The 121,412-nt window shown below is 43.1% G+C and overlaps 7 protein-coding genes across 8 annotated transcripts in view; 2 read left to right on the top strand and 5 right to left on the bottom strand.

Moving 5' to 3' along the window:
- Positions 1–11,279: 11,279 nt before the first annotated feature.
- On the bottom strand, positions 11,280–30,263 carry LOC118367613 (collagen alpha-1(XI) chain). The gene is made up of 26 exons (XM_052494411.1): positions 29,163–30,263; positions 26,092–26,176; positions 25,697–25,762; positions 21,768–21,901; positions 21,370–21,510; positions 21,050–21,103; positions 20,852–20,905; positions 20,553–20,606; positions 20,185–20,238; positions 18,187–18,240; positions 17,846–17,899; positions 17,503–17,556; positions 17,304–17,357; positions 16,789–16,833; positions 16,398–16,451; positions 16,244–16,297; positions 15,866–15,919; positions 14,875–14,946; positions 14,744–14,779; positions 14,410–14,454; positions 14,260–14,292; positions 13,688–13,834; positions 13,356–13,532; positions 13,172–13,262; positions 12,945–13,022; positions 11,280–12,732 (listed from the first exon to the last, which is right to left on the bottom strand). Exons 1-26 carry the CDS (start codon positions 29,181–29,183, stop codon positions 12,521–12,523), a joined length of 1,977 nt encoding a protein of 658 aa, XP_052350371.1. The 5' UTR covers positions 29,184–30,263; the 3' UTR covers positions 11,280–12,520.
- Positions 30,264–30,402: 139 nt separating this feature from the next.
- Positions 30,403–33,812, bottom strand: snrnp48 (small nuclear ribonucleoprotein 48 (U11/U12)). The gene is made up of 9 exons (XM_035751100.2): positions 33,520–33,812; positions 33,083–33,196; positions 32,737–32,797; positions 32,538–32,618; positions 31,709–31,894; positions 31,471–31,592; positions 31,264–31,367; positions 30,975–31,142; positions 30,403–30,794 (listed from the first exon to the last, which is right to left on the bottom strand). Exons 1-9 carry the CDS (start codon positions 33,667–33,669, stop codon positions 30,716–30,718), a joined length of 1,065 nt encoding a protein of 354 aa, XP_035606993.1. The 5' UTR covers positions 33,670–33,812; the 3' UTR covers positions 30,403–30,715.
- Positions 33,813–34,396: 584 nt separating this feature from the next.
- On the bottom strand, positions 34,397–37,891 carry LOC118366544 (uncharacterized). Of its 2 annotated transcripts, none has more exons than XM_035749159.2 (4): positions 37,546–37,891; positions 34,968–35,300; positions 34,785–34,866; positions 34,397–34,676 (listed from the first exon to the last, which is right to left on the bottom strand). In XM_035749159.2, the coding sequence occupies exons 1-4, from the start codon at positions 37,721–37,723 to the stop codon at positions 34,604–34,606; spliced, it is 666 nt and encodes a 221-aa protein (XP_035605052.1). In that variant the 5' UTR covers positions 37,724–37,891; the 3' UTR covers positions 34,397–34,603. The 2 variants fall into 2 exon arrangements, with proteins under 2 accessions (XP_035605052.1, XP_035605053.1); XM_035749160.2 differs by having other exon boundaries at positions 34,974–35,300; positions 37,546–37,890.
- Positions 37,892–40,316: 2,425 nt separating this feature from the next.
- LOC118367530 (homocysteine-responsive endoplasmic reticulum-resident ubiquitin-like domain member 2 protein) lies at positions 40,317–47,677 on the bottom strand. The gene is made up of 9 exons (XM_035751099.2): positions 47,537–47,677; positions 46,397–46,782; positions 43,399–43,476; positions 42,863–42,979; positions 42,183–42,343; positions 41,865–41,990; positions 41,379–41,711; positions 41,151–41,262; positions 40,317–40,976 (listed from the first exon to the last, which is right to left on the bottom strand). Exons 2-9 carry the CDS (start codon positions 46,541–46,543, stop codon positions 40,797–40,799), a joined length of 1,254 nt encoding a protein of 417 aa, XP_035606992.1. The 5' UTR covers positions 46,544–46,782; positions 47,537–47,677; the 3' UTR covers positions 40,317–40,796.
- A 4,070-nt stretch (positions 47,678–51,747) lies between these two features.
- On the top strand, positions 51,748–82,945 carry bms1 (BMS1 ribosome biogenesis factor). The gene is made up of 22 exons (XM_035751098.2): positions 51,748–51,916; positions 57,566–57,757; positions 58,092–58,282; positions 58,549–58,628; positions 58,987–59,175; positions 60,331–60,473; positions 60,842–60,963; positions 61,252–61,445; positions 62,095–62,246; positions 62,666–63,303; positions 63,799–63,900; positions 64,132–64,286; positions 64,610–64,691; positions 65,019–65,287; positions 67,173–67,361; positions 69,796–69,976; positions 70,356–70,414; positions 72,971–73,093; positions 77,382–77,529; positions 79,730–79,905; positions 81,271–81,432; positions 82,153–82,945. Exons 2-22 carry the CDS (start codon positions 57,576–57,578, stop codon positions 82,378–82,380), a joined length of 3,765 nt encoding a protein of 1,254 aa, XP_035606991.1. The 5' UTR covers positions 51,748–51,916; positions 57,566–57,575; the 3' UTR covers positions 82,381–82,945.
- An 11,166-nt stretch (positions 82,946–94,111) lies between these two features.
- Positions 94,112–111,932, top strand: LOC118367527 (calpain-7-like). Its single transcript, XM_035751094.2, has 19 exons — positions 94,112–94,500; positions 94,834–94,942; positions 97,494–97,651; positions 98,026–98,093; positions 99,840–100,067; positions 100,340–100,426; positions 100,627–100,753; positions 101,073–101,252; positions 101,429–101,575; positions 101,883–101,989; positions 102,349–102,469; positions 103,113–103,357; positions 104,685–104,820; positions 104,929–105,004; positions 105,080–105,225; positions 106,234–106,296; positions 106,402–106,532; positions 108,380–108,472; positions 110,667–111,932. Exons 1-19 carry the CDS (start codon positions 94,399–94,401, stop codon positions 110,809–110,811), a joined length of 2,469 nt encoding a protein of 822 aa, XP_035606987.1. The 5' UTR covers positions 94,112–94,398; the 3' UTR covers positions 110,812–111,932.
- Positions 111,933–112,767: 835 nt separating this feature from the next.
- The window catches only part of LOC118367528 (SH3 domain-binding protein 5-like), a 40,583-nt gene continuing 31,938 nt past the window's right edge, over positions 112,768–121,412 (bottom strand). Inside the window, exons 4-9 of the mRNA XM_052494409.1 lie at positions 119,062–119,226; positions 118,721–118,851; positions 117,547–117,589; positions 117,028–117,247; positions 115,378–115,704; positions 112,768–114,864 (exon numbers count right to left, since the gene is read on the bottom strand). Coding sequence (XP_052350369.1) covers positions 114,647–114,864; positions 115,378–115,704; positions 117,028–117,247; positions 117,547–117,589; positions 118,721–118,851; positions 119,062–119,226 — 1,104 coding nt within the window. The 3' untranslated portion in view covers positions 112,768–114,646. The remainder of the gene's footprint in view (positions 114,865–115,377; positions 115,705–117,027; positions 117,248–117,546; positions 117,590–118,720; positions 118,852–119,061; positions 119,227–121,412) is intronic.

Below are 121,412 nucleotides of genomic sequence, written 5' to 3'. Positions count from 1 at the left end.
TTTTCTCCCATGGTTAACACTGTAGACCACTTGCAGACAGAGCTCTCTAATTGTGTTAAAATGTTGGATGACGTGTCTGTGGACATGGCCTCCATTAGGCACAACTCCTTACACAGAGTTTCCCTGGTGTCCACTTCAGTTCAGACCACTGAGGGCCAAGCTGGCACCTCTGAACAGCCAAGACCAGACCATGCTGCAGCCACCCCTTGCAGGATGCAATCCACCATGCATCCTGGTGTTCATTTTCATTGTCCGATAACGCACTCCCCTCTACTTCCTCAATCCCTCCTAGCTCGTTTGTTCGTGGTGATTTGAGTAGACTTCATCTGGGGGCGATGCCCATTAAATTGCAATTTCCCACCTTTGGGAAAAAAGATGACAGTCCTGATCCGCTAATGTATCTAGAAAGATGTCGTGACTTTCTTGCCCTCAATCCCCTGGCTGACGAAGAACTCCTTGCCACATTGAGGAATGTGTTGCATGGAACAGCTCGAGACTGGTGGGATGTGGCACGTCTCACCACTACCTCCTGGGCTGACTTTGAGGCCAAGTTTTCCTCTGCATTTCTGTCTGAGGACTACACAGATGAATTGGCAGACAGAGTCAGAAATCGAGTACAAAGAGAGAAAGAGAGTATCCGTGACTTTGCATACGGTTACCACTCCCTGTGCAGAAGGTGGAAACCTGGCATTGAGGAGGAAGAGGTCATTAAATTGATCTTGAAGAACATCAACCCACTACTAGCCAGTCAACTCCGAGAACGAGTCACCACTGTCGATGGACTGGTTCGCTTGGGACAGCAGTTTGAGAAGGACAGAGAATGCCAACAGCAATATGACCAGAGAAAGAAACAGACACCCAAGACAGACTATCAACAACAGCCCGAGTCTCCAACCAAGACCCCTCTCATGTTTTGTTGGAGATGTAGCCAAAAGGGACATTCTTCAGCTACATGTCCAAGACCGTATCAAGTAAACCCTTCCAGAAACCACAAATCACAACAGGCCAACACACCTAACTCTCTTTGCAGCAATGACCATCCTTCTCTGGGTGCTTTAACCAGAGCTGAAACCCCAAGAGTCACTGCCTACGCCCCCCCATCGACATCCCCTTCCTTTCAGTTAATACCGCACCAACTGGTGTTACCCCTGTCCATAGGCCCATGGACAGGAAGAGCCATCTTGGATACCGGGTCATCCTACACACTGCTCAATGAGAAACTGTGGAAGGAGGTTAACGGTCCACAATACCACTTGAAGCCGTGGACAGAAGGTCCACTCTATCTGGCTGATGGTGAGGCTAGACGACCACTTGGATGGAGTGAGGTAGAGTTCCGCCTGTGTAACCGCTCCTATATGATTCCTTCTGTTATCCTACAAACCAGGAACCTTGCTTTTCCTGTCGTGTTGGGAATTGATTTCATGTACTTCAGTGGTGTCCAGATTGATATCGCACACAATTGCTACTGGTTTCCATACAATCCGAGCGAGAAGCATTTCTTCCAATCAGAAGCTATGAAGTTACATGATTGGGGTTCAAATGTGGCAGTCTTCTCTGCCATTGCTCCGGTACCACTAACCCTCTATAATCCTTCTGACGATCTCCTTTTACAGGCTGTGAGAAGAGCTCAGCTGGAACAGCCAGAGGAGTTAAGGCTGTTGGAACAGCTGCAGAATAATGCTGATGTATGTACTTCAAAGCTGGGACGCACCAGGCTCCTGAAGCACAAAATATTCCTTACACAGGAAATGCCGATCAAGCAAAAGCCATATCGTTTGTCCCCAGCGAAGCTAATCATCCAAAAGGGACTCATTAATGATATGTTAACACAAGATATAATAGAACGTTCCTCCTCTCCCTGGGCTGCTCCTGTTGTCCTCATCCCAAAAAAGACTGGTGGTCTTAGATTTTGTGTGGACTATAGGAAGACCAACAATGTTTCCCAGACTGATGCCTATCCTCTTCCCACCATCCATGAGATCCTGGAGTCATTATCTGGCGCTGTTGTGTTCACTACCCTTGACCTCAATAGTGGTTATTGGCAGGTTGAGATGGACCAGGAAAGCAAGGACAAGACTGCGTTTGTCTGTGCCGAGGGCTTGTTTTCCTTTAAGGTGATGCCCTTTGGATTAAAGAATGCCCCTGCCACTTTCCAAAGACTCATGGAGATTGCGTTAGGTGAGCTCAAAGGGAAGATCTGTTTCGTCTACCTGGACGATATAATTATCTACTCTCAGAACAGAGAAAGACACTTTCAAGATCTTCAAGCAGTGTTGGACAAGCTAAGAGAAGCTGGTCTGACCTTAAATATGAAGAAGAGCAACTTCTGCCAAACCTCCCTGAAGTTCCTTGGCCATATTGTGTCTTTCGACGGCATTCATGTGGATCCTGAAAAGACAAAGGCTGTACAAGACTTCCCTGTGCCAACCACACTCAAGGCCCTTCAACGGTTCCTTGGTATGGCTGGATGGTACCATCGGTTTGTGTCGAACTTCTCCCAGGTGGCAGAACCCCTCAACGCGATGAAGCGAAAAGGAGCGAAATTCCAATGGACGGCAGAGTGCCAGACTTCCTTTGAAACCCTGAAACGACATCTCGTCACACCTCCCATTTTAGGTCATCCCAACTTTGATTGCCCTTTTGTTGTTTACACTGATGCAAGTGATGTTGGACTTGGTGCTGTCCTAGTCCAACAGACTGGACTTGGCACTGAAGAAGTGCTAGCGTTCGCCAGTCGGACATTGAATGGAGCAGAACGGAACTACTCCACAACAGAGCAAGAGTGCCTTGCAGTGGTCTGGGCTTTGGAAAAGTGGAGGTACTACTTGGAGGAAGACACTTCACTGTGGTCACTGACCATTCCTCCCTTGTGTGGGTGTTCAAGACCAACAAACCAAGCACCAGACTCATAAGATGGGCTCTACGGTTGCAAGAGTTCACATTTGCAGTGGAATACAGGAAAGGAAAATACAACACTGTTCCAGATGCCTTGTCCAGAGCTCCTACTTGTGATAACGGTGGCCCTGATCTTACATGTGCTACTGTCCTGTCAAGCAGTCGAGACTCGCCCAAAACGGACTTTCCCATCTCTGATGAGGCCATATGGAAAGCTCAACAGGATGATCCAGAAGTACAGGCTTTGTACCAGACTATCCTGGAAGATGGAGAAAAGATGGTCAATCCTACCACAAAGCTGACCATCATTGAAGATAAAGTCTACCGAGTCGTACAACTACCTCACAGAACACTCTACCAAATGTACATACCGGACACTCTACGCCTACAACTGCTTCAACATTTCCATGAAGACCCATTAGCTGGTCATTTGGGCAGGTTCAAAACCTACAAGCGGTTGCAAGCGTTACTGTACTGGCCACATCTGAGCATGGATGTGAAGTCACACATCCGAAATTGTCAGGTTTGTCAAATGTACAAACCAGAAGGTAGAAAGCCTGCTGGCAAGTTGCAGCAAACGGTGGTTACCCGACCTTGGGAAATGTTAGGAGTGGATTTGATGGGTCCATTTCCTAGAAGCTCCAATCAGGATGTGTACATACTTGTTTTTGTTGATTACTATTCAAAGTGGGTGGAACTCTTTTCCCTGCGTCAGGCCACAGCAAGGACCGTCTCTAACATCCTTACGAAAGAGATCCTGACTCGCTGGGAGTGCCTGATTACATCCTGTCTGATCGAGGTTCCCAATTTGTCTCTGATCTCTTTGAGGAGACCTGCCAAAGATGGAACCTGAGGCAGAAGTTGACCACGGCCTATCACCCACAGACCAATCTCACTGAGAGAGTAAATCGAACCTTGAAGACAATGATTGCTTCCTATGTAGGGACCCAGCACAAACACTGGGACAAGCACCTTCACGAGTTTCGATTTGCCCTGAATTCTGCTGTGCAAGAGTCCACTGGAGTCACACCTGCAGAGCTGAACCTAAGTCGTCCTCTCCGAGGACCCTTGGATATGGTGCTACAGCCCCAGCAGCTTACTCCAGACGCTGCTTGCTATGACCAGGTAGTACATCTCCATGACTTGAGAGCTCTTGTCTCAAAGAACATGATCCAGGCTCGACTCAAGCAGAAGAGAAATTATGATAAGAACAGACGAGACATGCAGTTCCAGCTTCGTGATCGGGTGTGGCTTCGCTCTCATCCTTACTCGAAAGCTGAACAATTCTTCTCGGCCAAGCTCGCTCCTAAATGGCAAGGACCATATAGGATTGTGGAGCAGATGGGCCCTTTGAACTACCGAGTGGTGAAAGAGGACACAGGTGAAGATATGCGCATCGTCCATGTCTCACGCCTTAAGGCCTGTTACCCTCGGCTGAGGAATGGGCGATTGAGCGCCGCAAGGTCCTGGATATCTTTGAAGAGGATAGTGAGGATACTTTTCTCGGATTCCCAGACCCAGAAGTCTCGCACCTTAAGGCCTGTGACTCCTCAGCTGAGGAGCGTGAGCTCCAAAAAGTAATGAATATTTTTGTAGAGGAAAGTGATGAGGAGACCTTTCTCGGTTTCCCCGACCAAGATGTGCCTTCCAGGGCAATGGTCGGCTTTTTCCAGGGGAGGGGGTGTGTGACGGCCCTGAATTTTCTGAACCGTCTCAGTGCAGCTCCTTCCAATAGGGCGCTTTCCCTTTAATTCCCAATTAAATAGCCAGCATCAGCTGCACGAAAGTGGGGTTGTGATGGAGACGTGCATGAGGATGTGTTCAACCCTCAGTTCCGAAGCTTCTCTATTCCGTTTGTTTTGTTGCCGTTAAACGTGTGTTTTGTAGCCTAAGAGAGTTTACCCAGGATCGGATCCACTCTTCGGTCCCTGGACTACACCTCTCCGTTCTTCGTGGCCTTTCTCCGCTGGAGATCTATTGGCGGATTGGATTGTCTGACTGACCGACTGACTACCACCTTTTTGTATACGGTATTTCATTTGTTTGGATGTGATGTATACTGTGATTTGTGTAGTTAGTGGTAGTTGAGGACTTAAGTAAGAGTTGATCCGCTTTAAAGTTCTGTGGTAAAGTAATTGTTATATTGATTGTATGTTTAATACTGGGTTTACGCTACACTGAATGAACGGACAAACATCGCGTGACAAAAGTCACTTGAGTTCACTGAACTCCTTTACCGGGCAGGACTCTTTTAGGCCCGAGGTACAGGACATTTCTGGAGGAACCAGAACTCATTGTGATATTATTATATATGTGTGTAATCATTGTTGTTGCTAATACAACCCACGCAACAGAATATAATTGTTTTTGAAGTTCTTTTCAATGTTTTAAGGGTTTATGAAAAGTTTATTTCCATCCTGACTTTTACATACGTCCTTTGTATTGGTGTAGACTTGACGGACCAGATGGGACTCATTCCCACCCAAACTAAAAGGAGAAACTAATGTTTTCTCTGGTAGGCACAACCTACCTGGCACCCCTATAAATAATAACCTCAAGTCAAAACCGTTACAAAACATATGGAAACCACACGTTTGACTCCGTTCCATTCATTCCATTCCAATGAGCCTGTCCTATAGCTCCTTCCACCAGCCTCCACTGGTGGATTCCCAATCCCATTCAAATCCTTTTCTTTATTCGCTTTTCAGTCTTATTGTCCGCAGCCCTTGTCGTGGAGAACATTCTCTACACATGTCAAGAGGGTACAATCACACTTGAAGCACCATTTGGAGCAATGGATCCCCATTGTGAACAGAGCTGAACCACTGGCAAAAAGGTACTCTATTATCTATTTTATTAGCACTATTATTTAGACTTCACCATTGATGGTATCATCAACAGTATGCAGAGGGTCAGGAGCCATGTCAATTGACATAGATAGTTTGTGTGTATGCATTGATATGTAGGCTACGTGTGCCTTTTAAAAAATGTATGTAGTTCTGTCCTTGAGCTGTTCTTGTCTAATGATGTTCTGTATTATGTCATTCTGTATTATGTTTTATGTTTTGTGTGGACCCCAGGAAGAGTAGCTGCTGCTTTTGCTTTTGGATCCTAATAAAATACCAAAAACAACAACAATTGAGACATGAAGTGAAATATTATTTTCTTACTGCAGCCCATTGCCTACTACAAAAATGGCAAAGGTGAATGCAGTTTTCCATGCAAGCACGTGTTCTCTGGCAAAGTCATCCTCCGTGAATGTCCCGATGTCATATTAACTACTGGTTGCACCACCAAAGTAGGTCAACTTATACAATTCACATTTCTCTCCTCTGTTACAGCCTGCCAAGTGTCAACCTGTTTCTTTCTCTTTCACAGGATGGGGTATATGAAGAGACCAGGCTACACTTCTCAGGTATGGTTGCTCCTGATGTTATTGGTGTATAACACAACAAACCATTGATATTCATATAGAGCATTGTTGTCATCATATTGCTCTTTTTGCTCCATTAGTGATAACCAGACCAACTGTCTCTATGACAACCACTAACACTGCAAACAAGCAATTCTATGGTAAAGTATGTTTTTAAAAACAATGGATTACATTTTGATTACACAAATAAGTGGCACTGTTATCAAAATATACATTACTAGCGGTAAATCATTGCAAATTAATATTTTGATTTAATGCAATCCCCCCCCTCCCACAAAGCAAATAGCCTATGTATAATGCCTTCGGAAAGTATTCAGACCCCTTGACTTTTTCCACATTCTGTTACGTTACTTACTGCCTTGTTAAAAAAATAATTCCCCTCGTCAATCTACACACAATACCCCATAATGAAGAAGCAAAAACAGGTTTAGAAATTTGTGATAATATATATATATATATATATAAAAAAAATGGAAATATAACATTTACATAAGTATTCAAACCCTTTACTCAGTACTTTGTTGAAGCACCTTTGGCAGCGATTACAGCATCGAGTCTTCAAGCACAAGGACAGGTGAAACAGATCAGGGCCTGACACTCCCAGTCCCTGTGCTGAAAGCATACTCACAGCATGATGCTGCCACCACCATGCTTCACCGTAGGGATGGTGCCAGGTTTCCACAAGACTTGACGCTTGGCATTCAGGCCAAAGAGTTCAATCTTGGTTTCATCGGACCAGAGAATCTTGTTTCTCAAGGTCTGCAAGTCTTTATGTGCCTCCAAGCAGGCTGTCATGTGCATTTTACTGAGGAGTGGCTTCTGTCTGGCCACTCTACCACAAAGGCCTGATTGGTGGAGTGCTGCAGAGACGGTTGTCCTTCTGGAAGGTTCTCCCATCTCCACAGAGGAACTCTAGAGCTCAGTCAGAGTGACCATCAGGTTCTTGGTCACCTCCCTGACCAAGAGCCTTCTCCCCCAATTGCTCAGTTTGGCTGGGCGGACAGCTCTAGGAAGAGTCTTGCCGGTTCCAAACTTCTTCCGTTTAAGAATGATGGAGGCCACTATGTTCTTGGGGACCTTCAATGCTGCAAACATTTTTTGGTACCCTTCTCCAGATATGTGCCTCGACACAGTCCTGTCTCAGAGCTCTACGAAAAATTCCTTCAACCTCATCGCTTGTTTTTTTCTCTGACATGCACTGTCGACTGTGGGACCTTAAATAGACAGCTGTGTGCATTTCCAAATCATGTAAAATCAATTGAATTTACAACAGGACTCCTAACAAGTTGTAGAAACATCTTAAGGATGATCAATGGAAACAGGATGCACCTGAGCTTAATTTCGAGTCTCATAGCAAAGGGTCTGAATACTTATGTAAATAAGATATTTCTGTTTTTTATTTGTAATAAATTTGCTAAATAAAAAAAATAAAAACTGTTTTCGCTTTGTCATTATGGGGTATTGTGTGAAGATTGTTGAAAAAATATATATATTTAAATGATTTTCGAGTAAGGCTTGTAACATAGCAAAATATGGAAAAACTCAAGGGGTGTGAATATTTTCTGAAGGCACTGTATGAGGCTATCAAACCTTCTCAACTCCGGTGCATTTAAAAAACCTGTTGGGGGCTACTGTGTTTGTTTATAGGCACTTGCTCTCTGGACCGCTACAAAAGTCAGCTCGGCTACTTGTGTTGCTGGCACGTTTCGTGTTGCTGGCCTAAACCATGTTATCCATTAAAACAGTAGCCTACAATAGAAAATTAATTTTGTGAAGCATAATTTTGTACCTTGCTTTGTTTGACCTCATTATTTCAAAGGATTTTAGGCTTGGTTTAAGAATTGGGGAAAACAGGACAACTGGTCATGAGACTATGCTGTTGAAGATTTTACGCACGGGCCTTCCATAGACTGACTATAAGCGCAGCAGGTCACTTGCAGTTGATAGGAAGTACTGTACCTTGGATATCGCAGATTGCTGGCTGCATGTTGCGTTAATATTGTGATGCATGATTGCCATGGGAATTTGGAATGTCCAGTCCGTAGCCATGAGACTCTCTGTTTGGACACGGCCAAGGTGGCAGCCTGGCGCACTGTACTCACCTTATGACTCACCTCCTCATCACTGTCATCTTCTCTTGGGCGTACTCTTAGTGGCCTCTTATTGTTATACCCACTGAGTAGCTGGACCCTCGCGGTTATAGGCCCAGGCTTTGCCTTGGCAGCAAAATTACGTCATAATGGCATCGACATGATGCAATAGTAACCGTGCCATTCCAAACCAGTGTTGTGTTTGATACCACCTAAAGCGAGACCAATTCAAAACCAAGACCGGAGCAACTTGAGTCCGAGTCAAGACCAAGACCAGAGGTGGGGCTAGATCAAGTCAAGATCGAGACCAGGAGGGGGTTAAGGGTCCGACACCAAGTCAAGACCTGAAAAATGCGAGACCAGTTCAAGACCATTAATTGTGCCAAATCTCCACCATAATAAGAGTTCAGATTGTCCAGTATTGCTGTGTTGTTATGTCAGATATGTATTCTTTAGACATTCAGAATGGTGAGAATAAAAAAAAAATCATGCTGACAGCAAATAGAGAGCCACTCTGCAAATGATCACGAATTTCCCCCAGTTTCCCCTTACTAATAATAGTAATAGTACTCTTCCCTACCAGCGAATCAATTCTGACGAGCGCGACAATATTTGAGGATCATTTTCTGAGTAAGTTAAGGACAGTAATGTAATGGGTAAAGTAGGAAGCCCTGGTTTCAATAGGCAAAAAGATATTAATGTGTCATGAAAAGAGTGTGGATATTTGGCCTGGCGAAACGGAGCTGATAATTGAGTTTTTCACTCCGCTGGTCCAATTCAAGAAGTCCTCACTGTCCGGAGACAGAATCAAGACCAATTAAAAACACTGAGTCAAGACCGAGACACTCAATACAGATGTAGGATCTTAATTTGATCACTCCTTTGTTGCTGAGAATTTACCTGCACAGCAGGAAATGAAAACTTGTGTATTCAAGGTTTAAAACGTTTTCTAAATGTTGTCATTTCCAGACTTGATTTGCCCTAACGAAGAATTTATCATCCCTTACACAAAATATCCATTAATTATAATCCACATAATAATTCACATTTCCTGTTGCTGCAGGATTATTTTACTGCTGAAGCAAACTGGCCTCGAGAACGGACTCAAGTAGTTCCAAACACAAAAAACAGGATAATAAACAAAAATACAAAACACAGCAGAATATAAAGGGGACAATATCATGTGAGACAACAACGCACATCTTTTGAGCTTAAAATGAAGAAAATTGGCCCACAATTGTATGAGGAGACCCCCCTGCAGCTTAGAATCCTTAGCGTATTACAGTATAGATAACTGCATATTATCAGAGCTCTCTATTAGTATCAAAATAAGTTTTGATGCTATAATGAGAGATTTTGACAACACAAAATAACTTATTATTTAACAACGTCTTCTTCTGTTTATATTTTAGGACTCGGGGCATTCCTGATTCTTTCGGTCTCTATGATCATTCAATTTGTACTGTAGATGTGGTCTGAGGGGCCTCTCCCATTGTTGGTCCTAGATTGTTGGTCCCCAAAGAACCCAGATTGCATCCTTTATCCTGCCATTGAAGAACTGTTGTGCATTTGTAGTGGTTGGGACACACTACACAAACTAACATCAAAGTTGAGCCAATAGTATTATAGACATCTATCTACTCAGGACCTTGATTGCTTTTTAAAGGAAGAATATGGCTTCCGCCACCAATCTCCAGACTCTAATTGCATGTTTTAGTCTCATTGCTGTCTTCTATGCACTTTTTTTACCTTCTGTCTCAATACTCTGCTAACTAAGTTTACATGTAGGATGGGTGAGGTTTACATCATGTAGTTTCACCTAAGAGAGGAAGAAAGAAAGCCATAGTGTTTTTTGACTGAACACAAAATGAAACAGGAAATGTGTTGCTGCTGACCACTGCCTCAACATGTTGTGCCATGTAGACAGTGTTATTTATTACATATATTTATGAAGCTATTTATTACCTATTCATTCTAAAAAGCACAAATTACCAAAGTATGAATGTACAATTAGCTAGAAAAACAAGATGTGAAATGGTCCATTACAAGCCAATCATCTCTCCTATGGAACAATGTTTTGGCACAAAATGGCAGTACTTCAATATGCCTTGGGACCTATGTCAAATTGTATGTGTTTTTATGTCCCATCAAATTAAGGAATTTATTTTGCAAGATTTTAAGAATATACATTTTAATAGTGTGCGTTTTAAAAATAATATCCACTTTGCATTGGACCATTTTGTATTGGTACAAATATAGCTACACCTACTGACCACTAGATCAGACAATAAGCTTAGAGACAAGTGACTCAATGAAGTGGGCAGCGTCAAACAAATGACTCAATAGTTAATTTTCTTGTCCGTTGATGTCATGTATGTGTACTTTCGTAGCATAGATGTAATGTTTTGCATGCTTTTGATGAGACTATCACCCATGTTCATGTTCTGCTCATTTTCTAATCTGTCCTGTGATGTGGTGGTGATGCATTAAAAAAAAATGTTTCCAAACATTGTGATGCTTTTCTATCAGGGCTCTGATTGCCAACATATGTACACAAAAGTACAAATGTTAAGAACACCTGTAATATAATTGAGTTTACAGGGCTACGTTTCCGCCTTGTAACGTGTTGGGATGATTTTCAAATGAAGATTGACAATGACAAAAATATCAGTTAAGAGGAGTTGAACATCCTGTTCACGTGAATGTACATGAAAATCTATTTAATAAATCAAAACCTCCATCCAATGAATATAGCTAATTAATTTAATCAACAGACATTTTGTGCTACAAATCATTGGCAGATTATATAACTATATAAATTCCATATACAGTACACACTGTAAAACAAAGGTCCATGTATTATTTTTAATATGAAATAATATAAAATAGTACGTTTTTATTTTATATTGATCAATGTTATCTTGTCTGTGAACATCTGTAAATGTGTCACGACATCCGCCAAAGTTGGCTCCCCTGCCTGTTCAGGCGGTGCTCGGCGGTCGTCGTCACCGGCCTACTAGCCGCCACTGATCTCTTTTCCCTTTTCTGTTGGTTTAGTCTTATTAGTTGCACCTGTGTCCTATTATGTTTTCCTGATGGGCGTCCTTATTTAAGGCTAGCAAACCCGCCCTTGTTTTCGGCGGGATTATTCTGGTGTTACGTGTTGTGTTGTTGGGTGTGTTCGTGCTCCAGACTGGCTACCCTGTGTTTTGGGTTGGTCCGTATTTTCGAGCCCTGTGTTTGGGCATTGTATTTTGGTGCCACATTAAAGTGCACTTCTCCCTTGGAACTCTCTGCGCCTGATTCCTACCTCACACACCTAGTCCCGCGTGACAAAATGGTAAAAAAAAGTTATTTCGATTAACCCGAATAACATGAGATGACTGAAAGAGATCCATTCTCAGAAAGACACTCAAACTGTGGCGACAAAAAAAGTGAGGACTCATCTTAAGAAAAGTAAGACAGAATTTATCTAAAACAGTGATATTTCAGAACACACAGTACATGTACTTGCGATACTTTACAAAATTATTTACATAACTTTTTATTTTCAATGTAAGCGCAGCATTGTTGATCATATCAAAAACAAAACCTGACTGGTAGCCAGAGACACCTGCAAGTTTCATTTTCTGCCTATTTCTTTTAGCCAGTTTCTCCAAGCCCCTTTACTTATGGTTTGCTTGGAGGAAGACAATTGAATTTTTTGTTTTAGCATAAAAAAATTCATAAGGATTGTTTTCGCCTAGAAAAAAGTGATCAATTATGCCTAAACATTAGAGTTCATTGGGAGCCTTCATCTCCCTGTGCAGAGTCCAGCGTGTCCCACCAAACCCTTCCAACACTGGTGAGCCACATTGAACAATGCTCAGATTAATTCCATTTCAATATCAGTCATTACAGGAATTGAATTAGCTATGAAATTCAAAAAGATCAACGCTGTACACATGGGTCATTTCCCAGTTCAAAACTCAATGTCAACTTCAATTCCTGGTATGGCTGAGATGTGAATGGAATTAAACCCAACGTTGCCATGGAGCGACCGTCCAACATGACCCTCATCGTTGACCATTCCTTCACCTTTTCCTGAAGCTCCTTGTTGGGGTTAGATCTTGGGGCTTAGATCGCGGGGTCCCTTCACTAGGCCCTGCTCCTTGCGCATCACAGGCGCGTGAATGCTGCAGTCCCGTGCCTCACAGAAGCCGGGCACTCCTGCGTTGCCCGCCATGCCAGGCTGACCTAAAGCGCCTGTGAAACCACGGGGCCCTCTGGGACCTGCCATACCGTTATTTGGCTCTGCTGGGTGGCCTGGCATCCCTGTAGGGGGAAAAAATTAAATAGTTGGAGGTGGCTTCTTAACAGTTCTCTTGAAAAAGAAGACTTCCTGCTAAAATAAATGTTGAATAAGAACCACACAATCCCTTTTTAAGTGAATCTGGAAGTGAGTTACAGATACTTTCCAACAATTCTAAGACAAGCTATTTTGAGGTAGACCTGAGAGTTTCACACCAGTGGAAACAGTGTCCTACCTCTGAGGCCTTGATGCCCATCGTGTCCTGGCAGACCTTTACCAGGCTCACCCCCCTTTCCTTTCGGACCTTTTGTTCCTGTGGAGTAGAACAGAGAGCCTGTGAGTGAACTCTGAAGCTATGACTACAAAGGTGCTCCATTAATTTTCACTTGAAATTAGCCTTTGTCATCAGTTTTGTTTACCAGTTATCAAGTCTGGTTTAACTAAGACAATTGGAGTACATACCTCTTTCCCCCTCCGCCCCCTTCTGACCATCCACTCCTGTGTCCCCTTGGATGCCCCTGGCTCCTTTGACTCCAGCTTTGCCCGCTTTACCCTGAGAGAGAGAGAGGTCAACAGAACTTATCATCGTTTGGAATAAAGTCTTTCCTTAGTAGATAGGGATTGGTTTGGGGGCTGTGTGACTCACGGGTTTGCCTGATTCTCCAGCTGGTCCCCTGGTTCCGGGCGGCCCAATGAGTGTGCGGTTGTTGATGGGGCAGCCTTGGGAACACTTGGCCCGGATGGAAGCTGCATACTGGGAGATCTGGGCTGTCACCACTCCTTTACACAGCTGCAATACCTGCTCATCTGTCAGCCCAGGGCCCTGAGGTCAAAAAGCAGGCAATCAATCAATCAACCTAGCAAGTAAACAATCGATCAATCAATCAGTCAGTAAAAGTTATTGCTAGATATGGGTCAATGTAAAATAAGGGGGAGACCCTTCCTCCAGGCAGACTGGAGTTGGCTCCTGATACGCACAGGGGCACCTGGCACTCCTTTAGGTCCAGAGCCACCTTTGACGCCCAGGTCACCGCCTGGACCTGGCTCTCCTCTGGAGCCTGGGATGCCGGGGGGTCCATTTCGTCCAACAATGCCATCAGGGCCGATGGTACCTCTCTCCCCTTGCTGCCATTCAGAGATGAGGGGAAGGAGGGAGACAGAGAGAGGGGGGACACTGTTCAGTCACTGAGTGCAGAAAGCCATGATTTAAACTCAATTATCTCAATACTTCTACCTAATCAAATCATTTAATTCTCAATACTTCTACCTAATCAAATCATTTAATTCTCAATACTTCTACCTAATCAAATCATTTAATTCTCAATAATTCTACCTAATCAAATAATTTACTTCTCAATACTTCTACCTAATTAAAACAGTTATATTAGGATTTTATAATGTAACGGGAACTCAATACTGTACAGTATGTGCTGTTGTGTCTGCTGTCATCTAGGAACAACCTATGGTGTCAGTATTGTGGTTTTTATGTGACATAGAATGAGTTAGGGTGAAAAAAAACTCATACATTCACAGAATGAAGTATTACAAACCTGTCCTTTGTCACCATGTGCTCCAAAACTTCCCTGGTTGGAAAGAGGAACAGAAACATTTTTAGTAAGAAGAAAATCGGTCCCACTACATCAATGGAAACAGGAAGTAGATACGCAAGTGACATCGCCTCGGCATTGTCACAGGATTACCTTGTCTCCTTTCCCTCCCTTCACTCCAGTTATTCCAACCCCACCCTGAGGAAGGAACAATCAGCACATGAGATGAGTCAGTAAGATGCCATGGAAATGATAGGACTGCTTATTAAAGCTTATCAGTCACAAAGGAAAGACCCAGACATAAACAGTAGATGACCAATACACATCCACTTTCACTTACTGTTTGTGTGTGTGTGTGTGTGTGTGTGTGTGTGTGTGTGTGTGTGTGTGTGTGTGTGTGTGTGTGTGTGTGTGTGTGTGTGTGTGTGTGTTTGATTAACTGACTGGTAATTTAGCAGTCTGATGGGGAACGTAAATAAAAGGTTACCTTATCACCATCGGGACCTGTCTCCCCTTTGGCTCCCTAGAAACAAAGCGTTAAATCAACAATTACATAATCATCAAAGTGATGATAATTCTAGTGGTTACGACAATGTTTGAGTTATGACATATACACACAGGCTGGGCCTGCAGGCCTTTAGGTCCTGGTTTCCCTGGAACTCCTGCATCTCCCCTCTCTCCTTGAGGCCCCTATAATATGAAATACATATAGGTAAATTGCTGCAAATACTGTACACACACACTTTAGAATGAGAACCTTTGTTCAAAAATAGGAATTTTGTTGAATTTCCAATGACAGATCATTATTAATTGTCTAAACTTATAACAAGATATACGGTACTATTGTAATAACATCTCTGACAGTTAAGCTGGGGTTTTAAACTAAAATCAGCATGACCATCTTTGTTTTTACCTGAAACTGAAACCTTTTCAGGGACTTTACCCACAGATCTCTTTACTAACATATCTGTTACCTTCCTGAAGCAACTTGGAATTTAATCTAATTAACAACAACATGGAGGGGAATTTACTGAGGAATGTGGAAGTGACAGTTTATGTACTGTGATCTGTAGTCTACTGTGCACATGTCATTGAGATTAGATCACCTCATGTTTTTTATTTATTTTTTATTTTACCTTTATTTAACCAGGCAAGTCAGAACATATTCTTATTCTCAATGACGGCCTAGGAACAGTGGGTTAACTGCCTGTTCAGGGGCAGAAAGACAGATTTGTACCTTGTCAGCTCGGGGGTTTGAACTCGTAACCTTCAGGTTACTAGTCCAACACTCTAACCACTAGGCTACCCTGCCGCCCCATGTAGTGGTTATAATTAAACAGTAAGGCACGAGGTGTGGTATATGGCCAATATACCACGCCAAGGACTGTTCATATGCACGACGCAACGCGGCCCTTAGCCGTAGAATATTGGCAATATACCACAAACCCCCGAGGTGCCTTATTGCTATTATAAACTGGTTTCCAATGTAATTAGAGAAGTACAAATAAATGTTTTGTCATACCCATGGTATACGGTCTCATATACCACAGCTGTCAAACAATCAGCATTCAATCAGCTCGAACCACCCAGTTTATAAAGCCAGTCTTACCCCAGCTCCTACTCTCCCAAGAGGTCCCCTCACACCACGATCCCCTCTCGCGCCCTAAGAGGGAAGACTGGCCATTATTCACAAAGTATTCATTTAAGTATTAAAAGTACATGTCCACTTTTAGTTTATTTAGTAAATATTTTCTTAACTCTTATTTTCTTAAAACTGCATTGTTCGTTAAGGGCTTGTAAGTAAGCATGTTGTATTCGGCGCATGTGCCAAATAACATTTGATTTGAATAAATGTACTGTACAATATAACAAATTACATCCATGTCATAACAGCAGAACAGGTCAACTAGACATGTTTGGATTATACATCTCAGCCATTGTGATGATGTCATCCTGATACCCAGCATGCAATTCTCCTTCACTTTACCTTTTGTCCAAACTCTCCAGGAAAGCCGATCACCCCAGGAACTCCAAGAGGACCCTGGAAAATAAACAGTAAATGTAGTTTGTTAGGAGAAATTCCATCGACAGATTCCTTAGATATTTATTACTAATTTAGTGGTTATCATACTGATACTCACATCCTCTCCAGGCTCCCCATCACTGCCTGGCATGCCCCCTGGGCCTTGGTCACCCTGAGAGAGAGGAAAGAGAGAGATACAGAGAAAACAGAAAGTGGAAGAGAAGAGAGCAAGGGAGACATCGCTACTACAGTATCAATCTAATCTCCCACGTGGAGAAGGTGCTATAGTCATGGCCAAAAGTGTTTAACAGCCACATGACTCACAAAATCAACAATAGCAAAACCTTCAGTGAAAATAACAGTATGCAGTTTAGGGAAAACACCCATGAACACACAGAAATGTTAGGGGAACCAGAGTAGTTTCTGTGAAGAGTAATGGCCAATGACTTTTGAAAGCAACCACAGTACTTTCTGTGAAAACAACACTACTCCTGTCCCCCTAAACATACCTTGTGACCGGTCTCTCCTCTGCCTCCTGGCTCTCCAGGATACCCCTATAAAACGCAGAAAGAAAAAGCATGTTAGTAGGATTTAATGGTCTCCCTCCATGTAGGGAATAGCATAGTCTTTGTAGAGAAGGACAAATAAGAGGTCCACACTACTAGACAATAATCAGGATTAGACAAAACTAGAGCCTGCAGAACTTGCTTTCTGGAGTGTGGTGTCAAAAAAGCAGAGCATCTCTTTATTACGGCTAGACCTCTACCCATCTTTGCAACCATTGAATCTATATGTTTTGACCATGACAGTTTATAATCTAAGGTAACGCCAAGTAATTTAGTATCCTCAACTTGTTCAACAGCCACACCATTCATTACCAGATTCAGCTGATGTCTAGCACTTAAGGAATGATTTATATCAAATACAATGCTCTTAGTTTTAGAGATGTTCAGGACCAGTTTATTACTGGCCACCCATTCCAGAGAGATGAATGGTGTGACGGATAGACAGATATCCATCTTACATTATAGCCCATCTCCCCATGGTCTCCTGAGAATCCAGGTGCTCCAATCTGACCCTGTGGAAGAGAAAGGATGAGATGGAAGACATTTTAGACAGGAGAAATGGAAGTTGAAGTCATTCGATAAAAAAAGAAAAAAGAATGAGTTATTCAACCATGGTTTAATTAACCATGGTCACAAAGTGAGGTTGAATGGCGCTACCTTTTCCCCGTCTGTTCCCTCAGGACCCTGTTTCCCTTCTGCTCCAGTTGATCCCTGAGAAGAAAGGTTGGAGGAAAAAATGTCTCAACATAGCCAGAACAAATAACAATAATTTGTATGTCGTTTATATGTTAAATGGAAATGATCACATCACATAGCTTGTTTGAGGCTTTCACATCATAAACTCTTGTATTGATTCTAGTGAGAGCTGTGTAAGGAGCTGAGTGAAGAATTGATTTGAGCATGTTGAGAAGACAGTGTGTGCTGAGTTGTGGTAGCAACTCTGAGTGGTGGCAACAATTGTGATTGAATAGTGTTGAGTTGTGGTGGCCACCATGTTTACCTTGATACCTCCAGTTCCATCAGGCCCACCTGGCCCTGCCTCACCAACTGGACCCTAGAAAAAGACAAAAAACTAAACACATGAGTAGGGCCAGACAGAAACATGCTGGGGATTTTGTACCAAATTTCCTTACACTCATTTGAGGAAGCACTTTATTTTACGCTACAGAAATGACCAGGTAGTGGATTTCCTTAGAAAATCCATGGTACAATGGTAATTACACAATAATAACCTATGGATTGTTTATTTGTTTATTTGAGATGAATTGAAAAAAATCTCTTGATATCAAACCAAATATGGTTACCTACAAAACATAAAAGCTGTATTTTGTCAATACTCACAGTCTCACCCGTTACCCCGACTCCTCCGCGTGGCCCCTCCATACCGATGTCACCCTGTTGAGGATAAGGAACACACTCAGGCATAGAGACAGTTTGAAATTGTCAAAAAAAAAGAAAACATTTGTAATTAGCTGATATTTGTGATGGTATAGTGGTATTCTATGATGTCATGCTGGTACTCTGTGATATCTCTGTGGTACAGTGGGGGTCTATAATGTCATACCTTTTTGCAGGTTTTACCTGATGGATGCGGTAAAGAAGTCAATGAAATGCAAACCATTCCAAATGACCATATTGTCACACATTCATCAACTCTGTTCCAACAAAGTGGATATTCGTAACAGGGTCAATGTGGTTACTTAGATGCGATTTGGATATATTTGTCTGTTTTCTCTGTATAACATTTACGAGTTGTCCCTCTTCAGGTTTAGAAGTGACTGCTAAATGCTAACTTCTGTTCGTATAAGCTGGTTAGCATAGCTAGCATACTGAAATCTGTGGTGGTAGTCAAAGTAGTTTTTAACTGTAATACAGTTGATTGGTGACAATGACATGAACATGTGTCGGGGTTGACATCCATGAAACCATTATACTCTGATTTTTACCTCACCATAGTGTGAAATACACATACAGTGAGGGAAAAGGTATTTGATCCGCTGCTGATTTTGTACGTTTGCCCACTGACAAAGAAATGATCAGTCTATAATTTTAATGGTAGGTTTTTTTGAACACTGAGAATAATAAAAAAATCCAGAAAAACACATGTTTTGCAGAGGGGTCAAATACTTATCTTTTCCCTCACTGTATAAACAATAGGTTAAATGTAGGATATTTTTGCTACGGGCAATGGGAAGTTTCAGGATCTTTCCCCCACTGTCACGAGTCCAACCGAGGGTGGTTTCCCTTCCCGGTGGGGTGGCGCTCGGCGGTCGTCGTCGCCGGCCTATCAGCTGCCACTGATTTGTCTTTCCTCCCCCTCCTTGTATGTTTATTGTTAGCACATGTTAGTTAGTCATTAGTTGTGCTTTATTAGACAGCCGGCCCGCCTGTTTCTTTGTGCAGGATTAATTATTGTGACATTCAGGTTATGTAGTAGAGGAACGTGTTTGTTCCTGGTCGTGTATTCTGCTGTACTGTTTTCGTCCCCCGTGTTTGGGGCATTTGGTTTTGAGCACCCAGTGTTGCGTGAGTGCATTAAAGAGCACAGTATTGCACTCTCTGTTTCCTGCGTCTGACTCCACACCCATGACACCCGGAGCGTTACACCCACGGCCCTTTCCCCCACTCGTTTCCATGGCAAATCCAATGTTTTGGTCAGGTTCGATTGACCTCAATATGGCATCTATGGGGATTCAAACTGAATTGTGTGGTGTCAGACTGGTTCTCTGTTATGTCATACTAGTGATCTGTGGTGTTTTATGGTGCTTTCAAGACAACTAAGAATCTCGGAAACTCTTGAGTTAAAATGTACCTATGTTTTTTGCGTAGCGCTTCCTGTTGGTCAATTCTGATATTTTCCAAGTGGAAAACTCGGACCTCATCTTTCTACAACAAGTTAAGAGTTTCTGAGTTCCAAGTTGTCTTGACCGTGGCAATACTGGTTCTCTGTTATGTCACACTGGTACTCAGTGATGTCATTTTGGAATTCCTTGATGTCATACTTGTTCCCTGTTATGTCAACTGCCAGGTCGCAGTTGTAAATGAGAACTTGTTCTCAACTAGCCTACCTGTTTAAATAAAAAAAATTAAAAAATATATTGGTTCTCGGTGGTATAACAGGGGTGTTATGTGATGTCATGCTGTTTCTTGTAGGTTTAAACTTTAGTCAAACATTATGGTGGCTTGGGCTGTTATTAGTGAACATTCAAATAAGATGTTGTGAAGGGCCACACTGTTTTTGATATGGGGTTATAATGTATTTTTGGGTAGAGGGTGATTTTGTTTGATGTGATACACATTTTGTAGGATGCCGGTCTGGTTTTGAGGAAGGGTCTTTACCTTCAGACCTAGCACCCCAGTCTCACCTGGATCGCCAGGAAGACCAGGCAAGCCCTGTAGGAGAGAGAAAGAATGAGAGACAAGGTGCAAAATAATGGAATAAAGTATAGACCAAGAGAGAGAATGAGAAAGAGAATGGGTAATCATAGTTGTTGAAGCTCAGCCTCACCTCAACTACACAACAGTGTCACTCTCCAGTTCTGAATAATAAAGAGATCCCCATCTACTGGCCATAATCAATATAGAAAAAGTTGCATTGCTTGTGCCATGTTGCAGAATTTAGACCAGAGCATAGAAACAGATCAGAGCAAAACAATGAAAGAGAGATACATTACATCTGTGATATCCTCTATAGGCCTCTTACTTACCTGGGCTCCAGAGAAACCAGAGGCACCATCCTCCCCATCAGGCCCGGAGTCACCCTGTAGAGATGGCAAAGGTCAATACAGCTGTTGAGTCAAGTTCAAGGGCAATGTTGATGCCATACTTTGTAGTTACAAACATTCCTCCCAGGGAGATACTGCTTCTCTTCTGAGGTTGTGGCAAGCGTGTTTGCCGTGGTGTTGGGAAACCTGGGTTCAAGCCTCGCTTAGGGAGATGGATAGTGTCTAAGGCTGCTTTGGGTATTTATGTGAGGTCTTTTATTTTACTTTTTTGACTTCCTCACCTCAGGCCCTGTGTCTCCTCCTCTTCCTAGAACTCCTTTGAATCCTTTGTACCCCTGAACACAACACACAGGAACTATATCAACAGCATTCCTCCAATAGGGATATGAGCAGTGATTCATTGATTAAGCACAATAGAGGGTGTAATTTGGCATGCACTATGAATTTGATATAGTGATTATACAGCATTTAACACTCACCTCGCGTCCTTGAGCCCCAGGGAAGCCATCTTTACCTTGCAGTCCTCTGGCTCCCTAGATAGACAGACAGATAGACAGATAGACAGACAGACAGACAGACAGATATTTTGCTTAGTCCAGAAAACAGAAGGATACCACAGGATGGTGGTGGATGGGGTGAGCTACCCCCATACAATGCAAATCACTTAAGGACGCAGTGAATGCTATATAAATGCCATTTAATCAGTATTCATCAGCAAAGTACATAGATGTTTGCTGTTTATATGGTTCTAAATTCCAGTTGCATGGTGTTGAGCGTTAGGTTAGAGCCTTCGTCCTACCTTGGGCCCTGCAAACCCAGCGAACCCTGGCTCTCCTGGCTCACAGTTACAGTCTGTTGGCCCCTCCTCCCCCAGAGAAGCCTCCCCACCACCAGGGGCCTGGAGCGACTCTTCGTAGTAGGGCTCCTGCTCGTATGGCACCTGCAGTTATAACATGATATTACATTACATGACAAAACACAATATATATGCCATTTAGCAGACACTTTTATCCAAAGCGACTTACAGTTATGTGTGCATACATTCTATGTATGGGTGGTCCCGGGGATCGAACCCACTACCCTGGCGTTACAAGCGCCATGCTCTACCAACTGAGCTACAGAAGGACCACAATGTTACATGACATGCCATTACTAAACATCACACATAACATACTTTCCCCCTTGACTTCCCCTCACCTGTGTGGTGGTGGTGTAGGGGTAGGAGTCCTCTGTGATCATGCTCACACTGGTGGGGGCTGGTACATAGGGGTCATATCCAGATGAGGGTTGCTGCTCCTCATAGCTGTGAGTGTGCTCCGGTGGGTATTCCTCTGCCAGTGAGGAATGTCAAGCAGTGGAGGGGTTAAAGTGAGAGGGAAATGTTTGCATTCTACAGCTTAGTTCATGTCAAAGGAAGCATCATACCATAGAGTTTGTACTGTAGTAGTAGTTAGTGTCTGACTGTACACCTAGTGTACTTACACGGAGTGTACAAAACATTAAGCTTAACATCCTTATCATTTATCGCCCTCCAGGTCCCCTCGGAGAGTTCATCAATGAGCTTGATGCCTTGATAAGCTCCTTTCCTGAGGACGGCTCACCTCTCACAGTTCTGGGCGACTTTAACCTCCCCACGTCTACCTTTGACTCATTCCTCTCTGCCTCCTTCTTTCCACTCCTCTCCTCTTTTGACCTCACCCTCTCACCTTCCCCCCCTACTCACAAGGCAGGCAATACGCTCGACCTCATCTTTACTAGATGCTGTTCTTCCACTAACCTCATTGCAACTCCCTCCAAGTCTCCGACCACTACCTTGTATCCTTTTCCCTCTCGCTCTCATCCAACACTTCCCACACTGCCCCTACTCGGATGGTATCGCGCCGTCCCAACCTTCGCTCTCTCTCCCCCCGCTACTCTCTGCTCTTCCATCCTATCATCTCTTCCCTCTGCTCAAACCTTCTCCAACCTATCTCCTGATTCTGCCTCCTCAACCCTCCTCTCCTCCCTTTCTGCATCCTTTGACTCTCTATGTCCCCTATCTTCCAGGCCGGCTCGGTCCTCCCCTCCCGCTCCGTGGCTCGACGACTCATTGCGAGCTCACAGAACAGGGCTCCGGGCAGCCGAGCGGAAATGGAGGAAAACTCGCCTCCCTGCGGACCTGGCATCCTTTCACTCCCTCCTCTCTACATTTTCCTCCTCTGTCTCTGCTGCTAAAGCCACTTTCTACCACTCTAAATTCCAAGCATCTGCCTCTAACCCTAGGAAGCTCTTTGCCACCTTCTCCTCCCTCCTGAATCCTCCTCCCCCTCCCCCTCCTCCCTCTCTGCAGATGACTTCGTCAACCATTTTGAAAAGAAGGTCGACGACATCCGATCCTCGTTTGCTAAGTCAAACGACACCGCTGGTTCTGCTCACACTGCCCTACCCTGTGCTCTGACCTCTTTCTCCCCTCTCTCTCCAGATGAAATCTCGCGTCTTGTGACGGCCGGCCGCCCAACAACCTGCCCGCTCGACCCTATCCCCTCCTCTCTTCTCCAGACCATTTCCGGAGACCTTCTCCCTTACCTCACCTCGCTCATCAACTCATCCCTGACCGCTGGCTACGTCCCTTCCGTCTTCAAGAGAGCGAGAGTTGCACCCCTTCTGAAAAAACCTACACTCGATCCCTCCGATGTCAACAACTACAGACCAGTATCCCTTCTTTCTTTTCTCTCCAAAACTCTTGAACGTGCCGTCCTTGGCCAGCTCTCCCGCTATCTCTCTCAGAATGACCTTCTTGATCCAAATCAGTCAGGTTTCAAGACTAGTCATTCAACTGAGACTGCTCTTCTCTGTATCACGGAGGCGCTCCGCACTGCTAAAGCTAACTCTCTCTCCTCTGCTCTCATCCTTCTAGACCTATCGGCTGCCTTCGATACTGTGAACCATCAGATCCTCCTCTCCACCCTCTCCGAGTTGGGCATCTCCGGCGCGGCCCACGCTTGGATTGCGTCCTACCTGACAGGTCGCTCCTACCAGGTGGCGTGGCGAGAATCTGTCTCCTCACCACGCGCTCTCACCACTGGTGTCCCCCAGGGCTCTGTTCTAGGCCCTCTCCTATTCTCGCTATACACCAAGTCACTTGGCTCTGTCATAACCTCACATGGTCTCTCCTATCATTGCTATGCAGACGACACACAATTCATCTTCTCCTTTCCCCCTTCTGATGACCAGGTGGCGAATCGCATCTCTGCATGTCTGGCAGACATATCAGTGTGGATGACGGATCACCACCTCAAGCTGAACCTCGGCAAGACGGAGCTGCTCTTCCTTCCGGGGAAGGACTGCCCGTTCCATGATCTCGCCATCACGGTTGACAACTCCATTGTGTCCTCCTCCCAGAGCGCTAAGAACCTTGGCATGATCCTGGACAACACCCTGTCGTTCTCAACTAACATCAAGGCGGTGGCCCGTTCCTGTAGGTTCATGCTCTACAACATCCGCAGAGTACGACCCTGCCTCACACAGGAAGCGGCGCAGGTCCTAATCCAGGCACTTGTCATCTCCCGTCTGGATTACTGCAACTCGCTGTTGGCTGGGCTCCCTGCCTGTGCCATTAAACCCCTACAACTCATCCAGAACGCCGCAGCCCGTCTGGTGTTCAACCTTCCCAAGTTCTCTCACGTCACCCCGCTCCTCCGCTCTCTCCACTGGCTTCCAGTTGAAGCTCGCATCCGCTACAAGACCATGGTGCTTGCCTACGGAGCTGTGAGGGGAACGGCACCTCAGTACCTCCAGGCTCTGATCAGGCCCTACACCCAAACAAGGGCACTGCGTTCATCCACCTCTGGCCTGCTCGCCTCCCTACCACTGAGGAAGTACAGTTCCCGCTCAGCCCAGTCAAAACTGTTCGCTGCTCTGGCTCCCCAATGGTGGAACAAACTCCCTCACAACGCCAGGACAGCGGAGTCAATCACCACCTTCCGGAGACACCTGAAACCCCACCTCTTTAAGGAATACCTAGGATAGGATAAAGTAATCCTTCTCACCCCCCCCCCCTTAAAAGATTTAGATGCACTATTGTAAAGTGGCTGTTCCACTGGATGTCATAAGGTGAATGCACCAATTTGTAAGTCGCTCTGGATAAGAGCGTCTGCTAAATGACTTAAATGTAAAATGTAATTAAGAATACCTGCTCTTTCCATGACAGACTGGCCAGGTGAAAGCTATGATCCCTTATTGATGTCACTTGTTAAATCCACTTCAATTAGTGTGGACAAAGGGGAGGAGACAAGTTAAAGAAGGATTTTTAAGCCTTGAGACAATTGAGACATGGATTGTGTATGTGTGCCATTCAGAGGGTGAATGAGCAAGATAAAATATTTTTGTGTCTTTGAACGGGGTATGGTAGTAGGTGCCAGGCGCACTGGTGTGTGCCAAGAACTACAATGCTGCTGGGTTTTTCACGCTCCACAGTTTCCCATGTGTATTAAGAATGATCCACCACCCAAGGGACATCCAGCCAACTTGACACAACTGTGGGAAGCATTAGAGTCAACATGGGCCAGCATCCCTGTGGAACGCTTTCGACCGCTTGTAGGGTCCATGACCTGAAGAATTGATGCTGTTCTGAGGGCAAAAGGGGGTGCACACTCAATATTAGGAAGGTGTTCCTAATGTTTTGTACACCCAGTGTATATTTTGGATCCAGGTGGGGATTAAAATACTTTATAATCTGACAACACCTCTGTCGATTTCCATCCAATGATGTATACAAACCCTGGATTGCTGATGATATGTATTGGCCATTGAGAGGCTTTGAAGCCACAGGTCAACCATATTGGCACTGCCCAGTAGGAGCAGTCCTCCATTAGGAATGAATGGAATTCTACAGTATTTCAATTAAATGTTTCAAGGGCAAAATTACATGTATTTAAGTATTTTTGTGTTGCAGTGGGGACAGACATTGTTCCCACCAGCAATTCACATTGTTCATGAAAAATGAGTTGGTTTGTTGATGCATATAAGCCATTTGGAGGAGGCATAAAGGGGTTCTGAAGACTTGGACCAAACTCTGGCTTTTGACCAAGGGACCAAACTCTGGCTTTTGACCAAGGGAAGGGACTTTGCAATGTTGTAGTTATTACCTGGTTGTGGGTATCCTGAATGCTCATAGTTGTCGACCAAGGAGCCCTCATAGGTGTGTTCATCACCTAATATGACACAAAACAATAATTGAACAAGCCTGAAACAATAATTGAACAAGCCTGAAACCTCCCCAGTAAAATGAGTCTGTTTACAATACAAATGAGCCTGTTATTAGATAGATAAACCAATGTAATGTTTGTACACAATTATCAAAAATGTTTCATTGTGGTGACATGAGAATATAAATCTATACATTTGAACCACAATCTAGGTAAACTGAAATAAAATCAAGATATAACCTACTGTTTTTGCTTACCTCTAGAAATGTGGATATTTTGTAGTAGCTATTGGCGCGAAGGCTAATGGGGCTAACAGTTCACGTCAGGCAGCTCACCTGAGTGGTAACCAGAGTACTCGTCCTGCGCGTGGGAGGTGGGGATGCACAATAGGAGCACGAGTAGCGGCGAGATAACGGACACCTATAGAAAAGGCGGGGAAAACAACGCAAGGTTAAAACGACCATGTAGGCCGTAGCCTGTTTCGTCGCCGCTTTAAAGATAAACAAAAGGTAATGGTTGGAAGACCTACCTTTGTTGGAAGATGGAAGACCTCTCTGCTCAAAATGAATAGCCTGCACGCACTCTTATTTCGTTATACCTTTATCTCCTTAAATGAATACATGTTTTGAGGACGAAAAATTAGGTGACTTTAGACGTCTAAGGTAATGAAGGCTAATGGATCACTAAGAACGTTTTATACCCAATTATCATAGCCCTTTTAAAATGTCAGCTATATCTCTCTGGTGGTGTTTACCACATAACTCCTTCAACTCAAGACCCTGTTTTCTTGTCTAGGCATTCCAGACATGTATTAATTGCACACTTGTAGGCTATGTAACAAGTGTGAATAATATTCAACATTTATATGGTCTGTATTTGACTAATTTCTTGACAAACATCAGATTTCATATCAATCATAATATGATGTCTGTAAGACTATAGGTCTGTAGTCATAGCATACCACCCTGCATACCACTGCTGGCTTGCTTCTGAAGCTAAGCAGGGTTGGTCCTGGTCAGTCCCTGTATGGGAGACCAGATGCTACTGGAAGTGGTGTTGGAGGGCCAGTAGGAGGCACTCTTTCAACTGGTCTAAAAAAATATGCAAATTCCCCAGGGCAGTGATTGGGGACATTGCCCTGTGTAGGGTGCTGTCTTTTGGATGGGATGTTAAACGGGTGTCGTGACTCTGTGGTCATTAAAGATCCCATGGCACTTATTGTAAGAGTAGGGGTGTTAACCCTGGTGTCCTGGCTAAATTCCCAATCTGACCCTCAAACCATCATTGTTACCTAATAATCCCCAGTTTACAATTGGCTCATTCATCCCCTGTAACTATTCCCCAGGTTGTTGCTGCAAATGATGTGTTCTCAGTCAATTTATCTGGTGAAATAACAGATAAAAATATATATATTTATCATATAGGCCTGCAGTAAGAGTAGGCTAAATGTTTATGTTTAGGCCTACCTACAAGGCCTATGATTAATCTGCTAAATAAGAAAAATGCTAACTTTTTTTTCATTAAACTGTATATACTGTAGGACAAGCAGCAAGTGTGTGTATCCTACTTCAAAATGACTTCACAGAAAGCAACAATTTGTGGAGTTGTTGCTTGGGGTTGTTGAAATAAAAATTGGGCTGCAAGGTGGCCTATCAGAACATCACTAGAAAAGGCTATATGTTATTAGGGGAGATGACCAAAGATGTTGGGTAGTTGGCCGGAATATTTGGTAAATATTTGTTAAAAGACACACTGGAACATGTCACGAAGTCTACATTTCTGGTATTGAGCCTTATGGCTCAATCACGTCCAAAAATTGAGTAGCATATTTTTATTTTCCAGAGAGAAAATGGGCCAATAAACTGAAGCCACATCCTTGGATTAACAGCAGCCTATTGGATGTCACATGACATGAGACATGTAGGAGGAGATTCTGCAGGGGTCAGCAATCCAGGTGATGGGTTTGTATTATGCTCTGTAGATTTAGGCAAGAGCTCGTCTGTGCCTTGAACAAGATAGAGATGAGAAATACAGGCTCAAAACGCTCTTTGTTAAGGTAAAACCACAAGGTGAGCCACAGCAGTTCTCAGGCCCTTCTCACATGCCAGGGCACTTTCTCTGTACTCTAAAGGCTCTCTTCATCCCACTCCTCTGAGACGGTAAAAGGCCTTTTCTCTGTTTGCTGTGATGTCAAGCAGCTGTCTGTCTACCATGAGTCAACCACTTTCCATCCATATGCCATTTCCAGCTTTTTATTCAAAACTCCAAAGAGGACATCATCAACAAAACACTTGTGCAGTAGTCTATAATGGACTTACATAAATTATTAAAAGACAATGAATAAGAGCACCTAAGCAATAAATAAACGTCAGTGTATACATGACAAATGGTACTCAATGATAACACAGATCATTTAGTCTATCTGTTGAAATAAACCAATTGATTTGGAGTATTACATACATTACCTGGGCAAGTACCCAGAATGCTTTGCAATGTAGAGTTGACGCCATACGTCTGCCTGGTGGTATAAATCGGTGATCACTACCGACCTCCAGGCCCCCTGGGACACTGAGGTGCAGTGTGGGATACAGACTGCTCACCTCCACTAACCCTAATCCTTTCATTTGAACAGTTAGTAGTCATGAAAAAGCTTCCTTTACTTAGACTAATTCTCCAATACAATCACTATTCATTGAATAGTAATACTATCCACAAAAAAATTGCTGCAAAAAAGAAGAAAATCAACTGCTTCCATCTGTATCCAGAGTGTAAACTGAGATCCTGGACTTCTTGAATGATGCAAATTTGATATTGTTCATTTATATTTATCTACCGTTTAACGAAAAAACATACATTTACCCAAACTGTCAAACAACAAAATCACCTCTCAAAGTTGTAAAGTTTTAAGCTTTGTCGGTTGACTTGCTGTTGTGTGCAGTGGAGTGCTCTGTAAGGTAAATAAAGTCAAATCGGCACATTCCTGAGAAACGTACAAACTAAAGAAATTACCTCCTAACTACCCTTAATTCAGAGGGAACTCAAACACTGTTAGGGGCAGCATGTGACCCACCAGGCTAATCGTCCTGAAAATAGGTCACATAGTATTTAATTTAAACGCCAATATATATTTAGGTTTCTTTATGCTCACAACACACCAACTAAATCAGTCCATGTCAAATACACTCTCACACAGTACCAAAAATAAACCCTCATTACCGTATCATTACACAACCAATAGTTAGATTAGGTTCCTCAATCCAGCATCACTGAGTACACCACCTGCGGACCAGAGAACCTAGGCCCAAGAACCACACTATTGGACCAAATACAGCGTTCACATTCAGAATCTGGCGTAGCAACATCTCAGAAACCTTCTTAGACCATGATGCCTGCTCTGCTTGCTTACCTTTACCCTGGGGGCTCCCATGGTGCTGGTTCTGTCTGTTTGGTTCTGTATAATCCACTGAGACCAGACCCTCACTCAACGTATCAGTTAGTCCACAGTTTAAAAAAATAATATAGACAGAAAAGTCCAGTTTATTTCCTCCCTGAACTGTGCTCTTTACAGCATTCTCGCTCCCCACTCACGGCACTGGTTCCCCTTCCTCTCGCTCTCTCCCTTGCTCTCCCTCTCTCAGGGTTCCATAAGGTTCTCAGGCAGCCACGGGCTCGGCTCCCTCTTCTCCTCGACAGGGTGAGAAATACCTGAGTCTAACCCTAACCCCAAATACACACAGGGGCAGAGACCAAGACAGGAGAGAGGAGGGAAGAGAGACTAAGGAGAATATAACAAATACAGAGAGAGGGAGGGTTTAAAATAGAGATGAGGGTACAGGGTACATTTTGTTGTGAGTATTTTAGTAGACGGACACAGTTCTGCAGGTCGCGAACACCCCAATGACTAAAAACATTCAGACGTTGACATTTGGAGCTATGTTCAAGTAGTACAGTGAAGGTTAAGGTCAATTCTAGTCATTCAGTCAAAAAAAAAATTTTTACATTCTGATAATGAATTGAATACCAATTTAAAGTAACGGTTTAACAGGTGATCAACCTCAGTACCAATGGAATAGTGTTGTGTCAGATTATTATATTAAAAAGTATTTTTATCCCATCATTAAAAGACTGCAGATGCACATTGACTCCAGGCCTGACCTGTGTGCTTTTGACCTGCTGGTAAAAGGGTGCCAGCTATGACACTCCTGTCCAACATTCCATACAGTACACACTAAGAAATGCACAAACTGCCCTGAGGGGCCTCAACCAATAGGGTTGGGCTGGGCAGGGCCATTTACACCTAAATTATTACATGAATACATTTATCTAATGGAAATGTGTAGATTTTTCTGACTATTTCAAGTCGCAATATGGAAAGACATAGACAATTGTTTATGCTGAGTTCTTGTTAAAAAAAGGAAGTAATCCATGAATTCTCAAGTAATTGTGGCTTTTTTCTGGTTCTCTGAATACTTCTAAATAAAGGGCCATCATACACACAAAAGCTTTTACACACAGATTATGACCATGATCATTAAAGTACACATATGAGGCTTTTATTCTCTATTCAAAGCTCAAACACAATGTAGTTTTAACTTTAAACCACCAAAAACAGGGGTAATCGTGAATGTACAACAGAATTCCGAGAATCGTGTTCTAACAGTTTATTTACATTCTGTAATCTAATACAACAGGCATTTAATAACCTCTCAGTTTAAGACAAATGTTTAGAGCTGCACTGTTGCTTTAAACTATCATCAGATTACAACAAAGAAAGATTTGTCTGTGAGTCAAACTACAATATCGAAACATGCATACCATTTAGTATGAAGCCATGAATTGAGCACTTAGTATGAAGGCGTGCATTCTAAGTGGTACGCTATTATGACCATTGGAACATAGCTTTGGTTGGCTCCTTGACCTAATCTCTGGTTTTCCAAGCCAAAGTACTAAACTTGAAAATCACTTCTCTTCCCTTTTCTTCTTTTTCTTCTTTTTCTTCTTTCGATCATGAGGTCTCTCATCCGGAGAGCAGGAATCCCTGTGAATGTCCACACATTCAATTCACCAAACATATATACAGCCAAAGCATTCATCAACCAAAACTAAATGTCTAAATGTCAACTAAATGTCTGCAACCAGCCTTGATGTTGACTTCATACACTGTCAAATTTGAATGCATGAGACAATGATATTCAGTCAATCTACTACTCTGACTCACCTCTTTCTCTTCTTCTTGCTCTCCTTCTCTCGGCTGCGCTCCTGGCTCTGCTCTGGGCTGGGGTCTTTGCTGCGGTGGCATTTGTGGTGGGAGCCGTGTCCATCCCTGGAGCTGACATGAGATTGGCGGGACTCTGTGGAGGCAGACCGTCTGTCCTCAGACCTTCTCCTGAGAGACAAACGGTTCAGTGGAGTTTTTATTTTTTTACATGATCCTCTGATAAGTATTACAGTACTAATTGGATCTTGTATGAGCCGTCATGTAGGTAAGAAGACAATTGTTGGATTACCTGTGAGGGGCATGTTTGGACTCTCGAACCTCTTCCTTCCTCTCCTCCTCTTTCCACTGACTGGACAGTTCAACAGAGTGGACATTAATTACCTCCCGAATCACCTGCAGGATTGATGAAAAACATATCCAGATATAACACACACACACACCTCAAAGTAAAGTACATCCATTAACATTCTATTGAAACAGTCACACCCCCACACACCTCAGTGTAGGACTTCTTTGTGTTGTGGACGTTCTTGGCTCTGTAAGACTGCCGCCGTCTCTTGTAGTCCCTCATCTCAGCCATCAGCTCCAGGTGTGACTTGTGCTCGTTCTGATCGTTACCTGATGAACAGAAACAAACACAACAGATTCACTGGAATGAATTTAGAGGAGTAATTCATAGGAAAATTGGTTTAAACCACACTACTGATCTCAATAGTTCATGTTTATATGCCTACCCTTTTTGAGCTTGGCCACCAAATCAACGTAGAGGTCCTCGTTGTCGGTTGCAACAGCTTGATCCTTCTGTTGGATGGCCTCCCTTGTCACGTGATCAAAAAGAGCCAGTCGGTCTGCCACAGTAAGGTCACAGATAGCTCGCTTGTGGTTCTGAGGAACTTCTGAAGGATCTGTGGAGTAATCACCTGCAGCACAATGAAAAGGGCTTTACACACACTCACATGCTACAGAGTACAGATAGAGTCATGAGAAGTCACAAACTCAAAAGCTTTTAAGAACACATCGATCACATTGAGATGATCACTCACACCTTCAGTATTAAAGGGTTAAAAAAAGAGTAAAGGCCTTTCCCCAATACGTACAGGGAAAATGTGTGTGTACATGTGTGTAATGCCGCCAACAGAGGCAGCATGTTTGAAAGGATATGGCATTAAAGGATACTGTACGTAATCAGTAAGCCTGAACGAGGGGAGAACCTCCTGTAATTACTCACCCCTGTCACTGAAAACAAAACACAGAACACGTACAGATGACAAACTCAAAGAAACTATATCATAAAATAAAAAAACAACAGCCACCATATTTAGCCGTGTTAATAACGAATTAATGCATGTTAATGGAGACCTTTTTAGACATGGGCAAGGCACTGAAGACCTACAAGCTTGGTAAAAGAAAATATAAACATTGGTTGTTCTTTGGTGAAATGACCATTAAAGAATAAAATAATAAATATTTTGTGGGGCATCAGCACTAATGCTGATGGCCATGACTACAAGTATAGGGTTTTATCAGTGACCTAACACTAATGTAAGGGTGTAATGACCTTACTTTGGCTGTACAGTCCCTCTGTCCTAATTGACGGTGCACTTGCTCTTGCTTGTAGAATCACTTGTTGCTGTGTGTGTTTGTCTACAGGTGAGGCAGAACACAAAGAAAGATATGAGACAAGCATTGGGCTTCCCCAATCCAGGGTCAGTCCAGGGAATTTGGACTTTTACATTAAAAAGTGTAATAGTGTAACACTCACCCATTGTGAAGCTGGTAATGCTGGCATTCTCATAATACAGAGAGGTGTCATACATCTCAGCCTTGGGAAAGGAAAGGAGTTTACTTTTTATGAAAGCTTTTAAGAACATAATAACAGATAAGGTTGTTGCATAATTAGGGTGGAGAGTTTTTCCTGATCATTTGACCTCACCACTTTGGTCCGCTCTAGTTATAGGGTCCAGTTTATCTAGGTCTGGCCTTATGGTCGGGAAAAATCCTTACCCTAATGACAAGCTACACCAAAAGGTGTTGATGGCTCAGTTGATATTTCATTTTTCATTTTCAGAGTATGTGTGTGCATTTGTGATACAGTATAGCTCTTTAACCTGTTCCTCATGGGAGTATCCCATCTGGCTGAGTTGACAGGTGGCTTTGTGTCTCTCCATGCTGCTGCTTGGCACTCTGTGGTTCGGGTCATAGGGGCACACCTCCATCGGCTCCTGTGGAAGGTCATTTACAAGTTATAATCTCATCTCTGCTTGTTGTAGCATGCATGTCATGTATACAGAGATTTAATGAATCTCCCATCAACGATGGGTTTCCCAATTTATTTTGAGGCCTCATATCTAGCTAGCTACACATTCAAAACAGATGGTGCACATTTTAAGTATGGATTTTCGGATATTAGCTCAGGTAACGTTATGAAAACATTGATTATGGGGTGAACTAGTCCTATAAAGAACGCCGCGCTTTCAGGGCTAGGAGAACCACCCATCGTATCTGAGCATTTGAATAAATATAGCTAACTAGCTTCCTGACCTACCTGAACTGAGCCGTTGTCCAGATCCTGTCTCCATCCCAGCGTCTCGAACAGCTCATTCAGTTGTCTCTGGCAGTTCTCGGTGAACTCCGTCAACTCTTCCAAACTTCGCAGACGAGCCTGGAGCGTTTGGTTTTCTGGTGAATCGCACATGTCGTAGTCAGGTCAAATGTAAATTGTGTTTACATTAACAGGGGTTTCCTTACATTTTACGAGTTAATGTCCAACCTATATTGGATATGCAGATTTTCGACCGTTGTTCAGCACCACTGTCGCATTTTAACAGCGTTAGCTGTGTGGCGCATGTAGATGACGTAACCCTGACTGAGGTGCATTCTGGTAATTGAAAAATCTAAATTAATTTAAGGTTGAGTTTTAAATTGTACACATTTGCCGCTAAAAGCTGAACTGCAGCATACATAGGCCTACGCAAGTAATTAAATTAAATAAAACATGAGATTTAGTATAAAATATTACAGTTAAGCAGCTTCACAAAGTAAGGCATAGTGCTGTTGAAGTATCTGTCAGTCCGAATAGGGGGAAGGATTCGATAGGTAGATCTGACACTGACATGTCCTATCCATCGTCTGAGGCAGCTAACGTTATTTGTTGCTGGGATTTGCAAGCTTCTGGACAAAGGATCTGCTGGTGGGTGCGGCGGGACTCCACTTACTGCAAGCCCAGGTGTAGGTGTAGGTGGTGCCCATGATGATTTTGGTAGCATATCGTTAGATTTTTTCAACTTGGTGGGCTGTGAGACTTGCCATACTTGAGCAGAGTACTGGAGCACTGGATGGACAAAGCAAGTGTAGACTGTCAGAAGGTCTTGGAAGTTACATATACTACATCTTCATTAGAAGTTTAAATCAAGACAACAAGCAAAGGTTTCTTATTTTATTGGGTAAAAAAAAATGTTATTAATGAACCTCTCACAACACTGACATATAAAAGACCTTTAAATGGTATTTAAAACGCATTTGAATATTTAAACTACATTTAAATCAATGTAAAATACATTTAAAATACAAGGCTGACATTTAAAAACACAGAAAGTTCACTTGCAAACAACTTTTGAAGGAATGCATGTTTAGGTGGCGAAAAGCTGGTCATCGTGCAGCAATATGGTTTCCATCAAATCATTTGGATAGACTCCTTCTGATCTAAAAAGAAAGACATACAAACATTAGCTACTGCATAGCCCTACTTTATGTTTATGTGCTTCAGCAATGTGTAAATAAACCATGACCTTGAATAATTTAACTACTTACATTACTTCAAGTGTCTCTGTGTCCTCATAGGCTACTTCCTCCACTATTTCCACCTCGACTTCTACCATTATTGTCTTCCTCACTGGGAAACAGAATTATTTGATTAGAGAAAAAAACTACATAGCAGCCATGCTGGATCACCATAGAGAATAATGACCCTCTTTCACATAAACAGACACATACACTTACTTCCAAAATTGAAGAGAGGGGAACCAGCCAAACTGTGGCAACATCTTCCTGGTCCACTTGGTCCATGCACACAAACACAGCCATGGCCCTCTGTCCTGTGGCTCCTCCATTGACTGCCTAAACCATGCTGGGATGATTCTTCTCCATCAGCTCCACCCAAGGAGGGCTGGTGTGGGGGGACATCAATCCACATTTCAGGGGCATCTAGCCCTGTGTCACTCTGGCTTTGGATGCTAACTAGGTCTGTGTGGACAGGGCCAAAGGTACTCTCAGTACAAGCCCAGCCCCAGGGGTTCTGAACACGCTCTTGGGTGAGGCCATGGTCATCTGAAGACACAGGGGACAGAGGAGAGAACCTAAGAACATTTGACAAAAAGCTATTCTGTTCATACTATTGATGTCTAAAGGGATTCAAGCGAATGGAGAAACCAAGCAGATGGCATTACAGTGGGGCAAAAAAAGTATTTAGTCAGCCACCAATTGTGCAAGTTCTCCCACTTAAAAAGATGATAGAGGCCTGTAATTTTCATCATAGGTACACTTCAACTATGACAGACAAAAAAAAATTCCAGAAAATCACATTGTAGGATTTTTAATGAATTTATTTGCTAATTATGGTGGAAAATAAGTATTTGGTCACCTACAAACAAGCAAGATTTCTGGCTCTCACAGACCTGTAACTTCTTCTTTAAGAGGCTCCTCTGTCCTCCACTCGTTACCTGTATTAATAGCACCTGTTTAAACGTGTTATCATTATAAAAGACACCTGTCCACAACCTCAAACAGTCGCACTCCAAACTCCACTATGGCCAAGACCAATGAACTGTCATAGGACACCAGAAACAAAATTGTAGACCTGCACCAGGCTTTGAAGATTGAATCTGCAATAGGTAAGCAGCTTGGTTTGAAGAAATCAACTGTGGGAGCAATTATTAGGAAATGGAAGACATACAAGACTACTGATAATCTCCCTCGATCTGGGGCTCCACGCAAGATCTCACCCCGTGGAATCCACGGGGTGAGATGATCACAAGAAAGCTGAGCAAAAATCCCAGAACCACACGGGGGGACCTAGTGAATGACCTGCAGAGAGCTGGGACCAAAGTAACAAAGCCTACCATCAGTAACACACTACGCCGCCAGGGACTCAAATCCTGCAGTGCCAGACGTGTCCCCCTGCTTAAGCCAGTACATGTCCAGGCCCGTTTGAAGTTTGCTAGAGAGCATTTGGATGATCCAGAAGATTGGGAGAATGTCATATGGTCAGATGAAACCAAAATATAACTTTTTGGTAAAAACTCAACTCGTCGTGTTTGGAGGACAAAGAATGCTGAGTTGCATCCAAAGAACACCATACCTACTGCGAAGCATGGGGGTGGAAACATCATGCTTTGGGGCTGTTTTTCTGCAAAGGGACCAGGACGACTTATCCGTGTAAAGGAAAGAATGAATGGGGCCATGTATCGTGAGATTTTGAGTGAAAACCTCCTTCCATCAGCAAGGGCATTGAAGATGAAACGTGGCTGGGTCTTTCAGCATGACAATGATCCCAAACACACCACCCGGGCAACGAAGGAGTGGCTTTGTAAGAAGCATTTCTACGTCCTGGAGTGGCCTAGCCAGTCTCCAGATCTCAACCCCATAGAAAATCTTTGGAGGGAGTTGAAAGTCTGTGTTGCCCAGCAACAGCCCCAAAACATCACTGCTCTAGAGGAGATCTGCATGGAGGAATGGGCCAAAATTCCAGCAACAGTGTGTGAAAATCTTGTGAAGACTTACAGAAAACATTTGACCTCTGTCATTACCAACAAAGGGTATATAACAAAGTATTGAGATAAACTTTTGTTATTGACCAAATACTTATTTTCTACCATAATTTGCAAAAAAATTCATTAAAAATCATACAATGTGATTTTCTGGATTTTTTTTCTCTCATTTTGTCTGTCATAGTTGAAGTGTACCTATGATGAAAATGACAGGCCTCATCTTTTTAAGTGGGAGAACTTGCACAATTGGTGGCTGACTAAATACCTTTTTGCCCCACTGTATGTCTGTATGTTGGATAGCACTTTAATGAGCATACAAATAAATGGGAATAAGGGAGATGAAGACTAAATGTGGATAAAGAGATGCAAGGAGAGGAGATACAAGGGAAGAGATGGAGGAGCGATAATAGTAAGGTGTGGTGAGAAGCGATGACATAAGGTAGGATGGAAGGTTGGGTGCTGTTCTGTTGCAGTCTGTCGTTGTATCACGTGTTTGGTCCTGCTGTCTCTTTGGCCTGCCAATGGGCCTGCCGAGTTTGGGCAAGGCTCTTAGTCACAAGTCATCTGCCCACACTGGCAAGCACGGAGGCAGTGGTAGGTAAGCAAAGTCAGAATAGCAGAATTGAGAAAACATGTTAATTGATACAAACCAGCATAAACCCTGTTTACCCCAAGACAAGGCATGCCACTTGATAACAAATCTAAATCAGGGTTGAAACAGACAAGCAATGAAAGTCTCCTGTACTATTTTGCAATATTGAGCCTGCAATATTCTCTCACAGTTAACTCATACACCTCACTCTTACTTGTAGTATAGCAACTGATTGCTGGATGCTCCCTGGTCCAAATGGCATGTTCTTCCTCCTTTCCTTCTTCCTCATCCTCCCATTGCCTCAGGGTTGCTGAGCCAAGTCTGCCCAGGTGCCTATGGTGGCGTAGAGGCTCCCCGTTCGACCACAACCAGTTAGGGTTCTGTCCATACATCTCAATCGGGGCTTCTACTGTATACCAAGGCAAAGAGGAATAGCTTTGCGTGTTTGATTCCCTAGTTGATAATAGCAGATCTATAGGCTAGAGATGAGCCAGATTTGTGCATGGGCTCCGCAGCAGTGCCTTCTGATCCTGTCAGCCGCAGAACAGCTTTTCAGTGGAGGCACGATTCAGTATTTCCTGTCCATAAAGGAAGTGCACACCAATGGTTCTGAGACAAGAGTGTTTTTGATCTTGTGTAATGATGTAATGATGATTTTTGGTGGTCTTACTGTATTACAATACAACACAAATAAAATACAACATTATTAGCCTGTGAAACAGTTAATGCTGTGCAGTAGCATTAGGAACATGCACACTCACACATAATATATACACAAAATAGAATGCAATGGTTTTCCTGGTGAAAATAATGTTGTTTATCACAATAGTAAGACACAGAAACAATTGAGACAACTCACAATTGGGCATCATATTCACTATAAGTACTACTACTATATAGTATTACTTTATTACTTAGAGAAATGCAGTCAGCGTTGTATTTATCTTCATTGACAAGTATTACTGTCATATGATTGGCAGGCAGCTGGTCACATGTTAATGCAAGGCCAATCTGGAAATAGTGCATTGAGAGCCTCAATGAAACTTAAAAAACACTGGAATGTGCCTGGTGTATACCATTTACTTCCTCAAGTGTTCATTTCATGTTACAAAAACATACTCTTTTAAAAGTTTATACTTTGACTTCTGTTCAACTACATCCACTCTTTTACTCCAAATAAAGGTTTGCAAAGACAACAACCTAAAACTCAAATTCATCCCTCCCATTGCTTATTGTAAAGCAAGACACCCTGGCAATGCACTGATTTGAGACATAATTGTCTGTTGTCTATAGACTATTGGTTAGGTAGTTCAGAGTGAGTCATTGGGATGTTCAACTTTAGTCACTTTCATGACACCTGACCAATGTTGTCACTAACTTTTTCATCATTTTCTATCTGTCTCATTGTCTGTCTGTCTCGCAGCATGGAGGCGTCCCTGCTGGTGGCCCTGGCTTTGGAGGATACCCTGGTCAGCAGCAATACCCTCTCTATGGATATTTTGCTGCTGTTGCAGGCCAAGTAATAAGACTTTTAGCTTGACATATTGAGCTATCTGCTAGTCTCAACACAGTCAAAACAGCTTACTGTAGTCTAAAAATGCATAGCGTTGTTTCGGTCTCAATAAGTATTTTTCCCCCTCCATCTGTACCAGCACCAGATGAAAAAGAGCACTGAAGTGTGCCACAAGTCACGTTTCTCCTGCACCTGACATTCACCGCATGAAAAATAGGAAGATTCTGCCAGGCCATGCGTGCCTTGTTTAAGTTTTTTTAAATCACCGATCCAGCCTGTAGGTCTACTGAGAATCACTCAGGGTCAGTGGACACCGACAAAGCCCTAGCGTTCACTGATCACCCATAGACAGCTAAACAGTACCGTTCTAAAATCACAAGCGTAATTTATTTTTGTTTACAATGGCACCACCTGCAGGACAATTAGAGAACCTCTCTCGTCGTTCAATTGAACCAATCCTAGAAGTTATTTTATTTAGAGATGACCAACATTGCCTATAGAAATGTAGCAGTCACAAATGAGTTGAGAAACACATTTCTCTTGCAAAATGCTTTTAACACAATCAAAACTTAAAATAGTCTGTCACAAAATGTAATAACTCCGAAACAGTATCATTTGTCATCTAATGAGAATATTTATTTCTCAAAATCAACTATCACCCTCAGAATTTAGAATGCATGTTACAAGTAAAGCCATGGGAAGTAGGGGTGCTGCTCCAACCCCTGAAAAAGCAGAATTGAATAATAATTACTTTTATTCACAAAAGTAGTGCACTGGGCCTTTACTAGTCCTGTATTAGCAGACCGATATAGCCATCTGTAGTGTGGGCAAAACATTTTTTTCCAGCACATTATCTCTGAATTGATCAATTAGCTCAGTTGGCCAGGTGTGGTGCCAAGTTGGAACAAAATCTTGCAGTACTCCAGGAACACGGTTGCCTACCCATGTCATAGAGGTTAAGGTGGCTAGAGGTTTCTTCCATTTCCAGAGGCCCAGGAGGTGGTCTCAAAAAAAGCCTAAATTCTAGATTGAAGTTACCACCATCATGCCATAGGTTCTCACTTTCCTCCTGCTGCTGCTCCTCTACTTTAACATCCTAGTGCCCGTTGGGTATGAAGTTTAATGCTAGTTATTACTGCACTGTTGGAGCAAGAAACACAAGCATTTCTGTGCACCTGCGATAACATCTGAAATGCTGTGTATGCAACAAATACACTTAAATTTGATTTAGATTTGAGTAAAGTCATCAAGCAGCCATCTTGGAGGATGAAGTAGTATTCCTGAGTTACCTAAGCTGTTTCACACATAGAACATCTATGGTTACAGGGCTTTGACTGGATGATTCAATTCCAAGCACCAGATGAAAAAGAGTACTAACTTCCACTTAGTGAGTCCCAAATACAGTATGTCAAATAGAGAACATCTCACTTGTCCTTCAAATTGAACCAATCATAGAAGACAATTCACACATATGAAACCACAAGGCTTTTATTAAAAAATGCATTTTGTCAAGAACTAAGATGTAGATACTTATATGTAAGTAGATAATGCTCATATACACAGAGAGAAACATGTGTGCTAGAGTCATTGAAATATTCATACACATTTAGGTGTGTATGTCCTTTTATCTAATCTCAAAAAACAAAACGATAAATGCAACGGCTGTATCACTGCTTAAAATGGACGACCCTTCGAGGCCATTCAATGACACCAAAATCTGAATGAGCAGACATGATCAAAGGTAATAAAGTGTGTGTGTATCAGTTTGTATGATGAAATCAGAGAAGCCTCTGGAATATAAAGCATTGTTAGCTTGTTTAACATGGCATAACATGTTAGCTTGTTCATTGATTTATTCAAGACTTCTCCCACACTGCAGCTCTATTTACAGTCTAGTAGTTGACAGCATGGGAGGTTGTTGCTGGGGAGGAGGGAGGTTCTCCCTCCCTTGTTTAGTTGGCTGGGTGGGGGGGTCCCTCTGGGATGAGGGAGGTGAAGAAGGTGCTGATGAAGGACCAGGTGGAGGCCAGGAAGCCGTGGTGGCGGGGGGCAGCGGGAGCTGCCGGGTCCTCTGGGCCTTCCTCTCCACTGTCGCCCTCCTCATCCTCCAGCCCTTCATCCATCATTCGCTCCTGAGATGAAGAGAAACAGAACGAGAAAAAGAGAGAATAAGAGAAGGACCATCGGTTTGAAAAGCAGAGATGGAGAGAGAATGTGGCAGAGAGAAAGGAGCAGATTGGACACAGACAGATCAGACATAACCACACAGACAGAGATGGAATTCATCTTAGACAAGGAGCACCCACCATCTCCTGGATGTCCTGGTGTCGCTCTGCCTCGTCCTGATGAGCTAACCCCGCTCCTCCTCCTCCGGGGTTCTGCAGCTCTGGCCTAAAAGGGAACCAACCAGCCCTGTGCCTAGTTAAAAAACACAATCACAAAATTAGTATCTCACACACAGATACAAAGTAAACAAGGTCCTTCAAAATTATCCATTCTAATGTCAAACGGATAGTGTACAGATGAGAACTCACAAAAAGACGAGCAGCATGGCGCCTATCACCATGACGAAGCGGCCAAAGGAGGAGTAAAAATATAAGATGCTGAGCAAAATGGCGGCGCGGGAGACCGTGTACATCCAGTCCAGCCAATCACGGTTCAATTCGTCCTCATTTAGCACGGCCCCGCCCTGGGCATTCATCTGGATATTGGGATTGGCCGGCCTGTCCTCTTGGATAGGGTTAGGGGCGGGGTTAGGCTCCAGGGGAGGCGGAGCTTCATTTGGCTGTGCAGGTTGGGGGGAGCGGGTGGGACTGGGGGAGGAGGGAGGGGTGGAGGGGGGCTGTGAGGCCGCCACTGCTGCTTGACTGGAAGAGGGAGAGATTGGGGAAGTGAAAGAAAGACATAAATAAGTATTAGCTGATAGAAGCTAGTGAATATAACTCATTCCAACGTAGAAAAGTCTGTGATCCTTATGGGTTGTTAGGATTGGGCCCTAAGTGCAGATGACCCTGACTTACTATTGCATGTAGTAGTGGTGTGCATACATCTGCTGCCACCAGAGGACCTGCATGGGCATGTACATGGGGTGGGGGGGCACACCTGCAGCCATACCCCCCTGTACCGGGACCTGCGTCCCATCTGGCCTGTGGAGGAAAAACAGTCACATGTGCATTCAAAAACTATGCTCACACAATATTTTCTGCATTTTTCCCACCATTTTTAAAAGTTTTAAATGTAATTTCACTTCATTTTCTGACTACGTAGAAACTGAAAATTAGATTAGAAAATTGATCCGAGTCAGAAAATTGATCCCAATACACAAGAACAGTGCTTACCATTGCATTATACCAGTAGAGGAAGGATTTTGAGGGTTAAATTGGGGGAAGTCTCCACGGTGCCTTAGCCCATCATAACTTCCTGTTACTGAGGAGGCGGCGGACTGACTGTCCTGATTTGGTGCTGTGGCTTGGGAGGTGGAGCCAGCAATGTCTGAACTCTGAGTGACAATACATACACCAATCATAAACCAGCAGAGGAAAAAGGAATAAAAGCGTTAATATATTGGTAAAAAAACAATGCCATTATGGGAATAAGGACAGCTGCAAAGTAGGGCTGGGCGGTAGAGTATTTTACTATATACACACACACCGGTATTGATGCACAGACAAGTTTGGGTTTTTACTTGACCTTGTATAACAGTATTTCAATGTTTGGTTTGTTAAATGTGTTATGCCTCTCCACCATGTGTAATGGCAGTTGGTTCCTACCCTGTCACAATAGCCTCTCCCTCACTTTTTAGCATTCATTGTGTCAGACAGTGTGTGTGCCCACTATACTCCAACTTTTGGTTGACATTTCATTGAATGTCCAAAGCCCTGTTAAAAACACTTAGAATGTATGTGTTGCCACCCCAGGGTCATGCACCAATAATAAAGCATATTTAGAACTTGACATTTCATTTCTATCTGATTGAATTGTTAAGCTCCACAGAATGACTCCACACCATTAGACGTACCCCAGAGCTGGAGCCGGGGTCAGTGGTCAAAGAGCTGGAGGCGGAGCAGTGCGGCGTGGGCGACGCTGGAGGGGTACGAGAGGCACACACCAGGTGCATCATGTGATAACCCTCTTGCTGTAGGTGGAAATAGAGGGTTGGATGTGGGGGGAAAAGGAGAGGGGCGTAATTAATCATTTGATTCTGTCTTGGTGATCGGTGTGAGTGAGAGAGTGAGCGAGCACGAGGGGCAATTTCAGGGAACAGGCTAGAATTCAGGTACAAAGCCAACCTGAATGTTGCTTACAACATTAGATCAGCTATTGTTATACCATCACAGTCTCTTCTGCCTCACGCTCACCCTCTCTCACAAACACAAGGGGGTGGGCCCTATGTAATAAAGGCTCAGCAGTCGGTTGTCTGTTATGTTGAGTGAGATTTCTTTGATATTGCATAACAATTCTAACATTTCAGATACAGTGTTAGTCCACCACACTCCAAACATCGACCATATGCCACAGCAGAAAAACAGAGACAAGGTCGAGGGTGGTCTTTACCTTCCTGAGGACATCCCTCAGCTGCAGGTGGTCCTGGAGGAGATGGCCCGAGTATACCAGCCGCTGATCTTTGGATGACTAAGACAACACAACTGTCAGTCTGAGAAAGCCTGTTGCAGAATACACAACTAGAGCATTTAAAATCACATATTTTGGGTTAATAAGACCAAAATGCAAAAAATTACAGAAATGTAACATGTGTCTCTAGCTCTTAATTATGCAAGAACAATGGTGCTGAAAGTATATCAACAAGGTGGTAGGGCAATATTTCTTGCACATACACATGTATGTTTATTAATACACAAGTACTATTGCAACCATTGACCTGAATGTTTCACTGATCTGATACAATGACCGTACATGACATTAGAAACATCTCTGGTTGGAAAATGTGCACATTGTTTTTATGTAGATTTGAGAATATTTGCATGAAAATCTGGCAGCATTTGCATGGAAACACAGTTTGTGTTCCAGAAGAGACTAAGCATCTTCAGATTAGATTACATTCGTTTGGAGTAGATTACACACCTGAACGCATGCCTGCAGCGTCACAAGACAGTGCTTTACAGAATTTTCACATTATGTACAGAACCAGTCAAAAGTTATAGAACACATTCTCATTCAATGGTTTTCCTATATTTTCGCAGTTTTCTATATTGTAGAATAATAGTGAAGACATCAATACTATGAAATAACCCATATGGAATCATGCAGTAACCAAAAAAAGTGTTAAATCTAAATACATTTTAGATTTGAGATTCTTCAAAGTAGACACCCTTTGCTTTGATGACAGCTTTGCATACTCTTGGCATTCTCTCAACCAGCTTCATGAGGAATGCTTTTCAAACAGTCTTGAAGGATTTCCCATATATGCTGAACACTTGTTGGCTGCTTTCATTCACTCTGCGGTTCAACTCATCCCAAACCATCACAATTGGGTTGAGGTCGGGTGATTGTGGAGGCCAGGTCATCTGACACAGCACCATCACTCTCATTCTTGGTCAAATAGCCCTTATACAGCCTGGAGGTTTTGGGTCATTGTCCTGTTGAAAAACAAATGATAGTGGGACTAAGCGCAAACCAGAGTGGGTGGCATATCGCTGCAGAATGCTGTGGTAGCCATGCTGGTTAAGTGTGCCTTGAATTCTAAATAAATCACTGACCGTGTTACCAGTTACTCAGTTTCTCGTGTTTCTTGGCCCAAGCAAGCCTCTTCTTATTGGTGTCCTTTCTTCGCAGCAATTCAACCATGAAGGCCTGATTCACACAATCTCCTCTGAACAGTTGATGTTGAGATGTGTATGTTACGTGAACTCTGAAGAATTGGGCTGCAATCTGAGGTGCAGTTAATTCAAATGAACATATCATCTGCAGCAGAGGGAACTCTGGGTCTTCCTTTCCTGTGGCGGTCCTCATGAGAGCCAGTTTCATCATAGCGCTTGACGGTTTCTGCGACTGCACTTGAAGAAACTTTCAGTTCTTTAAATTTCCCGTATTGACTGACCTTCATGTCTTAAAGTAATGATGAGGTCAGGGCTTTGTGATGGCCACTCCAATACCTTGACTTCGTTGTCCTGAAGCCATTTTGCCACAACTTTGGAAGTATGCTTGAGGTCATTGTCCATTTGGAAGACCCATTTGCGACCAAGCTTTAACTTCCTGACTGATGTCTTGAGATGCCGCTTCAATATATCCACAATTTTCCTCTTCATGATGCCATCTATTTTGTGAAGTGCACCAGTCCCTCCTGCAGCAAAGCACCCCCTAAACAAGATGCTGCCACCCCCTGTACTTCACGGTTGGGATGGTGTTCTTTGGCTTGCAAGCCTCCCCCTTTTCCCATTTCTCCAAAAAGTACGATCTTTGTCCCCATGTGCAGTTGCAAACCATAGTCTGGCTTTTTTATGGCGGTTTTGGAGCAGTGGCTTCTTCCTTGTTGAGCAGCCTTTCAGGTTGTCGGTATAGGACTCGTTTTACTGTGGATATAGTTACTTTTACTCCAGCATCTTCACAAGGTTCTTTGCTGTTGTTCTGGGATTGACTTGCACTTTTTACACCGAAGTACATTCATCTCTAGGAGACAGAACGAGTCTCCTTCCTGAGCGGTATGACGGCTGCATGGTCCCATGGTGTTAATACTTGCATACTATGGTTTGTACAGATGAACGTGGTACCTTAAGGTGTTTGGAAATTGCTCCCAAGGATGAACCAGACTTGTGGAGGTCTACAATTTTTCAATTTTCTCTGAGGTCTTGGCTGATTACTTTTGATTTTCCCATGATGTCAAGAAAAGAGGCACTGAGTTTGAAGGTAGGCTTTGAAATACATCCACAGGTACTCCTCCAATTTACTCAAATTATGTCTATTTGCCTATCAGAAGCTTTGAAAGCCATGACATCATTTTCTGGAATTCTCCAAGCTGTTTAAAGGCACAGTCAACTTAGTGTATGTAAACCTCTGACCCACTGGAATTGTGATACAGTGAATTATAAGTGAAATAATCTGACTGTAAACAATTGTTGGAAAAATAACTTTTGTCATGCAAAGTAGATGCCCTAACCGACTTGCCAAAACTATAGTTTGTTAACAAGAAATTTGTAGGGTGGTTGAAAAACTAGTTTTAATGACGCCAACCTAAGTGTATGTAAACTTCTGACTTCAACTGTATCTGTGACAAACAGATGTGTATCTGTATTCCCAGTCACGTAAAAGCAATAGATTAGGGCCTAATGAATGTAATTCAATTGACTGGTTATATGAACTGTAACTCAGTAAAATCGTTGAAATTGATGCATGTTGCGTTTATAGTTTTGTTCGGGATACTTTGCAGATACTTTTACTGTGGTTATTCCTTTGAGAGTTAGACCTAGAGCCGAGCTGGAGCAAAAGCCTGCACACCCAGCAGCTCTCCAGGCGGACGGTTCCCCCTGCCCTATCCACTCCCTAGTTAATGGAATGGTGGGGATGAGGAAACCAAAAAATGGCAGTACCCACTCACCGGCTTGCTTGGGTACACATTTGAGATGTGACTCTTCAGTTTCTCCACTGTCCAGTTGAGAAAACAGTTTATTGTCTGGTCGTCATACTTCTGGTTGGGGGCCTTGATAACTAAGGTGACGGGACTGTCAACTGCTCCTGGGTCCATGGTTCATATTAATGGGTGTGTCAAGGGGATGGGAAAGGACAGGACCCGCCTCCTACACCTGAGGAGGAAGACTCCCTCAGATCATCTTCATCATTGTGATCTCAAGTCCAGCTCAGCCAGTGACTATGGTTGACATGGACATTCCCCCTCTAAAGAGCTGCCATTGGCAGGGAGATGGTCCTGTGTCCAATCACGATGTAATCCTGGTGGAGAGTGAAGCAGCTATGTTTCTTGGGGTTCTGTCAAATAGAGAAAGTGATTAAGACCATGCTTCTCAAACATCTGAACATTTTGAATGTTCTTACTTGTGGTACTAGCTAGGCTACTCAAATGTATTGACATGCACATATTGACAGTCTCTGGAATTGTTTATGTTAATTTATAATACTTTTTTTTTTTAAACTGGGATATTGGCTAGCTAGCTAATACTTTTAAATGCTTTTATAATGTAATTAATGAGGGAGGCACAGCCAGTCTTGATGATCACTATCTAATCCTATGTATGGCCAGTTTAAGAAAATATTGTTGCTCAATTGCTTAGTCAGCATTTGACTATATTCAACAGACAAGTCACGGATAAACACAGACACTGGACCCCTGACCTAGCTAGCAACAATTCAGGGAGACATTCGAGTCTTCAGAACACCTGTCGCGTTGCGTCATACAGCTGTCAGAACGAGCCATCCAGCCAGATACTAGTTCGCGAGCTACTTGTTTATTGTTTACACTAGCCACCAAAACTAGTCTATGTAGAAAGTAATTGTATGATGTTAACTACTTTAGCATATCTGACAAATATACGTTCGTTTTACACGAGTGCTGTGCTATCAACGCTCCAGAGATTATTGCTAACTAGCTAGCTAACGGTACATATTAGCCAAGCTAACGTTGCGTTAGCATATCATGAAATGTTTGTTTGCTACTTGTCTTGATAATACAACCACGTGACAGTATCGGGGACGGGAGGCTTATTCAGACACAACATTAACTTACTGAAGATTCTTTGAGTATTTTCGACCCCTTTAGACTGCTCCTTGCCAGTTCGACAGTTGTTTTTGGGGTGGGTCGGGGCGAAATACCGGAAACTACGTAATAATATTCCACTGACAGCTATTGGGTGAAAGTCATAGAGATAGATAGAGGGCACTATATTAACGCATGTGTGTTACTCGTCCAACGAAAGTATTTGTAAGTATATTAGAAATGTTGATGAGAAATGTACATGTTGTCAGTCTGGGAAATGTGTGTATAAGACATGTTCTGGGTGGATCTTCTGATTTGGTAGGAACATCCATCTTCAAGTTTGTGCTGTTCTTTTTGATAGTGCAAGATTCTCAACTAACGAAAAATATGTGAGGAATTTTATAAAAATTCTTACAAATTCTTCTCAAATTAAATCGTCCCACCCCAACCTCATCAATCTACACACAATACCTCATAATGGCAAAAAACTGATTTTGACATTTTTGCAAATGTATACAATTAAAAAATCTATGAAATATCACATTTACATTATTCAGGCCCTTTACTCTGTACTTTGTTGAAGCACCTTTGCCAGTGATTGCAACCTTGATTCTTCTTGGGTATTACGCTACAATCTTGGCACACCAGTACTTGGGGAGTTTCTCCTGTTCTTCTCTGCAGATCCTCTCAAGCTCTGTCAGGTTGGATGGGGAGCGTTGCTGCACAGCTATTTTCAGGTCTCTCCAGAGATGTTGTTTGGGTTCAAATCTGGGCTTGGGTTGGGCCTCTCAAGGACATTCAGAGACTTGTCCCGAAGCCACTCCCGTGTTGTCTTTAGGGTAGTTGTCCTGTTGGAATGTGAACCTTTGCCCCAGTCTGAGGTCCTGAGCGCTCTGGAGCAGGTTCTCATCAAGGAGAGGCCTCTATACTTTGCTCTGTTCATCTTTGCGATCCTGACTAGTCTCCCAGTCCCTGCCACTGAAAAACATAACCACAGCATGATGCTGCGGTAGCCTTCTCTTTTTTGGTAGCCTTCTCCAGATCTATGACTCTACACAATCCTGTCTCGGCGTTCTACGGACAATTCCTTCATCCTCATGGCTTGGTTTTTTGCTCTGAGATGCACTGTCAACTGTGGTACCTTTTATAGGCGGTGTGTGTCTTTCTAAATCATGTCCATTCAATTGAATTTGCCACAGGTGGACTCCAATCAAGTTGTAGAAACATCTCAAGGATGACCATTGGAAACAGGATGCACCTGACCTCAATGTAGTGTCTCATAGCAAAGGGTCTGAATAATTATGTAAATAAGCTATTTCTGTTTTTATTTTTCATAAATGTGTAAAAATGTCTAAAAACCGGTTTTCGCTTTGTCATCAGGGGTTATTGTGTGTAGATTGCTGAGGATTTAAAAAAAATGTAATCCATTTTAGAATAAGACTGTAATGTAACAAAATGTGGAAGAAATCAAAGGGGTCTGAATACATTCCAAAGGCACTGAATATAAGTTACATTTGGGGAGATCTAATTGTATGATTGCTGCCTTGTAGCTTGACTGAGTCTTGCATTTGATAACATAATATGGAGTCAGAATAAACATTGGTTATATTTTGTTGTTACACTTACTTGTTAATCTGTTATCCTCATTATAAATGGAATATCTTATAGAATTCTACAGTCTGGCCACAAAGGAATGTTGTTAGTGATTTACAGATTTCTTTTTGACTGAATAACTGAATAGGACCTTAAGTTCACTCCATTGTTTTTGTGTGACAGTGCTCTCTTTCCAGGGGCTGGAATTAAATTTAAATTCCATCAAATCAGGAGATAAATTGAAATGTAAGAATGAATAGTGTCATCCCTTTTCAATGAGAAAGTTTTCCATTTTGGAACTAGAATTTCAATTTGCTTTCACCGGGTGTCATGGAGGACAGGTATGTTTGTCAGGAGGGGTGGAGGGAGTATTACTGAAATAGACCCCTGTAGTTAGTGGAAAGGTTTGTCAACGTGACTCCTGCTGGAGCTCTCCTCCCGATGTAGTGATGACCTCGCCCTAGGGAAAATAACACAGTAGTGAAGAATAGATATTGGATATTGAGACAGAAATCCGATTCACACAGATTCATTTAGTGCAGACACAGCAAATTCGCATAGACAAGTGAGAGCTAAATCAAGCCCAGACAGGAAGACATGACAGAACGATAGACAGAGACCACAGACAGACAAGAAAAGAAAGACAGACTAAAAATAAAGACCTTATGGAATTCAATGTTGGCCAGAGTGACATAACTCATTTTAGCATTTCAAAGTAATTTTTTGAATGTCACAAACGCTTATATTTAAGTTATGATACTGACCAGTCTTCTTGCAAAGTTGTTTAAACTGGTTGGTCATTATTTATTACTGTAAGTCGAACATTTTATATTGGCAACCGTGTCAGCATGCACTCCACCCGGCCCACCACAGGAGCCACTAGTGCGTGGAAAAAAGCACATTCTCATCTTGCTATCCCTATCTGTTGCAGGTGTGGTTTCAGAACAGGAGAGCCAGAACCCTGAAGCACAGGGACCACAGACTCCCCCCCCATCCAGAGTCAGCTCACCCTATCCCCAGTCCCTTTCTACCTACACAGTCTTTCTCCAAACTCCTCCATGGGATCAAAGATGTGAACCGCCAGGTCCGACATAGAGAAAGTCTCTCATTACCAGCCGCTGAGCCACAGCCAGATGCACAAGGAGGGAGAGGAGGATTGCTTCTACTGTCCATCATTTATACCCCCCCTCTTCCCGCTCTCTCTGGGGGATGCCGGGTACAACAGTCCCTCATTCAGTGTGTGAGTGAGACACGGCAGGCTCCTGGGCACTAGCTCTCCAGGTGCTTTGCCAGAAGCACGATTGTGGAACGTTGCCCAGGAGTTCTCGTTCTGCTCCCAGGGCGAGGGCCAGGCCTTCCATTACTCACTCCATCTGGATTTATTCATCTCCAGTACACCCACGGTGGACTCCAGTTCGTTCGTGCCAGCAGAACCTTCGACTCGTTCTCCAGTTGACCTACCTCACTGGAATCAGCCTGTTGTGACATAGGAGTTGAGAACCACAATCCCACAGACCAGGGTTTCCTGTACAGGGAAGTCTCAGATGAGTACTCAAGTCCCTCCGGGCTCTTTGATGCTATGCAAGAAGCCCCACTACCTGAACTGTCTTCCCAGTGTGTGGAAGACATCTTTGAGCAGATATAGATGGAGAAGAGTTCAGTGGAAAGACCAATAAACACCCCTGCCTTATTCTAAGTCTTCAATGGCGAGGGTTGCCACTCCAGGTTTGAATAGGTCTAGCTCTTGTGAGAAGTAGTTCTATTCCGGGACTGTTTCAATTAAGCAAATAATGAACATTTTAATTATGTCGATGGACTTATAACCAATCCCAAATTGAGTTTGGCAACATATAGACAGACTTGAATGTATTACAATAGGACTGTACAATAGGACTGTTGCATGAATGAAATTAGCTGCTGCTCTGGTACGTTACTACTACAATATAGGGTTAATCTATTTATTTTTAAAACATGTATTTAACCAGGGAAGTCTCAGATGAGTACTCAATTCCCTCTGGGCTCTTTGATGCTATGCAAGAAGCCCCACTACCTGAACTGTCTTCCCAGTGTGTGGAAGACATCTTTGGGAAGATATAGATGGAGCAGAGTTCAATGGAAGGACCAGTAAACACCCCTGCCTTATTCTAAGTCTTCAATGGTGAGGGTTGCCAACACTCCAGGTGTTGGGACCCTGGGACCCACGTATTTAATGGTGAATAATTTAAGTAGAATTTGACCATTTATTTAGCATAATTATCTCTTTATTGTATTTATTCCAAATAAAACACCTCTTTTATATGAACTGCTGCTTTGGTAATTTATTATCTCATAGTTGACAATGAAATAGAGCAACCAGTTTATCTTTATTTAACTCAAGTCAGTTAAGAACAAATTTGTATTGCCTTGTTCAGGGGCAGGGAAAGATTTGTACCCTATAAACTCTGGGATTTGAACTTGCAACCTTGTGGTTACTTGTCCAAAGCTTGAACGACTAGGCAGTAATTTGAGTCTAATTTATGAGAAAGCTTTTAAATCACTCTTCCTTTGTCATTGATAGATTTGAGAGATATATTTTTGCAGAGACTAGACTACAACCAAAAACGGCGGAACGTTGTAGGTAGGCGGAACCATTAAATTGGTGTGATGTTTCCTAGACGTCTGGAAATACAGATGGCCATCACTTCCGGATTTACAGTACGCACGTGAGACAGTTAGAAACACGTTTGTTTTGCAACTATTTTATTTATCCAGATGAGTTAACAAAGGCCATTCATTAACTGACTGGAAATCAAGTCGTTGGAAGCAGATATCTCACAGGTAACTGAATGTGGTTTTATTTCTCCCTGCCTTCATAGTTGCAATTAGCTTTGTACCTCAACCAGAGACCCGGTCTCAGAGCATTTCGTATTATACTGTATGTAAATCTAACACGCTCCATGTATACTGAACAAAAATATAAACTCAACTGATGCAACTATTTTACTGAGTTACAGTTCATGTAAGGAAATCAATCAATTTAAATAATTTCATTAGACCCTAATGATGGTTTCACGTCACTGGGCAGGGGCGCAGCCGTGGGTTGGCTTGGGATAGCGTAGGCCCACCCATTTGGGAGCCAGGCCCACCCACTGGGGAGCTATGTCCAGCCAATCAGAATGAGTTTTAACCCACAAAAAGGCTTATTACAGACAGAAATATGTCTCAGTTTCGCCTGGGTGGCTTGTCTCAGACGATCCCGCAGGTGAGGAAGCCGCATGTGGAGGTCCAGGGCTGGCGTGGTCTGAGGCTGCGAAATTCTCTACAACGACGTTGGAGGTGGCTTATGGTAGAGAAATTGACATTAAATCATCTGGCAACAGCTCTGGTTGATGTTGCTGCAGTCAGCATGCCAATTGCACACTTCCCTAAAATGTGAGAATTCTGTGGCATTGTGCTATATGACAAAACTGCACATTTAAGAGTTGTGGCCTTTTACTGTCCCCAGTGTTTTGTTCAGTATATGTGTTACATTTCATATGTATTAATTTGTGAATGTCCAGTCTGTGAATGTAAAGTCTCCTCCTGCCAATTCTCCTCTTATGCCTCATGGTCCGAGTGGCTCTACGCTTCATGCGGACTGGGCGAGTAGTTGATTGTCTGGGCATGATTATTGTTATACCCACTGAGGAGCTGTATCTGCACTTTTATAGGCTTTGCCTTGGTAGCAAAATGATGTCATAATGGCATTGACATGATACAATAGTAACCATGCCATTCCAAATGCAACAACTGGGGAAATAGACAAAAGGTCCTATTATTTAAAAAAAGTACAGCTTATAAAGGCTTAATATACAGTATACATAAAAGCTTCACAAGCACTACATAAATACTTAACAAATCATCTATAAGCATGCCATACTCTATAAATGTTGTATAAACATATATTGCGTTATGTTACTTTTAGCATTTCACCCTTTTGTAGGAATGGTTATGTCACACTTTACACACCATTTATAGAGTATGACATGCTTATAGATGATTTGTGAAGCATAATTTTTTTCTGAGGTGTAATAATACGATAATTACATGACCTAAAAGCTCCTCTTCTCACAGATCTCCCTCCCTCCTTTGTTCACCTATTCCCTCTATCCTCATCTCTTCTCCTCTCTTCCCAAATCTCCCTCTCCCTCCCTTTACTTATACTCCCTCTATCCTGCTCTCCTTTCCTCTTCTCTACTCACCTCTATGCTTGCACGGGTACATGTAGCCCCATTAGAAGAAGCATATGCAGAAAGCAGGAGAATCTGTAATTGCTGCAGATGTAAGATGTCTCTGAACCCAGGCATGGGATCTCAGTAGCGAGCCCTTGTGGCTGTGCCCATCAGTGACGTTGCTCTCGGTGCTACGGTGTAGTACTCTCTGCCCGGCAGTGGGTGTCGACCTGTTTCCTGGGCTGCAGACATGAAAGCTTTGCTATTCCTATTTTAGTGTTAAAATATATATTGGTCTCTGGTTCTGTTTTGACGTTGTTTTGTTGTTCCCTATCAAACTTCATACGACAATAAGCTGCTGTTATTGTACCGCAGACGTGTTCCTGCATGGAACAAACAGTCAGTGATCTATAAAGAACTTGTACTATAAGACATATTAATACATGCTCAATGTATAGGCCTAACCTTTCTATGGCGGTGAACTGCCACTGTTTTGTTAAACCATACTGAACTCTTTACTATAGTGGCGTGTCATTCTACTATGCCTGTGACATGGGAATCATGCATACTTGGAGACATCCAGTATAGCCTTTGTATGGAAGTGAACTTCCATAGTTCTGTTAGTGGAACCATGTAGTATGTCAAGTCCTATTATATCCAGTAGGCTACAGATAAGCAGTAGGCTATATATCCTGTCTACCTGACTGCTCTTTTTCATTGTCTGTCACCTCAGGAGCTGAGAGACTTTAGGGTGGTCTGTTCTCTCAGTATGTTGCAGATCTACTGACAGTGTAAGGTACTCTAACCTGACAGAGCCACATCTCCCCCTGTTGAGGGAAAAGCGTACTTCTGCAGTTTCCACACCATGATAAGCATAACCACTGTTACTGTTAACTTTAAAACACTTCATGACTAGGGCCAGGAGATTTTCCTGATCATGTGACAGGGATGTGAACAGGAAAAACCCTAGACCCTATACCATCAAACTGAAACATGACCATTTTCATATCGTCTAATGACTGTTGCTCAACAAATACACACAATAAACTCTCTATGATGTCCAAAGTACTGTACCCATTACCAGGGGTTCTTAAACTTGTTTAGCTTGTGACCCAAAATAGAAATGGACCATTCTCCCAGGACCCAAATCGTCATCCAACGACCTGAATTAAGAAGAAATTGTGTGTGATTGATAGATGTATTCTCATAACTCACGGCCCACCTCTCACATGCCCAGGGCCCAGTTTGGGTCTCAACCCATAGTTTAAGAAACCCTACATTAGACAAATTATTTGCCAACATGTTGAGGACTTCTGATAATTTACGCTCTGTTTAATTTTCGTCTGTCTAATGGAAGAATTCCCTGGGCTGGTGTAGTTCACAGAAATTCCATTTAAGTGCCATGAATAATGATAAATGTTTAGTTTGACTAAAAGCTTATGATAGCTCCTAGTTTCTGTGCTCACAAGCACCAAAGGAAAGTAAAAATGTAATGCATTTAATTGGCAATCACCAAGAGAGAAGGCCCTCATGGGTATTTTGCGGCACCTGCCGGCAGATGGCGCTAATATTCCTCTTAGGTTGTTTTTCAACTGCGTCCAACGAATTTATGCAGTCGGCTATACACTTGTCATGTTCCCAGGTGACCGGCTCGTACATAAAACATCTTCCATTCAGGCTGCAATGGCGTCAAATTCCTTTACGTAGCTTTAATGGCGAGGCGTTATGAAAAGGAAAAATATGCATACCATCAACAAACAAAAAAAATCCACAACCATACTAGTTGCTAATGCTACTTTCTGATTTGGAAAAGTGTAGTGTTTTGTCGACCTTTGGAAAGTTGACCAACTAATTTGTTTCCATCGGGCCTTTCCTGACATTTTGTTTTATCCTACATGTACATCCTACAAAAGGTTGGCTGGAAGCCTGGTTAGTTGCATATCCCATCCCTGCATTGAGGTATGTTTTCCAGCCCATCTCTCGCCGGCTCTGCAGTGTCTAAATCTAACCATGATGGCGTTCCGACTCCAGTGCAACTCAGTGTGAACAAGCGTGATAGTAGTCGGAATCTGCTGGACAGCTGCATAGATTCCAGTTGAATGCAGTTGACAAAACGATGTTAAAGGAACAATAGCGCCGGTTGGGCTAGAGTTGACAGCAGACTAGAGTTTTTTAAATGAACCTCAGACTCCTTTGTTGCTATGCGTCAATATTAAAAAATGTACATTAAATCCTTCCCGTGTACCTATGTTTGTCCTCTGTTGCGTGCCTTTCATAGTATTTCAGTCAGTGGTTGTATTTGATTAAGGTTTTATTAAAATGTGTGAATTTCAGCAAAGGCCCGCAACAAGAGAGGATGTACATGGGTTCATTTAAAAAACTGGAGTCTGCTCTCAACTACGTGGAGGAGTTGAGGTACTTGTCAACAATTGGCTACAATTTGTATGCCAGGTGATGTCATATCTTAATAATACGTTTCCATTACTGGGCGTTACAGGTTAGCTTAAACAAACGTTGCCATAGTCACATTTTTCTTGACGATACTTTTTTTCCCCGAATCAAGAAATTATCTTAAGTCTTTGTCCAGTTGCAGGTGGTTCTCCAAAAACCAGAGACTTTTCAGAAAGATTAAATCCACGTTTTGCACTGAGTGAGGTGTTCCCTCGTCATTATAGCTGCCAGACATCTTGCATGTCCCAACATCTTTGTGGAAGTAGAGGGCAGCGCATCACACATTGCGAGCAAAACAAAGATGTACACACATGCAAGAGGCATTTCTCACTCGATACAAAACTTGGATGTAATATCTTTCTGAATATTCTCTGGTTTTCAGAGAACCACTTGTAACCGGACACAGACATTTCTAAGATACTCTTTTCACAGAATCAGAACAAAAAAAGTGTCGCCAAGAACAGGCAAGTTAAAATCTATGGCAACAGTTTGTCTGAGCTAACCTGTAACATGCTGACGACGCGAGCGGTGCAAGATAAATGTCCACATGCGCTTGCGTGGCCAGGCGCTAAAATTGAACTTGGTTGTATTTGTGATGCTCATCGCCTGCAAACCCTCCTCTCCCATCTCCTCATTGGTTTTTAGGAGCGTATACCCACGTGGGTGATTGAAAGAGGAACTGAGGTCCACACTCAGTTCATCTTTGTGGTAATGCACCATACTGCCAAATAAAGTCCAAAGAAGCCTGAAGGAAGGAGGAGAGATGACCTGAAATGAATTCGTTTTATGGTTTTATCTGTGGGTTAATTGTCAGAGTAGAGGACCTTGTGCATTTCAGGTAAAATAACAACCCAATGTTAATATCCCAGGACCAATTAGCTAGCAACAGCAAGCTAGCTATCTAAATTGCTGTAAATGTTTTAATGATTTTTGACCTGTCCCCAAATGTATATAATTGGTTCAGAGTTTGTTTTGATATTTCAACCTGCGTGTCATGATTACGTCTGGTGTGGGTGAACAAAATCAACTTGTGCACGCAGACGCACGCGTGGTTTGGTCAGCCTGTAATGCCCAGTAATGGAAACGTATTAAGTTATATCACGTTATCTGGCATACAAACTGTGGCTTACGTTGAAATAATCTCAAAACTAAATCTGTTTGCATGGTAGCTAGCTAGACGTGAAGTTAGTGTATTAACAGTCAGGAAGTACAAAAAGAGACTCCTCAACACTTGATTGATGAGTAAATGTCGTAATACAAACGCAAAGACGACTGACGTAATGGTCGTCAAATGAGGAAAACTATTTAGGATAATGTGGTTACATGTAGTTGATTTGTCGGTAGTGGTGCTCCCATAACACCCACTAGCTATTTGGACCGGGACGATACCAGTATCTCAATCTTATTTCCATGGCAGAAATGAAAACACGAAGCTGGTAACTCTTTGGTCCTTTAAAAACTTGCTGTATGTAAAATCGTCCCGGTCCTACAATCTATGTTGTGAGCTGTGGAAAATGCTTGTACAATGTGTAGCATAGACCAAGTTGCTGCAGTTACTTTTATATTGGCCATCACCATCACCTCTTACTGATACTTATTTCAGATTTCCATGAGTTGAGTGACCCTGCTGTTACTAGCAAATGCACTACAACCATTATGGGCAAGTTTCTTGACATACTGTAGGTAGTTCACTCACATACAGGGAGGTAGTTGGAACTATCTAAATGAGTGTTTACATGAAGCACCTAATTAAGTGGGATGTGCATAAGGCAAAGCTACAATTGATCCTCCAAGCTTCAGTTTCTGACGTGTGTGTGATTGTCAGATAGGAGAAGATGGAGGGGAAGGAGCCAAAGAAGGAACAGAAGCGGCACCAGCAGAAGCACAGCGGGCCCAAGGCGGAGAGGAAGAAGACCAGGAAGCAGCTGGGAACTCCTGCCGGAGATGACGAGCGCAAGAGGAACCCCAAAGCGTTTGCGGTCCAGTCAGCAGTGCGCATGGCCAAAACCTTCCACAGGTCAGCAGCATTCATATATACATGCCCCACTATACTACATTACATGAAAAATCATCCCACCATCCAATTTCATGTTTGCGTTTTTATAATTTATTTAGTTTATTTCACAAGGTTTACATAGTATATTGTTGTCTTTTTAGTTACTGTGACACTAATCTGTGTTCATAGAAATAGCCACAGGAGTGAATGCTGTTAACATGTATCTTGAGTGGTTCAGACAGATCAGATGTTGAGATTTAGAAAAGCGGTGTAGAGGCAGCAGCACAACAAGTGCAGAGAAACACAGTTCAACATTGTGGGAAACTATAAACACTGTTCTTTCCCCCTCTCCTAGAGCCCAGGACCTAAAGGCCAAGAAACATCACATACCCCTGGTGGACCGCACCCCTTTAGAGCCTCCCCCGATAGTGGTGGTGGTGGTAGGACCCCCCAAGGTGGGCAAGAGTACCCTCATCCGCTGCCTGATCAAAAACTTCACCCGGCAGAAACTAGCGGACATCTGCGGGCCTGTGACCATTGTCTCTGGTGAGCTGAGCTTGGATGTTTCTTACTGTATTGAGATCAGTTGGGTCGTATTCATTAGTGCACACCATAGCAAAGCACTTTGCAACTGAAAAATGAAAACAAGCACTTCTTCTTGAAAAGGTTAAGATAGTCCCTGTTTTGTCACATTTGCTTCCGTTTAGTTCCTAGTGAATACAACCTTGGGTGACCACAGAGCTGTCATGTATTGTGTTGTGTTTAGCTTGTGTGCTAACGCCGCCACACCACCATCTTCATTTTCCTTTCAGGAAAGAAGAGGCGTCTTACCTTCATTGAGTGTAGCAATGACATCAACACAATGATTGACTTGGCAAAGGTTGCTGACCTGGTAAGTTAATTTATGTATGGTGATTAAAGGCAAAATGTCTGAATTTTAAAGGCATTGATGACAAGATAGAATTGTACTTCTTATGATATTGGAATATGTACAGTGTCTGTTTTGATGCCTTATTGTTGGCTTTTTAGTATATTTTATCATGCTACAAAAATGCAGTGTTGGCCTAAACACTATTGTGAGTCCCAAATTACATCTTATTCACTATGTAGTGCACTATATAGCAAGTAGGGTGCCATTTGAGGTGCAAATATCTGTGACAATTTAATTGAACCCAGATTTCCCTACCAAACAATAAATGTGATGTGGGGAGATCAGTGAGCTAAAGACTGACATCCCTGTGGTCCACCAGGTGCTGATGCTCATTGACGCCAGCTTCGGCTTTGAAATGGAGACCTTTGAGTTCCTTAACATCTGCCAGGTGCACGGCTTCCCGCGCATCATGGGCGTGCTCACCCACCTGGACTCGTTCCGCAACAACAAGGCCCTTCGCAAGACCAAGAAGCGGCTCAAGCATCGCTTCTGGACTGAGGTCTACCAGGTCAGCACCAAAATATTTTATCTTTGGCTTCACACCATAAATCATATTAGCAATTGTGTGTGTAAAGTTGAGGGAGTCAGTGCAAATAGTCTCTTAAAATGCAGGTGAGTACAGGTAGACAGGTCTGTGCAGGTAGACAGCTTAAGGTTAGCTGCTCAACAGTCTTATGGACTGGAGGTAGAAGCTGTCTCGGAACCTGTTCGTCCGAGACCTGATGCTCAGGTACTGCCTGCCGGAAGGTAGCGGAGAAAGCAGTCCGTGGCTGGAATCCTTGGCGATCTTCTGGACTTCCTCAGAGACCGCCTGGTGTAGATGTCCTGCTGCCTGCATGACTGGGCAGTCTTCACCACCCTCTGTAGAGCCTTGTGGTTCTGGTTGGGTAGTTGCCGTACCAGGCGGCGATGCAGCCAGACAGAATGCTCTCAATGGTGCACCTGTAAAGGTCCCTGAGGATCTGAGGGGCCAAGCCAAACCTCTTCAGCCGTCCTGTAGTCTACAATCACCTCCTTGGTTTTGTTGAGGGAGAGGTTATTGTCCTGGCACCACTCTGCCAGGGCTCTAACCACCTCTCTGTAGGCTTTCTCGTTATTCTCAGTGATCAGCCCTATCACCGTTGTATCGTCAGCAAACTTGATGATGGAGTCGGTTTGGCAGGTTTTTTTGTGAAGTATTTTTATTGGTTTTCACAAATATTTTCAAACAGTACAAATCATGGATAATATCAAAAGCAACAACATCTGAACACCATACTGTAACTAACTATATACAATCTATAGTGAGCACATTTCATATTTCATTTCTTGGCAAGTTATGAGATATTTCTGATGTGCTAGATAAACCTTGGAGGTAAATTTGCAGAGTTGGCCAGTCTGTGCCAACCCTGCACGTCCCTTTCATACATCCTGCAACTCACATCTTTTCTCTTGTGCTATCGAAGTGACAAGTTGACTTGTGATTTTCTTAGGTTTTTCTTGATAAGACGTTAAAAAAAAAAAATTAAAAGATGTACATTCTGTCAGCTTGCATGTTGTAAAGGTGTTAAAGTTATGAAGGCTAACAATCGCATAAACATGACATGCAGTCTTTCTCTGAACCTAATCCAACACAAGTCCCTTTCCTGAACAGTGTTCCACGTTCCCATCTTTGTTCCCACAGGGTGCCAAACTCTTCTACCTGTCCGGTATGGTGTACGGAGAGTACCAGACCCAGGAGGTCAAGAACCTGGGCCGCTTCATCTCCGTCATGAAGTTCCGCCCGCTGGTGTGGCAGCAATCTCATCCCTACGTCGTGGCCGACCGGTGAGTGTCCAGACCTTTTAGAGCAATGTGTTTGTAAAGGAAAGTAGCTAGAACAGATTCCGATTAGAGAAAGTGACATGGTACATGCTGCTGAATGGTGCGTGTAACAGTGTGTGTAACAGTATGTGGAACAGAGCTGTTTTCTAATAGAAAGAGTGTGTGTGTGTGTGTGTGTGTGTGTGTGTGTGTGTGTGTGTGTGTGTGTGTGTGTGTGTGTGTGTGTGTGTGTGTGTGTGTGTGTTGTGCACACTTGTGTGCCTGTGAGTGATGGATCCTACTACCCTGCTTTTATCTTCACTCGGTTTTCAAATGTTCTTGTTGAACTGTACCCCTTCACTGTCCCTCGATCACTTTCACCATCTACACAGCATGGAGGATTTGACGGACCCCGAGATGGTGAGGGTGGACCCCAAGTGTGATCGTACTGTATCTCTCTATGGTTATCTGAGGGGGACATACTTGAAGAATAAAGGCCAGGTCCATATCCCTGGTAAGTATGCTCATTGGGTTAAGAGCAAATAAGAATCTGAGCCCTTTTTTTAGGAACACTGACTTGTGGAGAAGAGATGAATTTAATACTGCATCAACGCTAGTACATATTGACATGCACTATTCACATTCACCAATGTATTGTGCAAATAAACAGCATGTGGTTACTGCGATGGGGAAATGTTTCACTCCTACAGTGGGGTTTTGAAAACATTGATTCAGAAAGCTATATTGTTTTAACATTGGGCAATTTGGTTTGAAACCTAACACGTGATGGCACCCTCTGCAGGTGTGGGGGACTTTGCGGTGGCAGACATCAGCTTCCTGCCAGACCCCTGTGCTCTGCCTGAAGCTCAGAAGAAGAGGGCGCTGAACGAGAAGGAGCGGCTGCTCTACGCTCCCATGGCAGGGGTCGGGGGGGTCGTGTACGATAAGGACGCAGTGTACATCGATCTGCCCGGCGGCCACGTCAATCAAGAACAGGTCAGTTCCAACCCCTGGGCCATGTTCAGTAAGACACAGAAAAGGAAAATTCTTTGTTTTTTATTTTTTGTGAAATGTTTCAATGTATTTTTATTGATGCTGACTTGTTGCACCCTCGACAACCACTGTGATTATTATTATTTGACCATGCTGGTCATTTATGAACATTTGAACATCTTGGCCATGTTCTGTTATAATCTCCCAGGCACAGCCAGAAGAGGACTGGCCACCCCTTATAGCCTGGTTCCTCTCTAGGTTTCTACCTAGGTTTTGGCCTTTCTAGGGAGTTTTTCCTAGTCACCGTGCTTCTACACCTGCATTGCTTGCTGTTTGGGGTTTCAGGATGGGTTTCTGTACAGCACTTTGAGATATCAGCTGATGTAAGAAGGGCTATATAAATACATTTGATTTGATTGGTCAAAGTCAGGTAGTTGATGGATGTGATATGAAAGTGCCCTTGAATATAATTGACTACTGTTATATACAATGGCTTGAGACTGTTGTAATGAGTGTACTAAACCGAAAGTGTCAAGGGCCATTGAAAATTCCCTCTCCCCTGAACCTAGATAATGTACAGAGGATTTCGGTAATATGTATGTGTGTGTGCACACGTTCCTATAATCAGTTAATTCTGTCCCGTGTCCACTAGGAGGAGGTCCGTCCCACCACAGAGTTGGTCCAATCCCTCATCAGTACACACACCACCCTGGATGCCAAGATGGCCGCCAGCAAAGTGTCACTGTTCACAGGGGCGGCTGCCCTGACCCCCGGGGAAGTGGAGGAGGAGGAGGAGGAGAATGGGTGAGTGATGCTCAGACAGCAACGTATTGGAAATCTCAAATGACACCCTATCACATATATTATGCGCTACTTTTGAAAGCCACTATAGAATCAGTTGAGAGACAGCCCTAAACTCATTGTTAAAATTGGTTAAAGACTAATTGTCAAGAGCCGCAGCCCTAAAATCATTGTTAAAATCTGTTTTATAAACGGATTGTTAAAAGAGAACCTCATCGTCATGTCAATCTCATGGACTGTCAGTCCTTGCAATGTGAGAGTTGCTAAATTTCTCCAGTCCTATCGCTCAGCTTTATAGCAAACAAAGTGGCTGACGTTTTTGTTCTTTTATGAAATAAAAAGTGGACTCTTGAATAAAAGCATATAGAAAATGATATACATTTTTGCCTCTGACTTGTGTTGGTCTCCATCATGTCTTACAGGCTGACGTCAGGACCCCAGGAGAGCCGCGTCTGGGACCCTGAGACCCAGAGAGAGAGGAGGAAGGCTGTCTTCACTGAAGAGGAAGATGATGACGATGATGACAGCGAGGGTAGCAGTGAAGAAGAGGGGGATGAGGAAGGAGAGTCTGAAGAAGAGGATGAGGAAGATGAGGGGGGAAACAAAAGAGAAGAAGAAGAAGAAACGGTTTTGAAGAACAAGGCAAAGAACAAAACTGAACCAAAAGAGAAGCAAGGAATAAAGACCATCCCTCCGGCGAAGAGACAGAAGATGGAGGAAAGGAAAGTGGAGAAAGAGCCAGTGGTGGAGGTACCTGCCTTTGCAGACAGTGAGGATGAGCTGGAAATGAGTGAGGAGGAGGAAGGGGGGAAGGGAGAGCAGGAGAGTGAAGGAGAGGAAAGCGATTCTGAGGGGGAAGAAGATGAAGAAGAGAGTGAAGTGGAAAAGGGTGATCTCAAACCGATAGACTCTGGTCATTGCTCGGAGGAGGAGGATGCGAGTGATTCAATAGAAGATGACTGTGAAACCAATGTCTCTGGCAAAGAAGGCAAGAAGTCTTCCAAAATGGAAGAGGAAGATGAGGAGATGGAGGGAGGAGAGCTGTGCTATGAAAGTGCAGGTAATATTCTGTCTATTCAGTGTAGTTTCATTGTGGCCCCTCCCCTTGTCTATACTACCTCTTCAGGGTCCACAGATTTTTGTTCAGTAATGCTGTTCTGAATTGAGTACCAAGTTGAATACTTGAATCAGGTGTGTTAGTGGCGGGCTGGAACAAAAACCTGCACACACTGGTGTATGCAATATTGTGATGGATGCACCTTACCCCTACAGTTGTCTGTTGATTTCAAAACCAACCTAGCCCTTACGCTCTAGGCACTCCTGTAGATCTGACCGGACTGGATAGGTTTCTTGCCTTGTGATAGGATAATCTAAATCCCTATCTAATCGTATTACATTTACAGGAGTGCCTAGGAGCTACGGGTTGATTTAGCATACATGCTTCTTCTGTCTGCCATATTGCTTTCACCTTGTGAACACTGATGGGGAGGGGAAGTGGCTAAATGGAACAAGAACCAATAATTAATTTGACCGTAACCCACATCATGTTTCTCAGGGTCACTGCGGTGGAAGGAGGGCCTGCAACAGAAAGCGTCGGAGGCGTTTCTACGGCAACAGCGAGCGGCCCCCAACCTGCGTAAACTGGTGTATGGCACAGGTAACGTATCCTCCTGGGTTTCAGTAACAATATTTAAAAAAATGCTATGAATTTTACTGACGTTTTTCCTTTTATCCTAATGTCATGGCGGATCTTGTTTGTTGAGCACTAGTATATTCATTAATGCACACTATAGCGATAAATAGCCGTTTCTTATTGGATTATTTCGTCCCATTTGCTTCCGTCTGTGCCTAGCCTTGATTTCTGACTGACTACGTTTGTTTCGTTCAGTGGCAGAGGATGATGATGATGGGGGGGAGGATGAGGAGGAGCTGGGAGGTCTGTTTCGAGTCAGCCGCCCCGAGAAGGGCAAGAAGCATCGTGCGGACGGTGTGGACTGCTCCCGTTTTGACCCCGATGCTGCTCGCAATTGGGACCTGGAAGAGGTAAAATAAATCTACAAAACCATATTGTAGCGCAGGGCAGACCTTTCCTTTGTCCCATCTCTTTTACTTCAGGGTTATGGGTTGCACATTTTTGTTTTAACCCAGTACTAGCACACCTTATTTGGTACTGGACATTTAAAGTGTGGAAAGAGCAACAGTTTGAAGAAAGGCATTAAGTAAGGTGTTTGGAGCTATTGATGGAGGCATCCATACATTCATATTCTGACCTGGGTTGGGGTCAATACAATTTAGTTTCCATCAATTAAAAAGATGAATTAAACTTGAAAATATTTTTAGTAATTGAGATAAATATTGTGTTTCAGATGCTGGACTCGATACGGGACTGTTTTGTTACAGGGAAATGGGAAGACGATCAAGATGCTGCTACATTGCTGAAAGAGGATGGTAAGGAGTTTCTGCTCATTGTTCAATACTGTTGGGATTGTTTTCATGACTTTCTTTTGGTCTTGTCCTTTTTAAAAAGTGTTTTATAACTGCAGTCTGTCCCATTTTAAATTAAATCTGTTAAGGTCGACTCCTGTGTGCACATCTACTATGGTAAGCAGAGAGGAATTGAAATTAATCTTCCCCAATTCTAATTATTTTCATGTGCTCCAGATATGGGCTCATATTCCCAACAGAGTAGCCCCAATCCATCAGGGATATGCACGGTATATCAGAAGTCCACTGTTCATTATCACCCCCTTGCTAACTCGCTCTTTTCTCTTTTAGAGGAGCTGTATGGCGAATTTGAGGACTTGGAGACGGGGGAAGTGCACAAGGGGAAAGCTGCCAAGCAGAAGGACCAAGCCAAGGAAGAAAGTGATGATGATGAGGAGGGGGAGGAGGAGGAGAAGCTGATGAAGGTGGACGACGAGACCCAGAAGAACAAGCGTCTGGAGAAGAAACGGCGTCTGAAGGAGCGTTTCGACACAGAGTACGACGACGGAGACGCCACCTACTTTGACGACCTCAAGGAGGAGATGCAAAAACAGGCAGAGGTGAGGGGTTATGGGGCCATGGGTAACGTTTGATATGACAGGAGGCAGAAGTGTCTGGCCCTGTTCGAATACTTCAGAAATGTCTCCTCTTTCCTTTCTTGATGTAGTCACAGATTGTTTTACAAATAATATATATGTTTTGTGTGGGTATTTTGACACTTCATTTAGACAGCTATGAGATTAGTGGGGACTACAGACAGGTGGGAGAAACAGTGGGAAGAGAGGGTGCAGGCAAAGTTCCCGAAAAAATGTAGTCACTGTGTAAATTTCAGGTCTGCTGAGCACAAACTTGAACTTTGTGAAAATGTTGTGTAACTTCCAGCATGCGTTTACTGTGCACACTGAGGCTATACCTGATTTAAATTTGTTTCAACACTGGCCAAGTAGGCTACTGTGGCTATTTGATCATAATGTAGGCCTACCATAAAAAACAATGGAGAAAAACACATCCCAGAACATATTAACATGGAACTAGAACAGCTATCATTCAGCCTACAGTAGCAGCCAATGTGTGGTGTTCAATGCCTACATTCCATTAGACTTTAAAAAATATAAACATGCAGGGCTTGACATTAACTTGTTTAGTCAAGGAGGTGACTGAAAATGTTGTTTGACGGAAGAAACCACTTTACAAAATCAATTTAGTTATTATTCCCATACCATTATTACAGAGAATCAGACAAATTATGCTACAATCTGCCAATTGGCTACTTACTCAAGACCGTCTCAAAATACACCAATTCTCATTTTAGACACAAAAAAGCTCAGTACCTGACTTGCTTTCCAAAGATGGCTAGAAATGCACACATTTTGTGCTCTTGTTGGACGCAATCACTCCCTCATTGTTGACTAGAAATGAGCTGTACCAGGGCTAATAACTCTATCAAAGAATAGGAACAAATGTGCACTCATGGCTACATGCAGCTCTCACTTTGATCTCAAAACAAGCGCATCTACTCGAAAGCTCATACTGTAAACACAGTCCAGTTGAAAGTGAATGGCACATATCCATATGGCAATAGCTATTTGCATATAGGCCTACTACAGCTGTGATTAGTTATGGCGCACCGTTCTGTGTAGAATACTGCGGAGACATGCCTGTCAGTGCATTCGAATCCTACTCCAATGCGCTCTACTGCAAGAAAATCTCTTGCACAGTTAATTTTGCATACGAAATCTTGCGTAGTTTTGTTTCGGTATATTACATTGAAAGTGGTTAATATTGCGTTGATACGATCACAATTGCCACAGTAGAGTGAAATGTTGATAGTGTTAACTAAAGGGGAAAACTGTAGAAAGTTGAGGGACGTTCAATCTCAGGCTACTGTGCGCTCGCTCATATTTCTTCTGCACGGCTGCGCACCTGCACGCTCACACAGAGGGAACATTGGTTGCAAGGTATTGTCTCCAGTGGGGAGCGTCGTATGTGACATGGCGGGAGTGTTACCACTCAACCACGGCTCTGAGCGTGAACACAGATCTGAATTGGTTGGATTGGTGAGCGATAGGGTGGTAAACTTACTTGCACCTAGCCAACCACCAGATCTGTGCTTACATCTAAGAAACAAGGAAGGATGCATTTGGAAATTATTCAAACGGTGTCAAGGTAACATCTTATTATGCCCAAAAGGAAACCAAAGTTGTCAGTGACATTCCGATCAGACATTGGGTCGTGTTCATCAGGCACAATGAGGGAAAATCATTTTTGAAACGCAACACAAAATTGTGCATTTTAAATCCCCTTACAGGACAGTCAACCTTGGCACTGACACTCAGTATGTGGCCCGTGTGGGATTCAAACCAACAACCCTGGTGTTGACAACATGTTCTAACCCACTGAGCCTTTCATTTCACCACAATCTCTAAACCTTTCTCCTCTTCCTAGCTGAACCGGGCTGAGTTTGAGGACGTGGATGATGAGACACGGGTCCAGTACGAGGGCTTCCGGCCTGGCATGTATGTGCGTGTGGAGATTCCCTCCCTGCCCTGTGAATTTGTCACCAACTTTGACCCCCACTACCCCATCATCCTCGGGGCTCTAGGTGCCAGCGAGGGGAACGTAGGCTACCTGCAGGTAAGCGAGGGTTAACGCGTCAGGCTCCGATCCATTTAAATTTAAGTAGAGTGTTCAAGAACTGAACTCCTTGGCTGTGTCTGAAATATCACTTTCTTTTGCAAGGGAGCCCTGATTCACAAAACTGCAGCAAAATAAGGAATTACTGACGTTTAGAAAAATCCAAGGCGAGAGCATGAAACATACAAAAATACAATTTTGAAAATGCATGCGTTCCTCTGTAAAAAGGTAATTTACCAATACCCTGAAATGTCTGAAAGGCAACGGTGCGTCCAATTGTAGGATATTCCGAAATGTGTTCCATGCATGTGGCACCTAAAACTAAAGGCGGTTTTACCAAAACAGTAATGAGAACAGTAATTTCAAGAATTAGCCATTCCTGTGAGCGAGTAAGGTATTTGTACTTCTGTAGGTCAGGAGCGATGTAGTATGGTAGTTTCTGCAGGAGCGCTTTATAAATTAACAGAAGGCAATGCTCTCTGCGTTGCCAATGATGGCCAGCCCACTTTCTGATTCAGATCACAGTGACGGAAAGTCAACTGAACTATTTATTCTATCAAGCGAAAGGCACAATCTATTTCTGTAGAAGACCATTTTAAATCTGTTTCTTCTTTAGCTCATCTACATGTTTTGGGGCGGCAGGGTAGCCTAGTGGTTAGAGCGTTGGACTAGTAATCGGAAGGTTGCAAGTAAAGCACACTGTCATCAGCATAAGTTGCTGCCACCACCATGCTTCACCGTAGGGATGGTGCCAGGTTTCCTCCAGACGTGACACTTGGCATTCAGGCCAAATAATTCGATCTTGGTTTCATCAGACCAGAGAATCTTGTTTCTCATGGTCTAAGATTCCTTTAGGTGCCTTTTGGCAAACTCCAAGCAGGCTGTCATGTGCCTTTCCTGAGGAGTGGCTTCCATCTGGCCACTCTACCATAAAGGCCTGATTGGTGGAGTGCTGCAGAGATGGTTGCCTCGACACAATCCTGTCTCTGAACTCTACAGACAATTCCTTCGACCCCATGGCTTGGTTTTTGCTCTGACATGCATTGTCAACTGTGGGACCTTATATAGACAGGTGTGTGCCTTTCCAAATCATATCCAATCAATTGAATTTACCACAGGGATTCGAATCAAGTTGAAAAAACATCTCAAAGATGATCAATAGAAACAGGATGCACCCGAGCTCAATTTCAAATCTCATAGCAAACAGTCTGAATACTTATGTAAATAAGTTATCTGTTTTCTATTTTTAATACATTTCGAAAAAAAACTTAACCTATTTTCGCTTTGTCATTATGGGATATTTAAAAAAAATCTATTTTAGAATAAGGCTGTAACGTAACAACATTTGGAAAAAGTCAAAGGGTCTGAATACTTTCCGGAGGCACTGTATATGCCTCATCACAATTCTATCTCAGATCTCCGGATAATTCCCTGGACGTCATGGTACAGCTTCTGCTCTGACATACACTGTCAACTGTGGGACCTTATATAGACAGGTGTGATTCTTTCTAAATCATGTCCAAACAATTGAATTGGCCACAGGTGGACTCCCAAGTTGTAGTGAGATCTCAAGTATGATCAAAAGAATTTGGATGCACCTGAGCTCAATTCAGACTGAAACACAAAGTCAAGGGGTAAGAATACTTTCTGAAACTAATGTGGCGATCTTAGCTAGCTTCTTTACATCGATTTCATACAGTCACTACCAGATGGGATGATAGATGACCTATGGAATCTACAAGTTTATCTAACTAGTGCCCGTCTGTATAGCTACTCTCACCCTCACATGTAAAACTCACCGGTCCCTGTCCATCATACTGCTGCAAGCGGCACGGCACCTAAGCTGTGCAGCAAGCCAGTTCATAAGTTGAAACAATGTTATTATTTTTTAAAAGGAGAAATAAAAGGTGTACATGTATTTTGACTATCCGGATATCTGAAGAAATGTCATGATTTTCGAATCGAGAAATGTATTTAAAATGCCCATCCCTAGAATAGGGTGCATTTCAGGAGCATCCCTTGTTTTCCAACTCTTTCATTTTAATTAAGTCATCTACTGAATTGAAATGGAATTGACTCCAACCCTGCAATGGGTGATGCAGTCCTTTTGAGAGCACTAAATGTAATGGAAGGTCTTGTTTGTTGAATAGTAGATGTAAGTCCCCTCAGCTAAGCTTCTTAACAGACTAGGTCTAAGTAATGGGCCAAGAACCATGCTTCGTCATGCTTACTGAACTTGCCCAAGTTCCTACTTTTTCAGAAAGCAAATGGTTCAACTCATCTCAGTGTTGATTTATTTAAATCTTAACGTTATATTCATTATTCATGTTTTATTTGCATCTTTCCCTATAAATTAAGATCTAAACAAATGGCATAAGTGTAATTTGTATAGAACTTTTCCAAGTGCCTCAAGGTGGTCTTTCTCTTGTCCCAGATGCGGTTAAAGAAACATCGATGGCACAGCCGGATCCTGAAAACGCGTGACCCTCTCATCCTGTCCCTGGGCTGGCGTCGCTTCCAGACCATCCCCCTGTACCACATCGAGGACCACAACGGGCGCCACCGCCTGCTCAAGTACACACCGCAGCACATGCACTGTGGTGCCACCATCTGGGGTGAGAGCAGTAATGCGGCTGTAGTTTTAGTATTTGTTAGTTATTTGATTCAGGTGGCACCTTTTTCCTCCATTGCAACTATTCATCAGAGGGCTGTATCACATAGCAGGATCGCTAAGTCTGATGCACATTCAGATAAAGCTCTTGATTATCTGGTTCCTTAAGAAGCCAAATTGTAAAATATGTTGAGGGCGTTGATCTGGTTACACTATGCCTATATAACTACACATCTCTATGAAGTTGGACATTTTACGTTATTTCAGTAAACTGACATGGCCCCCTGGTCAGAATTACATGGATCCTCAATCAACTTACCTGTTAGAATATAGGTAAAATAATGAATAAATGTGAAATCTGTCCTTCTCTGCTGTGTTCCCAGGTCCCATCACACCTCAGGGTACTGGCTTCCTGGCTGTGCAGTCAGTCGCAGGAACTAAGGTAAGTACCACAGAGGCAGGCAGACTTAACTTGATCCTCTCACACCAGCACAATTGTGGAGAATGCATAGCAGTGCATCCTCTCCCTCAGGAGGAAATTATTTGGCAAGGCCCCTCAGATTCTTAGGAACTTTTACAGCTGCTCCATGGTTGTATCACTGTCTGGTTTGGCAACTGCACCGCCCTTGACCGGAAGACCCTACAGTGGGTGGTGCGGCAGGCCCAGCGCATCACTGGGAGAACATGCATGCCTGGCAGTGTCTGAGAAAGGCCTGAAAAATTGCCAAAGACTCCAATCACCCAAAACATGGACTGTTCTCACATACCGGCAGACAGTACCGGTGAATCAAGGCTCCGGCCAACAGACTTCTTAAATAGCTTCTATATCCTGGCCATAAGACTGTTACATGGATAAACAACTACTGCCCCCCCCCAAATGCTGTTCATTGATTTATTGATTGCCATTACCTTTATCTATTTTATCCTGCTACCAGTTACTATTTACTAATACCATAAGTATTTATATATTCCTGCTTCCAGTCACTTTTCAGCCCTGTTTACATGTACAGTGCCTTCAGAGTATTCACACTCCTTTACCTTTTCCACATTTTGTTGTTACAACCTGAATTTAAAATTGATCAAATTTAGATTGTCATGGATCTACACACAATACCCCATAATGTCAAAGTGGAATATTTTGAGTCAAGTATTCAAACTATTTGTTATGACAAGCCTAAATAAGTTCAGGAGTAAAAATGTGTTTAACAAATTGCATGGATTCATTTCTGTGTTCAATAATAATGGTTAACATGTGGTAATGGTAACCAATCTCTGTACCCCACACATTATCTGTAAAGTACCTCAATCAAATAGTGAATTTCAAGCACAAATTGAACCACAAAGAACAGACGTTTTTCAATGCCTCGCAAAGAAGGATGGCGATTGGTAGATGAGTAAAAATTAAAAAAGCAGACGCTAAATATCCCTTTGAGTATGGTGAAGTTGTTCATTATAATTTGGATGGTGTATCAATACACCCAGTCACTGCAATGATACAGGTGTCCTTCCTAACTCAGTTGCAGGAGAGGAAGGAAACTGCTCAGGGCTTTCATCATGAGCCCAATGGTGATTTTGAAATGGAGTTTAATGGTTGGGATATGAGAACTGGGGCTCGATCAACAGCATTGTAGTTAATCCACATTACTAACCTAAATGACAGAGTGATAATAAAGGAAATATCAAAAATATTCCAAAACATGCATCCTGTTTGCAACTCTGCAATTAAGTAATACTGCAAAAAATGTGGCAAAGCAATTAACTTTTTGTCCTAAATACAATACAACAGAGTACCACTCATCATATTTGCAAGCATGGTGGTGGCTGCATCATGCTATGTTGTATGCCTGTCATTACTAAGGACTGGGGTATTTCCGGATAAAAATAATTACTGAATGGAGCTAAGCACAGGCAAAATCCTACAAGAGAACCATGTTCAGTTTGTTTTCCACCAGCCACTAGGAGATGAATTCACCCAGAAAGACTCACAGCTGTAATCGCTGCCAAAGGTGCTTCTACAAAGTATTGACTCGGGTATGAATACTTATCTAAATTAGAGATTTCTGTATTGCTTTTTCAATACATTTGCAGAAATGTCAAATGTTTTCACTTTCATTATGGGGTATTGTGTAGAGATGGGTGAGGGGGGGAAATCTATTTAAACCATTATGAATTCAGGCTGTAACACAACAAAATGTGGAATAAGTCAAGGGGTATGAATACTTTCTGAAGACACTGCATGTCTCATTCCGAGACACTGTGAACTAATGCCTCAATTGGTCAACTCTGCTGTCTAAAGAAAAGAGCGGGCTTTAGGTTGATTCTGCTGCTATGATTGGATATCGTGCAGCTGTGCTGTAGGTTGATTCTGCTGCTATGATTGGATAGTGTGCAGCTGTGCTGTAGGTTGGTTCTGCTGCTATGATTGGATAGTGTGCAGCTGTGCTGTAGGTTGGTTCTGCTGCTATGATTGGATAGTGTGCAGCTGTGCTGTAGGTTGGCTCTGCTGCTATGATTGGATAGTGTGCAGCTGTGCTGTAGGTTGGTTCTGCTGCTATGATTGGATAGCGTGCAGCTGTGTTGTAGGTTAATTCTGCTGCTACAATCGCATGTTGCAGTGCTCCAAATCAATAATTACTTGGGTGCTGCCAGCCGCAAATCTCAGTTTTGGAAGATATTGACTTTTTACCACTTACACTTTTTAGTGAATTTTGCAACTAGTACGATTGTTTACGACTCATATTGATGCAATATCTTCAACCAGAGAAGTTGTTTTTTTGAGTTCAGCTCCTCTTTAAAATGTTACCATATTATGTAAATACCCGGTAAATGGTGAACTGGATATTTGTATTAATTTGTCATTATTAGCGCAATATGTACACCTGTTACACCAAAGGTGTCTCATCTTCATTTGTCAGGAGTAACATACCATGCACCAGTACACAGTATGGGTTACTTCTAATAGTATCTTTGTTGAAGTTTTCCACTCTCTCTCTTGCAGACCAGTTTCCGCATCGCAGCTACAGGAGTCGTCCTTGACCTGGACAAATCTGTGACCATAGTCAAAAAGCTCAAGCTGATTGGCTACCCATACAAGATCTACAAGAACACATCATTCATCAAGGTAGGATGCACCTCATAGCACTACTGACATACCATAGTTCAGCTACAATATATTTACTTTTTGTGGTAGACATTTGAGGCATTTGTTAATCTGTTGTAGAACAGAATAAGAGAAATAATCTAACACAATCAAATCATATTTTATTTGTCACATACACATGGTTAGCAGATGTTAATGCGAGTGTATCGAAATGCTTGTGGAAATGATGGACCAACTGTGTGTACATAATGCTTTATGAATATATGAATATAAAATGAATGGTTCACAGCAAAGGGAAACTTTTTTTTTTCTTGACATGTTAAAATTACTCTTATTTTTTTTATTTTTTGGCACACAAACTAGAGGCCATGAGTAAACTTGGTCAAAAATAATGGCACTATTTGGCCTATAGGGGGGCTGTTGTAATCACTCACTTAGTGTGATAGATTTCCCTCCATCTTGGACATTTTGGAAAAACGTATTCTCATGAACCATAAATCCAAATAACACCACAGTATGTACAGTTGAAGTCTGAAGTTTTACATACACCTTAGCCAAATACATTTAATCTCAGTTTTTCACAATTCCTGGCATTTAATCCCAGTAAAAATTCCCTGTTTTAGGTCAGTTAGGATCACCACTTTTATTTTAAGAATGTGAAATGTCAGAATAATAGTAGAGAGAGTGACTTATTTCAGCTTTTATTTATTTCATCACATTCCCAGTGGGTCAGAAGTTCACATACACTCAATTAGTATTTGGTAGCATTTCCTTTAAATTGTTTAACTTGGGTCACATGTTTTGGGTAGTCTTCCACAAGCAATAAGTTGGGTGAATTTGGGCCCATTCCTCCTGACAGAGCTGGTGTAACTGAGTCAGGTTTGTAGGCCTCCTTGTTCGCACACACTTTTTCAGTTCTGCCCACAACTTTTCTATAGGATTGAGGTCAAGGCTTTGTGATGGCCACTCCAATACCTTGACTTTGTTGTCCTTAAGCCAATTTGCAAAAACTTTGGAAGTATGCTTAGGGTCATTGTCCATTTGGAAGACCCATTTGCGACCAAGCTTTAACTTCCTGACTGATGTCTTGAGATGTTGCTTCAATATATCCACATAATTTTCCTCCTCATGATGCCATTCATTTTGTGAAGTGCACAAGTCTCTCCTGCAGCAAAGCACCCCCACAACATGATGCTGCTACCCCCGTGCTTCATGGTTGGGATGGTGTTCTTCGGCTTGCAAGCCTCCCCCTTTTCCTCCAAACATAATGATGGTCCTTATGGCCAAACAGTTCTATTTTTGTTTCATCAGACCAGAGGACATTTCTCCAAAAAATATGATCTTTGTCCCCATGTGCAGTTGAGAACCGTAGTCGTGCTTTTTTATGGTGGTTTTGGAGCAGTGGCTTCGTCCTTGCTAAGCGGCCTTTCAAGTTATGTTGATATAGGACTCGTTTTACTGTGGATATAGATACTTTTGTACCTGTTTCCTCCAGCATCTTCACAAGGTCCTTTGCTGCTGTTCTGGGTTTGATTTGCACTTTTCGCACAAGTACGTTTATCTCTAGGAGACAGAACACGTCTCATTCCTGAGCGGTATGACGTCTGCGTGGTCTGATGGTGTTCATACTTGCGTACTATTGTTTGTACAGATGAACGTGGTACCTTCAGCCATTTGGAAATTGCTCCCAAGGGTAACCAGACTTGTGGAGGTCTACAATTTTTTTGGCTGATTTCTTTTGATTTTCCCATGATGTCAAGCAAAGAGGCACTGAGTTTGAAGGTAGGCCTGGAAATACATCCACAGGTACACCTCCAATTGCCACAAATGATGGCAATTAGCCTATCAGAAGCTTCTAAAGCCATGACATCATTTTCTGGAATTTTCCTAGCTGTTTAAAGGCACAGTCAACTTAGTGCATGTAAACTTCTGACCCACTGGAATTGTGATACAGGGAATAATACGTGAAATAATCTGACTGTAAACAACGGATGGAAAAGTTACTTGTCAAAACTATAGTTTGTTAACAAGAAATTTGTGGAGTGGTTGAAAAACAAGTTTAAATGACTCCAACCTAAGTTTATGTAAACTTCCGATTTGAACTGTATGTATGTATGTATGCCCATGCTACATCTCTTAACTTAGTTTGAAAAAAAGCTAAGGGATTTGTTAAGAAATGGCTGGGTTATTGATAAATTAGGAAATATTTCAAACTTTTTAGGGTCATTACCATGATGAACCATGTTAAGTTTGGAATTAGTTTCCTTACTTAAAAAAAAGATCTAATTTAACAATTCACTTTAACGATGCTTCAAATAATCATAAAAAATCTTAATGGACTATGTCAGATTCACTCCATATGTCATCTTTGGACCAATCGCAATAGTCCCTAAAGAATGAGAAAATAATGTTGATGCATTCAAAGACAGCCACACGATTTTTATTTTTTAAAATGTTATTTCACCTTTATTTAACCAGGTAGGCAAGTTGAGAACAAGTTCTCATTTATAATTGCGACCTGGCCAAGATAAAGCAAAGCAATTCGACACAAACAACGACACAGTTACTTACACATGGAGTAAAACAAACATACAGTATAAACAAGTCTATATACGATGTGAGCAAATGAGGTGAGATAAGGGAGGTAAAGGCAAAAAAAAGGCCATGGTGGCAAAGTAAATACAAAATAGCAAGTAAAACACTGGAATGGTAGATTTGCAGTGGAAGAATGTGCAAAGTAGAAATTAAAATAATGGGGTGCAAAGGAGCAAAATAAATAAATTAAATACAGTAGGGAAAGAGGTAGTTGTTAGGGCTAAATTATAGGTGGGCTATGTACAGGTGCAGTAATCTTTGAGCTGCTCTGACAGTTGGTGCTTAAAGCTAATGAGGGAGATAAGTGTTTCCAGTTTAAGAGATTTTTGTAGTTCATTCCAGTCATTGGCAGCAGAGAACTGGAAGGAGAGGCGGCCAAAGAAAGAATTGGTTTTTGGGGTGACTAGAGAGATATACCTGCTGGAGCGTGTGCTACAGGTGGGAGATGCTATGGTGACCAGCGAGCTGAGATAAAGGGGGACTTTACCTAGCAGGGTCTTGTAGATGACATGGAGCCAGTGGGTTTGGCGACGAGTATGAAGCGAGGGCCAGCCAACGAGATCATACAGGTCGCCATGGTGGGTAGCATATGGGGCTTTGGTGACGAAACGGATTGCACTGTGATAGACTGCATCCAATTTGATACCAGTAGATACATATTAGGACTAATATGCAAAAAAAGAATACTTAACATTTTTGCGTGTCCATTTTAAGCACTGTAAATCCACTCCACAGTGGCCTACCAACTTAACTTGTAATTGCTAACATGGACTTCCCTAAGAAGATCCGCACTGTATTTGGTATTGATGTCTCAAAAAACAAGGAAACTATTAACTCATTATTTGAATATGTAACGTGAATACTCAACCATCTTCTCCTCATGAACCATGCATCAGATTCACTCCAGATTTTGTATTTCGACTCATTACATCAGTCTTCAATGGGTTAGAATTGTTTTGTTATTGCATTCATGTGGCTGCCCTGTACCAATAGATGCACGTTAGCACATATGCTAATGCTAAAAATCCTTTACAAATCATAAATCAGATTTGACTCCAGATTTGGTATATAGAAGGGTTGGTTGTTTAGCAACAAAACCGACACATGCGTTGCTATGGGACAAAACAGACTGGGTTGGATTAGATTGTCGACAACATGTGAACCTATATTTCTTCTCCGATGTTTAGTATCTCAAAAACATTGTTACAGTTGGTTAGCTAGCTGGTACATTTTAGCCATATTAGTATTGACATTAAATCAGTCTAAACACCTCAAAACAAGACATGTTATCAAGAACAAGATGAAACTAGCTGAAACAAGTCACTTACGATTCCCCACATGGCAGTTACTTGTCATTGTTGGTAGCTATCTGGCCATCCAGAATCACAACTCAGACTTCTGCCCCTGACGTTGTCAGCTAACCCATCTATAGACTCAATGAATTAGCCTCTAATGAATTTGAGAATGATTAGTTTCTGCATTCAAAGTCGTCCACGCTACACCACTAGATGGCCCTCATAGTCCTGGTGTGATAAGAACTGAACCGATGAACATGGGGCCATGAAATTTGGTATGTCAACCTTATGTATATGTCCTTAGAAGTTGTGAATATATAAAGTCAGATCAGCCCTACTACTCTGTGTATGAAGGAGACTCCGGTCCACCCCAAAAAATTAAGAAAAACGTGAGCTTTACACCTTTGTTTTGTTCCCAGGGGATGTTCAACACCGTGCTGGAGGTGGCGAAATTTGAAGGGGGCTCCATCCGAACAGTCAGTGGGGTCAGAGGTCAAATTAAGAAGGCCTTGTCAACGCCGGCGGGAGCCTACAGAGCCACGTTCGAAGACAGGCTGCTGATGAGTGGTGAGCAACTGGTGCAGTCTAGAGCATTTCATAGTCCCAAAAACAACCCGTAGCCCCCTCACCCTACCCTCTATGCGCTTATGGAGATCTGAAGGCTTGGATAGGTGAAAGAAATATGGTGAAAATTCCAGGAGTAATAGGATTTATACAATTTGACAAATTAGTGTATTGCCTGCAGCAGGTTGCTCCTACTGTTTTGGTTGCACATTTCATGGAAGCTTCTATGGACGTTACAGTAATTTACACGGAATACTGCCTTTATATTCTTATCTAGTACTTCTGGGTGTGTTTACATATTGCGTCCCTGTGCTCCTGTTACATGTTGTTCATTACTCTTGTGTGTAGATATTGAATTGTGTGTTTTGTAGATATTGGTTAGCTGTGCTCCTGGTATGTTATTTAGGGCTGTCCCCTACTAAAAAAAATACTGGTTGACCGAAAGGCGTCAGGTCGAAAGAACAATCAATTGGTGAAATTTTTTGAAAATGTGTGTTTTTCCATATATAAGAACCTATGTGTTTTTAATCAAATCAACAATATGTGCATTGAGCTTGTCTGATGCTTCAAGCTCACTGCTTGATTAAATAAGACTCATGACTCGTGGGAGCCAGAGATCAAGATAACCTGAAGAAAAAAGCCTTAACCTGGCCTGACCCCCCCAGCTCCTACTGGCTTTTGCAGATTCTGCCGTTACGCATCTGAAGTTGCTGGTAATGGGCTATTAGCAAATGTGTGGAATGCAAATTTATCTTACCATTTCTACTGATCACGTGCTAGTTATGGTTTTCATATGTACATTTTCGTGCAACAGTTTCATTTTATTTATAATGATGTCTACCCAAATTAAAATGATTAACCTAAAAAGTAACTTCTACCATTGCCAACTATGTAAAAATAGCCTATAAAGCCAACAAATAAAACCTTGCAGCCTGCAGGGAGAAAATATCCTGATAAAAATAAATATTGGCTACGCGTGGCCTTTCTGCAACGAACTTGAAACATTGTATTAACGTAGGTCCGGCCTGAAGCGCCTTGCAATATTGTATAAAATATTCTGGGCCCAGAGGCCGTGTCTAGACTTGACAGTTCACGCAGCTTTAGTATTCTGATCATAGAGTTCTGCTCACGGAATTCCGTAAGCATCATGCATCTACGCCTACATTTAAACGTGTCTACCATGTCCGGATTCCCTATTCCACGCTATATTCAAATGCCAGTATGCATTCTACGGTGAAATAGGCTAAATATGATAACACAACAACTGATAGCAGTAGATAACTACTGAGGCTAGCTAGCCAGCTAACCTCTGTAGCTAGCAAGCAACACCAAAGGGATTGCAAACGGGTTAGCGTAACTCTAGTCCAAAAAAATGATATTACAAATATTAGCTAGGTGGCTAGCATTTGAGGCCAGCAAACACGTTACTCACACACTAGGGACATATTTACTCCAACGTTATAATAAAAAGGTGCCTCGGTCCCAGAACAGAAGTATTCTTGAGACTTGTGGGAGGAGTGTTGATGACTTCTCCTACTGCACACAATGCAGCCTGACTACCTTCTGAAGTGGGCAGCCAGATCTGGACACAATCAGACCACACTTTTGTGCATCTAGACCAGTCTTTTCATTGCAGTCTTTGTATTCTGATAGCAGAAGTCACATGTATGTGTCAAATGTAGACACAAGCAGAGTTTCCTGTGCCAGTGAGCTCGGCACAGGAATTGTCATTTTCAATGGATGTAAAAGCAGACTTTGTTTGAGGTGAAGAAAACGTTACTTTGAGAAGCTCCACAGCTCATTAGTGGTGGTGCGTTAAGCCAATCAGAAATTCTATCAGATCCCGAAATAGGCACGTTTATATGTCAACATTTACGATCAGGCCAGGTAGCCAATACGCCTACTTCTATGCGTAAACCTTACTCAACATCGACAGGAGTGCTCCAAGCAAAAGACAGTAACTAAATTGACAAAACTCATAAATGTAATAAATCCAAACCTGTTTCTCACAAGTGTAGTATAGGTTGTGCGCTCTGCAAACAGTGTTTAATCATTGGATTTGTTCACTGAGAAATACATATTTGCTACTGTTCTACGGAAAAAAATATTTGTCGACCAACCGCCTATCGGCCAAACAATCGACCAGTCAAATAATTGGGGTCAGCCATAATGTTATTAATTACTTGTGTGTGTGTGTGTGTAGACATTGTGTTCCTGCGCTCCTGGTACCCGGTGTCAGTCCCTCAGCTCTACAACCCCGTGACCTCCCTGCTGATGCCAGCGGGCCAGAAGGACAGTTGGTCGGGCATGAGGACAGTGGGCCAGCTCAAACACGACCTGGGGGTCCGCAACAAGCCCAACACAGACTCACTGTACAAGGTAAGGAATGTCCACTCACTGTTCTGCTGCTAAACCTAACCGTATACCTAGCAAGCAGTTGCATATCAACAGTTTGACCATCTGTAGATTATCTATAGGGGACTATCCAAATAAATTGTGACCTGATATTTTGATAAAGCTCAATTTATTAAATATGGAGGCAGTTAGACTATCAGCTGTTTATTGTTCACAAAAGAGGTGTGTTTATTAGTCATTTTAGGTATTTTGGGTGAATAACGTAACCTTAAGCATTTGATAAATAAAAATGGTGCATAGCTAAACATAACACCACACAGATTCATTTATGAGTGCATTTCCTACTTCCTGCCAATCTGAGAACCACCCAGCTGCGTACTGAAGGCGAATCTCAAAAGTCATGCGTGTGTGTCTCAGATAGTGTTTTTGCATCTCAGATGACATGTGTGCAGTGCATTAACACCCTGGACCAGAGCTATACCCTATCACTAGCTCCTGTCCAGGACGTTGGTGCGTTACACACATCATTTGAGCCGCTACATATCGTAGTGGCCGGCGTTGGGAAAGTGTTCAGGATTAATTTACTTTTGTAATACTTTGGATACTTTTGGATACATATCCTACCTATTTTCGGTGAAAAATCACAACAACTAAGCAACCACTTTTGCTTGTGATTTAGCTGTCACCTTGATATATTGGCCTGACTACTTCCCTCGCTGTAAGGTTAAAGGATCTGTGGGAAAGCTGTGCTCGGCAGGCGGGGGTGAAGGACACTGTCCTGGTGTTGTGAAACATCTGCTTTCCGTGCGTGCTCTCCCCACTGAGTAGACTGTATCACGTGGTGACATCCAGGTGGTTACCAATAGAAGTTATTTTTCATAAAGGCTGCTATCCTACTTGGAATAAAAAAAGTTGGCGCAAAATATTTGGCAACGTTAGCGAACACCAGCAACACCGTGATACAGCTGCCCAGTGGGAAGCACCTCTGGTTGGCAGGCACCTCGATACAATACCGGTGCACTGGTCATTCGCACAGGCTTGTCGTCATGCTTCCCAACGCATGTCACCGTGACATCCATGGTGACCAATATTACACGTTTTTCTTGCTCGCCCATCAGAATAAACATATCTCTAACTAGCGCCCAGCATTTAATGTCTGTTGTCCAAAACCAAAGGCAACTTTCCACATTGTGTGGACAGTAAAGTTTGTCTAAATCTGATTTCACCACGTTAACGCTCCATCTTCTCTGGACCATTTGACATCTGTTCTCAGCTCCAATGTCTCACAGCGTCTGTAGTATGAAAAGGTATCTGCTGAAGCCAGACTATTGGCCTGGTTGGATTCTGAACCTCTGACCTAACCCTTGACCCTTTCTCCCCTCTTGGCAGCCGGTAGTGCGAGCGCAGCGCCACTTCAACAAGCTGCACATCCCCAGGGAGCTGCAGAAGGCATTGCCCTTCAAGAGCAAGCCCAAACAGGACCAGCCCAAGGGCAAGACGCCCAAGGACCTCCAGAGGCCCGCTGTCATACGGGAGCCCCACGAGAGGAAGGTAAAGGTCTCCTTACGGAAACGATAAGGAAAAATCGCATTGGATTCTGTGATGATTGTCAGAATTGCTCATTTTCTTTATCTCTGATGTACTAATATGCTGTGAAAGCATATATCACCACCTTATTTTATAAGAAATCAGGCTGGCCAAGGTGCAGACTTTGATTCAACAAATGGTGGTCTAGATTTAAGACGAAGTTGATTATCTAAATCAGTGTAAAAGCTGGGCTGTAACAAAAAAAACTACACTGTCACCCCCCCCCCCATAATATATGGTGGGCACGCACATCAATAACTGTATATATGAATGGACAAAGCCATTGATCACGGGATGACATTCATTCCTATGTGAAGACTCCATAGCACATTGAAGCCAAATTAAGTTGGTTAAGTGACGTTGCAGGCTCAGTGCTGCCCCTTCAACTAATTATCCATAACATCTGTGTGAGATTTTAAAATAATTGTTTCAAGGACATACAACTGGTGTATTAAAGTAATTATTGGTAACATGATTGTCTTATAATTTTTTTATACAGTAAGATTGACCACGAAGACTGTCATTTTTTCATTCACTGTACCCTGCAGTCCTGTGATCAGCCTTGAACATTTGTGGCTTCAATGACTGCCTCTGACACACACACACACTCACACACACACACACACACACACACGAATGACACTGCATTTTAAATCTGAGCATGTGCCCTCTCTTGTCCACCAGGTGGCGGCGCTGCTCAATGCACTGAGCGCAGTGCACAACTACAAGAGCAAGAAAGCGCACACGGCGCAGCATGCTAAGCACAAGGGCTTCCTGCGGCAGCGGGACAAGGCGGAGGAGGACAAGCTCAAGAGGCAGAAGGAGGCAAAGAAGAAGCTTTACCGTATGATGGGCCAGAAGGAGAAGAAGAGTCAGAGGTCCAGTCTAAAAGGGGCGCCGCTTGATGACTGATTTGTAATTCAATATGACTTCTTAAAGACCAGTGTAATAACCAGTGTTTCGGCCTGCCAATGGAATGGAATAATTCTCTGTTTAAGCATAATCTGTTGGGCTGCAGTGGAGTAGGGTGAAACTGCCCCTAGATGCTGATCTTGGGTCAGTTTAGCATTTCGCTGTTAATGGTCATAGGGATAGTTTGGGATTTTGGCAATGAAGCCCTTTGTCTACTTCCCTATAGTCAGAAACTCATTCATGGATACGATGTGTATGTCTCTGCATCCAGTATGAAGGAAAGATTGGGGGAGGGGAAGCTTATCCTAGATCTGTACCTAGGGGAATCTTCACCCAGATGTTCTGCGGTACTGGGGTAGGAGACAGTGTAAATGCAAGGAATGGATGAACATCCTTCAGCTTCTGTAGCCTGGTTGTGTAATGTGGTTTTTCAACCCCAGTTATTGGCGCCTCATTAAGAGTGGTTCCATAGAGGAACTAGAAAGAACTGTATATTAGTCATATCTTGATCACTTGTCTAGCTTCAATCTTGCATGGTGTTTTAATAAAAAATAAATTACAAAAATAGTATGAGTGCCTTAATTCTAAAAGAACATTAAAGTAAGTGTAATTCTATAATAATTTTGATCGAGTAGAAGTTTCATAATGGCTAGGTTACACATGCACTGATAAGTGGAAGCACATGGTATTTCAGTAACTTTGAAGTTGTGCCTATTGTGAGAGAGAACTCATCATGCACATTGCCATTGTGGACTTCCACCATTTTAAAGGAGTCAACTGAGTGGGATGCCTGAGTTGGGAGCAATCAGCCAATGAAGAAAAATGTAGTACTTTAAAATGGCGATAGCATAGGCAGCACCATTGTGGCTGACAGACGCTAGAGCCCCACAGCGGTGTCATAATACCCTAGTGGTCAAACAGGGTAATGGTAATTGCTTCTCCACCATTTTTCCCATAGGGGAATTTTAGAAACACTTAAAATAAGGGCTGTGTTCCGTGTAGACTTACCTTGGTGGGACGTTTTGATAACCGTGGTAATCTCTCATGCAAGGAGACATCAATATATTCGCCTCTTTTTACACTGATTTTAAAATGCTAATTAGACATCATGCCAGACTACAAATCCCTAAAAGATCCTGCACGTCATCTCTGACACCTTTGCTAACAGGTATTGTGTCAATTTAAAACTGGTGCAAGACAGCTAGTGAGGGACCAAAAAGGTGACGCTTTTTTTTCCTTTGCAGTGAACAAAAAAAAATCCTGCTAGGGGGAAATGCAGGTTTAAACTAAGTAAACAACAAAGAATATGATCAGTCTGTAAAATAAAGTGTTTAATGTGAACCTAACTCACAGCTAAAAAATGTCAAATCAATCCAATGTTATTTGTTGATTAGACTTTACAGCAAATGTCACTCAGGAATTGAGAAAGAAAAAAAACACAAATTTTGCAGTTAGCCATGACAGCCTTTATAATAGAACGCTTGTGACCACACACACACAAATATTGCACTTGTGAAAAAAAGCATCTTAAAGTAGAAATAGAACGAAATAGCCATTCTATTTTTGCTCTATTATAGTGGCCACTATAACATTCATCAAGTGCACAAGCCTACATGTGTGCAAAAATATCCTGAGTAAAAAAAAATCAAATCCCACTCAGAAACACACGTGTTACTGTCAAGTTCAACAAAAGCAATATCTTTGGTCTACACTGCACATTATACACTTTCTGCCTGTGGACATCTGTTCGACAATGTGCCAGCAGAACATGATATCAATTCTGCCAACAAAGGGTCTCTTTCAGACAAGAGTAAACCTGGCATACCCATTTGTATCCACTGTATTGAGAAGGAGGGAAAGTGTGTGGTATAATTTCTCTCTCTATATAATGGCTTACACGAATCACGTAGGTCACCTATTTTGGTTTCAAAACGGCAAATTGGGCCGAAAGGTGACTCGTTTGCTTCCCTGTTTATGGGTATGATGACTCAACCTGTGGTACTTTACTGTCAGATACAAAAGAGTCCTCTGTCTCTATGGCCTGTTGTCACACTTATCTGCACTCTCATTGGCTAGAATGGTCCCACCTGATCTCGCCTCCTCCCACACCTGCCATCCATCTTTGAGAACATGTATTTTCATTGTTAGTGGTCATTCGAATATAGATTAACACAGGCTAAGGAGATTTTATACGCTGTGTTCTGAGATAGTCAGTTAACATGACTTTTTAATGAATGCCTTTTGTGATTACATGAATGCTTCAAAGTACATAAAGTGGCGTTAGCGGATGAACATGATCTCATAGAATAAAACGTGTAAAATCGAAGCCTGTGTTTACCATAGAATTTTTCAGTTTAAAAAATAAAGTCAAATAAAGTGTTGCATGTTAGGAAAGCATTTTCACAAACCCTTTGCCTAAACTTACTAGGTTAGAAGTAAGTTAAGGTTAGGGAAAGGGTTAGGGTTTCCTAACCTGCTACGAAAAGTCACTTTTGGTCGTAGCGGTGTGTTTTTAGGGAATCTCGTGTGCAGCAGCTGATTACTATGTCACTATCTACAGTTATTTTGGCTGGATCTGACTCCTTTGTCTCATCTGCAATCTGCACTGATATGATAACTCCGAATAGGTTAAAGTACTATTGTGGGTCGTTACCAGGGAGATGTCTTCAACAATCCAGCACCTATGTTAAATCCTTGCAGGTTAAGGAAAGAAGAAAATTCCACTTCACACTTGATGCACTGTGGTAGTACATTTTGGTTGTCTGTTTTCGTTAACTTGTCCCCATAGAGAAAGCATAGTGAATGTGTCCTTCTTTGTGCTAAATAATATGGATACAATGATGGTTAAAAGTTCTCAAATTATCTTACAAGCTATGCAGAACATCAACCAAAACACTGCAAGGTGGGCAAAAGGTGAATTATAGTGCTTTATTAGTCTATCTGCAGATGTTAAATTGCTGCTTAGTCACGAAATGTGGCAATTCTTTAAATTGTGTAGGCAACACCATACACACATCTAAAAAATAAATAAACGTCCCTTGTCTGTCACAAATGTTTAACAACATATTTGAACTCTGCCGATTGTCACCGAGGTAGACAGTTTCAGGCTGGATATTCGCCTGTAGTCTTCCTTACATCCACCAACAGCAGTTAGGGACCGTCAACATAGTGACAAATCCATTTTTTCACATTTCAATAGCTATTTAACCATTACTCCTAAAACTTTCCAAACTGGTTCTAGCTAACCCGATGGCATAGACACACATTGCACACATTTATTCTTTGTCGATTTACATCTCGCACTATTAACTTATTTATTTACATTTTTGAATTTCAATAGCTCCTTGGTCATATGACTTACTGAACTCATACAGGGTTCAGATTGTCCACTCAGTGGATCTACACTTTGCACACCCTTTAGTTTGTCAATTTTCATCTCACACGCTTTTACATGCATTTTTCTAAATGTAAAATTTCAATAGCTTCTTGATCATGTGACCTTCTGACTTCAAACATGGTGCAGAATGTACCCTTCTATATTGCACAGTCTTGTTTGTGTACTGTAAAATCACGCGGTGTAACATACATTTTTCATAGTTTTACATTTCAATAGCTCCTTGGTCATGTCAATTACACACCCAAGAAGCGTGCAGTAGATATACACCCATATTTGCATAACCTCTAGTCATGTCTCTTCTATATTGTTGTACATTAATTTTAGTTTGACAATTAGGGGGTTCAGTCCAGTGTTGTGTTTACCCTTGAACATTTATCTATAATAATTGGTGGTTCTAAGTACTTATTTTTCCACAGTATTTAACAACGGTACACAATAGGAGAGAGACAGATAATATCTCCCTTCGTCGTTAATATCAACCATAAAGGAAAAGGGATAAGTACGAGAGTCATGCTATTAATTGTCCAAAGCAGGGATGGAGAGTGAGCTAGTGAGGTAGGCTGCAGTGGGCTTGCTGGTCAATACATATACTGAACATGTAACCACAGTAATGGTGGCCAGTAAATCAATTAATAAAAATGTAGTATTGACAAATTAAACAGAAATTGTAGACCTTTAATCTTTTCCAACATGCCAACAGACACGTAACACTGAAATGTTTCATACTTCACTTTCTCTTTATCCCTGGTTGATGTACATGTCAGAGCCTCTTCAGTGTGGATGGGGTTTAGCAGACATTTTCAACAACAAAGACTACACTTCCAGTTTGTGTTCTTTACTCTGAACTATTTTGTCTTCATTCCTAGTTACATCACATGGAACCACCGTTGGCATGCAAAACATTCAATCTAAAACAAAACAAAGAGTAACACATTATAAATATTAATGCAGAATGACGAATTAACCATCCATTGTGTTATATCATAAATTGTCTTACATGCCGTCACTGTTGTCAAAAGATTATAAACATGTTAAATAAAGTTACTAACCCAGCCAGTCTTTGGGCCACATCCAGGTTCTTTATCAGTGGCACACATGAAGCAGTTGTAGGCTTTGTTGAACTCTGAAATCATAGGCATGAACTGAATATATGTCTGTCCAACACAACTACATAAAAATAAAGAATTTACATTTACTTTGAATTAAATGTCATTACATACCAGACATTTTTAGTATATCCTCAGCCATTTCTTTCCGTAGTTGCTCCATGTGTTTTTGAAGGTTCCATATCAATTTGGGAGGGGATGTTGGGGAAGTTCTGTGCAACTTTCTTGACCAGCTACATCAAAAAATAAAATAGTTTTTGACCTAATAGTCACATAACAGCTCACATAACAATTCATTATTGAATATATAACTATCAAACCTGCATTACAAAGACCCCACAGCTGAAGGTGTCCTGCTGCATGGTGGGAGTTATTTCCCCTCCTTTCCACTTTCCACTCCTTTCCACCCAGTCATCTTTTCCATGGCAGGGTCTTCTCATTTTGAAGTATTCTCTTTTTTATGTAAACATAATGGAATTCTGATTTAGTTACAGGCAAATTAATACACAAGCCACATTTGAATGCTGTTTTCCTTATCACTATAATCTAGTAGAGGTAATTTCCTTTATGCCCCATTCTACACACAGCCTAAATTATAGGCACTGAACCATTTACAGGACAATAATAAAAGTAGCATATAGGATCCAACCCTATCACGGAGTGAATAAATGTTGAGCGTTTGTAGACTTTAAGAAAAAAATATTAAGTGACAATTTCATCAGTATGTGCTTAAAGAAAGTCATATCACAAAGATCCCAGATGACAGTGCCCACCAACTCTATGACAATAGAGAATGAATTGTAAGCACCAGAATGTGTTTGTCAAAATAATATCTTAAAATGTCAGTTGTTGAACATAATTCTTCTATTTAAAATAGCAATTTATGATATATGCAGTTAAGGAATATTCCATGTACCAACACTACATGTAGAACGGACATAAGACATTCCCACATAATTTAATGTATTTTTTATTTAATCTTTATTTAACCAGGTAGGCCAGTTGAGAACAAGTTCTCATTTATAACTGCGACCTAGCCAAGATAAAGCAAAGCAGTGTGACACAAACAACAACACAGAGTTACACATAAACAAACGTACAGTCACTAACACAATAGAAAAGTCTATATACAGTGTGTGCAAATGAGGTAAGATTAGGGAGGTAAGGCAATAAATAGGCCGTAGTGGCGAAATAATTACAATTTAGCAATTAAACACTGGAGTGATAGATGTGCAGAAGATGAATGTGCAAGTAGAGATACTGGGGTGCAAAGGAGCAAAAAAATAAAAATATGGGGAATGAGGTAGTTGGATGGGCTGTTTACAGATGGGCTATGTACAGGTGCAGTGATCTGTGAGCTGCTCTGACTGCTGGTGCTTAAAGATAGGGAGATATGAGTCTCCAGCTTCAGTGATTTTTGTAATTTGTTTCAGTCATTGGCAGCAGAGAACTGGAATGAAAGGCGACCAAAGGAGGAATTGGCTTTGGGGGTGACCAGTGAAATATACCTGATGGGAGCGCGTGCTAAAGGTGGGTGCTGCTATGGTGACCAGTGAGCTGAGATAAGGCGGGGCTTTACCTAGCAAGGACTTATAGATGACCTGGAGCCAGTGAGTTTGGCGACGAATATGAAGCGAGGGCCAGCAAATGAGAGCATACAGGTCACAGTGGTGGGTAGTATATGGGGCTTTGGTGATGAAACGGATGGCACTGTGATAGACTGCATCCAATTTGCTGAGTGTTGGAGGCTATTTTGTAAATGACATTGCCGAAGTCAAGGGTCGGTAGGATAGTCAGTTTTATGAGGGTGTTTGGTAGCATGAGTGAAGGATGCTTTGTTGCCAAATAGGATTTAATCTTGGATTGGAGATGCATAATATGAGTGAGCAATGATGCAGTGATCGCTGAGATCCTGGTTGAAGACAGCAGAGGTGTTTTTTTATTGAACCTTTATTTAACCAGGTAAACTAGTTGAGAACACCTTTATTTAACCAGTTAAACTAGTTGAGAAGACCTTTATTTAACCAGGTAAACTAGTTGAGAACACCTTTATTTAACCAGGTAAACTAGTTGAGAACACCTTTATTTAACCAGGTAAACTAGTTGAGAACACCTTTATTTAACCAGGTAAACTAGTTGAGAACACCTTTATTTAACCAGGTAAACTAGTTGAGAACACCTTTATTTAACCAGGTAAACTAGTTGAGAACAAGTTCTCATTTTCAACTGCGACCTGGCCAAGATAAAGCAAAGCAGTGCGACAGAAACAACAACACAGAGTTACATGGAATAAACAAGCGTATAGTCAATAACACAATTGAAAAAAAGAAAGTCTATATACAGTGTGTGCTAATGGTGTGAGGAAGGCCATAGTAGCAAAGTAATTACAATTTAGCAGATTAACACTGGAGTGATAGATGAGCAGATGATGATGATCAGATGATGGTGTGTAAGTAGTGATATTGGTGTGCAAAAGAGCAGAAAGTAAATAAAAACAATATTTAGAGGACAGGTTGGTCAGGATGATATCTATGAGGGTGCCCGAGTCTACGTAGTGTATTTGGGGTTGTACCTGGTAGGTTCCATGATAATTTGTCCAGGGCGTAGCTGGGGGCTGAGGGGGGTCTGTAACAAGCGGCAACAGTGAGAGACTTATTTCTGGAAAGGTGGATTTTAAAAGTAGAAGCCTGAACTGTTTGGGCACAGACCTGGATAGCATGACAGACCTCTGCAGTAGATTGCAACTCCATCCTCTTTGGCAGTTCTGTCTTGGGGGAAAATGTATACACATACATAAAGGCATTTTTCAGCTATGACTTTACCAGTCAGAATCCAGAATGGATACGACAATGTGGCAGTACAGGATGTAATACACCCTTACAACAATCTACTTTTTGATCTTCTTGACTTCTTATCTGATAAACTGCTACTGTGTGTCAAGAAAAGAGCCCCAATTAGGGGTTAGTGTACTCCAGTAAAAAAAGGTCTGGTTTAGATTTAAAAACTATTGCCCTGTGTCCCCGTTCATAGGGGCATGAGAGACTCGTCACTGGTAGAATCGAGTTGGCACTTTAGTGGCCCAAACACCAATAGACCCACAAGGTTGAGGTTATGGACAGTAATTAGTCATTTTAATTGTTTTGCATTGTGTCTAACTGTCCAAGAATAGGATCCAAAGTGTTAGGAAATATTTGTTCCCATAAATACAAAGGAGGATGTCTCTCCTCATACCTCTGGCACTTTAGTCAGACTGCCAGACTGTGCACCACAGAGCCAATCAGGAGAGAATACATATACCTCTGGCACTTTAGTCAGACTGCCAGACTGTGCACCACAGAGCCAATCAGGAGAGAATACATATACCTCTGGCACTTTAGTCAGACTGCCAGACTGTGCACCACAGAGCCAATCAGGAGAGAATACATATACCTCTGGCACTTTAGTCAGACTGCCAGACTGTGCACCACAGAGCCAATCAGGAGAGAATACATATACCTCTGGCACTTTAGTCAGACTGCCAGACTGTGCACCACAGAGCCAATCAGGAGAGAATACATATACCTCTGGCACTTTAGTCAGACTGCCAGACTGTGCACCACAGAGCCAATCAGGAGAGAATACATACAGGTCAACGGTGCCAATTGAAAGTCAAGGGGTGTGTCTGTGCCTTTTGAATTACTCTCTTTTTACAGAGAACCCATGTGGTTCAAGTCAAGAGCTACCCTTCCCCTTTCAGTCTGCTCTGCGCATGTCTGAAAGTGACAGAGCCAGCAGCCAAGAGTTTTTCACAGTATGTCATAACAAATTATTACACTTATGAATGGAGGTAAAATGCTAATATGTATTAGATCCAGTACAATGGAATAACTAAGACCTGAATTTGAATGCAGCGTGTTCCAATTCCTCCTTCTCTTTCTGTCCAGCAGGGTCAACCAAAAACACTTGGCCTGATGGTTCATGCAGATACTGGGGAAGCAATATAGAAATGTATTGATCCCTTGAATGATTTGACTATTAAATGACCCATATCACAACCCTCATACCTCTTCACAAAAATGTACCTAAATACATTTTGGAAAAAGGATTTTACTCACAAAAGATGTAGGAATTTATTTTCCCAGTTAGAAATAGTGGGCCATGCATCAAATAACTATTTTCATCAGAAAAACAAACCCTCAAATGCACTATTGCATTTTGTAAGGTGTCTGTAGGTGGCTTGTTGTGAAATATCAAGTCATATATATATGCCATTTAGCAGACGCTTTTATCCAAAGCGACTTAAGTCATGTGTGCATACATTCTACGTATGGGTGGTCCCGGGAATCGAACCCACTACCCTGGCGTTACAAGCGCCATGCTCTACCAACTGAGCTACAGAAGGACCAGAAGTCATTATCAGGTTCTGTAAACTGTGTTCTAATACTCAACGTAGAAGGATTTGTCTTAATGTACAGTATATGAAAGTGATGCTATGAAAATGATTCTTTCACGTTATCAAGCTCACTCTGACTGACAAATTCCTGCCTATTACTGTGATTAAAAAGAGCATATGAAACACCCATGTGAATTGAAGGCCTACAAGGCTTACAGATTTAAGTCTAATAGCATGATATGAAAGTATCAAATCAAAATCAAATCAAATTTATTTATATAGCCTTTCGTACATCAGCTAATATCTCAAAATGCTGTACAGAAACACAGCCTAAAACCCCAAACAGCAAGCAATGCAGGTGTAGAAGCACGGTGGCTAGGAAAAACTCCATAGAAAGGCCAAAACCTAGGTAGAAACCTAGAGAGGAACCAGGCTATAAGGGGTGTCCAGTCCTCTTCTGGCTGTGCGTGGTGGAGATTATAACAGAACATGGCCAAGATGTTCAAATGTTCATAACTGACCAGCATGGTCAAATAATAATAATCACAGGCAGAACAGTTGAAACTGGAGCAGCAGCACGGCCAGGTGGACTGGGGACAGCAAGGAGTCATCATGTCAGGTAGTCCTGAGGCATGGTCCTAGGGCTCAGGTCCTCCGAGAGAGAGAAAGAAAGAATCAGAGAGGGCATACTTAAATTCACACAGGACAACGGATAGGACAGGAGAAGTACTCCAGATATAACAAACTGACCCTAGCCCCCCGACACATAAACTACTGCAGCATAAATACTGGAGGTTGAGATAGGAGGGGTCAGGAGACACTGTGGCCCCATCCGAGAACACCCCCGGGACAGGGACAAACAGGAAGGATATAACCCCACCCACTTTACCAAAGCACAGCCCCCACACCACTAGAGAGATATCTTCAACCACCAACTTACCATCCTGAGACAAGGCCGAGTGTAGCCCACAAAGATCTCCGCCACGGCACAACCCAAGGGGGGGCGCCAACCCAGAAACTGTCTTTACCTCGGTCGATTGTTCGTGGTGTTGGTCCGTCAACTGGTCCATCTTATTTTACGTATCCACAGGAAAGTATTATTAAACCGACTTAAGAACATGCACGCGATGCATACTAACGGGTGTTTACGTGGTTTTGGTTTTGTGCATGTACCAGGTGATAGACATTCATCTTCAGTGCCTGTGCTCTAAATAGTGGGGTAAACAAAACTTTACAGTTGATATTGTCTCAAATTTCGAGCAGCTGAAGAACCAAACGCTAAAATAAGTTCAAATGTAATTTAAAATATTCTAGCTTGTAAGGAAAACTTTAAATGCAATCCAAAATTTGGCTCAATGTCTGATTTTACACAACACACAGCAAATCAGTTTTTCTGATCTACATCCCTCAATACAACCCAGTCCAATAAGCAGGTGATTGATGAGCCTAAATGGCAGAGGCTTAAGTCACCGTTTCACTTTCCTCAGCACCTCTTTAGTCAGCTGCTTAGTATATCTGTTGATCTTCTGGTGTCCTGGCATCCATCCCAGGAGAAAGCGATGGAAGTCTGTCCAGGCAAACATCTCCCTCCACTCTTTCTCCAGGGCAGCAAAGTCCATCTGCTTGGTTACTGATGCCCTCAGTTCTGTGAAGTAGTAGTCCAGCAGGCTGGGAACCCTCTTTTCAAGCTGTTTCTCCTCTATTTCCTCCAGGAGGTAGACAACATCCTTCATCCCATAGCCTCTGCCCACGTACTGAAAGTCCACTGCCGCCACACCCTGCCCACTCCCAGGGAAGCAGAAGTTGGCTAGTTTGGCATCTCCGTGAATGATGGTCTTGAAGCGGCATTCATTGAGGATCCTGTCAATCTCCCCGGCAGCTGCTTTGAGCTGGGAGTCGTACATGGCATCCAGCTCGTCAGGGCGTGATTCCAGGTACCAATAGGTACCTACGGGCCACAGCCCTTCTGGCACCACCCCCAGGAAGAGGCCATGGAAGTGGGCCAGCCAGCTGATGCAGGACCTCATCTCTGCATCCCTAACGCTGGTTCTTCTCTGGTCGAAGCTCACCACATCCAGGTCCTCCAGAACTATCAGCTGTTCGTCCCCGTATCAACATGCAGCCAGGCAGGCTGGTATTCGACATCCATCATTGGTGGAGTAGTTTTGGTACCAGTGTCTCCACTTGGTAGGACCTCACCGTGTGCACGTGAGACAGGTCTGTGTTCCAGCCTCCAGGGTGCTCGGCCTCCTTTGGGAACATGACATGTTTGACAACGACCGAGGGGCGGTAACAGCCATCTAAATGGACCTTCACAATTTGGCCATACCCGCTCCACAGTGTCTGGATTTTGTCACCAACACGCAGTGCCTTTGCACCACACTCCTGTAGAATAATGTCCTGATATTCTTGTTTAATTCTTGAAGACTTTCACCAGACTGAAAAATAACATGTTAGGTTATGTAAAAAAAAAACTAGCTTTTCACAAAAGACTGATACCTTTAGATAGAAAAGTGTTGAATGGTGGAATAACAAAGTAAGCATGCATGCACACAGTTTAATTGAATAGGAAATGCGTTTCACACACATGGAGGAAATTGAACTTTGACAAACTATTTAATTAAGCGCAATCTTTCAATTGCACACACCGCCATCTCACGAGGGACACAGTCAAAACATGAGTTAACAACGCCAATGTGCGTAAAACTGAACATGTGATGCACGTCGAGTTGTATGTACTGTGTTATGGTTATGTTTCGATCATGAATATTCTTCAATGTGGACTGGAGATTTACATCAATTAATGGCGCAATACTGCCACTAACTGGATTGGAGGGCAAAAGCTCTCGTCATCATTGGAGCTTCCCGGAAGCTAAATCTTGGAAATCACTTGTTGTTGTTATCGAGCAGAAAGTAGCTCGTCTACTTGCTAGCTGTATATCATAATGTTTTACGGATATTGTCAAGGTGGTTGTTTGTATTCCATTCATTTTATGATCTTATTTTAAAAACCAATATTTTGGAACTGTAACTCATTGCTTTGATTTAGCTGTCTAACGTTCTGTCAAGTTCGGCTTGCAAGCTATAACGCATGACAGGGACAGTCATATTTTCCAGGCTGTATGAAAAAACGTTAGAACAAAATGGATTGCACGGCACTGGAGCACGATGCAGTTAAATTTGCTAAAACTGCAGTCATCTGCGACCAGAATGGAAAATACAACGAGGCGGTCTTCTATTATAAGGTAACGATAAGGACTCTGAAATGGAGGTTGTGGAATAATTTGCTGCACTCCACATTGGCTTTTACTTTCACCTGCATCTTATTGACCACCTTTGTGGAATAGACGACTTGATCACTGATGCACTTCTAGCCTTTAGAAGTGGCATCCCAGTGTAACAAACGGTATGTATTCAGTCTTTAAGGTGTGTCCAGAAGCTCAAATAATATAGGGTTATTATACAAGTTACTATTGTAGTGGTACTTGACCCATGGTTAAGACACGCTTGTATTTTGCTACATGGAAATTAATTTGTCATTTTGAGAGCAATAATGTTGGTGTTGTATGTGATATTAGGAGGCGGCACAAGCCCTGATCTACGCCGGCATGGCAGGGACTAAACTGGAGGGCATCCAGGATAAAGTCAATGAGTACCTGGACCGGGTTCAGGCCCTGCACAATGCTGGTGAGTCCACCCCCTACAGTGTAGGGAAAGTGGTGATCCTCCATAACCACTTCTGATCCAACTTTGTTCACTCTCATACTCCATCCAGAATGCTTGGGCCCGTATTCACAAAGCATATCAGTGAGTTGCCTACAGTGCATTCGGGAAGTATTCAGACCCCTTGATTTTTTTCCCACATTTTGTTACGGAACAGCCTTATTCTAAAATTAATTAAATAATTTTTTCCCTCATCAATCTACACACAATACCCCGTAATGACAAAGCAAAAACAGGTTTTTAGAAATGTTTGCAAATGTATAAAAAAAACAAACAAGAAATAGCTTATTTACATAAGTATTCAGACCCTTTGCAATGAGACTTGAAATTGAGCTCAGGTGCATCCTTTTTCCCTTGATCAACCTTGAGATGTTTCTACGACTTGGAGTCCATCTGTGGTAAATTTAATTAATTGGACATGATTTGGAAAGGCACACACCTGTCTATATAAGGTCCAACAGTTGACAGTGCATGTCAGAGCAAAAACTGAGACAGGATTGTGTCTAGGGCACAGATCTGGGGACACATTTCTGTAGCATTGAAGGTCCCGAAGAACACAGTGGCCTCCATCATTCTTAAATTGAAGACGTTTGGAACCAACAAACTATAGAGAGTTCCTAGAGCTGGCCACCCAGCCAAACGGAGCAATCAGGGGAGAAGGGCCTTGGTTTGGAAGGTGACCAAGAAGCTCCAGAGTTCTTTCTGTGGAGATGGGAGAACCATCCAGAAGGACAACCATCTCTGCAGCACTCCACTAATCAGGCCTTTATGGTAGAGTGGCCAGGCAGAAGACCCTTCTCAGTAAAAGGCACAAAACAGCCCGCTTGGAGTTTGCCAAAAGGCACCTAAAGTACACTCAGACCATGATAAACAAGATTCTCTGGCCTGATGAAACCGAGATTCAACTCTTTGACCTGAATGCCAAGTGTCACTTCTGGAGGAAACTAGGCATCACTCATCACCTGGTCAATACCATCCCTACTGTGAAGTGTGGTGGCAGCATCATGCTGTGGGGATGTTTTTCAGCAGCAGGGACTGGGAGACTAGTCAGGCTTGAGGGAAAGATGAAAACCTGCTCCAGAGAGCTCAGGACCTCAGACTGGGGCGAAGGTTCACCTTCAAACAGGACAATGACCCTAAGCACACAGCTAAGACAACGCAGGAGTGGCTTCGGGACAAGTCTCTGAATGTCCTTGAGTGGCCCAGCCAGAGCCATCTCTGGAGAGACCTGAAAATAGCTGTGCAGCGACGCTCCCCATTCAACCTGACAGAGCTTGAGAGGATCTGCAGAGAAGAACAGGAGAAACTCCCCAAATACAGGTGTCCCAAGAAGACTTGAGGCTGTAATCGCTGCCAAATGTGCTTAGACAAAGTACTGAGTAAAGGGTCTGAATACATACGTAAATGTCATATCAGTTCATTTGTATTTTTATACATTTGCAAAAATGTCAACCTATTTTTGCTTTGTCATTATGGGGTATTGTGGGTAGATTGAGAAGGAAAAAACTATTTAATACATTTTAGAATAAGGCTGTAATGTAACAACATGTGGAAAAGTCAAGGGGTCTGAATACTTTCTGAATGCACCGTATCTAGTCCTTAGCCTATCTAATGTTGGGTCACAGTAAACTTAGTGAGTTTCCTTCTGAGTCATTCTCTCCATGACCTACGGAACAGCTTACACTTCACTTTGCGTGTGAGATGTGAGGGCCTTTGCTTGTGTTTATGAAACTGTCCCACAGATTGAGTTTATTTTTATAGGGACAGTGCACATTAATGAACGTTTCAGTAAAAGCGCCGGTTTTAGCCAGCCGGCAAATTTTCAACCACAGTCCCTGTGCAGGCTATTAAAAACAATTACAATAACAATATGGACAAACAGTGAGCAGTGAGCACACGTAGAGCAACATAGGACAAGCAACACGTAGCAGACAGAGCAATAGCACAAAAAGCAAAATACATAAAAGGAACAAAGGGTGTGTGGGTATGTCCCGTTAAGTTGGAGAGTGGGTGTGACTCAGGTTCATACTACACGGTTTCCCGGGCATAGCCTCTTTTAATATCCCTGTCGCTCAAGAGGGTCATGTTACTGTATTCAAGTTGATATGAGGCACTAGCCTTATTTGGGTAGAGAAAACCTCTTTCATTGTTTCCAGTGTTTCTCAATGCTGTAGTTGGCAGTAGCTATCCTAACATATCCACATCACCTCAAATATATAACACCTCGTTTTTCCCTCATCCAGTTGTTATTTTCATAGTCAGCTTCTCATTGAGGATATCCTAGCGGTTGTAGCGTTGGGCCAGTAACCTAAAGGTTGCTGGTTTGAATACCTGAGCTGGCAAGGTGAAAAATCAGTCGGTGCCCTTGAGCAATGCACTTAACCCTAATTTGCTCCAGGGGCGCCGTACTAGTATGGCTGTAAAACAACAACATTTGTCTGCACCTATCCAGTGTGTGAAAATATCTATATTTTTAATGTTCCGTTGTGTCCTACTTGCCTTTGACCCCATGCAGTTCAAGCTCAAAGTAGCGATCCTCTAAAGAGCAAGCAGCAGGTGGATCTGGAGCGGGCCCACTTCCTGGTCACCCAGGCCTTTGAGGAGGATGAGAAGGGCAATGGGGACGAGGCCATCGAGCTCTACACACAGGCCGTGGAACTCTGCATCCAGACGGTAGGGGCTGCTTAGGAAAGACCCAGGCTTCTTTTAGGCCCACTGTGAGACTACAGAGGCAACTTTCACCACCAATGCTCTTGTGTTGAGCAAAACAACAAAATGAGCTATACTCTCTGCTATTCAGACCACTGTATCAGACATTTATACAGGATGGTAATTCCAGGGTCATCACCAGGTCCAATGGAGGTGTAGTCAGGAACAGGTATAAGAACTGTTTATTTGGATTAGGCCATGAACAGACTGATGCCCCACTAGCTTTCATTGTATGTATTGATGTCCCTCTTGACCTAGTCTCTAGGGTACATAATGTGTGTCAAGTGTAACCCCCCCCCTCACTCCTTTTCACCCACTTTCTATATATTTTCTCACAGTCTCATGATACGACAGACCAGGGGCTGCAGGGCAAACTGAAGCAGCTGGCTCGTCAGGCCCTCGATAGGTAAGGAGCTCACTCTCCCCTCCTCTCTATAGTGTAATATTTCTACATTTCTAGTGTTGTATACAGTGCATTCGGAAAGTATTCAGACCCTTGACTTTTTCCACATTTTGTTACTTTACAGCCTTATTTTTAAATGGATTAAATACATACATATTTTCATCAATCTACACACAATACCCCATAATGACAAAGTGAAACAGGTTTAGACATTTTTGCAAATGTATTACAAATAAAAAAACAGAACTTATTTACATAAGTATTCAGACCCTTTGCTGTGAGACTCGAAATTGAGCTCAGGTGCATCCTGTTGCCATGGATCATCCTTGAGATGTTTCTACAACTTGGAGTCCACCTGTGGTACATTCAATTGATTTGACATGATTTGGAAAGGCATACAGCTGTCTATATAAAGTCCCACAGGTGACAGTGCATGTCAGAGAAAAAACCAAGCCATAAGGTTGAAGTAATTGTCCGTAGAGCTCCGAGACAGGATTGTGTCAAAACTTTCAATGTCGGCAGAATTGAAAGCCCCCAAGAACACAGTTGCCTCCATAATTCTTAAATGGAAAACGTTTGGAACCACCAAGACTCTTCCTAGAGCTGGCCGCCTAGCCAAAATGAGCAATTGGTGGGAGGAGGGCCTTGGTCAGGGAGGTGACCGAGAACCCGATGGTCACACTGACAGAGTTCCTCTGTGGAGATGGGAGAACCTTCCAGAAGGACATCCATCTCTGTAGCTCTCCACCAATCAGGCCTTTATGGTAGACTGGCCAGATGGAAGCCACTCCTCAGTAAAAGGCACATAATGGACTGCTTGGAGGTTGCCAAAAGGCACCTTCAGTAAAGCATGGTGGTGGCAGCATCATAGTGTGGGGATGTTTTTCAGTGGCAGAGATTGGGAGACTAGTCAGGATTGAGGGAAAGATGAACAGATCAAAGTACAGAGAGATCCTTGATGAAAACCTGCTCCAGAGAGCTCAGGCCTCAGACTGGGCCAAAGATTCACCTTCAAACAGGACAATGACTCTAAGCACACAGCCAGGACAGGTCTCTGAATGCCCTTGAGTGGCCCAGTCAGAGCCATCTCTGGAGAGACCTGAAAATAGCTGTGCAGCGATGCTCCCCATCCAACCTCACAGAGCTTGAGAAGATCTGCAGAGAATGGGTTGAAACTCCCCAAATACAGATGTGCCATGCTTGTAGCATCATACCCAAGAAGACTCAAGGCTGTGATTGCTGCCACAGGTGCTTTAACAAAGTACTCAGACCCTCTGTCTGAATACTTATGTTAATGTGATATTTACGTTGTCTAAAAAACTGTTTTTGCTTTGTCTTTATGGGGTTTTGTGAGTAGATTGATACGTATTTGTTACGTACGCCTCTAGGAAGAGGGAACGCAACACCCTGCTACAACAACTCCCTGTGGTGTGAAAGATGGATTGGATTGTAGGTGCGAGTAAGGATGAAGGAAAAAGGAAACCGCACACTGCTCTTGGTAGTATCACTGATCTTTAATAAGCTTACGTATCGACCTTCGTCAGAGCTGAAACACAAATATACAAACAAAACCACAACACAGAAACTGGGGAATGTAACAGTATTTTTCAAATCCATTTTAGAATAAGGCTGTAACTCAACAAAATGTGGAAAAAGTCAAGGGGTCTGAATACTTTACGAATGCGCCGTAAATGATCAAGGAACACTATCCCGACCGACCAACCAACCAAGCACTTTGTTTCTCTCCAGGGCGGAGGGGCTGAAGGAGTCCCAGTCCGCCAGTCCCTTAGCCCAGTCCCCACAGGACAGGCCAGGGCCCCCAGGGGCCAAACCTAGTGGGGGGCCTTGCCCCGTCAGACAGTTCTTCCCCCTTGGACCTGACTTCTCACTCCAGAACCGTCCCCAGCCAGTCAGGCCCGTCCAGTCCAGCGAGCCTCAGGGTCAGCGCTACACCTCAGAAGAGATCGAGGTGCTCAGGTGAGCAGGCTGGGATCTATCTGGACTCTGGAGAATCAAAGAACATGGTCAACACATTGAGTTTAGGCACCCAAGAAGCAATGATCTGTGGTTCCGTAATCATCCCCATTTCCCTAGGAGCATAATGCCAGTGTGTGACCGGTTTCTCTAAAGGTCAGCTAGTGACACACCTTTGTTTGGTGAAGGTTCAGGTTTGACTCTCATCTACATTTCCACCTGCTGGGTAAGTTACACATGTTACATTTCTCCTGATTCTCCTCCTTTTCAAATAGGAGCACATCCAAGATCAACGGCATACCCTTCGTCCCCTTCATGAGTGTGGACCTGAAGGAGAGATTTGCCTTTCTTGTTCCATTCTCGTAAGTCAGGATATTCTTGGCTGAGAAAAAAGGTTCCTTAGTAAGTGGGTGTACAGATTGTAGAATACACACATAATACATTTCTACTGACAATCAATTTCCATCTGAAAGCAGATACTAGATGGAGTGCCGCTTGATTGCATCAATTGTTAATTTGTGATTAACATCAGACTTTTTTATTCTCTGTGGATGTTTCCCAGGGACAAACTAGGCAAGCTGGCCCTGTCTCCCAAGCAGAGAACCATCTTCTCCCGTTGGGTTCGCCCTGACGAGATCTGCAATAACCCCACCATGATCTTATCTGTATCCAGCTTCAGCATCAAACAGGTCCGGCCACACACACAGCCGCCAATATTCACTATCAATAATCAAGACCAAAACGTACCCTGTAAAATACATCATTATTTAAGGTGTAGACCACTAAGAGTGCAGTAGCTATATGAGTTGTATTGGAATTGACTCAACATCAGATGGCGCCACTTGTACGTATGTTTTGTCTGATAAAACCTACCTACTTTATAGACAATCTCCTCTATACTGAATATCTGTCAATGTGACGGATAAAAGTGGCAGATTCACCTCCCATCCTGGTGGTCCGATGTCAGTCTCATACTCTTATTGTTGATCACCTACCCTCTCCTGTTAGACGGTGGTGTCTGACTGCTCGTTCGTGGCGTCGTTAGCCATCAGCGCTGCCTATGAGCGACGCTACAACAAGAAGCTCATCACCAGCATCATCTACCCCCAGAACCGGCGTGGGGAGCCAGAGTATAACCCCTGTGGGAAGTACATGGTGAAGCTTCACATCAACGGTGTGCCCAGGAAGGTAACACACTGCAAAACCTGGGAACTGGGTCCCCTGGTGCTCAATGTCATTGTGAGATAAGCTAGCAAACCTCACTCTCTAAATGACTAGCCTGTCACTGTAAAGCTGCCATGTCGCTGACAGTGTCTACCAATGGGTTGTATTGTTGTAAGTGTTCCCCTTCCTGTTCCCTGCAGGTCATTATAGACGACTTCCTGCCCTGTGGTCAGAATGGAGAGCTGCTGTGTTCCTACTCCAGCAACAGGAACGAGCTGTGGGTCTCCCTCATAGAGAAGGCCTACATGAAGGTCATGGGAGGCTACGACTTCCCCGGCTCCAACTCGGTGAGGGAGTTCCCCCTGTGAAAGTACTTCCCCTTTTGCACTGGGCTCTGTCCAATAGCCAAACGTGCAACTCAATTATCTGCTTTGGCTACATCTCCTTGTCTCCTACTGAACTGATATGAGAGAAGCGAATGTTTCACTTTGGAGAATGTTTCAGAGCGAACAAGAGTTCCCTCAAATTCACGGCGTGGGCTAAATTCCACATTTCATCAATTGTGCGTGATTGGACAGTTGGCTCTGTTCTCCACCTTGTTATTTATGTTCTCTAAAGTGTGATCTCTATCCGTTCTGTCTTATTGTATTGTAGAACATCGATCTGCACGCACTCACTGGCTGGATCCCAGAGCGTATCGCCATGCATTCAGACAATCAGTCATTCATCAAGGACGACACCTTCCGCATGCTCTACCAGAGGTGAGACACGCAGTCACAAACACACACTCATTCATTCACCCATGCACACACTTGAGGGCCTACATAGTCCATCTGCTCTGTAGAATTCACACACATACAGTACACACCAAGATATATGACTCATAGATTCTTACACATTTGAAATACTTTATTTGAATCCACAAATCATATTACATTTGTAAAAAGATGCACACACACCGAGTAATGCCACTAATCCATCCTCCAGTCAGGTAGTCATTTTTCATGATTACCTTTGCTGCCAGATGGTAATAGACATGGTTATCAATACCACAGAGTTTTGTCTCCTAGCCAAGATAGCTGACCTACTACTCTTACATCCCCCTCTCCTCTCATGACAGGTTTCACCGGGGCGACGTCTTAATCACCACAGCAACGGGGGTGATGACAGAGGAGGAAGGCGAGAGGTGGGGCCTTGTGCCAACGCATGCCTACGCTGTCCTGGATATCCGGGAGCACAAAGTAAGTGTTAGTGTTAACTTGGCATAACCACTCATGGTTGTTACAGTAGCTTGTTAGCATGACAATACAGAACATTAATAGACAAGAACAGCTCAAGGGCAGAACTACATAAAACATTTTTTTAAAGGCACACGTAGCCTACATATCAATACATACACACATCTAGGTCAAATAGGGGAGAGGCGTTGTAAGGTGTGGCTTAAGCTGTTTTTTGAAACCAGGTTTGCTGTTTATTTGAGCAATATGAGATGGAATGGAGTTCCATGCAATAATCACTCTATATAATATTGTACGCTTTCTTGAATTTGTTCTGGATTTGGGGATTGTGAAAAGACCCTTGGTAGCATGTCTGATGGGGTAAGTGTGTGTGTTGGCGATTTGTGTAAGTTCAACTCTCAGCCAAGAGAGACTGGCATGCATAGTATTTATATCATCCCTCTGATTACAATTAAGAGCAAGACGTGCCGCACTGTTCTGGGCCAGCTGCAGCTTAACTAGGGCTTTCCTTGCAGCACTGGACCACACTACTAGACAATAATCGAGATAAGACAAAACTAGAGCCTGCAGAACTTTGTAACTTTAGTTACACTAATAGTGTTCTGCCTGCATGCTAAGCTTCTGTGCCATTTGATCTGGCTCTCAGGGGAAGCGGTTCCTACAGCTGAAGAACCCGTGGAGCCACCTGAGGTGGAAAGGCCGCTTCAGTGAACGGGACGAGAAAAACTGGACCCCAGAACTTCTCAAATACCTCAACTTTGACCCCAAGACCGCACAGAAGTTTGATAACGGTGTGTTCTGGATCACGTTTGAGGACCTGTGCCAGTACTATGATGTCATCTACCTGAGCTGGAGCCCTGCCCTGTTCAGAGAGTCTTCCTGTATCCACAGGTCAGTCAACAACAGCCATCTTATATCTCCCAGAAGGGTCTACTATACCTATAAATACCTACTATACAGTGCATTCGGAAAGTATTCAGACCCCTTGACTTTTTCCACATTGACTAAAAACAGGTTTTTAGAAATTTTAGCAAATGTATTAAAAATAAAAAACGGAATTATGACATTTACATAAGTATTCAGACCCTTTACTCAGTACTTTGTTGAAGCACCTTTGGCAGCGATTACAGCCTTGAATCTTCTTGGGTATGACGCTACAAGCTTGGCACACCTGTATTTGGGGAGTTTCTCCCATTCTTCTCTGCAGATCCTCTCAAGCTCTGTCAGGTTGGATGGGGAGCGTTGCTGCACAGTTATTTTCAGGTCTATCCAGAGATGTTCGATCAGGTTCTGGCTCTGGCTGGGACACTCAAGGACATTCAGAGACCGGTCCCGAAGCCACCATGCTTCATTCAGGCCAAAGAGTTCAATTTTGGTTTCTTCAGACCAGAGAATTTTTGTTTCTCATGGTCTGAATCCTTTAGGTGGCTTTTGGCAAACTCCAAGCGAACTGTCATGTGCCTTTTACTGAGAAGGGTCTTCCGTCTGGCCACTCTACCATAAAGGCCTGATTGGTGGAGTGCTGCAGAGATGGTTGTCCTTCTGGATGGTTCTCCCATCTCCACAGAAAGAACTCTGGAGCTTCTTGGTCACCTCCCTGACCAAGGCCCTTCTCCCCTGATTGCTCCGTTTGGCCAGGCGTCCAGCTCTAGGAAGAGACTTGGTGGTTCCAAACTTCTTCCATTTAAGAATGATGGAGGCCACTGTGTTCAATGCTGCAGACATGTTTTGGTACCCTTCCCCAGATCTGGGCCTCAACAAAATCCTGTCTCAGAGCTCTACGGACAATTCCTTTGACCTCATTGCTTGGTTTTTGCTCTGACATACCCTGTCAACTGTGGGACCTTATAGACAGGTGGGTGCCTTATTCATTTTAAATCAATTACATTTACCACAGGTGGACTCCCAAGTTGTAAAAACATCTTAAGGATGATCAATGGAAATGGGATGCACCTGAGCTCAATTTCGAGTCTCATAGCAAATGTTCTAAATACTTATGTGAATAAGGTATTTCAATTTATTTGCAAAACATTCTAAAAACCTGTTTTCGCTTTGTCAGTATGTGGTATTGTGTATAGATTGATGAGGATTTATTTTTATTGAATCAAGTTTAGAGTAAGTCAAGCAGTCTGAATACTTTCCGAATGCACTGTATGTGTATAAAAAATACACATGTATGATACGTGAGGTATATTTCTGGTTGTGTGTGTCCCTGCAGTAGCTGGGATGGGAAGCAGGGCCCGGTGAAGGATGCCTACAGTCTGGCCAACAACCCTCAGTACCGGCTGGAGGTGACCTGTCCTGCAGGGGGCACTGCTGTCTGGGTGCTGCTGACCAGACACATCACTGACAAGGTGCACACACTGTCTGTCTGGCTGTTCACCACCACACAGTATCAGACACTGTCTCAGTTTCTCCCATAGAAACAATAATCACTCTGTTGTTGTCCTTTTGATGTTCAGGACGACTTTGCACAAAACAAGGAGTTCATCACCTTGGTGGTTTATAAGACAGAGGGAAACAAAGTTTACTACCCTGGTGAGTTTCTCATGGAAGTGTGTGTGTGTGTGTGTGTGTGTGTTTCCTCTGACTGTCTCACATGTTCCTCCTCAGCGGACCCTCCCCCCTACATAGATGGGATCAGGATCAACAGCCCCCACTACCTGACCAAGATGAGACTAACCAGTGCTGGAACACACACATTCACACTGGTGGTGTCACAGTACGAGAAGCAGAACACCATCAACTACACCCTGAGGGTGAGGCACACACACACACACACATTATGTCAGATACAGCTCCTGAGCGTCAGATCTGTCGCTGGCAGGTAAACACTGCGATCCTGTTGTACTGCGGTGCAGAAGTGTAGCATGCCTCAAGCACCTCACAATAGAGCATGAGAAAAGAGAGTGGGATGGTGGGGGTGAAGAAGAAGAGGGAGTGGGGAAAGATGAGATAAAGAGGAAAGTGTCTTGTTCCACTTGGTGAGTGTGAAGTGTATGTACATATACCGTACACACAAGGAAGAGAGAACTAGATCTGAGTTGTATAATTCTACATTCTGAAACATGAAGCAGCCTCCTTTGTCCTCTCGTCTGTGAGTGTGTGTTCATATCCATGCAGATTGAGTCATAAATTAACCGTGTGCTAATTATTTCATAAGAAACATTTCTGTGTCAGAACCCACTTGCAGAACTGTGAAATCAGTTGAAAGAGAGCTTGTGAGTTTGTCTCCAATGAATTGCTGTGTGTGACAGAGCGATGGAGAGAGACTTTTTGTTGGTTTGTATATGAGTAAAAAGGTTTTATGTTTTGTGTGTGAGTATGTGACCCAATCCTTTTTTTCTCATTTATATTTCATAAACTCCCCTTACCAACTGATCTGAAGTCTTTGAGGAGCTGCTATCTGATGTCTCACAAAAACAACATGTTTGGCCTCTGTAGAAGAGAAGAAACCCTGAAAGTAGTTGCATGTGTGTCTTTCTGAGTATGAAAGAGAAAAGCCAATCACCAGAGGAATATCTCTAGCCTTGACTGACAAGCAGCAAACTGGCTGTGAAATCAATTCCTGCACTCTCACTTCCTTAAAATAATCTGGAGAATTAGTGAAGAGTTCTCGTGAGGTACGGAACGAACATGATTTCTTCCATCTGTATAAGAGCTGGCCAGTATTCTTCCTGGAGTTTCTTCCGGATATTTCTATGTTGTGCTGATCACATCCCTGCTCATTCAGTTCCAACGGAGTAATAGACGTTTCCCTCCAACAGGTCTACTCTGGATGCAAGTTCTCCTTCTCCAAGATCACAACGCCCTTCACTCATACCAAACGGGTAAAATGTACATCCACTTGTCTCTTTGTTGTTCACATTCTCTGTTGGCATGATAACAAAATCACCATCTCACATTGCTGAAGCCCCCTCTCTCTCCCTGTGCAGATCAATGGCCAGTGGAAAGGGCCGAGTGCGGGGGGCTGTGGGAACTACAAGGACTCGTACAAACACAACCCCATCTACCAGTTTAACCTGGAGCGCCCAGGACCCATGCTCATAGAGCTACGAGGCTCCAGGTAAGACTCACTGCGGCCTGCAGGGGCCCTCCACACCACTGGGGGGCACTACGGCTCAATCACAATTGATGGATATAAAATGAATGTCCTCTTGTAACACAGCACTTTTAATACTCAAGTGTTCATCCTGTCCGTCAAACCTTCTCTAATTCGAGGTGACTGCAGAAGGACTACTCTCCACAGCTTTACACTCTGCCCTGACCCACCTGGATAAAACCAACACATATGTGAGAATGCTGTTCGTAGACTTTAGCTCAGCATTCAATACGGTCATTCCCTCTAGGCTGGTCATCAAACTTCATGACCTAGGGATCAGCCCCTCTCTCTGTAACTGGACTTTGGACTTCCTAACCAACAGACCCCAGTCTTTCACCTCCTCAACCCTGAACACCGGTGTGCCACAGGGCTGCCTGCTGAGCCCCCTCCTGTACTCCCTCTTCACCTGTGTTCCTGTACACGGTTCCAACACCATCAAGTTCGCAGACGACACCACGGTGGTAGGCCTGATCAGTGACAATGACGAGTCAGCCTACAGGGAGGAGGTCAAGCACCTGGCTGCATGGTGCGCTGACAACAACCTGGCCCTCAATGCAAAGAAAACCAAGGAGCTCATTGTGGATTACAGGAAGTCTAAAAGCTGTAGCCACTCCCCAGTTCTCATTGATGGCACTGAGGTGGAGCGTGTGCCCAACTTCAAATACCTGGGTGTCAACATCTTCGAGGACCTCTACTGGACCCTCAACACCTCAACCCTGGTCAAAAAGGCGCAGCAGCGCCTATACTTTTTGAGGAGGCTAAAGAAGGCCCGCCTGTCTCCCAAGATCCTGGTGAACTTTTACCTCTGCACGGTCGAGAGCATTCTGACTAACTGCGCCACAGTGTGGTTTGGCGGATGCTCCTTGGCCGACCGGAAGGCCCTGCAACGGGTGGTGAAAACCGCCCAGCACATCACTGGTGTCCGGCTCCCTGCAATGTTAGAGGACCATGTCAGGTTATGACCCTGCCATCGTAGATCTCAAGCGCAAGCGGCGTCTGCATAGGGCGTGCGGCATCCTCATCCTTCACATCCATGCCACAAACTGTGTGCCCTTCTACCATCAGGCAGGTGGTACAGGTCTCTACGTTCCCGCACTAGCAGGCTCAAGAACAGTTTCTTTCCAGCTACTGTAACCCTGCTGAACACTGTAACAGCCATATCCACCCGCCCACATCTTAGTACTGCCTCTCGGGGACCTTGTTGCACTACTCTCTTTGCACTCTTCACAGTACTTCTGGACTCTGACATTGCTTTGCAAAGTCTGTATAAAGGACATTATTCAGTTGTACATGCCTACCTCGGGAAACCTCATTGCTGCTCTCCCTGTATTTCAGTTGCATGCCTCCTTGCACTTTCATACATCCCACTTAATATCATACATTGTACTTAATTGTTTTACTTGTACATTTTTTGCACTCTTATTTGCACTTCTGGTCAGATGCTAACTGTATTTAGTTATACTGTACTTGTTCAATGACAAAGTTGAATCTAATCTAAATGACTACAATGCAAAATAATATGCATGGTCTGCATTGTGTCTGACAGTCTGACTCCAATGAGACTTTGTCATGGCACATCTGGAAAATTTGAGCTGTCACAGAATACGATTGCCAGGTGTAAATGTGACCAGACAGACTAACAGTCAGTTTCCAGTGTTACTCGACTCCCTTACGTCATCCTGTAGGGGGTCATCTTTTAATAGATAATCTGGTGCTCCTAATTCAAATCTGTCTCTCTGTCTGTAGGCCGTAGAGTGCAGTTTCTGGTTGCTTGTAATGTGGTTATCTTGTCTCGGTTTCTCCCTCTCTAGGCAGTACAGTGTGGGCTTTGAGATGGTGACTGTGTCCACTGTAGTAGAGCCAGGACCTGCAGGCCACCCGAAGAAGAACAGTGGAGACTACAGGTACTCACCCAGGATTCACAGGAGATAGACAAACACACTATCAGCATATAGAGGTATTCAGGGATCGTACATAGTGTTGAGTTCCAGATGAGTTCAGTATCAATCCTAATGTTAACCCTATACAATTGTGGGAATTGGCCTATATAGATGGGGCTAAATGGAAATATTTATTACAGAAGAGATATGGAAAGCATATATGCATAGCAATGGTAGCAATTTAAAGGGAACAGTTTGGAGATTATGGTAAAATAATTAGACTAAAGTTGAGGATACAACAGTTCACCAGACACGACTGAATCCAAACATTCTGCTGTTGATTTGATGTGTATTGTATTAATGATAACGAGATCTGAAAATACTCCTTCAGTAACATAAGAATATTCATGGTTTGGGGTAGGTCCAACATAAGACTAAAATTTGACAAGAGTTTGAGTGAGAGGTCAAGCTGGTGTTTAAGTGGCCACACACCTCTCCTAAGTATGCACAGTTCCTAAGAAACTTCAATACACTTTTATGACTAAAATAGTCTTCAACTACAAGGTGCTTTTTTTGAGCTCTCCGAGCTGTGCCGAGCAAGCGCACTGGTAGTTGTTTTTTGGAACACAGCCCTGCATCCCCGCCATCACACAATTACTGTTGTTTACGCAATCCAAAAACGGTCCATTATAAATTCCAATCTGGATCAGGTTGGCGTCATTAAATTGAAAAATATGATTTTACAGTAGGCTTTCACAAGCCAATTCAGAGAAGCAGATGGTAATTTTGGTGCACATAGAATGGAGTCATGAGTGCATTCAAATGTGTAGTCCGCAGGCCCAAAAACAAACACAGGCTCATTGTGTTCAGGACATCCCAGGTTATAACGCCATGTCATCTTGTAACTGTACATCGAACATAGTGATCATAAACGTTGACACGGTATCTGACATGAGTTTCATATGGTAATGTGAAGTGCACATTTGGGCTCACGTGTGTTTGGCTCGCTTGTATGACATCAGTGGTATTTATTATAATCCTCAGCGTTTCATCTTTCAAAATACATCAAGTCCTCTTAATTTACAGCATTACCGTCACTCGGACGACAAAATGTTTTGCCCAGTTAGCGGACCGAATGGGGGCAACTTCTTGTCGCGCACGGTGCTCAACTTCCAGACGGCTCAGTCAAAACCCATACAGAGCTGTGACGCGGAGACTCTGACCTCATGTATAGTATGTTACTGTACAGTTACTGTGTTCCAAATCGGCCATTTTAAACCCGGGTATGAGTGTCATTTTCCTACTGTGAAACTCTGAGCTTGTTTAACTCCAATGTTGGGTAACAGAAATGTAAACAAACACTATATATCCTCAACATGGTTGATATTATCATTTTGATATCATCTATGGTCAGTCCTTGCAGTCGCGGCTCAACTGACTAGGTATCCCCTTTCCGTCTATGAATTTGAAAGTGGTTACATTTCTCCAGGCCCGTCCCTCAGCTTTTTACTAAAACAGAGGCATGGTGACCGCTTTAATGCATCCATCATAAAATGCTATGCACAGGTTAAAGTTCAGTGTTGTAACATATATTGGGGACACATGATTCTCCAAAGCTGAGACTCTGATGACCTGCTGCCTAAATGTGGTGGCTACAGTCACAACACCGAGGGAACATTCTATACATTCCCCACAGGTCAAAAGGTCACATCTGAGGACCTCGTGTCTGACCTCTGGGATGTCTATGCTAATTGAGTTCGCCTGGTTGAAAGGTTGAGGGTGTACTGAAATGAGTCTCGCTGCACATTTGTACAAAGGAATGCCTTTTGAGTTAGATCTTTTGGCAAAGACTGTGTGTGTCAGAAATGATTTTGAAATCATTTAAGTAAAGATATAACATTTTCCTCACATTTAGACCATGATTGTTGATTATGCAATATTATCCTGTGGATGAGGTTAAAGCAGGTTAAATTCATATTCAATAACAAATGATCTCTATAAATCATTCATATAATCAGCTCTTGAACACATTGTATGCATTTATCTGTGGGTAATGAAATATGAAACAGAAAATGTCCAGGAATGGCGGTGGACTGTAACAACAGGTTATGAATGGAATGGAGATTAGAAAGGGTGCTATTTGAGACTATTGAGACAAAGCCATAGTGACTCTTCCGCTCTTCTCTCTCTCTCTCGCGCGCGCTCCCTCTCTCGGTAGGTGTGGTTTCTGCTACATGGAGGCGGACCATGTCCCCGCTGGCATCTACAACGTCATCCCCACCACCTTCCTGCCCAAACAGGAAGGACCCTTCTTCCTGGACTTCAGCAGCACCACGCCCCTAAAGGTCTCCCAGCTCCAGTAAGGAGAGGGGGGAAGGATTCCGGTGTGACACCAGGAATAACTTGCTCACAACATGGACACTCACTGTTTCCTGAACTCTGGGTGGAAATTGTTACGACTGCAGGAGGACCTGAAAGAGACTGATTTATTTTATTATCAAGGGTATTTGGAAAGGGACAAGTGTTTGGTATGGAACCTAGCCCTCTATGTGCTGAGGGGTGTGTAAGAACATGTACCAAAAAATGTAAACTATCAGAGCTAATGTTGGAGGTCCATCCATCCTCCTTTGCCATAATGACAGACACAGTAAATGATGTCACAACAACTATGGCCCTTATGATTTTCAATGTTCAATTACTTGGTGCTTGTTGACCACCAGTCTAGGTACTCGAGGCAGTGCTGGTATTTACCAAGAACGAAGGGTGATGTTCTCAACTGCAACCGCTACTGTCTTTTTCTCAGGAGACCTCACCACGACAGGGATTTCTCTGTTGCACAGGAATGTGACACAGGCATGAAGACTAATCTTTGGTATTTCTAAGGATGCGTGACACAGGCATGCAGGACGTGTGCGTGGTTGCAAAATTCTAGGAACTTTCAATAAATTCCCTGGTTTTCCAGATTCCTAGAATTTAGGAAAAACCGAGGAATTTATAAGTTCCTGGGATTTTGTGTGTGTGTTCGCATGGAAAACGACATTTGAAACGTATCGCCAATCTCCAGTCTCTTGTTTACGCTTCAGCAAGGACTTGAACACTTCACAGCGGTTTCTCCTTCTCTGTTAACATTTTGTCAAACAGGCAAGACTGCTAGTGGCTTTGTCATTTTCTGGACAATTACTGTGAAGTGTCAATGCTATACAGTCTTGTGGACAAGACCCACTCCTCAAACATACTTTATTTTTGAACAAAGGAAAGCATGGACTTTCCTTTGCATTAGCAAAATGGCTGCTCTTTGTCGTTTCATTCTTCTTTACGTAGAATTACATTTGTTTTCTTCCCCTTCCAGCGACTGTTAAAGGGCAACTAATTGCTGCTGTTGCCACTTATGTCAAATGCAATAGTCTTGTATGATTTTGCTTAACTTGCACTAAATGTGGAATGATGTATTCAAACATGGCATTGAAGGAAATCAGAAAGTGTTGTCTGTGTGTGTTGAAGATCTGGCCTCTCTCCTGTCTGAGAGCATTTGAAAACAGAGCGTATTGCGTGGGCAGCAGCTGGTCACAACCTCTAATGACAATCACAGGGCAGAGAGACCAACTACCAGGCCTGTGGGAGGAATCTGGAGAGGTAGAGGAGAGACAGGGAAGTGCAGTAAAGAGAGAACGAACAAAACAATTGTCTAGGTAAAAGGCAAGAATTTAACCCCAGAGCCAGATTTGGCAACTGACAAATACTGCTAAGAAATCTGAAAACCAGTTTAACTTTTGTTAGTGTGAACAGGATCCTATAATCTAGTTCTGTGCTGCCTTGCCACCAAAGATCTTCACTTGGTTTAGCCGTGGCTAATGTCAAACCTGCTAACATTCTGAACCCTGTAACCCTACAGTCAGCAGCACATGGCTTATACGTGGGGAATCCCAGCGCGAGTCTGCGACTTTTCTGCTGTGGTTAATCATGTTAAGGTTTGCCAATGAGGAGCCAGGGTGATGTAAACAACCTGCAAGAAAGCAATGGTCTGTTTTTTTGTTGTAATAGGCTATCTGCAGCGATCCAATAACTGTTGACAATGTCATCAAGACCAAGAAAATATCAGTATAGCTCAGTTGGAGTCAGAATGGCTACAGGCTAGTCAATTACTGTATAGGGTTCTGACAGACATGTTTTTTTAGAATAACTTTTAAACCTACCTGGAATTTGGGTCAATGGGTCATTTAACCAGTTGACCGAAGAATTTCAGGCTGGTGAAGAAAAAAAGACAAAAGATTAGTTGATCTACATTTGTATAGAACTTCAGAAATGAACAAAGGCTTTACTGCAGTGAACATCAGTTTATTGGATTATTTTCAGAAAACAGGCACATAAACTGGAGACACAATGGAAAGTTACTCTTAACATAATGGAAGAAAACGGCTATGACAGGGACTGTTCATGGTTATATCCTTATATTCCCCAGTGGAGGGTGACAGATAAACATCGACACATCATTACATTTGTACACTACATACATAGACTGGAGCGGTCACAATAACACAGACTGCATACGCTTGTGCAATAGCTTGCTTTTCTCATAACTCAGTGACCAAATACCTTCCCCATGTGGCCATGGAGCATAAGGAGACCAGGAGAGGAAGACAATTTAACACTATTTGAGACAGACGACTAGGCCTCACAAACATCTGACAGTCTACTGTGTGCCACTTTAGCCAATATGGATCTACAACTTACTGTAGCTGATACTGTCCATCAGAAATCACAACACTTATCAATTATTCTGTCAGTTTCCACAAAAGGCCTCATCATTCTTCACCATCAGTTTCATTCAGTCATCTAGTTTCACTTTATCCTCAAGATTGGTCCAAGACAAAACCATCCTCAGATTCTGAGAATTACCAGGCTGGCCATTTGCATTCCGTTACAGAGAATTCTATATGAACGTGTCCATGGGCAGATATGGTTATCAAAAGTTCTGTCCTTGCGCTATTGCTCAGTTCTTAGTGTTACCGTCCGTGGGTGGATGTTGTTCCTCAGTACCGGGCCATTGGGGACGCCATGACAGGGAGATGGATGGAAGGAGGGCTAGAGGGTGTCTGGAGGTCCATTTCCCTGGCACTGAAGAACCACAGGATGGAGGGAGCGAAGAGGGGAGGGTATATCTACTGTAGCCTCACCCCACACAATTATTATACTCTCGTTCAATCAGATTCCAAGTCCAGCTTTATGTGTACTGCAGGCGAGATGGATTCACAGTTAGCTCACTGGGAAATTAGTTGTGCAATAGAATAAAGTCCAATTCTGAAGACCCCTATTGGACAAATGCACAGGCTGTCCGAAGAGATACCAGTCAGGGGGGTGTGACGTCTCGATGGTAACATAACGCAGTTGCCATAGGCTCTATATGCCGTACACAGGATTACATAATGGTGAGAGTATTCACATGTCAAGTATCTGAGAGAGGATATAGCAGAGTAATATTACAAGTCATGAGGGTTATTCACAAAACTGCAACTCCGTAAATGTACTTGTTTCTTTTTTTAGAAATCTTGACTTTAAATCCTGGCCTTCTTTTACAAAAGCATAACACAGATTGCTATCAATGTTTTGTATTTGACAAATTTCTGTATTGGTAAAACAGGTGGCACATTCACTGAGACATCAAGTTTTATAAATAATCCCTATTTCTAATAGTCGAAGCTAGGAGTGCATTCTTTCATTTACCAACAATAGAATCACATCTTGTCTAGAAGTGCAGCTTCCTCTCAGGGAGAATATCACAGTAAAAAAAACACTGTCCCATTTCCCCTCATATACCATGGGCCGCCACCCATAGGATGTTAGCCAGCACTGTCCTTAATGTGTGTGGAGTACAGTAGGGAATTATTGGAAGTCAATCTGACTGAGGTCTCAACGCTATGGGAGGGAGGTCATAGGGTGAAAGGTCCTTTCTATAGGAAGTGGTGGTTTCATGACCTCACTCACCCTGGGTTGGGTCTTAAGTCTCTTCTCATCATAATCCATATGAACTGTATATACACTGACCATTTAGTTCATAGTATCTCATACTGAGTCACTTTCTGTTTACTTAGCCAGTATTAGTTCATGGGGTAGAATGGAATGTGTGTGTGGTTACTGGCAATACAGCATGTTGGCACACAAAGCGGGTGATGGGGTTATCTTGTGGATTAGCGTTCCTCTTCACACTCCGTTGATCAGAACCACAGTTTGGGTGGGGGTCTGGGAACGGCTTTGACGTTCGCGCTTGGCGTTCTTGGTGCTGTCGCTGCGCGAGCGTCGAAGAGACAGGAAGCTAAGGCGGCCCTCCAGGCCCGTGGTCTTCTTGGTGTTTGGGACGGTGGTGCTGTTGTTGTTTACAGTATTGTCCAGCTCACCCTCCGCTCCCTCTGCTCTGTCACCTGAAACACACAGAGAGGTATGTTGTGTGAGCCTGGTGATCGAGATAGATAAAGTATATTGGGAGCCCCCCCCAAAAAAACTCACGTAAACAGTAATGAATATCCTTTGTGTTTAGGAAGCCCTGCGCACACACCCGTAGACTGTCATACCCAAGTCTTTTTCTAAACGTTCCCACTGTTATCCTTTCTCACTGGTCCAAAACCTTCCGCAGGCTCTTAGGGACCCAGTGGAGATTAGGATGTATCCCCCAGCAGTACTGCTTGCCTGTGCCTCTTCACCTGCTCTGGCCTAAGCACTAGGCTAGCTGTCACTATGACTAATAAGTCTCTCCTCTGGCTCAGGTGCAAGTCAGACAGGAAGCAGAAGACGATATGTCTTACTGAAAATAAACACACACAACATCAATCTCTCTCTTTTTTCCACTTGTCTGCATATGTACACACTACCTCATACAGTATGCAAATACACTCTCTAAATCCAGCTTTCCTTTTTTGGCACACGCGCACACACACCTCTCTCCAGGTCACACTCCGGTGATGACGCCCCGCTACACTCGCTGCGTGGTCCCAGGACAGGAGAGATGAGGCCAAAGTCAGACAGCGAGACTGGGCTGGTAAGGTCCAGACTGCAGGGGCGTGAGGAGGGAGCAGGGGAAGAGGAGGAGGAGGAGGAGGGGCAGGGCGAGGAAGAGCTGGCAAAGGGACAGGGCGAGGGGAGGTCCTGGAGGCTGTTGGGGGAGTGGGAGGAGGAGACCAGGCTGCAGGTGGAGCGGGTCTCTGAGTCCTCCTCTGACATGGCACTGCTGCTGCAGGTCTCATCCTCAAACGACTCGGACGTCACTGCAGAGACAGAGAGAGGGGAAGAGTGGTTGAGGTGTAACAAGCCTTTACTGTACAACTGAGTGTACATGCAGAGCATCAATGTGGCATCCACTAAATCCACATTCTCCAATGAGCAAACAGGAAGCTGGAGATTGAGTGTGAAGGGGTTTAGGTGAAAAAGGGAGGGAGAGAGAGGGCAAGGGTAAGGAACGTAGAGAAAGGGAGTAGGAAGAAAAATAAAACGAGGGAGACAGATGGTGGGTAGAAGGGGGAGAGAGACTACTTGAAATACTGCAGACACATACTTTACACTGAAAGTGGGAGTGTAGAGACATACAGCACTTCAAGACTAATATGAGATCCATTTCCCATGTAGGGGTCAAAAGTCACAAATTCCAACATGGATGGCGACTGTATGAATGAAGGAATGTTTTTATGACCTTGAACTATGGGCAATCGCTGACTCTTTTGTTTACTGCCATTGGAGAGTTTGAAACAGACACAGCATAAAACTGTTTATGTGGGTTAACGCGCAATAACCTTAGCCAATGGCGGCTAAGTGGGTCAGCCAGCAGTAGGGCTCTGAGGTTGCCATGGAAACATCATCCCGCAGCCCATAATGCAGGACAATGGGAGGTGGATCAGTGAGTGACACACACTGCTGTGAACATCCACGGTTTTCGTCTGACTACAGTTCAGCCTCAATCTCATCACAGTGTGTATCTTCAGCACTTAACTGATTCAGGATCAGCTGTCATGAGTCAAGTCCTAACCTTAACCATAGGAGCTTAAACAGTAATGCGGTCTCTAGGCTAGTTGACATATCATGGGATCCTCTGCAAAGTCAATACAGGCATTTTAAATTAAACAGGAATTTCCTTTGAAAGAAAATGTAATTAACAGACTTCAAAAGAGCACATATTGTACATTATTTAGACACCAACGCAGGGCAGTGCTTCACTTTCATTAAAGTCAACCTCAAACATCCTGTGCGCCTTTAATGTTCCAATTCTAGGAAAACATTCCAAGAAAACAGGCAACCCTCTCAGGAGCCGGACACCATCTTGATGTTTTCAAAGAATAGCCATTATTAAGACCTCCCTGCACAATGTCAATAATGACGTTTTCTAGGAATTCCTACGAAGGTTTCGAAGAACAAGTCAGAAGGAGAGTCAACAGGGTGTGTATGTGTTTATGTGCCATACCCAACTACTAGTGAGAAGTAGGCAAGGCTGGCTGTTTAGCCTCACTATGTAGGACAGCTGATCCAAGAACAGTTTCTGCAGTTTTCAAGCACAGAAATGAAATTACCAGAACATCATGCATTGTAAGTGTACTCACTGGAGATGCCATCTGACTCCATCTTGAAGCTGGCAATGTCATCCACTGCAACACTGTCACCATCGGCGCCCACGCCCCGGCCCCGGGGGCCCATGGCCGAGTTGCGTCGGCGTTCGTGGATCTCGTCTGAGATCATCTCCAGGTTTCTCAGAGCTGTCTTGTACCCTTCTTTAGCCTGGCTCAGCTTGGCCTGCAACTCATCCACGTTCTTCTTTAGGTGCTACAGACGGACAGAAAGGGAGTCATTGTTAGCATTAGCTTGCTATACACAGTTAAGTACACACACTCACGCAAAGGCAGAAGGAGAAACCAGTATTGCCATAAATGGTTTAGACCTGAGATGACATGGCAATATGTTCAAGGTCAAAGTTTATTGACCTAGGTCACATCAGTAAAGATCTAACCACAGTGCAGAGTCCACAATAACAAGACAGTAAGACTCCTTAAATCTAAAAGACCTTTAAAAAGGTCTATAAAGGCAGGCAAATTCCAGTGTAGTGTAGTGTAGTGCACACATACCTCAAGCTGTAGGTAGTACTTTGCCTTCAACTCAAAGTAAGGTCTGCAGGAAGAGGGGGGGAAAAAAAAAATAGGGAAGGATAAAGATTAGAGGCGATGACAACTCAGAACAGCTGTGTACATATCACCAAGGCAACAGGGTGAGATATATGTGGTCCTTCTGTAGCTCAGTTGGTAGAGCATGGCGCTTGTAACGCCAGGGTAGTGGGTTCGATCCCCGGGACCACCCATACGTAGAATGTATGCACACATGACTGTAAGTCGCTTTGGATAAAAGCGTCTGCTAAATGGCATATATTATTATTATATATTATATAGGGTTATCACATTAGATGAGCTAACCATGGAGAAAGGATTAGACAGAGAGCTGAGGCAACACAGAGCAAGACAGGCTCAGTCCCAACACTCTAAAACGGTCTCTTTTCTCATCTCATCTTCATGACACTAAATAGGTTTCAACCATACTAATTACACATATCAAGTACATGATCTGTGGTCATGATGGAAAGGAGACAAGGAAGCTTTTTAAGACCATATGTAATTGGCAACAGCCTCAGTCACAGCAGGGAAACTACTTTACACTGTACACTCCCTCCCCAACACAGACCTCCAATCTATGGAGTTTAGTAAAAACCTGACAGTATATACTAACCAGAACACCACCACATTGTCTCTCTTTGTGCTGCTAGGAACAAAAACAGCCACTACTTCTTCATCAAAGGTTGAAAATGACACTTGCACGCCACAGGAGTTTGGTGGCACCTTAATTGGGGAGGACAGTCTCGAGGAATAAGTGTAATGGTATCAAATACATTACATACATGGGTTCCATGTGTTTGGTGCCATTCCGTTCATTTCTTTCCAGACATTATTACGAGCCGTCCTCCCCTCAGCAGCCTCCACTGTTTCACGCACATTTACTTGTTGCACATTTATATTCATTTATTTTGTTCAAGTTGACCTTTTTCAAGTTACTGAAAGAAAAATCTCCGCCATGAAAGATCAATGTCTTGGAAAAGGTCACTGTCGACAAATAAACATGGATGTGTGAATGTGTGAGTCGCAGACCATTTGGTAATTGATGCAGTGGTTGTATCAGGTTCACTTTGACTTCTCAGTCTTTTAACTACAGTGTAGTTGGGTTGTGGTCGCAACACAGTCATATGGGACCCACTTGGACTTGTTGATGGTGCGTTTGAGTTTCTTCTCCAGCTGTTTCATGCGGCCCATGGCTGCCGTGTACTTGGCTGCTGTCTCCTTGTGCACCAGCTCACTCCGTGTCTTTGTATGCTCCGCCTCCATCACCTGCAACAGCCAATCAGAACTCAGCCTCGCAACTACACGGAAATGTGACTTCCTCACTTGCGAAGCATCAATTTCCATCCACATTATGCCTTTAACCTTTGAATAGTAACATTCAGGTGTCAAATGTAGGTTTGACAGACAGTCATGTTGCACTAATGCAATTCGCAGCACCCCATTCCCTCCTCCCCCTCCATGCAGTACGGTACTCACCCTCTGGGTGGCGTGGTTGAGCATCTCCTGCCAGGCTGAGTCAAACTGCCTGGTGTCCTCCTCCAGGAGCCTCTGCTCTGCCAGGGCGATGGTCTCCTTGGCCGCACGCAGCACCTCCGTGGCCCTCTGGAAGTCCTGGGTGGCTCTCTGGGCCTCCAGCTGAGCCTGGGCAATGGGTAGAGAGACAACATAGCAGATATGCACTGAGATCAGCCACAGAACCAGACCTTCACTGGGTCTCCTGCAGAATCATCTGCACAACAGATGGGATGAGACCCTACCAGACATACTTCATGACTGGGTCTCTAGCTGGGCCTGGGCAACGGGTAGCGTGACAGCCTGCCAGACGGGCACCTGAAGAGGCCATGACATTCTGTCGCCAGCCAAGTTCTCTGTCACCATGAAATATTATGTGGGCCATGTCTGGCCATAGGGGTTGAACCCCTGCCCCTACTGGCAGCTGGCCAATGCCCATACTAGGCCAAATCCTTGATCTATACACCTCAAGAGAACACTTTCATTTTTAAACTTTCCTCTCACAGGAAATTAACAATGGGCTCTTCAGTCAAGAAATTACTATATCCAGTGTCTCTATATACAGTGGGGCAAAAAAGTATTTAGTCAGCCATCAATTGTGCAAGTTCTCTCACTTAAAAGGATGAGAGGCCTGTAATTTTCATCATAGGTACACTTCAACTATGACAGACAAAATGAGAAAAAAATCCAGAAAATCATATTGTAGGATTTTTATGAATTTATTTGCAAATTATGGTGGAAAATAAGTATTTGGTCACCTACAAACAAGCAAGATTTCTGGCTCTCACAGACCTATAACTTCTTCTTTGTCCTCCACCCGTGACCTGTATTAATGGCACCTGTTTGAACTTATCAGTATAAAAGACACTTGTCCACAACCTCAAACAGTCACACTCCAAACTCCTCTATGGCCAAGACCAAAGAGCTGTCAAAGGACACCAGAAACAAAATTGTAGACCTGCACCAGGCTGGGAAGACTGAATCTGCAATAGGTAAGTAGCTTGGTTTGAAGAAATCAACTGTGGGAGCAATTATTAGGAAATGGAAGACATACAAGACCACTGATAATCTCCCTCGATCTGGGGCTCCACGCAAGATCTCACCCCGTGGGGTTAAAATGATCACAAGAAAGCTGAGCAAAAATCCCAGAACCACACGGGGGGGACCTAGTGAATGACCTGCAGAGAGCTGGGACCAAAGTAACAAAGCCTACCATCAGTAACACACTACGCCGCCAGGGACTCAAATCCTGCAGTGCCAGACGTGTCCCCCTGCTTAAGCCAGTACATGTCCAGGCCCATCTGAAGTTTGCTAGAGAGCATTTGGATGATCCAGAAGAAGATTGGGAGAATGTCATATGGTCAGATTAAACCAAAATATAACTTTTTGGTAAAAACTCAACTCGTCGTGTTTGGAGGACAAAGAATGCTGAGTTGCATCCAAAGAACACCACACCTACTGTGAAGCATGGGGGGGATCATGCTTTGGGGCTGTTTTTCTGCAAAGGGACCAGGACGACTGATCCGTATAAAGGAAAGAATGAATGGGGCCAGGTATCGTGAGATTTTGAGTGAAAACCTCCTTCCATCAGCAAGGGCATTGAAGATTAAACGTGGCTGGGTCTTTCAGCATGACTATGATCCCAAACACACCGCCCGGGCAACGAAGGAGTGGCTTCGTAAGATGCATTTCGAGGTCCTGGAGTGGCCTAGCCAGTCTCCAGATCTCAACCCCATAGAAAATCTTTGGGGGGAGTTGAACGTCGGTGTTGCCCAGCAACAGCCCCAAAACATCACTGCTCTAGAGGAAATATGCATGGAGGAATGGGCCAAAATAACAGCAACAGTGTGTGAAAACCCTGTGAAGACCTCCAGAAAACATTTGACCTCTGTCATTGCCAACAAAGGGTATATAACAAAGTATTGAGATAAACTTTTGTTATTGACCAAATACTTATTTTCCACCATAATTTGCAAATAAATTCATTAAAAATCGTACAATGTTATTTTCTGGATTTTTTTTCTCATTTTGTCTGTCATAGTTGAAGTGTACCTATGATGAAAATTACAGGCCTCTCTCATCTTTTTAAGTGGGAGAACTTGCACAATTGGTGGCTGACTAAATACTTTTTTGCCCCACTGTAACTGCAATGTAAGCACTTCTTATAAAATGCTGTTTTTAAAAACAAGAGACACAAAACTTTTAGCTCAAACATTGACAGGAATAAACCAAATCAGCTGTTTGAGTCAGCATGAAAAATAGCAACTAGGCGAAATAACAAACAAGCCACCAAAGGTCCTTGTGACTGACTATGG

Source organism: Oncorhynchus keta, chromosome 34 (genome assembly GCF_023373465.1).
Source record: "Oncorhynchus keta strain PuntledgeMale-10-30-2019 chromosome 34, Oket_V2, whole genome shotgun sequence".
In the NCBI taxonomy this organism is placed as follows: Eukaryota; Metazoa; Chordata; class Actinopteri; order Salmoniformes; family Salmonidae; genus Oncorhynchus; species Oncorhynchus keta.
This window is presented reverse-complemented; position numbering and strand designations above follow the sequence as displayed.

Bases quoted from the DNA above. Each gene is read 5' to 3' on its own strand.
- LOC118367613 (XM_052494411.1), bottom strand. From the start codon at position 29,183: ATGGGAGCCCCCAGGGTAAAG. The intron at 13,835-14,259 runs GTTTGTAATACT...TCTGAATGGCAG, and splicing joins CACATGGTGACAAAGGACAG to CAAGGGGAGAGAGGTACCAT. The intron at 13,023-13,171 runs GTATGTACTCCA...TCTACTCCACAG, and splicing joins GGGGGCGGAGGGGGAAAGAG to GAACAAAAGGTCCGAAAGGA.
- snrnp48 (XM_035751100.2), bottom strand. From the start codon at position 33,669: ATGTGCGATTCACCAGAAAACCAAACGCTCCAGGCTCGTCTGCGAAGT. The intron at 32,798-33,082 runs GTTAAAGAGCTA...TCCTTTCCCAAG, and splicing joins GATACTCCCATGAGGAACAG to GCTGAGATGTATGACACCTC. The intron at 31,368-31,470 runs GTGTGTGGGGGT...TCAATCCTGCAG, and splicing joins CAAAGAAGTCCTACACTGAG to GTGATTCGGGAGGTAATTAA.
- LOC118366544 (XM_035749159.2), bottom strand. From the start codon at position 37,723: ATGTATGGACAGAACCCTAACTGGTTGTGGTCGAACGGGGAGCCTCTA. The intron at 35,301-37,545 runs GTAAGAGTGAGG...CTGTGTCTTCAG, and splicing joins AATCAGTTGCTATACTACAA to ATGACCATGGCCTCACCCAA. The intron at 34,677-34,784 runs GTAAGTAGTTAA...CTTTCTTTTTAG, and splicing joins ACAGAGACACTTGAAGTAAT to ATCAGAAGGAGTCTATCCAA.
- LOC118367530 (XM_035751099.2), bottom strand. From the start codon at position 46,543: ATGGACCCAGGAGCAGTTGACAGTCCCGTCACCTTAGTTATCAAGGCC. The intron at 43,477-46,396 runs GTGAGTGGGTAC...GTGTTGTCTTAG, and splicing joins ATGTGTACCCAAGCAAGCCG to TCATCCAAAGATCAGCGGCT. The intron at 41,991-42,182 runs GTAAGCACTGTT...TTTCCTCCACAG, and splicing joins TCTACTGGTATAATGCAATG to GCCAGATGGGACGCAGGTCC.
- bms1 (XM_035751098.2), top strand. From the start codon at position 57,576: ATGGAGGGGAAGGAGCCAAAGAAGGAACAGAAGCGGCACCAGCAGAAG. The intron at 60,964-61,251 runs GTAAGTATGCTC...CACCCTCTGCAG, and splicing joins AGGCCAGGTCCATATCCCTG to GTGTGGGGGACTTTGCGGTG. The intron at 70,415-72,970 runs GTAAGTACCACA...TCTCTCTTGCAG, and splicing joins AGTCAGTCGCAGGAACTAAG to ACCAGTTTCCGCATCGCAGC.
- LOC118367527 (XM_035751094.2), top strand. From the start codon at position 94,399: ATGGATTGCACGGCACTGGAGCACGATGCAGTTAAATTTGCTAAAACT. The intron at 97,652-98,025 runs GTAGGGGCTGCT...ATTTTCTCACAG, and splicing joins TGGAACTCTGCATCCAGACG to TCTCATGATACGACAGACCA. The intron at 98,094-99,839 runs GTAAGGAGCTCA...GTTTCTCTCCAG, and splicing joins GCTCGTCAGGCCCTCGATAG to GGCGGAGGGGCTGAAGGAGT.